The following is a 136,413-nucleotide window of genomic DNA, read 5'->3' as shown; positions in this document are numbered from 1 at the left end:
TTCAAACAAGATTAATTTGGGTGTAATTATAGCCATTTAAATGGCCCCCATTAAGCTGATCAACCTCTTGACTCTAATTTAACGTGATTAGAGAGAAAACCTTTCTAATTCTTACATTTAATTTAGTGAAATGCTTAAGGATAGCCATGTGGCAGGGACTAATATCCATTGACAATGGACCCCACCCCTACACCATCTTGGGCTTGAGCTCAACCATTTCTCCTTTTTTTATTTCTTCAATTCGTATTGGGCTTCAATTTCTTGGGCCAATACGTTAGAGTCCTCTATATTGTATCCCACCTCCGTTTTTTATTATTCTTTTTCTTAGTGGGCCCAACAACTTTCTTAGTAGGCCCAACAGGTCCTTTCCATTCAATTTCATACTTGGCCTTACTAAATGCATTTCTTGGACTAACATCATTAGTAAGTCGAAATTTATACAACAACAACAATAAATACTGAAATATATATTAAATTAGTTAATAAATAGTGTAATATCAAATAATAGTTTAATCTCTAATAAATGTTAATCATTAAATTGTAAACAAATACATGATTACTAAAAATAAATTTATAACAAAAATACAACAAATTAAATTTCAAAAGTTAAATGATAGTTATTTGATATCCAATAATTATTGACAATTTTCTGTTAAATAACAAAAAATATATTTAGAAATAATTATTGAAAATATTTATAAAAATACAATAAATAATTACTAAAAGTACAATAAATATTAATTTTTGTGTATATAAATATATAATTAATATACATTATTATTGTAAAATCACTACTAATAAATATTAATTTTTTGAAAGTTATTTTATACAGTTATTAATTGATTTAAGTGAAATTACTTATTTACAAAATTATTTAGTTACTTAAATAATATTGTTATTTAATTTTTAATATACTTATTATTTATTGAATTTAATAATTCATAAAGTTATACTTAGCACTATTATTGCATAGTTTGTTACTAATTTTGTAAAATATTAAATTATTATCAATGTGAATATTATGAAATCTCTTATAATTGTTTTCTAATTTTAAGAAAATTTTAAATTTATTACATAATTTCATTATTTTAACTATTTAAAATTTAGTCATGTTAAATATTTTATTATTTAAATATTTAAATAATACATAAAATATAAAATTTTTCATTACTTGAATTTTATTTACTTTAAAGTTATTATGTAATATTAAATATTTTTTTATATAATTATTTAGTTATTTTTAATGTTTTGTTATTTAAGATATTTAGTTATTGGAATATTTAAATAATGATTTATTTTTTAATGTTAATTTTTATTATTTGAATAACATTTAAATTGAACAATTCTTAAAATTTTAATGCTATTTTTTTAATGTTTATTTTTAAAGTTAGTATATAATTTTGTTATAATATTTAAAAAATTCTGAATTTTTTAATTGAAACTTTCTTTAGATAGATGTAGATAAAAAGTGGGGAAGAGGATAAATAGGAATTAGAGATAGTTTAGGAGATAATCTTTCTACTAAATTAGAGATAATTTGTGAGATAAATAGGAATTAGAGACTTTAAGGGAAAGTAGTGCCACTGCCACTTGGTTAAACATTATAAAAGCAAATCCCTCTTTCTTTATGGTTGTTAGAAATAATTAAGGTTATGTTATTTCCTTATTGGTTTAATGTGTAATTATGTGGAATTAAAAAAATCAAAAAATAAAAAAAAGAAATTAAGAAGGGGGATACACATACACACACATATACTAGTGAGCATGCACGTGGCAATTCTAGATGATGATGATGATGATGACGATGGTGATAATAACAATATATCCAAAAATTTCTATAAATATGGATTTTTTTTTGTTTTTTATTATTAATCAGATGCAGATTGCAAAATCCAAATTTGATTATATAAACACCTCATTCATTGCAAATTAAATATGACTTTTTTGTGTATCTTTTTTTTTTTTTGTTGTTCATTTATCAAAGAAATGTAAGATTTAAATAGAGGAATTGAATGAGGTGAAAAGTAGTAATTCAATTTATAATTTAAACATCGCAATTAAATAGGGACTAAATACAAAATTGAGTATTTTAGTCAAAAGAAAGTTCAATAATCTCATTGATATTTTTAATAATTATGTAAATATAGACATTAAATTTTATTAATTTATTTATGACATTAAATGTTAACACATTTTGACCCAAAAGTTAAACTATTGATCTTTGCCAAATGGTAAAATAATTTCATTTTTGGTCAATTCTAAATTATGCATTTAATTTTCATTACCAATAAAAACAATTATTGTTTATTACACTTACATTTTTAATTTGATTAATAAAAATATCATAAATGTGTCTAATTTTTCTACAATTTTGTAACTTTCTATATTATTTCTATTTAAAAAATTTTATTACTTAAGTATGATTTCATAGGTTGGCCAATTTGATTTGGATGGTTGAATTGCTTAACCACCACTTTGATATATAATGGTTTTGTTTTCGTGTTAGTTTTAAAACATATGGGTTTATATTGTTAAAAATATTGACATATATCTAATTAGTAGCATTTGTTAGTGAAAAATAATTTAAATATAGGATTTAATAAGAGAAAATGGGAGTTAATTCCTTGAGTTATAAGACTTCAAGAGAGGAGATTAAATAAGGTGGAAAGTAATAATTAAAGTTACATTTTCAACCCTTACAATTAGACATGGGCAAAGCAAACGATGAAGGTTCTCTCTTGCCTCTGTACAAGGTTCCCCCATGTCTCCTCTTCCTTGAACTTAGAATCACTCTCTACTTTCATTTCTTTCGCTCCCATTTAACATAAGGGTGGAGTGTGATCATTCTCCTTAGGGTTGTTTATGAAACTGATTAAACTGACCAACCCAACCAATCCGATCCAACTCGACCCAAATTGGCTGGTTTTCAAATAGTGTTAGTCAGTTTCAGTTCCTCAATTATAACAACCCAAGAGGTCGGGTCAGTTTCAGTTTGATAGCGTATAAACCGATAAAAACCGAACCGACTTGACTATCATGTACAATTATAGTTGTTAGCCCTTCTTTCTTCTCCATGCTTTTCACATCTCCCATAAAAAGTGAAACATTAAAAAAGTAAAAAGTTGACAAAAGCTTACACCAACCTGTCATTCATTTATATCTTAATAAAATAAGTGAGGCTATAGGAATGAGGGCTGGCAATATATTTATTGACGATGCCAGAAATTATAAGATGTTAAACAATAATTTACAAGTAAAAAAAGCTGATAAAGGCAAACAATTGCAGAATTGCTACATGCGGAAACTGAAAAAAACTTTTTAACTTGGGTTTAAAAAGACGAGAATGATGGTTCGGTTTTGAACCGATTAAACCGACCTTAGGCACATTTAAATTTTACTCAGTTTTTTATTAACTTCGGTAAGTTCCGATTGGCTTATAAGTCAACCTAAGCTAGTTGGTTTGGTTGACAAAAACATGTAAAACCAAACCAACCCAACCCGTTAACAGCCCTAATTCTCCTCTTGCTTCTTCACAGCATAAGGGGTGGTGTGGTTGTCACTATGGAAGACGATGACATCCTTTGTGGTCTCTCAAGCCTATTGGTGTCTTCAAAAATGTTACCTATTCAGGCTTCAAGTGAAGACATTCTCCCAAAAGAGGAATGGAGTCGATCCTTGATAATAAAAGTTTGTTACTGATAAAGCTTTCAAAGTTGCATGTCTGAAAGAAATGTTGTGTAAATCATGGAAAATTGAAGATTTAACCATTATGGACTTCGGGTCATCATCCTTTATGGTCGGACTACCCACCTCATTTGGTCGTGATCAGATATGTGAGAAGGGCCCTTGGCTTTTTGATAATGACCTTATTGGTGGCCTCTCCCAATCGCTTCCTTATCCAAAGTAGACTTCTGGGTTCATCATAGGTTTGTTGGTGGCCTCTCCCAACCGCTTCCTCAACTAATTCCCTACAAATTATTGAATGGATAAACTATCCATGTGGCTATTCAATATGAATGACTACTACGGTTCTATTCTTTCTATGGGTTTATTGGCCACGAATCCAATGCTTGCAGGTCAAAACATAAACTTCTTTTGTCCCTTTCTCTAGCATTGGGCCCGACATTGATTCAACTTCTGTCTTAGTCTATTAGGGTCATTGGAAACAAGCCACAAAATTCGGGGACATAGCCACCATGTCAAGCATGTGCAACTCTCTACCTTCCTATCCTTTTATAAATTCACCAAATCATCATAATCTCATTAATCAACAGTCTTGGGAAGCTGGCCCTAATGAGACTCTTGAAAAGACTCAAGCATCTCCTCCAAGCGTCATCCTTGGCAACCCAATATCAGCCAGATGGCACCTCGATAATGGTATTGAATCCATCGAGCTTCACCACAAAAAAAAAAAAAGGTTTGTTCCACCATACAACTACTAGTTGCTCTTCTAACATCATCATTATTGAACCTAAATTGTCTACCTTCACTTCCTCGTGCGAGAATCATCAACCCGTGATGGTGGATTCCCCTTTGACCATTTGCCAAAGCAATTCTCTCAAGAGGAAGCTTGATGAAGATGAACAAGGCTTGGACTTTCAGAAGGACCATTCCATTGCAGCTAGTGCAAGGTGGTTTTGATTAAAAAAGCAGGCTTGAGTAGGATCCATGACAATCGCACACTCAATCAAAGGAAAGGTTGTGGAGGTAGGGCCTATACTGTCCCACCAATCACAATAAAGATCCTCTATTGGAACTGTCAAGGTAAAGGGGGTCGCCTAACAATTCCTTATCTTCGTAGGCTCTATTACAAACATAAACTAGATATATTTTTCATCTCAGAGATGAAGAATAATGTTAGTCACTCAAAGTATCTCCTCCAAAGAATCTCATGTTACAAAATCGAAATTATCCCCTTTGTAGGTTGTTCAGGTGGTTTTTGGTTTGGATGGACCAAAAGTTTCTCTCTTAACATTACCACAGATAATGCTATTCATTGTTCTATTCTAAATCATTCTCATTGCAATCATTGGGACCTCCTCTGCCACTATGTGCATCCTTCAGATCAAACGCACCATCACTTCATCAAAGGATTTTATCATATTGTCTTCTCTTGTCATGGAATGTGGCCTCATTGACTTGGGTTTCTTTGGGCCCCAATTCACCTGGTCCAACCACCACTACAAGGAAGATTCTACTAGCAAAAGGTTGGACCAATTTCTTGTATCCATAGAATGGGTAGATTTATTTCTGCCGACCAATGTCCAATACCTTGCCTCGATGGGTAGTGATCACCAGCCCATTATACTATTAATTGAAAGAATTCATTCTTTCAAGCCCAAAGTTATTAGATTTAAGGAATTCTGTGTTAAAGAGTCAAAATTTCAGGCTTTTTTTTCAAGAAAATTTGAATCGTCTTAATGGACCTGTGCACTCAAAATTTAAACCCATCTTGTCCATGCTTCGGAAGTGGTATTTATCCAACTTTGGGGGGGGGTGTTAAAAACATACCATTGAAATTGGAAACCAACTGTTATATGAGTGTGCAAACCCCTATCGAATTATGAGGATTCAAAATGATATTTTCTCTTGGCTTATGGGGAGGAAACTTATTGGAGACAAAAAACCTGCATAAACTAGAATGTTGAGGGAGATAGATGCACTAAATTCTTCCACATTTTAGCTTCTAACAGAAGAAGACAAAATGATATTCATTGTTTACAAAGATCTGATGGCTTCTACACTAATATTGTTGAGATCAAACTTCTAATGGTGGATTATTTTCATAACCTCTTCATCTTTGTGCATCCTGATCTCTTTGAGTTCGAAATCCCATATATTGCCTATGCAAATTCTGTTGAAGAAAGAAGGTCCTTGATATCTTCTTCGGACGAGGCTGAAATATCCCACAACTTATTTAGTGTGGGCCCATGGAAATCTCCTGGTCTTGATGGCTTTTCGGCTGGTGCTTTTCAACATTGTTAGAGTATTGTTCATAGTGATGTTATCTCATGGGCATAGAGAATTTTTTATAACACCTCTTCTTTACAAGAGGTAAATTCTACTTTTTATGCTTAATTCCCAAAATGAAGATTATTAAAAGTCTTAGAGAATTTAGGCCGATTGGTTTGTCTAATGTTCTCTACAAACTCATTGCTAAAATAATTGCAAATTGACTGATGCCTATCTTGCCAAAGCTGAAATCTCCTCTCCAGAGTGCCTTCACTCCTAGCAGAAACATAATAGACAACACAATTATCATTCAAGAGGTCCTTCACTCTATGAAGAGACAAAAGGGCAGATACAATTTCTTCATGCTTAAATTGGATCTATCCAAAGCCTACGACCGTATTGAATGGTTGTTTCTCTTGGAGTTCCTCCATAGCTTTGGTTTCCTAGAGAAATTTCACGAGCTCATTTTTAAATATATTTCTACTCCAAAGTCTTCCATTCTCATTAATGGTCATCCAAGAAAATCTTTCACTCCATCTTGTGGGCTTAGACAAGGCTGTTCACTCTCGCCTTATCTGTTCATTCTTTGCGTAGAGGTTCTATTTAGGATGCTAGAAGCAAAACTTAATCAGAATCTCATTCATAGATTTGAAGTGGGCAATTTAGGGGTCAAGTTAACCCATTTGTCGTTTGTGGATGACTTAGTTATCTTGAGCAAGTGTTGCAATTCTGATGTTTATCATATCATGGATGTGTTATCCTCCTTCTGCAAGTCGTCAGCTTAAGAGATCAACTTTCAAAATTCCTCCATCCATTTTAGTGTCAAAACTCATATAATAGTTAGATCTCATATTATGAGAAAATTTGGAGTCTCCATAATGTAGCCCAACGAGAGGTTTCTGTGGAACTACTTGGTCGAGAAAATGAAATCGAAGCACTTAGGTTAGAAGAAATGAACTTTGTCCCACATAGGAAGATTGGCTCTTATTAAATCAACTCTTCAAGTGGTGCCCCAATACATTATGCAAACCTACTTACTGCCTAAAAAAGATTTGTGCACCTCTCAACAATATTTGTAGGGACTTCTGGTGGTCTGATTATGGGAATTTTGGAGTGCATTTGCATAAATGGTCTACCCTCACTCAACCAAAGGAGCTTGATGGTCTTGGTTTATGAGGTTTGACCTTAAAAATCAAGCCCAAATCATTAAACTCGGATGGGGATTTCTTAAGAATTTATCATCCATTTGGGCTAAAGTCCTCCAGGCCAAATATGTTAATAATTCTAACTTTTGGAACATTAACCCAAAAGGGAGTGACTTTTACATTTGGCGTGGTATTCTAGCTTGTAGATCTCACTTGCACAAAGGTTGTAGATGGATTGTGGGGAATGGCTAGCAAATTAGTGCTCTCTTAGACCCATGGCTACCTAATAGAGCCCCACCTATTCTCCGAGACTATGCTCACAACTCTTAGCTGAATTGATCTATCTTTAATGCATGAAATGGGATCAGAACTTGATTGTTAGCAAGTTCATCCCTTCTTGTTCACATGCTATTCTATCATTGGATCTTCCACTGCAATATGATACGATGGAGGACATATTGGTTTGGACTTTCACCCCTATGGACAACTCACTTCGGCTTTCGCATACCGTCTATTGACTTCTAAACTCCCTAGCTACTCAAGTACTTGATCCTTGGTTGGGAATAGACTTGTTCATGGGCCGGGTAGCTCGATGGCTCGGCCTAGCCCGGCCCGCACCCCGATCGGGCTTGGTCATGTAATTAGGCCCACGAGCCTGACCTTGGACCTAACACAATAAGCCCGACTGTGTTACGGGCCGGGCTTGAAATTTGTCAAAAAAGCCTGGCCCGAGCCCGATCCGACCCGACTTAGCATTATATATTTTATAAAATACATAATATGTATTTTATATATTATATAATATATATAAATAATATAATATTTATTGAAATGTATATATATATATATATATATTTTTTTTTTCTTTATAATTTCTTTCTCACTCTCTCTCTCTCTCTCTCTTTATTCAGTCGCTTCAGCAGTAGTAACAACATGGGCTAAATTTCGGGCTTGGGCCCAAGTTGTAGGTCTGATGGTTGGGCTGGGCTTGGGCTCGTGCCTTAAAAAAATCTGTTAATACAGAGTGAAAGCCCGGCCCGACCCGACCCATGAACAGGTCTAGCTAGGAAATTTTCGTGGTATAGTTTTTGGAAATTGAAAGGCATTTGTCCCCAAATCTTGCTTTTTGTGTAGCGAGCCTTTAATGATGCACTTCCCACAAAGTGTAGACTCAAGAAAGTGAGAATGAATATTGAATTCGTATGCTCTCTCCGTGCTTGGATGATGAAGATCGATGGATCATCTTTTCCTCAAATGTCGGGTGGCCAAAATGGTATGGTTTGGCTCCAATCTGGGTATCTCATCAAACCTTATCCCTAAGAATTCTTTGCACGACTGGGTGTCTAATTGGATCTCTACTACGAATTCATCCTCGAGTTCTTGCCAACCGTATGTTCTAGCCTTTTCCATCCTCTGGCACCTTCGGTTAGTGCAGAATTTTGCCATCTTCCACAAGGAAATCTGTAGTCCAAATCTGATTCTTTTGAAAGCTCGATACTTTGCTACTCAATCAACCAAAGGCGCCCTTCCCAATTCGTCCAAAAGCATCCCTCCTATGGTTTCCATTTCTCCTACTAAATGGTGCAAGCCCCCGTCAGGACTTGTTAAAATCAACTTTGACGGTGCCACCTTCGCTTCGTGATCTGTGGCAGGCTTTATTATCATAGATCATAATGGTTCTTTGCTATTTGCTCGTGCGATTCCTTTTGAAGCGTGTTTAGCTCTTGAGTCGGAGGCTCGCTCTTTTATGGAAAGTCTTCAGTTTGCGGTTGAAAGAGGCATATCCATGGCCATTATTGAAAGTGATTATGATGTTCTTGTTAAGTTCTTGTTGGAGGAATCTATCCAACCTCTTTGGGGTGTTCTTACACTCTTTCGTAATTGCAAGGATATTCTTAACCACCTTCCGGGATTCTCAATTGTGTATTCTTATAGATAATGTGGCTGCCCACTCTCTTGCCAAGTATGGATTATCTTGTTCATCCACATGTACCTGTACCTGGTTGTCAACCCCCTCATTCTTAAAGTAAATAGTGCAAAATGATGTAACTGGGTCTATGGGTGAGTATAATTCGGTTAAAACTGAAAAACCAAACCAAAATTTCAGTTTCGGTTTAATCGGTTCGGTCTAATTGGTTTTTTGGTTGGGTTCGATTTTATTATTCAATTATTTTGTATTTCGGTTTTCGGTTTCAGTTATCATAATTAATAAATCAGTTGATCGAAAAAACTAATTTAATTTTACTCATTGATAAGATTATGGGGCATTTGCATCATTTGAATCTATCATTTACTCAAGGGATTCTAAGTTCCAAAAGCACTAACAATCTATCATGCAACTAACGCCATTCAGTAACCTCCTCGAGAAAGCTTCTCAAAACAAAACAAACCACCCATTTTGGGTCCCGCTTGGTCCTACACATCATGCCCCCTCCTCAATTAGTTCGTCACTTTGTCGTCTTCTCTTCTCTTTCTCCCTTCTCCCCTGCAAAAGATAGGAACCGATCGTCCATCTTGGAACCGCCTCGTGCCTCCTGATCCTTCCCTCCCGGAACCGATCTCCAGCATGTTGTAGTGTCAACCCCTTGAGGCTTCCCTATTTTGTTGAGTATCAACCGCCGAGTGCCACACTTGTTGACTGTCGCTGAGGGTGTCTTCTTCTTCTTCTCTGTTTTTATAGAACACATAAGGCTTAACTTAATTTCGATTTTAACCGAAATATCCAAAATAATCAAAAAAAAGTTTGGTTCGGTTTATTCGGTATCTATATATTTCGGTTTCGGTTCGGTTTGTCATCTTATTAAATCAGTTTTGAAATTTTTGGTTTTTTCTGTTCAAACCAAACCGAAAAAACCAAATACTCACCCCTAACTGAGTCTCCTATTGAATGATATTGCCCCTAGGCTTTCTCTCTCTCTCTCTCTCTCAAAGAAAAAGGGCATAGACTAAATAGATAAATATGAACATTTTAGTAGCCATAAAAATTGACATTAAAGTTACAATAAAATAACTTTTATACCCTCAAACAAAAAAAAATAAAGAATAATTTTAATAAAAAAAAACTTCTACTCTACATCCACACGCACTACTTTAGAAATTCATTTTATTGAAAATATTGCAACTTATTGAATTCAATCATTTTGAAGTTCATTTTTGTTTTTGCACTTTGGTTCAGTTGTCAACGAAGGAGATGCATTATTAGTGGCAAAAGCTCTGTTGGAGACTGATACGTCTCCTCCTTCGTGGCGTAACTTAACTAGAATCCCGTCGTGCTCTGTATAGTTTGTACCTAGGTCTGCTAACTCCGCACCCCATTGTTTCGCCAAGCATTGTTTATCTATCTCTCAAACTCAAACTTATAGGGATTATAGAACCACATTTGACATTTCCAAGGTCGAATCAAATATGAGGCAGAACCTTGATTTGACACTGGGCGTTGAAAAAACTCAAGTTAGATATGTTTGGTAAAAATTGATTGTCGGCTTGTCACCAACTCCATAACGCATTGATCCTGCCAATTCCTGTTTGAACAAGCTCTGCATTTAATGTATCAGATGATTCTTACTTCTTTTCTTACAGATAAAAGATCTGGGTAAGGTTATATCATTCTGCAGCAGAAGGGTCCTTTTCTGGCAGTAGTTTTCTGAATCAATTGGCTGTGCTCCAAGGTTTAAACCTTGAGTTAGATTGCTTCTGTTTATAAACCGGCTGTGCCAATCTTCTTAAAGGTCCATTACCTTTGAATGCTTTTGCTTAATCAATTCCAGTTTTGTCTACCAAAAAAGATAAAAAAAAAAAAAAAACAGAATGCAATGCTATTTTTGTTACCAAAGCCACCATGAACGAAAACCAGTTTGGCAAAAGAGCATTTCGGACTATCAGGGAGATTTTTTTTTCCACAAACAACAGACAACCACTAAATTTCATGCATTAAGCAATTAACAACAATACGTTGACATGATAACAATAATCCTCCTTAAACGATCTCGTCTTAGGATACGAGGATCATGAAATTAAAGATTTCAAATATCGTCAAATGGAAGAAATATAAAAAAGAAAAATGAAGAAGTTTCTCGACTCCATCGTTGTTCTTGATCGCCCCATTCTGGTGAGTTGGGAATTGAGGGATTAGATTGTGGAGTTTGGCCTCAGCTGATACGGCGGCAGAGGGTGATTCCGTCGCCCACGGGGAGTTGGCATATTTCGATCCTGGGATCCACGGCCAGAGCCTTGTTAAGCTCCAGAACGAAGTCCCTGTAGTACCTCACATACTTGCGGAGGGGCGCGTCTGGTGGAGCCACCACCGATCCGTTCCAAAGAGTATTGTCATACCCGATCAAACCACCAAGCTTCACCAGCTCTATCAGCCTCTTGTGATAGTTGAGATAATTGTCCTTGTCCGCGTCCACAAATATGAAATCGAATGACCCGTGATACTTCCCCTGTAATTCATTTACAGTCACTCAGTCAGATTCCCAGGTTTCGATTCGACAACCGAGCTCCTTTTTACGATTGAAAAGAAAAAAGATTTTATAGAAAGAATGATGAGTTGAGGAAAAAGATCTAAGAAAAAAAAGTGGAGGAGGGTTGCTATCTTACGTCTTCGATCATCTGGTCGAGGACAGGCAGAGCAGGGCCCTCACGGAAGTCTATCTTGTGCGCTACTCCAGCCTTTTGAATTACCGGGAGACCCAATTCATAATTCTCCCGGTTGATATCCATGGCCAGGATCTGAAATTAGAATCAAAGGCCCAACATGTCAATTCCCTTTATTATACTTTTTTTCTGTTGCTCTGTTTCGATTCGATGTTTCGTATTCTGTACCTTTCCGTCGTCGGGGAGAGCAAGGGCGGTGGCGAGAAGAGAGTATCCTGTATAAACGCCGATCTCCAAGGTGTTCTTGGCGTTGATGAGTTTGAGGAGCATGTTCAAGAACTGACCTTCATCGGCGGAAGTCGTCATGATATTCCTGTATTTTTTTTTTTTCATTTGAAAATTTAATCCCAGCCCTCAGCATTTAACACAAACCAAATTTATATTATCTAACTGGGCCGAAAGGAAGGACTTGGACTCACCATGGGTGTTTTGCTGTCAACTCTCGAAGCTCTTTCATGGCTTCTGGCTCTCTAGGGTACACGCTGGTTTCAAGTATGTACTGAGAAACAGAGAAACAGATTAGAAAAAATTAGTTATGAGAAAAAATAAAAAAAGATAGAGGCCAATGAAGGGTCTGAAAGAGAGAGGCATACTTGGTAGAGGGCATCGCTCTGTAGAAGACTCTTGTGGCCGACCTCTTGATGCCTTCCGGCCTGGTTGTTCTGTTGCTCTTCTTGCTTGGTCGCCATTACTGTTACTGCTATCTCCTTTCCTTTCCTCTCTCTCCCCCTGTTTTCAAGATAGCTTGGTCTTGGTTGCTGTCTTGGAGGTCTACCCTGAATCAGAAAGGGAGCAAAAGGGAGGTATTTATGGGAGTGACGACACTGTCAAAGCTGGTGGACTTCCAACCCAGGACGGGAATACGGGATGATGATTCCTCTTCTATAGTTCTACTGACCGACCGCCCGCCGGGCGGGAGTTGTTGAGATCCCTAAGATTGTGGGGCCCACTGACTTACGACGCCAATGTGGACCCCTACCATTTTAGACTTATTGCTGGTTGGTGACTTTGGTGTAGCCTCAGCCGTGTAGGTGAAGATGGTGGTTGGATTTTGGAGGGTGACGTCTCTTTTTCCTTTTATGACGTCATGGTATGCAATGCTCCAATCCCACGAAATCAGTTAAGCCCCCGGGTACAAAGGGAACCACGCTGGGGGGCCCGCTCACCAACCACCATGCCGTCTTTGGCAAGCGGAGTTGGTAAAGGGTTGGTAAGCGGACTTCAGTCAAGACTTAGCTCTTTAAAATTGGCAAAATGATAAAAAGAGGAGGGGACCGAGGGGTTGGTGGACACCCAGCCCCCGGGTACTGCTTCATTTTTTTTTATTCATGGAAATTAAGGGAGCTCGTCCTACCGCAGAGGAAGGGTATCAGTATTATGACAGCGTTTTCTATTTCTTTATTTTTTTTTTCTGGGTGAGATTTTCTGATTCGTTTTTAAGAATTCTTTCCTTGTTTAATTTCTTCTACTTTTCATACATATGTAATTGGATTCAGTGGATGCATTAACTAAAGTTGCAAGATGCATATATAAGTTGCTTGGTGAACACGAAACTCCCTCTAATAATAGATTCAACATCAGTCATTTATTCATTTTGTTAGATAAAATAAATGTAAATGAAGGAAAGTGGGAATGACAGGATTGGTCTAAATATAAAACGAGGTGGATGGAGAAGCAGTTGAGGCGAATCAATTCTTAGGTGGCGGACGGGGGATGAAAATTGTGTGAAACAATTCTTAGGCCAATAGAAATCTTCCCGTGCGCAGGGAAGCCTCATCATCCCAACCAAAAGATCAGTTTAGGTGAACAATCGGAATTGTTAGATGTCTAATTAGTTTGATAATAATACTTCTCAGTTTTCATGATCATCCAGCTGAACAAGAATTACTTATAACTGCACCACTTAGAATCATAGATTGTAGGGTTCCACTACGATATGGGAAATATATGATATCTGAATAACTTTTGATTAATCAATTAGAATCATAAACGCGGTAGTCAATTAGGTGTTATTTATTTAAATTCATGGATGGGTTTTGATCGGTCAAAATTTTTTTTTATATCATGTCTTTCCCGCATCATAGATTTTCCCTAGATTGTATCTACTTTTATGTTTTCATTAATATGTGTAATTTTGTTTTCCAACACAAAAATAATTGCCTTATCATGTGGAGCTAACCGTTTATACTGAAAAATCAGTTGCCTTTTATAAGTGGCAAGGTGTCATCTGGCTGGTGGGTAATTAAATTCTCCTGCTGGTTGTAGCAGAGACTTGGAATCAAATCCTATCTGCACCTGGATTGGCGGGTTATGGGTTTGGAAGATGAGCTACCCCTGATGTATCCCATGCAAAAAAAAAATAAATTTTTGAGTTTCAACTATTTATAACAAAGAGTCAATTTCCTATATGCACTATTCAAAGTTCTTCTTCTTCTTCTTCTTCTCTCATATTTAATTTATTTTCTTTTCTTTTTGGATCTGCACTCATAAGGGGATGGCAAAAGTTTTGGTGCCAGCTTACAATCCGACACATCCCTCCTTTATCCAGACTGATTTTCAAAAATGCAATACGAAAGAGAGCCCCTTGCTGTTATAGTAAAGGAAAGAATTTGTAAGCATTTTTCAATCATCAATCCAATTACTGGGTCCTATACATGATAGTAAGGCTTAGTTTGTTGGCAACGGGAATTTTGTTTACATAATTATAAATGAGTGGGAGTGCAAATAGGTTGAATGTAAATTCTGGTTTACCTGCGTTTCATATTAAACCCTGTCCTGTTTGTTTGTAAGATGTAGAATGAAGTAATCACATGAAAGAGAGCAGAGGTAAGGGGGTATTTATTTGGGAATAAGGAAGAAACAGGTATTAAAATATCAATATTGTATTCGTATTAATGTACTCAGATATAATTGCATACATCCATATAAGGTTTTTTAAGAACATTTTAAAACAATCCAAGGGTCAATCACAACCCTCTAATGATTATAAAATAAAAAAGTTAAAAATACTAAAGAATGAGTATTGATCATAGGGATACATTGGGTATTGTGCATACTGGTATTCTAATCCTTGGAAAGTAAGATGCTATGGTCCTTGTTTTATGAGCATAAAAGAATTGAAGTAGGAAAGAAGAAGGTAATGCAAGTTTTGCATCAGATTTTGGGATGCAGAATTTGGACTGCCGGTGTGCAAATAAGATGAAAAGAGATAGAGGCCGGTTAGGCACCAAAGCTCAAGAGACCAAGACAAATATGGTAACAAGTTTTATTAAAGTGTATTTTTACGTTCAGAAATGGATACATATGGCATTGCAGATTTAGATTTGGGTCTGTCCAAGATGCATGTTATATGGCTTATTACAAATTATTAAATTTATAGAGCCATTGATATATATATATATATATATATATATATATATATATATATTGCTATTTTATTTTAAATTATTAATTAATAAATATGGAAATACATGAGTAATTTTAAAATATTTTAGATCCATAAGAATGTAGAAGATTCATCTAAGTCACAAATCATATGTCACTATTATTATTCTAATTGCTAAATCAGTTATTTTATATTATATCATTTCTACTTTTTACTTTTTTTATATTACGAAAAAAGTCCATCTAATATTAAATTCTTAATATGTTAGCTAATGGCTACAAAATTTCTTAAAAACTAGTAATATAAATTTAGTAAGCTTTCTTTTTGATATTTCCATTACCTTAAATAATAAATATGTCCTTATCTATTGTAAATTAAATAATTAATTAGTAATTTATAGAAATTTATAAGTACCTATATCGTATACATTAGAATATTTAAGATACAAATCATATTATATTGCAATAAGTAAATTTTACTAAAATAGTTAGTCTATTTTTATTATTTTCTCATTTACATAAATTACCAAAAAAAAAATCATTCTTAAACATAAATTGTTGATGGACCAAGGGATTTGATAGATCATTCATATATAGATCCATTTTATAGTTCTTTCCATGCCATGAAAATTATATAAAATAAAATATTTTTATGAATTTTGGATTTCTCCATTTTTTGGGAAAAAAATATCCATTAACCTACTAATGCAAGTAAAGCCACCATAGGTCCAACAACAAATCAATGTATCTAGTATCCTTGCATCCAACACTGAAATATGCTGATCTCTATTACATTTTTTGGTTTTCCCCAAAAATTCATTCATTCATTTTCTTCTTCTTCCAATGAGTTTTTTTTTTTTTTTTTTTTTCCTTTGTAATGCAAGAACTAGAGCATTTTTGCAGATAAGAACTCTCTCACAAATGTTTAAGATGAAGATGGAAGAGAATATATGCTAAAAAGGCGAAATAAGCAAATTTAAATTCTTCCACCGACATGTCATCATCCATTTATGAATTCGGATTAGCTGAAAGCTTTGGCTGTTCAGCAAGTTGTATAACCAATGATGAGGTTTCATGCCAATAATAAATTCATAGGCCCCACTGTAAAAGGTGCGGGTCCATGTATTTTATTACTTGTGTGGAACCTGATCATTGGTTCTACATCCTGCTGAACAACAAAGCATTCAGCTAAACCTTGCTCTCCGTTTATACCCATAACTATAGCCACAAAAATGTATCTATTTCTCCAAATTTGAATTTGAATTTGACCCCATTATCCAAATTCAATCCATTTATAATTGGATTAAATATGGATCAACCCCTATTTGATTTGATAGAACCCTATTCGATTTAAATTAAATATATACTCATATATACTTAAAAAATATATTGCGTATATTAATAAAGTTGGTTTGATTGTCGTGTTTTTATTAGATTGCTATAGGATCGAATTTCTAAGTTAGTTTCAGTTAATTTTGTTCATGAATTACAATATTAAATTTATTTTCATTCATTTTATTAAGAATACGTATTATTTTGATCATTTTTAAATTAATTTATTAATACTTCTCAATTTCTAATTGAAATATAAATATTATTCTTATTAAAATATAAATAATCCATATTTGGATCTACCTAGATATCTCCACTTCAGTCTGCTCCTTATGCAGCCTACCCATATCAGCATTTATTGATCGATATAGCTTGGATAGGATGATACTAGCCAGCACATATGAAATAAATGGGCATCAATCCCTATATTGAGCATATGATATTTATACCTTAAACCCTGTCAATGTTTCAAAAAACTTTGATATACACAAACAAGAGTGACAACCAAAATGAGTTCACGAGTCAACTTTAGACAGATTTGAATTTAAATTGGTGAACATTTGAGCCCATGCTGGATAGTGCAAAATAGATTTCTTTGTTTTATCAATTTATAGGTAGGGGTGTAAATGGATTGGACCATCATTCGATTTGATTCGAGATCTAATCTTATTTGGTTGAATTTGTATTACTTTACCTCGGATCTAGATCACCTCCTATCCAATTCAGTATATATATATATATATATATATATATATATATATATATTATATATATATATATATATATATATATATGATATTTATTTATAGATATGTTGGGACAAATTTCTTAAACTATCTTTATTGTTTATCTAATTGACTAACTATATTCTCACTATTTAACTATTGTCTTGCACCACCCCTACTATTTCTGACAATTCACCAACTCTACCCCTGCAGTTAGCGTCTATTAATGTTGCGTTAAAATCCGTACACATATGATATCACATCACGTGATGCACAATTTTTTCAAAAACCTAATATTATCACTCATCCCTCTCCCTCCTCCTCTTCCTTCACCGTCTTCTTCCTTTCAGCATCAGCAAACTAAACTTTTCATAGAGGCGCATTGGATGAGACCACAGTGATGTTAGACCTTTCCAGCAGAGGCAATACTATAGACTGTAATATAACGAATGCATAACAATAAATGGACTCCAAACTGTCCACTACAATAGAGGAATTAAATAGCAATGGACCATCAAAGTTAATTCATTGAACTTGACTATTTCTGAGCCACCGAGGAGTCGATCATTCCATCCAACTCTTATTTGATGGGCTCACGATTTCAAAGAATCCAAAGCCTAAAACCAATGCGAGCAGAACACACAAACAAGATAAGTATATAACAAAGGCTTTTCCTCCATGACATTTGTCAGACGATAAATAGCTTTGGAACCCACTTGGGTTTGTCTCAAGTGGGTTCTCGGATGGGTAAAATTGTTTGTTGAAATATTAGCGTTGCGAGTACTATAAAAATGTGGCTATCTCTTCTTGTTCTTGATGTCACAGTCTTGTGCATGCATGAATACTTGTTAGGTGGTTTAAGGGAGGCCGATTGTCGTTGGTAGAAGCAATGGCCAAGTGGCTGATGATGAAGAGTGTTACTTGTAAATAAATGAGTAGTTGAGTATACTAATACGTATTTATTCAAATAGATGGTTTGCATTCCAGCACTAAGGGGAAGTGCTCATGGTAATATGACAAAGGCATGAAACACGTTGGTGATTGTCTCACACCGAATAGAAAGAAACCTATGAAAGGCGTAGATTTTTCCAAGGGAAGGACGCTATGACATCAAGGGGATACGGTGTCAAATTTTATGGAGCACCAAATCGGTGCTCCTCTAACAAGTGACGTTGGGCTCCCAATGGACGGTCCATTGAAGTTAGCTAGAACAATTCCGAAGTCCAACTATGGGACTCTCTAGCCAATAGACAGGTCAGTGTTTTTTTTGAAATTTTGGATTTCTTACCTGGGTGGATAGGTTTCCACAGCCGAAATATCTACAAGGTAGGCACCGATTTGGGTGGGTTTGGAACAACCATATTCTAACTAGGGAGGACATCATCAAGAGGTTTGTGGCCTGAAGTGATCAGCCTCTGGCAAGCAATTAGCGATGTTTTTTAAAATCGGCCCGGTGACCGAATGGGTCAGGGGTCCGATTACTGGGTCGAACGGTTTGATTATTTGAATCGAATGTTCGTCCTGTTTTGACAAGAAAATAAAAAAATTTTAAAAAATCAAAAAAATAAAAAACGGTCAAAACCGTTCGAACAGTTAACCGTCTGGTTCAGTGGTTCGTTACCAAAATCAACGATTTTGGGAGGAAATCCGGTTTTGGGGGAAAATAAAACTGGTCAACTGACCGGTTCCCAGTTTTTTTTGGTCCGGTCTGGTCCGGTCCAGTTTTGAAAACTAGGGGTGTCCATAAAAAACCAAAAAACCGAGCCGAACCGAGAAAACCAAACTGCAAAATGTGGTTAACCGAACCGATTGGTTCAGTTTTGGTTTGGGATTTTTCAAAAACCAAAGGACCGGTTCGGTTTTCGGTTAACCTACAAAAAACCGATGGTTAACCGAACCGACCGGTATATATATTTTTATGTATATTTTATATATATTTTTAACACATATCACATATTTTCTATATATTATATATAAATACACATTCATTATATATATAAATATATACTTATATTATATTTATAATGATCTATTTATAATTATTTTATATGTATTATATATCATTTATTATTTATTATATAATATTATACATATATTTGTATAATATATATTATAAATATAAAAAACCAAAAAAACAAAGAATTGAAAAATCAAAAAATCGAACCGGTCAAAAACCGAAACTAACGAATTGATTAACCGGTGGTACCGATTCGATTTCAGTTTGGAGAATTGGAAAAACCAATACCACCGGTTCAGTTTGGAAAAAAAGTGCCATAATTCGGTTAATCAAACCGTGGACACTCCTATGAAAATCATGCAATTAGCAAGTGGAGGATATGATAACCTTCTCTACATAACGTTCAATGGCCTCCTCCGCCCTACCATGTTTCATCGTCCACCAGTGGCAGTTGCACTGTTGGTACACATTCCTTCCTCTCCCAATCTGTACTCTCTCTCTCTCTCTCTTTTCCCTTTTTTCTCTGTTTGATTATGAAAAATTGAAGGAGAATAATAGGTAAAATAGTTTTTTTTGTTGTCTTTATATTAATCACCGTTAATGACAAAGAGGTTTTAAGTCAATTGTCAGATAACTTGGGGGTAATCCAAGACAATATGTAAATAATAAACTGTAAAACTAGATAGTCAATTAACTAGATCATAAGGGTAGTTTATTATATTATATTTTTGTAAATCTGTTATATTATTTATTTTTTTATTAAAACATGTATATATATATATATGATGATGATGAAAATAGTTAAAAACATACTTGTATTTTTTGTTTTTTTTATTTAAATTGGTATATTTTATTTTTTTGTTAATAATTTATTAATTTTTAAAGAAAACAAATCGAATCAGATCATATATGAATATCCAACTTCCTGATTGGATTCAAATTCAGATCCATGTCTATCAAATCCGATCAGATCTTTGGATCGGATTGGAACTACAATTAACAGTGTTGAATCGTATTCGAATATATCCTAATTCGAATCCGATCCGATCCGATCCATTTGCATCCCTTTTTATTGAGATAAGGTTGACTATGATATAATGTTCTAGAGTTTCAAAAACAAATTTTAAGGGAGTAAGGTCCGCTTGGTTCTCAGTTGGAACTGGAATCCAAATTCTTCGGAATCAGAATGGTCAATTCCCTTCACCTATTTGGTTCAGAATAGAATTGGAATTGGACTTAGAATGGACTAAAATGGATTCTCATTAGGGGGGGATATAGGGGCATGTCATTCCTCCAGGAATTAGATGGGATTCTGATTTTCTGATTCCAATTCTAGACCTTTATTCCTACAAACCAAATGGACCCTAAGTTTTTTTTTTTTTTTTTTTTAATTTCTAAACCAGGAGATACAAGCATCCGGTGCAAATAATGTAGTTTGAATTAGACATAATATTTGGATGGTTGAGAGGATCTATCCTTCAAGTCAAAAGGTGAGGCGGTGGCAAGGTGCCAAAAAGGTCTCCTGTTAGTCATAGCAGAGACTTGGGATCAAATCCCGCCTACACCTGGGTTGGGGAATAGGCTACCCCGTTGTGTATCACTTCAAAGGATATCCAAAAAAAAAAAAAAAAATGAGGCGGTGTTTGACAATGACTAAACAAAGGAATGAATGCTGGGAAAAAATGTCTAATTTGAAAGCTCTTGTAGTAATTGGCCTTCTCTTATTGCTAAATGCTGAAAATATTTCCCCTTTAATTTTTTGTGTACTAGTGTATGGTATATATATATATGAACTTATAACATGCATGTGTGGAAATAAACATAAAAGGGGAAAAGGGATAAAAAGACGTTTAGATTTTGATTTTTTTACTCTACTTTTTTTAAATGTCTTAATTCACTGATTAGTTTAAAGATTAAATATTTGGATAATTACCCCTATAAGCATTGACATTTTATGATACTATTAATATAATATGAAGCTATACAGTAACTAGTGGTAATGATATTATTTTCCATGTATATTTATGCTATTTTAAAAAGTAAGAATAGCCCCTAAAAGTTTCTTAAGTTTTAGTTGGACAAATTTTGCCCCTTTGTGTTAATGCTTTCAGATTTGAATTTGAAGACAAACTTGATATTTTGTTGATTGTTTTAAATGAGTTACTTAATTGAATTGTAACTGAAATTTCATTGAGTGTTTAGCTAGATGTAGTTCTCTCTTTTAATTAATATTGAACAAAATCATTGCTATTCGGTCATCTTTAAAAATAGGTTCAACTGTCACTATTTAATGATTTTAAAATGTGGATTTTGAGTGTGGTTCCACAATTTTGATTATGGTATTTGGGTCCCATCTGAAATATCCATTTGAAAAAGTCAATTTTTTTTTTTCTAAAAAATTTTTGCGAGATAGGGTTTAAAAATTGATTTCTAAGATTATGAGCATCCTAATATCAACAAACAAAGAAAAATACTTGGGTGTCCCAATTATTCAAGGCATAGCTGATAAGAAGGATTTGAATAACATCGCAACTAAAATTAAGAAGAAAATTTAGGGTTGAAATTGAAAACTCTTTTTAAAGATGAAAGAGTGATCCTTATCAAATAAGTTTTGAATGTGGTTCTTCTATTCACAAGGCGCCAACTGGCGAGTTGGTAAAGTCTCTTGGTGGTTGTAGCAAAGAGACTTAGAATCAAATCCCACCTACACCTAGGTTGGGGGCTATGGGTTTGGGGAATGGGCCACCCTCGTTGTGTAGCACTATGGAGCAAAAAATAAAAAGAAAAAAAGAAAATGCAATTTCTCTATTTCAAGTGATGTTCAAATGAACATACCCTCAAACATATTGATAAAATTCAAAGTCAATTCTTTTGTGGCCCAAGAGAAGGCAAATGAGCAATTGTAGGACAAGTTAGAATAGACTTTACAAATTAATGACTTTTATTTTTGAAAAAAGTCACTAAAAAGCTTTGGAGTTTATAGAAAATCTATAAGAAGTATTTTTCTCATTTGTATTAATGCTTTTGAATTTGAATTTGAGGGAAAATCAAGTATTATGTTGATTATTTAAAATGATATCAAAATAGGTCAAATTGAACCCTCTATTGTTAACTTCTTGCTAAATTGTATAAGGGGATAAAAATGAAATTCTTTTATGCTTCTTAAATAACTACACAATATGTTTGATTTTTTTTTGATAACTCACAACATGTCTAAATAAACATCTATAAATCACATAACTTTTGATGATTGTGATTGAAATTGCGTGGAGTATTTAGCTGGACAATTTTAATTACTCTAAACACTTGGAGCTACATGTTGATTTGTAGATGAATTACAAATTACTTGGAATCTATATGAGGTGGCAATAGATCTTTAAGGCTTTTGGACTTTTTGTTGACTTAAAATGCCCCTATCTTGAATTTGGTCTCTCTCTCTCTCTCTCTCTATCTATCTATCTATTATGAAGATATAAATTATAAATCAAATACTATTTTTCATTTCATTCTATTCTCTCTCATTAAGTCTCATATTTAAAGTTATCTTCCATTCTCTCTCATTGAATCATATGTTTTAACAATAACAATTTTGATAATATAAAAACTTATGTATTCAAAATCGACTTGGAAACAAAACCAATTTTTAGGTACGGCAAATAAGAAGAATTTTTATGAGTAATAGAAATGGAATACAAAATTTAAAATTTCCTTAGCAATGAAACCACTATCATGTTTGTTAAATGATGGAAATGGAATACAATCATTAAAAATGAAAATTAGTGTCTAATCTATCACCTTACTAAACAAATCAATGATTCACTGGTTTGATTAGTTAGGTGACCAAGTTGTTGAACAAGTTAATGATTTTTTTATAAATATAAATAAGGAATTTAATGGAAAATAAACCTAAAATCATAGTCAAATAAATAATCAATTAGTATGATCAGTCTCTAGCCAAGCAATGGTTCAATTAGCATAATAAATTGAAAATATTGATATAAACTATAGAGTAAGAAGATTTGATATAAGTCTTTAAGTTGAAAGGCAATAAATCACCAATATATATACAATTATTGTTATTGTTGCTATCATTTAAAATATCTACATGCAAAGCATGTACACATTTACTAGTAAATAAAAATTAAAGAGTAAAAAAATGAAAAGACATATGGACTTTGAAAAATATGTCATATTTATTTAAATATGTTGGATTTAAAAATTAAAATATTTAAACAACTAATGTTTGAAACTTGAAAGTACTGACATTATATGATGCATTCAAAATATTATGATTTTAACTTTTGTGGTATAGGGCAAGTATTGGTATAATAAAAAGGGAAAATTTCTGATTAATACCTTGTACTTTGGCTCGAGTGTCAATTTGCTCCCCAAACTTTAAAATGTGATAATCCAATATCCAAACTTTTGAAACACAACAATATAGTACTTGCCATTAACCAACCGTTAAGTGGGCACGTGAAAAGACACAAATGCCCTTCAAGTGCCATCTAATTTTCTTTATCAACTAACCACTAAATCAGAACCAACCGTCAAACTTTTCATCCTTGGGACAACACTTTTGTTTTTCTTCTCTTCTGAATATTTTGTCATCTTCAAACCAAAACCAAAGAAATTTCTAGGAGAAAAGTTTTCCTTTAACTACGGTAATTATCTTATCGAAAAAACGGAAAAAGAGAAAAGTCCCCAACCACCATTAATGATTAATGATCTATCTCTCTCAAGTATCAAGACAAAACTTTCAATTCTTCTCCTCTATTTTACTTGTAGGAATAAAATATTACTATGTAAAATTTTCTGTTCTTAGCAAAGATTTGCAATGACTTTGTGAGATGGGCAAGTGTTTGTGACAGAGAGCATGGGATCTATTACAAGGGTTTTAGTGTTTATGATAAAGAGCTTAGATTTAATTTCATCATCTTATTCAAGAAGAGGATGAATATTATGTTTTATTTTAAAAGATAATTTTGACATTTTTAAAAGTATTAAATAATATATGAGATCATATAACTGACGGCAGGTAATAACTGTTATCATTAACCCCTAGATGTCTTAAAAATTCAAATTCTGAATTGTTACATTCTTCGAGTACCAAATTATCACTCGACCCATCCTGTTTTCTGCATTATGTTGGATAACAGTTGAATTGTCCAAATGAATTATTTAATTAGGCTGTTATGGTAGTAGTATGTTATAAGGCACCCTGACCGTAAGGTACTTGTCAGTTATCGTTGGCCCCTAGATGTATCGCTGACCTGTTCCTAGTTTGAGTGCATGTGCGTTTGACTACCAAAAACACAAAACTATTATCATTGGCAGGATGGAAAACTCCAAGTTTCTAACACTAAATAAAAAATCATAAACCCTTTCTCTTTAATTTATTGAACCAACGTTGGTGAGAGGAAATGATGATGGCGCTCATTGGGCTTTGGTCAAAAGTCATAGGAACAACCAGGTCCACCGGTAAGTACTGACTACTGAGTACTAAACCACAACACGTCAGAGACTTGTCAGAGAGTGCAATTTTGGAGTGATTTTGTAGAGGAACGGTTGCCATTTTTGACTTAGTTACTTGTTTGTCATTAAAGGGGCGTTATGTTTTTTTAGATTTTGAGAGGAGAAAAGGTGATTGCTATTGATCAAAAATCACATTTTCATTTTTTAGATTAATGTTGAGATTAGGGAAAGTTTATTTTTCTAGGTACCAGGTGGAAAAATAACTTATCCAGGAAAGTGATATCTATCTCCCAGGTGGATAAATACTTTTTCACCTAGGAGGAAATTTGCTAACACTTGAATAGAACAAAAATACTCCTTTTAATAATGGTTTTTATGATTAAAATAATCATTATCTTATTTACCTAGAAATAAAAGAGCATGGGTAAATAAACTTACCCGAGTAAATGTTTCTCAGGAAAAACTTACCCAGGTAATTGCAATTACCCGATTGTCATTTTTGGGGTAAATTGCTGAAACCTTTTTTTAAAGTATGGTGATGGTAATCATTTCGCATGTAGTGTATGACACAACTACAAGTGAACCTACCCTTAAAATCCTCTAACAATAGTCATAAAATGTCTAAAATGCTTATGTAGTTACTATTGAGATCAAGTTTTTAAAACCAGGCTGAACACGGAACCATTCTAGGGACCGATTTCTAGGTTAAATGGTCCGGTCATCCAGTTTGAATGGATAGCCCGTTCTGTCTTAAAAAAATAAAAAATAAAAAACAGCCAAAAATTATTGCCTGATTCGACAATTCGACCACCTCAATCAACAGGTCGCTGACAAAATCAACAAAATTTGGCCAAAAAACAGTTTTAGGGTGAAGCATAACTGGTTACCTGACTGGTTCCTGGATTTTCTAGTCTGACAATCCGGTCCAGTCCAGTTTTGAAAACCATGATTGAGACTGACTTCTACCAAAAAACAATAGAACAAGAAAGAAATGGAATTTAAAGCTGTAACTTTACCTTTGAGCAATTGATGTAAAGAGCAAACTTGAAAAATAAATCAATTTTGGAAAAGAGATAGAAAGGGGTTGAGGCATAGTTTTTAAAACTGGACCGCACCAGAACTGATTTTTCCGTTTTCCCTAAAACGGTTTTCTTCCCCAAAACCGTTTCTGTTTTCCCCCAAAACCATTGATTTTGGTCAGCAAACCGCTGAACCGGCCAATTAACCGTTCGAACAGTTTTGACCATTTTTCTATTTTTTTTTAAATATTTTATTTTATTTTTGTTAGAATGGGCCAACCAAACAATCAGACCGTTTGAACCGATAACCAGACCCCTGACCAGTTTGGTTTTAAAAACCATGGGCTGAGGTAACGGTTGATATAAATAACAATTTGAAAAATAAATATTTTGGTAAAAAATAACTGAATGGGTATTTGGAACATTTTGATGCCTCTTATTAGAAGATTATAAAATTACAGGAGAGGTAATTGCCATTACCAAACTGCAAGAAAAGTTTCAGCAATGGTCAACAACTTCAGAGAAGGTTTCAGCAATTTACCCTTCTGTGGATATGGTCATGATAAGTATTTCATTATTCAGTTGAACAGTGAAGCTTCCTCTACAATTTCATATGAGAGTATAAATTCTGATATACTTTTATTTCAGACACATAATGGTAAATTTATTGAAAATACAACAGTGAAGCTAATAGTGTCACCTTATGCAATAATTTTTGTTCAAATTCTTCCTCTCGTCGTCTTGAAAACTCAGACAGGAACTGCCTTTTTTTTATTTTGATTTTCAAGCCGATGAATGATAGAACAGTAAGGTGCTTAGTTCTTACTTCTTATATACTCAATCAGGCTGTTCCCTCGTCATCATTCTATCATGTTTTTTGTCATATTTGGGGAACTGAAGTGAGCTACCCTTTAAGGGTCCTTTCCGCCAATACATTTAATTGATCTTTCAAGTTTCTTCAGGGGATGATGGCATGATGCACGTATATAGTTACTCTACAAAAATTCGGTCCCATCAAAGAGAAAAGCCATTAGTATACCCGTCATCCTCTGCTGTATTCTTTGTTTTTTTATTTTATCTTCTCTCTCACTAGTTACGAACACCGAAAACAATAATTGCATACCCGAAAAAGGTTTCTGCATTTACTCCTGAAGGAGGTTCCCAGAGGAGCAATGGAAAACCATTAATATCACCTCTTAATAAACTTACGAGGGAGAAGGAAGGGAAAGGTAGAGAATCCTTTGTATAGATTTCCCTACCTTTCCCTAACTTTTCCTTCAAACCAAACACAGATTCTTATACTCCTAACCTTTTATTTTTTTGGTAACCATACTCCTAGACCATTCGTGCCATCATGTAATGGAGATGAGAATCTTAAACCATGATATAAAGCTTCACTGTCACATAATTCCTCACCGAAAAAAAAAAGACAAATCTTATCTTGTGAAAAGATGTTTTCTTACTAGGAAGCTCAAAGGGGACTGAAAATCCCAAATCCACTGCAAGGACACTTAGTGGGAAGATGAGTAGCCTATTCAAGGAAACCATGGTTTCTTATTTCATTTTGATAAATCAAGGGAATTAAACCAATCAGCAAAGACAGCGAAAACACATATACAAGCATACGCATCATATAAACATTCAAAGAAAAAAAAAACAAAATATTAACAAGCAACCATAAAGGACAAGCAAATGAACCCAACCCATGCCTGGAGAAATTTGAATTCCAAACATTCAAGAGCATAAAGAGCATTGCCCTTGATAAATGACTCTACCTGCCAAAAGTGCTTATAATTATAAGATGCCACATTATATGTGAAAAAAGCTCACCATACTGGAACCGAGAGAAACAACAAAGTATACATTGCAAGTGATGAAAATGGAGTCAAAAGTAGCAAGTTACTGGTGAGTTGGGGTGTCAATTGGGCCGGATCGGGTCCAATCTGATCTGGTCCAATATGAGTCCATTACAAATGGACCAGGTCCAATCCGGTCTGATGAATACTTTGGACCAATCCAATTCAATGTCTGGACCATCCAATCTGTTCAAATTTGTTTTAATTTAGATTCATTAATCCAAACAAGGTCTAGTGATACCTGTATTCTTATCTTCTACCAATGGACCAGATATTGGTTCAATCTGACCCAATCCAATATAAATCCATTACCGATGGACCAGGTCCAATCCAATCCAATAAATACTTTGGACCATTAAGTCTAGACTGGTCCAATTCAATATCTTATTGGTCCACCCAATCTGTCCAAATTGATTTGATTTGGATGGGGTCCAACCCAAAACTGGTCCATTGACATTCTTGTGAGAAAATCTGGAGACTCAATATACGAAGAATTTTTGGAACGCTCTCTGTCTCTAGTCTCCCAAATGATCCATCACTGGAGGATATGAGGAGCCTTCCCATTAGAGATCTAAGGTAGCAGAATCCTTATTTGTCACAAGAAATTTCTTTATAAGCAGTAACCTAGTCATATCTTGCTCAGAAAAATCTAGCTAGAAGGAAGGCCTCAAGACAAATCTCCCAATTATTTCTATGTCCCATTTGAGTGGAAGGTATACATCATCCTTCTTCCTAGAATTAAAAATACTGACATTTTATAGAGATTAACTTCAAGTCCAGTTCTGCAGAAGACAGATTGCATTGGAAGCATTGCAATTTTTTTTTTTTCATTTGTTCCCACTTTTTAACATTAATTAAAAATTAAATTAATAAGAAAAATTTGGACCATTTCTCGATTTTTTATTGGAAGCATTTCAAGTAAGGACCACTTTTTTTTTTTCATTGGAAGCATTGCAATTTGACCTTTATCAATTTGTATTCCTTCCACAATTACACCTAGCATGAACATGAAGAGCTGCAACTTCAAACAATGTATATTTAACCATTTCTTTTTTTGGATAATCCTAAAACTAACACCTAAAAACTTCATGAATTACCATCTTATGCATTTATTTGCATGTAACTATATATACATGTAAACCTATCAATTTCCCCTCAAAAGGAAAACATTAACTGAATATCAACACTCCTTTAGAATTCTTAGCATCAATTTTAGGAGGGAAAGGAAAACAGAGACTGTAGCTAAAGAAAAGAGATTTACCATGTAGAGTTTATGAAGGACAGATCTTCATTATCACTTAAACAAGGAGAAAGCAAATAGAAATACTTGCATGGATACTAAAAAGGAATTTGAATAACAACATTGTCAATTAGAAAGAGTGTTTCTGGTTTCTAGGCTCTGATCATTGGCGCTTTCTTGTAATTTCAGGTGAGTAGGGGTGTGGTGCTTGTGTTTTTATTTGTGTGCAGTCTGTAGACCTGCTTTTCTAGTTTACTGGAGTAGTATTTATATCTATCTGGGCACCCTGTGTGACAAACAGAAGTTTATACTTTATAGTTTTTCACCTGGTGAAGTGATGCTAGATAAACATGCTATGTCAATATTTTCTGGTATCTAGAGAAGGGTACATTTTCTTATAATGGAATCCAAATGGTTCAAGCACTATATTATTTATTTTTGATGATTTCTACTGTCTCAATTTTTTTTACTAGTTTTCAATAAGAATTTTATGAAGCTCTGACCTTCTAGCTTGAATCTCTATTAGATCCTAATCCCACTGCTTACAAGTTTTCCGCCCCATTCAACAATTACAAGGCAAATCTCAACAGTAAATGGATTTTGAAGAATTTCTTAATGAATTTGGTGTACTCAAAAGAACATGATATAAGCCAAAAGAAGTGAGCGGTTTTTTTTTTTCTTTTCTTTTTTAAATTAAAGAAGTGAGAACAGATTGTAAATTATACTTACATTTTTAAACATAATGATGTCTATGATGAGACATCTGTTGCTTCTCATAGTTCAGTTTTCCTTTCCTTTTATTTTTCTCTATACTGTTTTTCTCCTCTTCCCTTCCAATATGCAGACACAGTTTAAATGGCTCATGCAATTTGTTTGGCATGCTTGGTAAAGAATGCAGGTTTTTTGCTTCTTGGAACTCAAAGGTAAAGCTATAGCTTATGAAGACAAAGTTGTCAGGACCAATGAAGGCTAGCTCCTAGGAAGAATTTTTATGTGTATTGTCCGCCTGACATTCATATGGAGCTAAAGGTTGCCGCTAAAATTTTGGTTACTTTGCAGGGCATAGTGAAATTAATCAAATTTAGCTGATTTGTACACTACTTAAAGGTATTAATGGTTCTTCAGTTTATTAATATCAGGAATATATTGTAAAAATATTTCTCAGAAACAAATTGTGAATTTTAGTCAGTTCACTCTCTGGCTAATAGCCAAAAGTTCTGGTTGGTTAGCACATGGAGGGTGACAAGTCTGAGATCTACCAATAGAGAATAGGCAATCTAGAATAGAACTTTTCCAATTTCCAGTTAGTCAAGTCCTCTTTATTAACAATCCCTTGTAATTGACCTCAAGATCTCCACTTCAAAAATTTTCAGCATTCCTGCAATCCCTCTTAGATATGTTAATATTACATTTGCAGTTGACACAAACATAAATACAGTTCAACACTAGAGTATAATAATCCAATTTTTGCTCCATGCTGAGCATTACTTCCCCTCCCCCCCGCCCTCAATTTCACTGTGAAATCATTTGTTAAATGTAATACTCTGTACTATGGGAAATGCTCACCATTAGCATATATATTTCCAAGAAAGCCAAACTTAAACCATTCTAGCACAGGCTAGGAAACATATGGGCAATGTTTGATACATGCCAAATGTTGGTTTGGAGAAGATAAAGAAAGAAAGATAGGCATACGAAGCAAAAAGTGATTGCAATTCATCAATGAGTCTAGTAAGGTAAATAAACATTGCAAAAGTTTAATGGTGCATGAGTATATACTGCTGTTGAACTGATCTTGCTAGAAAATTGTTGATGAATATAAGCAGTTTTAAGATTGAAGACAAACTACTATGTCTAGTATCATGAACGTGCCTTAACTTTTTCAATATTTAATGTGATATTCCAAATAAATTTGGACAAATTTGCAAAAGACATCCAGTATTTAAACCAATCTCTAGCAGTCCTCTTACAGAATAAAGTAATTATAGTGGAGGTTAAACTCAAAAGAAGGTCCACTAGGCCCTTTTAGGGCATCATTTAACCAAAAGGATGTTAAGACTTGAAAGATGTCCAAATGAAGCTAACCACATTCAATAGCATAGCTATAAAACTTTCAGCAACATAGACCAATCCATTAAACTACACACATCATACGGTATGTGTATGCTGTAAAAAATTTGACAACAGTGCCCATGTTGAGCATGGTTAAATTTTCTGGCATTTTACAGTATCCATGATTTGCATTCTTGAAAATCATAGTATATTTTAAGTCATTGGAAAGAAAAACTGTTACATTCAGTCCAATGACAGCAAAACCATCAAAATACTCGGATTGTTTGGGAAGTATGCAAAATGGAAAACAGTACCCTTTTGTTCTTTTCAAAATTAAAATGCCTGTGTGAGTGCATCTATTTAAAAACAGTAAATAATTAAAAAAATTGTTTGGGAACAGAGCGACAAAAAAGAAAATCCTTAAAGTGGTATGACTGATAATCCTACCTTGCCAAAAAATCACGATGAATATTGTCAAACCCCAATGTTTGCCTTCCTATAATATCAAATTATGTAAAACAATTTCAATTTGGCTAAATTATTTGACAAATTTTGTACCGTAAGACATGTACAGAATGTATTCCAATTGCGCTGGAAGGCCATGCTTAATCAACATGCTGCCGCATTATATTCATGAACTTCTTTTGCTCTTGCAGCCAATCCAATTCGTATGACAGAAGCCCTCCTCTCAACCAAATTGTCTTCCAGACTAGCGTCCCCATAGTACTGAGAGCTGTGATCGTGCACAGAGTAATCCCCGTTCCTGTCAGAGAGGGCAGAATAATCCTCTCTTATAAGCAAAGCATTGTGAAGTATCGAGCAAGCGCCGATAAATGCAACTGCTGTTTTAAAATCATCTTCTATTGGGCGACCCAAGACACCCCAATTCTTCAAACTGTCAATGGTTCTGAGAGCCGGCAGGCGCATCAAGTGGTGCGCTGCATTAAAATGATCTTCCCGTGAGTCAGGTACGGGGTCAACAAAAGGAACCATCAACCATGGAAGTAGAGGATAACCTCCGTCCCCAATCAAGTATGGGGGAATAGCAACCCCATTCAGACAAATAGAAGGAAGGCTCAAAAGGTTTCCACCTTCAACATCCTTATACAGCGACGAGGACTTGAGAATCCTGGAATCCCCTTTGTCGCCACGATAACCGGCGATAACGCTCAAAATCCTCGACGAGGAATCAACCACAATCTGAGCAGCGACGCTCTCTTCCTGTGAATTATCACCATCCTTTCTGATGATCTTGAAACGAGTACAGTCAATGACGCCGTAACAATTGGGCAATCCAGCGATGGCTTCAAAGGCTGTGGACACGGGGTTGAGCTCAACTGGGGAAGGAAACGCAACCCAAAACCTAAAATTGGTACAAAGGACACGGCATAACTGCTTGGTGCAGAACTTGGACGTGAATTCGGAAACCCCGAATCTGCGAGCGGTATCGGCGTAGCTGGAGCCAGTGGCCAACCGAAAGAGACCGATGCCTAGGCGAATATCAGAGGAAAGGTTGAGGGGAGAATTGACCGGGTCACGACATTCTAAGAGAGGCTCAAGCAAGCCAGAGAGCCACTTGAAGGTATCGGATGTCATGCGGAAGTACAGTTTGAAGGAATCGGGATGGGGCAGTGGGGCCGGCTTCGACATCGAATGGTCGCGATCGGCGACGTTGACGTCGTCGTCGCTGCCGCCGTCGGCATGGTCGTGCTCTTCTAACTCTGACGACGACGATCCGCTCGGATGCTCTGGTCTTTTTCGTTTACGGGAGGAGGGAGGGAGGAGGGATATGGAAGTGAGGATATGGGAGGAGCTGAGGAGGTGGAGAATGAGAGAAAAGAGGGTAGCAGAGGAAGAAGCGGGAGAGGGTGAGTGGGAGAGCGAAAAAGCGTTGGTGGTGGTTGCAGAGGGGAAGAGGAGGATGGAAAGTAAGGCCTGAGAGATGACGGAGGACACAAAGCCTGCCAACGCCCTGGGATCCATCTTTTGATGGTTGCTCATTTCGTATCTGGGTCTGATTTGAACGACGCACTTTTATCTTCTTCTTCGTCGTCTTCTCGCTGCTTGTTGTCGGGAATCAGATTTCATTTGGCACCGACGATCAAGCACACGTGACTGATATAATTTCTCCTCATTTCTCACTTTTCTTCTTGGTCGAGAAGAATACATTGGATATTTTTTTTTTTTTTCAAGGCAGGAATACACTGGAGTGCCATCAATTTTCTTTTGACTAATGTAACTATAGATGCTTTGCACTACATCGTATCAGATCCTCGGGTCACCATTGAAGCTGCTGACCCATTGACCTGGAAGGAAAAACGGTTCAACCTTCGGATTTGGGTTTAAAACAGTGATGGAAGGTGTTTATACCTTACATACATCATTTAAAACTTTTTAGCATCACGGTTTTGGCCAATCAAAATCCACGCATGAATTTTGATAAATAACACCATTTTCACTGTCATGTTTATGATTTTGGTTTATTGTTCAGTTGTTTTTTTTATATCATTATCGTATATTTATATCTTTTCTATATTATAGTCGAATCCCCTAAATAGGAATTGTAAGATAGCATTTTTTAGACATCAAATCTAAAAACATTGCTTTTCAGATGTTACCTTTGTTTGGTATTGCATATGAAAAGTTTTTTATCTCAGGCCTGTCACTTAACGCACTCAGACATGTTTCAAATGTGACCTAAATTCAAAAATACCCCAATCCTATTTGACTCCTCTCTCTCGTCATCATACCATCACCGTTGCAACTCTTAACAGTAGCAATTCTCCCTCTCTCTCTCTCTCTGCCCTGTCTTTCCGCCACTACTGCTGTAACTTGCAGCGGCGGTTCGGTAAATAGTTGTAGTAGTAGTAGTAATAGTAGTAGTAGTAGTAGTAGTAGTAGTAGTAATAATAATAATTATTATTAATATCATTATTATTATTATTATCAATATTATTATTAATTATTTTAGTTTTTATTTGTGTAAATTATTAATTATTTTTTAAATTTTAATAATTTTATTTATTAATTAGTAATTTTTAATTTTTAATTTATTATTTTTATTTGTATTGTTTTAATATTATTTTGAGGTTGAAAATTATTTTTTATGAGGTAATGCAAATTGAACTCAACATTTCCAAATAGTATATTCTAGGGATAAAATAGTAAAATCAAAGAATTTTAGATGGTAAAGGGTTGATCCAACACAAACAAACTTATGAATTCAGAGACTCTAAAAAGTAGAAAGGCACCTATGCTTCTTTTCAGATTTCAGACAAAAAATATCTTTTTAACTTTTCAGATTTATCAAACATCACCCAAGTGTTTGGTTGGATTGAATCTGAATTTATTCTCATTCCAAGGGAATGATCGTTACCTCTCCCTCCCTTCGAAATGATAATCCATTTTAGTCAATTCTAATTTCAATTCCCATTCCAATCTGAACCAAACATGTGAGGGAATAAACTATTCCAATTCCCCTATCGTAAACCAAACGGACATTATATTTATATTGTAAATGATTGTACTTTTATAATTTTGAAAATATATTTTCTATTCAAATTTAATGCTTTATTAATGGGTGCATCTTGGCAATGTCACCCTTCGTAAATTTGTGATAAAAAATGTATGGTTATTAGGTAAATTCAAAACAATGGTAACTTAAACTATGATTATGGAGCCTGGAGGGAGATTTATATAATCTACCTGAATTTGGAATACACAAGAAGTTTATTTTCTTTTGCATGGTGGATGTAAGGGAATTTTTAAAGATGCATTATAATTGAACTAAATCATGATAGTTGTTTTATCAAATGAGTAGAGGTGTAAAATGGGTCGTGCCTAGGCCAAGGTTTATGGCTCATGGCCTATGAGGGCTAGTGCTAGTATAGTCCACAATTCAATGACCAACTGACCATTACAATGGTTATATAGCTGTTCTATTGCCGTTTTAAGGGAGTTTAATACCAAAAATACCCTCTAGCAACTATAATTAGAGGTATTTGTGAATTTTGTTAAAGGGTTGTACAAAATAATTAAAGTGTCCCCAAAAGTTGTACCTAGTTTAGGGGAGCATTCTAAGTAAAGTGATAAACAAACTTTATAAATGACCAAAATACTCTCCTGATGGCTATAAATAGATAGCTTAGGAGGCATTTTGGTTAGTCAAACTTTTTCTAACCCTTATCCATTTTCATCACAAAAACATTCAATCTTTCTCATATTCTTAGGAGGGCCATGGGGAAATTTACATATAAGACTGAATTGCAAGTGGGGATTTATGGACCATCTGGACCATAGGAGGGCCATGGCTCGCCTCGCTCTACGGTTGTTTAGGAGGCATAAAGGCTTGCATTCAAACACTAAACAAGCATATCGAAGGTGTGTGATTACCAAGCTAGTTGGATTTCTTTTATAAAAATTAGATTTTAATATTTATTAAAATGGTCAGTTTCTCTAACCCTTTCCATGTTGACTTTATTGGATTTGATGATTCTCAAACTTAATCGCATTACAATAGCATAGATGTTAGAATTGGTGCTAATGATATTGAACAAGATTAAGATGAGGCTAGTCTCAGTGATTTAGGACCTTCAGGCTCTAAAGCATAAAAAAACAGCAATTGTTGGAAATATTTTACACTTAAAAAACAATTAGGAAAGGGATTGAGAGCAATTTGCATTGAATGCAAAAGTATTTTAGTTATCAAAGTAGTAATGGCATTGATCATTTAAGAGTACACATGCTAAAACATATTCAACAAACTCAAAACGAATCAACCCAAACCCAAATTGGTTTTGGGTTTGGATCATTTTATAATTTTCACTATTCCCAGAAAATGAGACAAACATTATATATATATATGCTAAACAACCATTTATATTTGTTGGAGATACTATATTTGAAGCTTTTGTACAAACATCAATTAATATTAGATGAAGAAAAGTTTATAGGAATACAATTAGACTAAATGTTGCAAAATTTTTGAATATATAGATAAAATTTAAGTTCTACTTTGGAAAATCTTTTTTATAAAACTGCTCTTACTTGAAATGTTTGACATTCTAAGTATAATATTAGTTATATTTGTGTAATTGCTCATTTTATTAATGAAACATGGGTTTCACATAAAAAATAATTTCAAGTTTTACAGTGTTATACTGCTTCAACTTTTGTAGCTAGTATTTTAAATACTATACGTACTTATAGCATAGAAGATAATTTTTGGAAAATTTAGAGTTCAATCCACCTCATAAACTTTTATTAGGTTTTTGGGTTTTATTTGCCAACAACTCCACCAATGATTCACTACCCCCTTGAATTTTGATTCATTCCCCCACTTGTTACTGTTCTAATTGTAATAAAGTTTATAAGTGGACTGAACAATAAAATCCCCATATTTTTTTAATTACTTTTGATAATGATAGTATTTTAAAATCTCAAATAAAATATATTTTAAAGGAAAATTATTTCATATTAGACGTGCTTGCCATATTATAAATTTATGTGTATGGTATGGTTTATAAACTATTTCACAACACGTTAAAAAGCAGAAGTTGTATTTTATATATTAGATCTTCATGTGTAGGTAAATAAGATTTTAAAAAATTATGTTATCAATATGAAAATAGTTATACAAATTTCTGATAGATGTCCAACATAGATGGAATTCTATCTATGCTATGTTACAAAGTAGATATATCATATGAGCAAGTATTAACAGTTTTTTTATAATAAAAAATGGCAAATAATGTATAGTAACTGACTTTGATTGAGAAATGGGAATTTGCATAAAAGAATTTGTACAAATATTTAATGACTATACAAGCATTTTGTTTGTTTTATTATCCAACTTTCTCTAATTGAATTAATAACTTGTATTTAATTAATTATTGTTTTGCAAAACATAGAATTGAAGAATATTTTAAAAATATTATTGAAAAAATGAAAATGAAAATGAAAATATATATAGGAAACATATTTATTCTTTAGATTTCTTAAATGCAATATTTGATTTTAAGGTCATACTAGGAGGTATAGAAAAAATACTTAATTCATACAATGAAAATATGCAAACAAATATTAATGTAGGTAAACAAAAGAATAAACTAAAAAATATTACTTGATATGTATAATATACATGAATCTAAAATTAAAAAAAAAAACTTTTTCATTCCCACATGTTGAACGTAGTAGTAGTAATAGTAGTAGTAGTAGTAGTAGTAGTAGTAGTAGTAGATCAGGTTCAACTTATAATGAATTTAATTTTCATTTACAATGTAAAATTTTAAAAATTTCTTACATATGGGAAAATAGATAATTTTGATATTTTAGGCTAGTGGAAAGCACGTGAAAATAATTATCTTGTGCTTGTCACCATTGCACATGATCTACTGACTCTTTTAGTGTCCATGGTAGCAGTAGAATCTTATTTTAGTGCAAGAAACAGGTTGCTAAATGAGAGGAGAAGCTAGTAACAAATGAAATATGCTCATTTTTCTAAAATATTAGTTTGATGCAGAAGATAGCATGCAAGATACGGGAGGATATGACACATCATCGAATGTATCATTAGATGAAGAAGTAAGTGGAACTTGAAATTGAAGAAAAATTTAGAGATTATTGTAAAATTTGATATTTTTAATTTTGTTTGTAACATGTAAGTTATTTGTATTTTTTTAACTTCATTATATATATTTTTTAATTTTGTTATGGTATTTTCTCTGGTTTCATTATGTTTTTTCAAGTTCACTTGATTTTTTTTGTATGAATTGATTGTTCATTTGGAATAAAATTTTAAGATGCCTTTTTTTTTGTATTGTGAAGTTATAATGTGAACCAACAATAAGGTACTAATGAAGGGTGATTTGGCCCGACCTAGAGAAAGGGGGACACCTGGACACGAACTAGCTAAGAAATGACAGCTCAGCCTAGCATGCCTAGTTTGCAAAAATTGAGCTCGGGTATTCAATCACCTCGACACAGGGTCACATCGGCGTAGAATCACCTCAGCATTCAATCTAGTTCGAAACTAAAAGACCGAAGTATCAACTCGGGGCTACCAACCCAGACCGCCACATAACGATCCAGAAAGTCTCTCCAACAGACTTCAAACCTCATGGGATCACGTCGCGTAACGGCAGGCCTAATCCTCTCCCTGCCTGGATCGGGTGGAATTGATAATCTTTATTAGTTGATAACGTTACTCCCCAATTAAAGCAGAAATGGATCCCATCAGGACGAAGATCCCGAAACCGATCCGCAAAACCCACGAGGGCTCAACTATATAAAGGCATCAACCCCAATGACACAAGGTACACATGATTTTTCTACTCTCTAGATCTCTAGTTCTCAAAGCTTTTTAGCCTGCATCATAGTTTATTGACTTAAGCATCAAAGCGACCTCGCCGGGTTAGCCACCCCGGGTTCTCTGATCCGCTGTCTTTTAGATTCACCTAGCTCACTACCTGACTGGAAGCCAGATAATCCTCCAACAGGGAGTAATTAGATTGCGCTACATCAATTGGCGCCGTCTATGGGAAGTCGATCAAAAATCCTTCTTTACAGTTAACTTTCCTCTGAATCAATGGCATCTTCTAGTCACACCGGACAAAGTAGCGAGATGAACGTCTCCAGGGGACAACCCCAACTCCCTTCAGTGTGCATCGGCCAGTTCACCATCCCGCTTACTGTGGTTGAGGTTCTAACGTTGACCATGCCTCCAATCACCACACAGGTGAACGCCCCACTTCCCCCAGTGGTAGGCGTAACCTTTTCTTAGCCTTCTGTGGTTCACCCTGGAGTTGGACAGTCCCAGTTTGACAACTTGGTGCAGTGTGTGCAGGCCATCTAGGTCCAAATGCAGCAGGTTCAGCAATTTCAGCAGTACCTATTCTACCAGCAGTAGTTCCCCCCACTATCGCAGAGCCAGCAGCCGGTTCCACCTCGGCACCCAAGGGCCCAGTAGAATCAGAACCGATCTCACGTGAACCAGGACATCATTTGATCTCCCCACCGAGGCAAAGAGACTTCCCAAGTCCCAGTTCCTCCCAAGAGTCAGGTCTCACCCCGCGGGAGGAGAGATGGCCAGATCACTCCACCTACTTTGCAAGGGAACCTCGGAAACAGATATGGGGATACTCAGCCTAACAGGGCCAATCTTCCTCAGCATTCACAGCAGGACGGGTCACTTATAGGTAACTAGTTTGGGGTTTTGGGTGCAAACTCAAGGTAGGGCCACTCCGTCCTTGATAGCCAGTCTCAGAATCCCACGAGGAACCAAGAGCTACCTCGCGGAAGAATGGTACCAGAACATACCGAAATCAGCAGCACTAATGCCGAGCCAATAAAGAAGCAGCAACAGAGGCGTTGCAAGGCACGCCATACTTCAGCTTAGAACAGCCAACCAGCAAGACCGAACCAACTAGAAGGGTAGGCTAAAGGTAAGGAGGAGGCGAGCTCGATAGCTACAAAGATCGCTCCTTCCCTGCTTTCCGGGTCGTCTCCCATATCTCCCGAGCTCTTGGCGACCTCGATGCCCAAAGATTTCAAAATGCCTCCCCTAGACAAGTATGATAGGTCTTTTGATCCTAATGATCATGTGGACTCCTTCCAGTCTCAGATGCACCTGCCTGGGGCTGACGAGTCTTGCATGTGTGTGGCTTTCTCCACCACTTTTAAGGGGGTAGTTCGGACCTAGTACCGGAACCTCGCGCCGAGATCGATCAAGAGATGGGTGCAGTTCACAAAGTTGTTTACCTCACACTTCATCACCAACAAGAAGTGCCTAAGGTCGCAAGAGAGCCTCCTCACTGTGGCTCAGAGAAGAGAGTTTATTAGAAGCTACATCAAACACTTCAATGACACCTACCTGTAGATCCCCGACTTAGACCTGGCGGTAAGACTCACGAAAGCCAAGAAAGGAATAACTCACAGAGAATTCAAATGGCATGTGGTGGCCAATAAACCAAAAGACATCATAGAATTCCTCAAGCTAGCCAACCAGTTCATCGGAACCAAAGAGGAAATGAACCATAAGATTGACAACCCGACAGAAAAAAAGAAAAAGAGAGAGTGACAACACAGGTATTGACGGACACAAAAGAAGAAAGAGCAAGTCCTCGAGCAGGGGAGGAAACAAGTCTGGGAGCCAATCTCCTTCGCGATCTCACAAGTTAGGTCGGTGCTTCAGGACCCCTCCTGTCAAAAGGACAAACTACACACCTCTCAACGCTAAGCAAGGAGAAATCCTAATGGCCATCAAAGACTCCTCCTTTGTCAAGAGGCCTCCTAGGTTGAGGGGAGATCCTACAACAAGAAACTGGAACGTCTATTGTCACTTCCACAGAGGCCACGAGCACAGTATAGAGAATTGCAGAAACCTCCGCAATGAGATAGAGGAGCTCATCCGTCGCGGGTACTTGAAAAACTTTGTACAATGAGAAGAAAGAATCCAGTCAAATCAGAAAGCAGATCGGCAGGGGGACCAGAGAAGGAATGCCCCCAAGACCAGTAAGAGGCAGAACGAGCAGCCGCCACAACAGTTGCCCAAGGAGAGACAGATCCACAGGGTAATCAATATGATTACTGGCGGGTCCATCATCGCAGGGTGTACTTCGACAGGTGGACGAACCTCAGTCCGCGAACTAGAAAACGAAGAAGAGAACCCACCAAAACAACCTCGACTTGAAGAACCAATTTACTTCACAGAGGATGATGCGCATGGGATCCAGTATCCTCACAACAATGCTCTAGTGATGAAGCTGAGGCTCAACGACTTCGAAGTCAAGCGAATCCTAGTGGATTCAGGTAGCTCGACAGACATACTATTCAATGACACCTTCGACAAGCTACAGCTCTAGAAAAATAACCTAAACCGATTGACATTCCCCTGGTAGGCTTTAGTGGCGAGGAGGTCAAACCTCTCGGGCGAGTCTCAGTACCCGTAGAGGTCGGCACGTGGCTGAATATCGTGAGGTTTGAGCACACGTTTCTGGTGGTCGCAACTCCCTCTCCTTACAGTGCCATAGTAGGTCGACCCATTACCCATGCCTTACGTGCGATAGTATCCACCTACTATCTGGAAATGAAGTTCCCAACGGACTATGGAGTAGGAGTTGTGCGAGGTGAGCAGCTCAAATCTCGCAAGTGCTACGTAGTTGTCCTTAAGGGGAAAGCAAAGCTAGCGGTTAACATCGAGCTCGAGCGATCAATAGAGTATGCCGATGAGCGAGTTGCCCCAACAGAGGAGACGGTCCACATCCCGGTCTCAACCGATGACCCAACCAAGACTCTCCAGATCGGTGCTTCGATCAATGAGCCACTTCGCTTTCAACTAGTAAGCTTCTTACTACAAAATTTAGATATATTTGCTTGGTTCGCAGTAGAGATGCCCAGAATAGATTCCAAGATTCTAACTCATAAGTTAAATACCGATAGCTTAGTCAGGCCAGTTAGACAAGGTCGGGAAGCTCTTAGTGGCAGACTTCATCAAGGAAGTCCATTACCCGAGCTGGGTAACTAACCCAATTCTGGTAAAAGATGCCAATGGCAAGTGGCGCATGTGCGTCGATTACACCGACCTAAATAAAGTCTATCCGAAAGACTGCTTCCCGCTGCCCAAGATCGACCGCCTAGTGGAGGTGACCTCAGGGCATGAGTTGTTGAGCTTCCTAGACATCTATTCTGGTTACAACCAAATTAGGATGGACCCCACCACTGAAGAAAAGACTACCTTTATAACTGAGCTTGGGTTGTTTTGCTACAAGGCCATGGCCTTCGGGCTAAAAAATGTTGGGGCAAACTTTCAAAGACTTGTAAATAAAGTTTTTGAGCCGTTAATTGACAATAAAGTCGAATGTTATGTTGATGACATGGTCGTGAAGACCTAGTATTCAAATTTTTTGTTAGATGATTTGCAAAGTGTTTTCCAAATTTTACGAAAATATAATATGAAATTAATTCCCAACAAGTGTGTCTTCGGGGTCACCTAGGGTAAATTTTTGGCCTATATAGTCAACCGACATGGCATCGAAGCCAACCCGAAAAAAATAAAGGTCATCTTAGATATGAGACCACCTTACAAACTAAAAGATGTTGAAAGGCTAAATGGCAGGATAGCCACCCTAAGCCATTTTATGTCCAAGTCGGCAGATTGGTGCCTACCCTTTTTTAAAGCCATAAAAAAGAGTAAAGACTTCGAGTGAACTGCAGAGTGTCAGCTTGCCTTCGACGAGCTAAAATGATACTTAGCTAGCACCCCGGTTCTGACCCGACCCAAGGAAGGGGATGTATTAAAGTTGTACCTCTCCGTGAGTGACGAGGTGGTCAACAAAGTACTAATCAAAGAGGTAGATTGGATCTAACAACCCATCTACTATGTTAGCAAAGTTTTGTAGGATGTAAAAACCAGGTACCCGGAGATCGAGAAACTAGCGTACGTGCTAATCATAGCAGCTCGCAAGCTTCGTCCATACTTCCAATCCCACACCATCGTCGTCCTCACCAACAAGCCTCTGAGACAGATCTTGCTCAAGCTCGACTTGTCTGACAGATTGACCAAGTGGGCTATCAAACTAAGTGAATACAACATCCGGTATGAACCTCGGACGGCAATCAAAGCCCAAGCCTTGGCCAATTTTGTAGCAAAATGTACATTCAGTACTGTAACTCCCGAGTTGATCGAGCTCGAACAGACGATGGAAGCATCAACTAGTGCGGCACCGGTCCTGGTCAGAGCAGGTCCAACATGGGATGAGGAGCCCAGGATTCTCCACGTTGACGGCTCGTCCAACCAACAGGGAAGCGGTGCAAGAATAATTCTATACGGCTCAAGTGAGGTGAAGTTGGAATATGCACTCTGGTTTGGGTTCGCGGCATCGAACAATGAAGTAGAGTACGAAGCATTGGTCGCCGACTCACCCTAGCAAGGGAAATGAAGGAAAAACACCTCATCATATGCAGCGACTCTCAGTTCGTAGTCAACTAAGTTAGCGATAAGTATGAAGCCCGCGACCCCACCATGGCTGCTTACTTGGCCAAAGTTAGGAAGATCCTGCGTAGCTTCATTTCCTACTTCATCAAACGGATCCCAAGGTCCGAGAACGCTGAGGTCAACGTCTTATCCTGATTAGCCAGCGCAAGCAGCAACACCATGCGGACCGTGTATATAGAGGACTTACCTCAGCATAGCATTCTCAGGGGGGGGGCAAGAGAGGTCGCTCCTATAGCACAAGCCGAACCGAGCTGGATCGACCCACTCGTTAGTTACCTGCTTCACATGACCCTCTCTGTAGAATGCAATGCAGCCCAAAGGGTGGAGCGCTAGTAGGCTAAGTACGTCATTATAGACGGACAACTGTACAGAAGGTCCTTTACGCTCCCTTACCTGCGCCACTTACGACCCTCAGAGGCGGAGTACGTACTCCGTGACACCCATGAAGGCTTGTGCGGTGGACACATGGGGGGCAGGGTTCTCGCATAGAAGGCATTACGGCAAGGATACTATTGGCCCTCGATAAAGGCAGACGCACTCGAGCTCGTCAAGAAGTGCGATAAGTGTCAGAGGCATGCTAACATCCACCACCGACCTACTGTTGATTTGAAATACCTCACTAGCCCATGACCCTTCGCACAGTGGGGAATCGACATACTTGGCCCATTCTCACCAGCGACAGGACAGAAGTTTATGGTCGTAGCAGTAGACTATTTTACGAAGTGGGTGGAAGTTGAACCTCTATCAACAATCACATCACACAACATACAAAATTTCTTTTGGAAGAACATAGTATGTCGCTTCAGACTACTTGGGTACTCATCTCCGATAACAGGAAGCAATTCGAGGATATCAAGTTTCAGAATTGGTGTACATAAATGAGAATTTAGAAAAATTTCACATCGGTGGCACACCCCCAGGCGAACTAGCAAGCGGAAGTCACCAACAGAGCCATACTTCGTAGACTGAAAGCTCACTTAGCTCGAGCCAAAGGATTGTGGGTAGACGAACTGCCCAGTGTACTCTGGGCCTACCAGACTACCATCAAGATGGCCACAGGTGAGACTCCTTTTAACCTCACTTACGATACATAAGTAGTGATCCCAACAGAAATCGAGGTGCCTACACTATGCTTTGAGGTCTACGACGAAGAGACAAATGATGACGAGCCCCGTACCAATCTAGACCTGGTGGAAGAAGTACAAGACCTGACATACATCTGGATTGCAACTTACCAACAGAGAGTAACTCGGTACTATAATGCCCGGGTCCAAAAGTGACACTTCTACATCGGTGACTTGGTTCTTCGAAAGGTTATGGTACCTGATCCCAGTGTTGGTAAGGTTGGACCGAATTGGGAAGGTCCGTACTGAGTAAGATGGGTATTCGGGGAAGGTACGTATGAGCTCAAGACTCTGGAAGGGAAGCAAGTACCTCGAGCGTAGAACAACGACAACCTAAGAAGATATTACTTGTGATCACCAAACTGGAGAGAGGACTACGAGTCACTCCAAGAAGCTTAAGGGCCATGATGCCGAGCTGGCATAAGACCTCGACACTACAATAAGTCCCAGTCGCCTCTTTGGCATGGGCGTATAAGTCCCTGTCGCCTCTTCGGCATGGGCAGGCAAGTCCTAGTCGCCTCTTCGGCTTAGGCAGTCAAGTCTTAGTTGCCTCTTCGGCATAGGCAGACAAGTCCTAGTTGCCTCTTCGGCATAGGCAAACCAGTTCTCATGCCTGAGGCATGGAAGTTTGGGTACAAACCCTACTATGTCTAACCCACCTCAGCATATAACAACTGGTTGATCCTATTTGAAGTCAGGCCTGACGGCTCGACACTGAGGGATAACTGACACCTAAGCGAGTAGCCCGTGTGTAGACAGGTCGGGTATATACCCTACAGTGTCTGTCCACATCGGCATACAATGATGCGAGGTTACCCCTACTCGGAGTCCAGCTTGTTAGAAAAAAATCTACTATGGTTATCCCTACTCGTAGTCTAGCTCGTTAGCTTGACAGTTCGGGGTAACTAACACCTAGAAAAAAAAATCTACTCCGGTTATCCCTACTCGTAGTCTAGCTCGTTAGCTCGACAATTCGGGGTAACCAACACATTTTTACTCCTATTTGGTTTAGTTCGCCAGTTCGGGGTAACCGACACATTTTTACTCCTATTTGGTTTAGTTTGCCAGTTCGGGAGTAATTTACACTTAGAACATTTTCGCACAGAGAGCCAAAATATTCGTATTTCATTGATGTAAAGTTTTGAGTACAAAAAAAAGAGAAACTTTCACTATGAACCAAACTCGGAGGCTTGGGGTATACATCATAAAGGATCAAAAAGAGGCTTCTAGTTATTTTGGGGCTCCTCGTCCTTGGTAGAGGCTTCGCCAGCACTGGTCTCCTCATCATCATTGAATAGGTTGCCATCGCTTTTTTCTTCAGAGTTCGGATCTTGGGCAGCTTCGACGACCATCTCCTCTGTGACCCACGAAGTAGTTATGACATTGAGGTCGAGCTTGGGGAACTCACATCGGATCAACCACCTGCTAAGTTTAAAACCTATGCGGTAGCTCATCGTCCCCACCTCAACCATCTCCCTCCGGTACTCCGCTGAAGTCTTGTACTCCTCGACGGCCTTAACCTTGGCCTCCTCCATAGCTTGAAGGAGTATCTCAGTCCACTCCTTCACGTGAGCCTCGAACTTCTCAACCTCCCTCTTCAGTGCTACCTCCCACTCCGCAAGCTTCTTCTCAAGGCCACCTCACGCTCTTCGAGCTCCTTCTTCTAGGACATTAGCAACGTGATCAGTTCTTTCTTAGCCCACGCGTCCTTCTTCAGTTGGTTATTTTCGTTGCGGGCTAAGTTCAGCTCGGTGTGGGCCTTGCGGAAGGCTCCTCGGCTACGAGGGCCCGCTTCAAGTTCACCTTGGACTGATAAGCCAAGGCGTGGATGGCGGAATTCATTTTCCAAGGGAAGAAAACAAGCGCCAGCATATAAAAAGCCAAGTACAAGACAGATCAAAGAAGACAAGTCCGGAAACTTACCACCATGCAATGAGTAGCCGCTCGGGCTCCAAGCTGAGCAACCGGAAGTTCGATCCAGCTAGTAACCTCCTCGACATACACTGCGCCTTTGCCGAGAATGCTCTGAGATGCATCGTTGTTACCTGAAGAAGTGGCAGTTGCTGAGGCGGGCTCCGAAGACGTAGCCTCCTCAGGCGCACGGGGCGGGGAGAGCTTGCTCGATTCCTCCTCGACCAAATCTATCACAGGAGGTTGCTCGGCGGTTGATTGCTGCTCGGGCTCTGGAATGGCAGCCGGCGAGAACTCAACACGAGCTCTTTTTGAAGCTCACTTCTTTTTCCCCTTCTTCATACTCCTTAAGAGTTCGTTTGTGGGGATGTCCATGATAGCTGCAACAAAAACAAACTGTCAGAAACAATACCGAAATAAAGCCGAGCTCCACCCAAGATCAGAGCGCTTGCCTTGTCTTGAAGTCCAACCTGACACCGGGGTCCTGGATGGCTGGCCTCCAATGGATCGGGAAAGGCCACTCCTTAGTGTCACAGACCACAAAGTATCGCCTCTTCCAGGCCGGGAGCTTGTTCGGGAGCTCGTGCAAGAGTTTGAAGCCAGGACGAGGTGACAGGTAATAAGTTCTCTTGTGCTCGGGCAGAACACAGAACGAGTTCTTTTTTATGGAAAGAATGGAGGAAAAGATGTCGAGGTCGAGAGAAAGGTTGTAGTCGTGGAAAAGGGAAATGGTTCCTACTACGTTACGGATGGAGTTTGGGTGCAATTGGTCTATGGTGATGTTGAACAACTTTATGACTTCAACTATCAAAGGGTGAAGTGGAAGATGAAGACTAGCTACGAGCTCTTCCTTGAAGATCACGATCTCATCGTGACCATGCTCCTAAGGGAAATTACCTAAGGGGATATTGTACACGAGGTCATTGGGAATTCTAGCTACTAAGAATAGGAGTTTGTTCGCCGTCATTGTCGACGGGCCAAAGTTATCTGGAAGCTGACCTCGATGCGAGGTGGAAGCCAGGTCACCAGAGGCCTCTCACTCCCCTCGGGGTGAGTCCACCTCGGGAGGACCGTGGACCGCATCCTGACCTGAAGTAACCTCGTCGATAGGATGAAGATCTACGGCCTAAGCTGAGGTACCCACCTCGGCTCCAGCGGATTCACCGCTCCCGTCTAAAAGGCTATCGAAACTAAAGGTAGACATAATGGAAAGACGCGGAATCGAAAAAGAGAGCTAGGGAAGACTCACCAAAAGAAAGACCGGAGAAAGGAAGATGACATCGGAAAGACACCAAACTGAAGGACTCGAGCGCGACCTCAGATTAAAGATTAGTAGACTTGTGGCAAAGAAAATGAGTCCCTTGCCCCCTATTTATAGCCGGTGTGTCTGGGGACCAACAGTCGAGATTGTCATGATCCAACGTCTCCTAGGAAAACCGATTGCACGACCCTCGAGGTTGAAATCGGTTTAGGGCGTGGTTTGACATTCGCGGAGTTTATAAAAGGCGTGATGTCCACACGTACATTAGATGCGACCTAGGTTATTCTTGGTTGAGTCGGGTGACCAAACTGGTCTGAGCAATGATTTTCCCGTCAAACCGCCCAAACCTCGTGCCAAATCCACCTAGACTCGTTATGAACTCCCTGCACCAGGTTGAGACCCTTGGCTCGGGGAGTGGGGGAAATTGATGAAGGGTGATTTGGCCCAACCTAGCGAAAAGGGGGCAGATGAACACGAACTGACTAAGAAATGACAGCTCATCCTGGTATGCCTAGTCCGCAACAATTGAGCTTGGGTATTCAATCACCTCGGCATAGGGTCACCTCGGCGCATAATTACCTCGACATTCAATCCAGTTTGGAACTAAAAGACCGAAGTATCAGCTCAGGGCTACCAACCCGGACCGCCACGTAACGATCCTGGAAGCCTCTCCAATAGACTCTGAACCTCACGGGATCACGTCGCGTAACGACAGGCCCCATCCTCTCCTCGCCCGGATCGGGCGGAATTGATCATCTTTATTAGTTGATAACGTTACTCCCCAATTAAAGCGGAAATAGATCCCATCAAGGCAAAGATCCTAGAACCGATCTGCAAAACCCGCGAGGGCTCAACTATATAAAGGCATCAACCCCAATGACACAAGGTATGCATGATTTTTCTACTCTCTAGCTCTCTAGCTCTCAAAGCTTTTCAACTCGCACCATAGTTTACTGACTTAAGCATCGGAGCGACCTCGCCGGGTTAGCCACCCCGGGTTCTCTGATCCGTTGTCTTACAGATTCACCTAGCTCGCTACCCGACTGGAAGCCAGATCATCCTCTAGCAAGGAGTAGTCAAATCGCGCTACATCAAGTACTATATCATAATTGACATTTTTAACGTTGTTGAAGTCTTTAATGATAAGTATATCTTGCAAAATGTAAACCACTAAAAAGTAAATAGACCATAGCAAAAAATAAATAGACCATATGGTATCTTTAATGTGATTGATTAAAATCAAAATTTAATGTGTCAAAAATATTCATTTATATTGTAGTCAAACTCTTCATTTATTCATTAATGTCAAATTCACTATCAAGGGCATCTCTAAAATAGATGATATATCAACAAACGAATGCTTTATTAAGTGAGAGGAGTTGGTGAGTGGTTTGAAAGAGCGGTTGGTGACTCTAATGACTCCACCTATGTTTGAGTGTGCTTAACAAGGTGAATGGTTGATTTCCATGGCCTGACCCACCCATGGTTGAATGATGATGACTTATTGTTGGCAATTGATAGTTGAGTGGTACAAGGGTGCAAATTGGGCTAGTTGGGTCAGGTTAAAGGTCAACCCAAGCCCAACCCTAAAGGTATAATCCTCGGGCTCGAGCTTGGCCCAACTCGAGGTTAAACCCAACCCCAACTTAACCCAACACAACTCGGGTTGGGATAGGACAAGTTAGTTGGGCTTGGGCGGTTTGGTCAAGTTTAAGAGTTTATGTATATATTTTTACATAGTTATATTTTTTGGGCTTTGTGGCCTAATTTAAGAGTATAATTGCTTAAATATACATACAAATTTCATTTACAAATGTACATAGGCATTCTTTATATACATGTGTAGACAATTAGAAAAAAATGATGTTTTTGTATAAATATAATATGCATATGTATGTATTTTTGGGGAAGGCTCTGGTTAGGTTGGGTCAGGCTCATTTCAGGCTTAGGCTATCTGAGGCCTTAACCTAATCCCAACCCTAGTTTAAGTCGGGCCTGAATTTTCAAGTCCAAGCCCAACTTGTACAAAAATTTTGGTTAGGTTTGGTGACTCGAGTTGGCCCTGCCTAAGTTGCATGCATCCCTAAGTGATGGCTCTCTATAATCGTAAGCAAAGGGCTTTGGGTGCGGTGCATTTCAAACCTGGTGATGTGATATTGGCTTCCATTTGGGTGCCATCTACATGTGAGTAGATGTTTCGTATATTGAAAAGGGATAAGAGAGACAACGGATATAAGGGTTGGTCTACCACTTGTTTAAAGGTGATGTCTAATTCTTGTGTGTAACTCATGCACACATATACAATCTTCATGTGTATAACTCATGCACGCATATATCTTCTTTTTCTTTTTTAAGAAAGAGGTAAGCTCCATTTACCCCCTCTCTGATAGGAAAAAAATGGCTCCTACCTGGTCATGTACTTTTCTTTTGTTTATAGTGAATAACAAAGTCACACCTCCTTGTTACAATTGAGCCAATATGGCTCTAAGTTATGCATCAAGAGGGTTTTTTTCTCTCCTACAATTATTGCAATTGAACTAAGGTGATTTCGAAATTCTCTTGCAGGACCAACATTTAATTAGAGATTAATGATCAATACTCTTTTTGGGCCAACAATACTCTTGTTGTTTTGTTGTTCTGATGCTTGTCGTGGGCAAGAAAGAACTAGTCCGACAAAAACGATACATCTTTAGGATCATTGGTGAGATATATCTACAGCTTAGTTTGGTGAAACATTTGCCACAATGTTTAGTGAGATATATTTTTAGAATCCCTGCACAAAACCCCCTTTTGATGTGATTATGTGATTAGATCAGATTCTTTGGTGAAAAAATCATTTTTTTGTTAAATCTCTAGTGAAAAGCCCATTTTCTTTATTATTTTTTTCTTAAATATTTGGTTCATGTTATTGATTTATTCCATAAAGTCGATGTGTTATGCGTCTCATTGTAAACAACTAAAAAGACATGCTTCTGATGTTTACACATATTCAACGCCCATTTACATCAATGACGATATAGAAGATGGATTGAAGTCTATTACTGCAACGACACCATCACTTGCTTTGCTGCCACTACTCAGTAATAACAATGCTAAATAAACTATTTTACCTTTAGTGACACTTGGTTGCTTCATTTGACTTTGTTCCAAGTTCCAGCTTTAACAACAACCTTCTCCTTTTGGACAAGTTTAGATTATGTTTGGTTTGAAGGAAAAGGTAAGAAAGGAAGGGAAAGACAGGGAAACCTATACAAGGTTTGTAAAAGTTTTCTTATCTTTTCCTTCAAACCAAACATAGCCTTAAAGTGTGATTTGATTGAATATGAACTTGAATTCATGAATCTCTATATCAGGCTATGAACTTGAATCCATGAATCTCCATATCAGGCTATTTGCCACACTTTCTTGGCTAAAAAGGGATGGTTAGAGAGAATAAGGTCATGATCTTATCAATGTTCCATGACTTCTCGAGTTATGGGTTAAGTCCTATACATTCTCAATTGTACACCCGGGGTCTTGTATATGCAACTCTACCATTTGGGTGATTGGCACCCACAGTCTTCCCAAATGCTTATGGGCACTCACACTAACTTCACAGACCTATCCTACCATGTTGTGAACATCTGCCTACGAATAACAGCACATCGAAAATGTGCTGTTAGGCGGTGTTGTGAAGAGTGCTTTGTGAGGTTGGTGTGAGGAGCAGATCTAGATACCTGATTTATGTATATGTGTTCATTAGTGGTCAGTTAGCTATATCCAAGATTCTAATGCTTGATACATCGATAGAGGCGTATTGGTATTGTTTTTTTTTTTTTACTTTTTTTTTTCAAATCTAGTTCAGGGGGAAATTTAAGGTTCCTCCACCCCCTGAACCGGTCAACACCCCGATATACCCTCTGTAGGGGCGTACCGGGGTGCTCCCGATACGATACACATCAGTCAATACATAATGATTTTTTGAACCTTGACTACATCATTATACACAGTAGTATTTGCATCTTATTGGGAAGTGACACTCCTTATAGAGCTCTTCCCACATGAATTAGGATGTCTTCACTCCTTACACCAAATTCACAGTCATATCCCACATGTATTGGAAACATCTCCCCATGAATAATAAATAGGGAAAATTCCCTATAGGTACCCTGTACTTTAGGCCGAGTGCCAATTTAGTACTCGAACTTTAAAACACAATAATCTAGTACCTGAACTTTCATTTTGTAACGATTCAGTACCTGGCGTTAACTCACAATTAAGTGTCATGGGAAAAGACACAAATGCCCTTTAAGTGACATCTAATTTTCTTTATCAACCATCTGTTAATAGGTGATCCCAGGAGTTGCTAAGCCTATTCCCTCAACCATGTCCACAGCCTATCCTTTCCAATATTGACAACCTTCCATTCAAGCCCTCGTTCTGGTTCCAAACGGCATGAAATGGAAATACCGACCTCTTACATCCACTGAATTCCACCCGTTCTTACCTGAAGGCATGAATATCCCTGACTCTAATCCATCAAGAAAATCGTCCAGGAGAAAAGCCAAGAGAAGAACCATGAGGTCCTCTTCCAAGCTTGTTACTTCCTCTGTTTCTGTCGGTTGCAGCGGTCACTGGTATATAAGCAATGTGGAGTGGATAGCTTGAGCATCTGAGATGAGGAAGTTCCAAATATCCTTGTATCTCTATGTACCCATCTCTGTTTTTTTTTTTTTTTTTTGGGAAACCCAAATTTTTACAGCTTCATCTCCACTCTCCAAGCAAGTGTTAGACAGTGTATGCCCTTAGCTCCAATTAGAATAATGTATATTATGACATTTAATGTAAATGAATAAAGTACATATTTGATTCATCTCCACTCTCCAAGCAAATGTTAGACGGTGTATACACTTAGTACATACTGCACTAAGTGTCGGATTGGACTGTCTTTGATATTCCAATCAGTGAGATCCTTAAATGGGGTCAAAACCTGGGTATGTTGGGACAGTTTGAGAATTCATTTGAGTGGGTGATCATAGTGACAGGATCAACCCCTTTGTCGGACAAAGTGAATGATCAGGAATGCACTCTCTCTGAGGGAAACCAAAGTTTGATCATTATGGGCAGTGTTTGATCATTATTGGCTGAGAAGTTAAGTGTAAGACCATTGAGGGTAATACCTGATGGGCTAATCTTGCATCTGCTCACAGTCCTTGGGTTATTAAAAGGTGGCTTGACCCAAGGACCATTTAGTGTAAATGTTGGGCCCATTAAGAGCCCATGGTGATGGGCTCAAGGGTTTAGTGTTTCCTATAGTGAATTCGGCAGGCCTTGTAATAGAGACTGGGCAGAACCCATGTGGCTGATGTGTAGATCAATGTTTGGGTCCCACGCCATACAAGGATATCCAACTGGGCAGCAGTTTTGAGGATAAATGAGCACACATAATTAATGGGCCTAAAGCCCAATTCGAACTAGCTTAATTAGATTAATTAAAGAGGGGTGGTTTTGGGATTTAGATCAACAAATAGGATAAGAGATTGCCCCTATCCACTCAAAGAGTCCAGATCCAAATAAAGATTTGGATCAGGAAACTCCTAATTAGATTAGGAGGGCTGATCTTTATCTGCAAATAAGATAAGGGATTATCCTTATCTCTTAAAGAGTGTCCAGATCCAAATACAAGATTTGGATTAGGAAACTCCTAATGGGATTAGGAGAATCTCTCTTTAAGGCTATAAATAGAGGAGGAGGGCAAAACCCAATTGATCCATCAGATTACTCATACAAGAGAGAAGACAACATACAGTTAGACTGACGCCATCTCCTACTCTTGCCTTCTCCTGCTATTGCCGCCATTACCAGTTCGATATCCACCTGTATGAGCGATCAAAAAGGGTTCTTGATATCACCTTTTTGGACAAAAGATGATCTGAAGTCGTGCTCGCTCGCCCTCCATTAGATTCTTGGTGAAGAATCAGGTTCTTGCTAAAGATCCATCCTGTTGATTCTGCTCCACCCTACATTGTGTCATTTTCAGTGGGAGCAGTCTTTGGTAATCTCCTTGTGCATGAATACCTTGGTTAGTAGTTATTGTTACTCCGTATCAGGTATATCCCTTTCCTACCTTTTGGTTTCAGATCTGGTCCGGTTTAGGTTCAAGATTGATTCTTGAGAATAAAGTTTTCTAAAATAGGGAATGTGATTCCCACATGGGAGAGAGAAATTTTTGAAATTTCGCCCAACCTACCTGCAGGGTTCGGCTATCCTTATGATGGATCTCTCATCCCTTTAGTGGTATCAGAGCCAGGTCCAAATCTTGAACCGAAATTGGCCAGATCTTAAACTGCGCAAATGGGTAGAAGGCATTCTACCCGATTTGCACAGATTATTGATTTTCTGGGAAATCGGTTCCCAAATTAAGGGCAATTGATCTAAAATTAACTCTTTTTAAATCTGATATATATTTAGAATTGTTCTTTATATTAATCTTGATTTATGGTTGTTCGTACGGTGGAGATCGTAATCTTGATTAGCACAAGAAATCTGTGTTTTGTAGTTCTTTTACATTCTTGTCCGTAATTAATTTTTTTTTTATTTTTAGACCAAATGTATAAGAATTTGATTTGATGTAATATTAATAGAAATTTGGGTTTTCTATTTTATTTCATTCAAATTTGAAGCAGATCTCACAAAAGGAAGGATTTTCGCTGATTAGGGTTCGACTATCTGCGATTTGCAGTTTGAGAAAATGCAAACTATGAACTAACCTCTATTTTGCAGGGTAGCAGATCTACGAAGAGCCCTTGTACTGATTCTTGAATGTCTTTTATTAGTTATTTAATTTCAGATCATAATCTTGAATTAAATCTTGAATTAAAGATCAAACCCTAGACCCATTCGAACCAGATTGGTCCAAACTGGTTGGACCGAATCTGTGGTTCGATGGGGCTGTTCTCAACCCTAATTTTTTCATTCTTGGGTCGAAGGGTTGATGGTTAATTACAAGATGTAATTCGGTACACACCTGTAAAACCCAGTTTTAATGTGTTAAAACTACTTTAGCCCATTAACTGCATAAAAGCTATATGGGCCAAACTGTTCTTTGCAATTCAGCCCATATACCTAGATAATATTAATCAGCAATATTATGGATTATTATGGGCTTTAATAATGAGTTTTACAGTTATTAATTGATTGGATCAATTTTGTTCCTACATGTGATGTATGTATACGATAGTGGCTCTTGCACACACCATGGCTAAATGCACATCATTGCCATGGTGTCCTTAAGATCCTTGGAAGATCTCCCTTCATGGTGGGCCCCACATCAGCTTCCTCCCCAAGAGGAACCGTGCAAAACCCTAGCCGTTTAGGGCCCATCGAAATTTGGCTTTATGAAAGTTAGTGAGAGCCACTTTGGTTTGACCTAAATTAAACTAGGTCATAATTTTTGTTCCCTCCGCTAAAATATGAATGCATATGATAGGAAGATTCATATGATGAACTCACTAAAGGCCTTCTATCATTAGCATGAAGATGGGTCTTTCAGTAATGAGGAAACACACCATAAAATTGGGCTATCCATTTGCTGTTAGATCTATTGGAATGTTTCATAAGATGATAGGGGTGTCATAGACCGATGTGGGAGGGGCCTATCCTAAAATGGAAGACTCTCTCACGGTACCTTGGCGTTCACGAATATGATGGGTAAGCACTCACTGAACAGAAAGGTTTAACCTAAAATGACAATGAACCTTGTTTGACAGAGGCCAAAGGAAAAGCTTATAAGATGAGTGGATATGATCCTTCATAGAAAGGTGGTGGGGTTATGCAGCTGAAATAGTTGCATCCATGCACCCTATGTGATTTTCCACATTTTCAGAGACATAATTCGTAGTCTCTATCACTGAGATAGGAGAGAAATCTTAGACATGAACAAATGGGAATGGAACATATATTAAAAGCCATATCTATGTAGATAGCATGAATCAAATAAGGTTGTTGACTAATATTTGCTTTTTATCATAAATGGCAAATGGACAATTCACAAAATTGTTGGATGACAACAAACTTAAGGGCTCAAACTACGCTGACTAGTACCGAAACCTTATGTTGATCCTGACATCAAAAAAAATTGACAAAATAGCTAAAAATCCTATTCCGAAATGTCTGGATGATAGGGCTTCTGAGGCCCGTAGGAGGGACTACCATGAATGGGAAGAGAAAAATTCCCTAGCCCACTACTACATCATAGCATCCTTAGACAATCCGATACAACGACAATTCGATCAGATCGAATTGTCCAAGGATATCTTGGACAGTTTAAGGACGATGTACGAAGAGCAAAATCGTTATACTCGAAAGAAGGTCTTGAAACAGTTCATGACCGCGCAGATGTCGAAGAACCAACAGCTTCATTACCATTGTCTTAAGATGATGGGATATATCAATGAACTTTAGGCTCTTGGATCCGGGATTGACCATGTCACGAAAGTGGACGCCATCCTAAATTCTTTGCCTCCTTCCTTCAATCAGTTCATCATGAACTATAGCATGAATAAACTAAATGTTAGCATCCAGGAACTCAACAATATGTTGCAGAGGGTCGAGGAACTGATTAAGAAGGATGAGCCCATTGCCATACTTGTTGAAGTCGACAAATCAGGAAAGAAGAAGATGAAGGCTAAGAAAAAGCCTCAGAAAAAAGCTACTAAGTCCAAGAGGCAGAGGAAAGACAAAACATCAAATGCTTGTCACTTCTGCAAGTAGGTTGGCCACTAGAAGAGGAACTGTCCTCAATACCTGGAATTCAAGAAACAAGGTAATTTCGAATCCTTTGTCATAGAAACCGATATGTTGGTAACTTCTGCTTCCTAGTGTATTGACTCTGGGGCTTCGACTCATGTGTGTAACTCACTACAGGGGTTAAGGAGAAGACCGAGTGACGGAGAAGTGACTCTTTACTTGGGGACTTCTGCAAGTGTTGCTGCTACAGCTATAGGAACTATAGAGTTAATTTTCAGAGAAGGAATTATTGTACTGAAATATTGTCTTTATGTATAGAATTTGAGAAGAAATATGATTTCTGTTTCAAAACTGTGTGGATGGATATTTTGTTCTCTTTAGTAATACGATTACTATCAAAAGAAATAACAAATTCCTCGCATACGAAGAACTTGAGAATGGTCTTTATGTTCTCCATCATTCTCTGGAAACTAACATAACCGAAACTACGTCGGATGATATCCCCAAAAAAAGAACCCGTGATACAGTTAATCCCACTTGTCTGTGGCATTACCGACTTGGCCATATTAACATAGATCATATCACAATGTTGGTAAAGGATGGTCCTTTGGATTTTCTAACTGTAGAAGATCTTCTAACCTGTGAACCTTGCCTTTAGGGTAAGATGACGAAATAGCCATTTAACAGTAAGCCTGAAAGATGTACAGGCACGCTTGACCTTATACATGTTGATGTATGTGGTCCCATGAATGTTAGGACACGTAATCAGTACGTTTATTTTATAACATTTACCGATGATTACTCACGCTATGGTTACGTGTACTTAATGAGACACAAGTCTGAATCCTTTGAAAAGTTCAAAGAGTTCAGACAAGAGGTTGAGAAACAGTTAGGGAGAGAAATTAAGAGCTTTCGATCGGATTGAGGTGGTGAGTATCTCTCTGACGAATTCAGGGACTACTTGAAGGTCAATGGGATAGTATCACAATTAGCTCCTCCTACTACACCACAACTAAACGGTGTGTCAGAGAGGAGGAACTGGACTTTATTGGATATGGTTCGATCACTTCTCGTACACTCAGAGTTACCCACATCCTTTTGGGGCTACGCATTGGAGACTACGATATACGTGCTGAACCGAGTTCCAACCAAATAAGTTCCAAAGACTCCCAATGAGCTTTGGACCGGTAAGAAACCAAGTGTAAGACACTTGAAGATTTGGGGTTGTCCAACACATGTTAAAAGAACAAGTCCAGACAAATTGGAATCCAAGACTAGTTGTTGCCTATTCGTTGGCTACCCCAAAGGCTCTATGGGTTACCTATTCTATGACATAGGAGAAGAGAAAGTGTTCTGTAGTCGAAATGCCCATTTCTTGGAGAATGATTACATCTTGAACAATCATCTTCAATAAGTTGTTCTTGATAAGGAGAGCTCAAGGGTAGTGGGAGATGTCCCACAAGCTCCAGGTAATGACCAACCTAGAAGATCTACTCGGGTTTTTAGGCCTCCAGTTCGTTTCGGCTATGACCAGGATAGTTACTTGGTGGAATCCATGACAAGTGAGGAGGATCCCGTGACTTATATTAAAACTATGTTGAACATAGATTCCTTAAAGTGGGTAGATGCCATGAGAGCTGAGATGGACTCAATGGAGACCAATGGAATCTGGACTCTGGTAGATCCACCCCTTGGGTTAAAACAATTGGTTGCAAATGGATTTACAAGAGGAAGAAGGGCCTCGATGGTAAGGTTGAGACCTACAAGGCTCATCTTGTGGCGAAAGGGTACACTTAGAAAGAGGGAATCGATTATGAGGAAACCTTTTCGCCGGTGGCCATGCTTAAATCCATTAGGATCCTGCTAGCTGTAGCAGCGTACCATGATTAAGAGATTTGGCAAATGGATGTCAAAACTGCATTCATGAGTGGAGATCTTAGTGAAGATATTTATATGCAACAACCGCAAGGTTTCATAGTTGTGGGTCAAGAACACATGGTATGTAAATTAAATCGATCCATATATGGACTTAAGCAAACTTCTAGAAGTTGGAACATCCAATTTGACTCTACCATAAAAAAGTTTGACTTTGAGCAAAATCCGGATAAGCCTTGTATTTACAGAAAATCCAATGGGGATAAGGTTACGTTCTTGGTTCTGTATGTAGATGACATTCTACTCTTTGGGAATGATGTAGGAATCTTGACTACGGTGAAAATATGGCTTTCACAACAATTCTCCATGAAAGATCTTGGAGAAGCCTCCTATATACTGGGTCTTTGGCTCTAGAGAGATAGATCAAAGAGAATAATAGGATTATCCCAATCTGCTTATATTGACAAGATAGTCAAGAGATACAAATGAAAAACTCCAAGAAAGGAAATGCTCCTTTCAGGCATGAAGTCACTCTCTCCAAGGGCATGTCTCCTAAGACTCCTAAGAAGATTGAGGGCATGAAGGACGTTCCCTATGCCTCAACCGTAGGGAGCATCATGTATGCCATGCTATGCACTCATCCTGACATCGCTCAGGCAGTGAGTGTAGTAAGCAAATTCCAGTCAAACCCAGGGCAGGAGCATTGGACTGCTGTGAAAAACATACTTAAGTACCTTTGAAGGACAAAAGAGTTTTGTCTAGTATTCGATTGTAGTTCACTATAGATCCAGGGGTATACTGATGCCGACTTCCAGTCAGATCCAAATGATAGAAAGTCAACATTTGAATACATTTTCACGATATGATCGTGTGTTATTTACTGAAAAAGCAGCAAACAAGGGTCCACGGCGGATTCCACAACCGAAGCCAAATACATTGCCGCAAGTGAAGCTGCCAAAGAAGCTGTTTGGATGAAGAAGTTCATTAACGAATTAAGAGTAATTCCATCCAGCACATCACCCATTCCATTGTTGTGTGACAACACTAGAGCTATCGCTCAGGCTAAGGAGCCACGAGCCCACTCGAAGTCGAAGCACATCGAGAGAAAGTACCATGTACTACGAGAGATAGTTGGAAGAGGGGACACCCTATTTCAAAAGGTAGCATCAGTGGAAAATGTAGTAGACCCATTGACTAAGCCACTAACATGGAAAATGTTTGAGAAACACGTGGAAAGTTTGGAACTCTAGCTTATACCAGATTGGACCTAAGTGCAAGTGGGAGTTGTTAGACAATGTATGCCTTAGTTCCAATCAAAATGATGTACATTATGACATTTAAGGTAAATGAATAAAGTACATATTTGATTCATGTTATCATGGTGTATTTCTGTGTAATACCCTTAAACTAGACACATATGAGACTCGTGTTAGTTTAGAATCTTCATAGTCATTGGATAGATCTGGGGAGATTTATTATGCCAAGGCTGACATTGATGTGCTGCCAAGTTGGTTGGGGTGGCTTGTCTCAGCTGCCAAGGTGAGACCTGAGGTACACACAATGTGGGTTTTCTTGAAACCTTGAACTGGGCCAGAGTTTTAGTATTGCCTTGGACCTTGGAGATAGATGGGCAAAATTGGAATATTACACCTGACCCCAAGACTCGATTATGATACTGCACTAAGTGTCGGATTGGGCTATCTTTGATATGCCAATCAGTGAGATCCTTAGAGGGGGTCAAAACCTGGGTATGTTGGAACATTCCGAGAATTCATCTGAGTAGGTGATCATAATGACAGGATCAACCCATTTGTCGGACAAAGTGAATGATCGGTGATGCACTATCTTTGATGGAAACCAAAACTGTCGGTAGTCGACTTTGCAAGATCCATGTGAGTAGAGAATGCAACACTGTACTTTGCAGTCGAGGGAGAGGTCCTCTCTTGTCGGGCAGTGTTTGATCATTATGGGCTGAGAGGTTAAGTGTAAGACCATTGAGGGTAATACCTGATGGGCTAATCTTGCATTTGCCCACAGTCTTTGGGTTTTTATAAGGTAGCTTGACCCAATGACCATTGAGTGTAAATGTTGGGCCCATTAACAACCCATGGTGATGGGATCAAGGGTTTAGTGTTTCCTATAGTGAATTTGGCCAGGCCTTGTAACAGAGACTGGGCTTAACCCATGTGGTTGATGTGTAGATCAATGTTTGGGCCCCATGCCGTGCACGGATATCCAACTGGGCAGTAGTTTGGAGGATCAGCGAGCACACAAATTTAATTAGATTAATTAAAGATGGGCAATTTTGGGATTTAGATCAACAGATATGATAAGGGATTGTCCCTATCCACTCAGAGAGTCCAGATCCAAATAAAGATTTGGATCAGGAAACTCTTAATTAGATTAGGAGGGCTGATCTTTATCTACAGATAAGATAAAGGATTATCCTTATCTCTTAAATAGAGTCCAAATCCAAATACAAGATTTGGATTAGGAAACTCCTAATGGGATTAGGAGAACCTAAGGCTATAAATAGAGGAGGAGGGCGAACCCCGATTGATCCATCATATTACTGATACAAGAGAGAAGACAACATACAATTAGACTGACGCCATCTCCTACTCTTGCTTTCTCCTGCTATTGCCGCTATTACCGGTTCGATCTCCACCTGTATGAGCGATCAAAAAGGGTTATTGATATCACCTTTTGGGATAAAAGGTGATCTGAAGTCGTGCTCACTCGCCCTCCATCAGATTCTTGGTGAAGAATCAGGTTCTTGCTGAAGAGCCATCCTGCTGATTCTGCTCCACCCTACACTGTGTCATTTTTAGTGGGAGCAGACTTTGGTAATCTCCTTGTGCGTGAACACCTTGGTTGGGAGTTACTGTTACTCCATATCAGGTATATCCCTTTCCTACCTTTTGGTTTTAGATCTGTTTCGGTTTAGGTTTAAGATTAATCATTGATTATGCAATTTTCTAAAATAGGGAATGTGATTCCCAAATGGGAGAGAGATAAATTTTTGAAATTTTGCCCAACCTACCTGCTGGGTTCGGCCATCCATGTGATGGATTGCTCATCCCTTCAACAAGGAATTTGGTTTGATTTGGAGATGGAAGAAAATGGGAGCAAATGAAATGGGATTACCCTTCTCCTACTGTATAAAAGAAATTTTGGGGATTTTGGGTCTTGTTTACTTTACATTGAAATGTGAATTGTTGTTTATTTAGATTGAAAATGGAAGGAAACTTAGAGTTAGCATTCAACAAAGAAACTCGATCTTTTACTCTTTCTGTCTTGATGCTTATTTTTTCCGGATCCACATTGATTCAAGAGTGCTTCTACATTCGGTGGAAAGAAAATGAATTTTGAAATGGGAAGAGAGAAAAATGAGGTCAATATAGCTCGGTAGGACAAGCTGCACGTTTAGGCCAGCGTGAGACAAGGGGAAGAAATGTCGTGGTGTAAGAAAACCCACTTAAGTTTGTTGTTGACGAACTTGCACTCTTGAGAGGCTTTCAAACAAAATTTTAATAATACTTTGAGAGCATACACTCAGACTCATAGTCATTCACACAAGCACATACACTATTTGTCTGGCAATGGTTTTTTCCTCTCTTCTTCCATTCTTTTCCTTTTCTATTCCTTATGAAGTCTTTCTTCTATAAACTAATCTATAGAGGTCGGCATGGCTTCTCTATTTGTGTGTGTGTGCCTTGGAATAATGGAATTTTCAAATTCTCATGCAATTTTTCTGAAATACCCTTGAGAGATTCTTGAGTGGGTAGTTGGTTTCAAGGTTGGGATGATTGGATTCTTTTGTCTAGTGGGGTTTGTAAAGCAATAATATGAAACAATACAGGGGTTGGACTGTTGGCGAATTGGAGGTGATTTGGATCTATCTAGGAAGTATGAATTTAACTTTTCGGATTAGTTGTTGATTATTGTTGATAGAAATTGTTTCAACTTTCAAGCAATTTGGCTCTCTCTCTCTCTCTCACACGCTTTTCAAATTGTTTGGACTTTGGATGATCGACAATGCATGGTCATAATCACTATAAAAGAATAATATTAGCCCTTTTTTCCCTCTCTTCCGTAGTTCTTGTTTTGCCTTTGTCGTAGTTCCTTTTCTCTCTCTTGATTAGGAGAGTCAAGTGTGGGCTATGGTTGCGGTTACGGGTGAACTAAGAACATCACCCCTCCTACTGGCCATGGTGGTGACTAGCGGTGAGCCCTTTATTTTGGGCTCTTGGGTTTTCGTCATGAAATGATGGTTTGAACTATTGAGAGCTTGGGTTTTGTTTCATTTTCTTGAGAAAGAATATAATGAATATTGTGTTTTATTTTCAAGGGTAATTTTGATATTTTCAAAAGTCTTAAATCACACATGAGGTCACGTGATATATATAACTGATGGTCCATTAACGATAGGTACTAAATTGTCGCAAAATGAAAGTTTGAATACTAGATTGTCGCATTTTAAAAATCGGGTACTAAATTGACAGTCAAATTAAAATAGAAGGTACATACCATGATACGTGTGAATTCAATGTGAAGAGGGATCTTTAAAGAGTATATCCAAACTTTACTTACATCCACCTCATATGTACATCCCACCCTTGGGAACATCTCGTAATAAATAACAAATAGAAGTATAAGAGATATTTCATATGTGTGGACGTACGGACGTACGGAAATGGACATTCCAACCTTTCCTTCCTATATTTTATTTGCCACTTTTCGTCCACGTGTTACCTACATCGGTTAATGGACGTACGGAAATGAGGTACAATGTCAACTGCCATTAAACAAGAAACTTGGCAAACAAGCTTCCAAAGTCCGAAGTCGAAGCATTTTCTGTGTCGTGGCGTGTCTTCCCACATTATGAGATTTGTAAATCTTCAGCGAGTTCACTGTCGCTCCGCTTCATGGGACATATTAGGAATCTTAAATCGATTCCTATCCCACATCCGCCTGGTTTCCGATTCCGTCCAACCGAAGAACAGCTCTTATGTTACTACCTTAGCAACAAGAACAACAGGGAGAGCCCAACGCACCATAACCTTTCAGTTACTGATGTTCCGCTCTTAGGCTCAGATGTGATTGAAGAGTTGGATCTGTACAACTATGACCCCTGTGACCTACCGGAGATCGCGTGTTTCCCATTTGGTGACGGCGGACGTAAGAAGCATTGGTATTGTTTTACTGCAAAGGCGACAAGTGACCGCGGGAAGCGGAAAACCAGAGGCGGCTTCTGGAAGAGCAGGGGACGGGCCCGGGATGTTATTGGAAAAGGAGTTTTATTGGGGAAGAGGAAGACTTTTGTGTTTTACAGAGGTAATTCGTTGAAAGCAGAGAAGTCTGGTTGGATGATGTATGAGTATGCCCTTGTTGATCATCTGAAGGTAAACAGGGTTCTCGGAATTCTTTTTGTGTCTGTCATTCTATTTTATTTAATTGGATTACTTGATTCTGGTTTGCAATTTGTGAAGAAGACCTCTGGAAGGTTATTTTTCTTTCTCCTTGTCTCCATGGCTGGTTGAATGTTTTATCAGAATGTGAGAAAATGTTTTATCCCTCAAATATTGTTTTGGAAACTACCTGGGTATTTGGTTGACTAGCTTATTACCATTGTCGGCTGCCTCTTCCTTAAAAAATTGTAAAATGCAATTGGACATCCTCGTGAAAAAAAAATGGAGCAATTTAGCAAGTTAAGCGGGCAAATTTCGTTCTTTTATTCTTGTTAGAATCGACAGTATAAGGGTAATTTGGTCATTTTCCTATTTAATTAAGGTTGAATTGTCTATTTTGTCTGTCCCATAACGAGGGACAGATTTGTCTTTTGTAGTCTAATACCAAGATTTATAAATATAAGGTGGGTCGGATTGACTTTTGCTCTTCTAGATTAAACCCTTTCTTCTTTCTTTATTGCTTAATTGTCTCAGACCTGGGACTGAACTAGTGTTAATCGAATTATTTACATGGTATAAGAGCACTAGAAAATCAGTTTTGAACTCACTTTTTTTTTCTTCTTTCCTTCCTCATTGGATTGCCATATCATAATTTCTTTCTAAAATGACTTCCAAACTAATTGGAGGATCGATAAGGGACCAAAAAGGAGTGGTCGATTTTCCTTCTTGGAGGTAAATATGCCTCCAGTTGCTGTGGTGGTTTGCTAGAAACCCTCTAATCGATGACTCGGAGAGGGCTAGTTGTGGACAGGTGTGAACAGAACTCTCTAGTCGGTTGATAGTGTAGTGTGTTCTCTCTCTTTTGGATTGGATTTCATCCATGTGGCAGTGTTGATTGATAGTGGTGTTGTAACAACAGTGTTTTATTGGGTGGTGTGTGGTGTAGTGCTGAATAGTGAATGATGACTTTTGTCTCTTATAGTTGAATCTTTTTTTGGTGTGTGGTGACTTTGCTATAATGGCTACAACTGGGGAGGGTAGTGATAATAAGATTGGGGTTATGATTTCCCCCGATTACCTGAATGTTCAAATGATCTCTATCAAGTTAAATGGTTAGAACTATGTGCCATGGGCTAAATCAGTGGAAGTGTTCTTAAGAGCCAAGAAGAAGGTGAAACATGTGAGTGCGGGGAAACTCTCTTCTGAATCTCCAGGGTTTAGTGAGTGGGAATAGGAGGACACACAAATTATGACTTGGTTGTGGAATAGTAATAGCCTAAAATTAGTGTGAACTTTATGTTCTAGGATACAACTAAGGAGATCTGGGACCATGCCAAGAAACTTGATTCTGGCCAAGATAACACTAGTAGAGTGTACCAACTTTATTAAGAGTACTTTAACCTAAGCAGGGAAATCAATGTCTAGAAGAGTACTATGCAAGCATGAGCAATCTCCGTAATGAGCTTAATGTATATCACCCTTTGACTTCGGATGTTAAAATTCAGCAACAACAACGAGAACAATTTGATGTGACAAGGTTTTTAGTGGGTTTAAAATTTGATTATGAACCTATTCGAGCACAAATATTAGGCGGATCTGCTCTCCCCTCTCTTAAGGAGGTGTTTGCCCGACTCTAGAGGATTTCTATTGAACCTATGGAGCATTTCGCGCTCTCAGACAGGGCTGGTTTTGTGGTGGCGAGAGGGGGAGGTCGTGGAAATAGAGGTGGTGGAGGTGGTCATGGATTTCTAGGGACCTGAGGTAGTCCTATGTTCAATCATACTGGTGGTTGCAGTGGAGGTCGAGATTCAAGGGGAGGTCGTGGTAGAGGACTAAGTACTGGTCCTAGGAGGTGCACATACTATGGATTGGAGGGGCATATTGTTAACTTTTGTTATAACTTACATGGTCCACCCAACACTTTGGCTAATCATGCTGTGACTAGTGGTGGTGGTATAGTTAGTGAGAACCAACAGGTTGATCAGACACCCTCCGCATCTATAGTTTGTGAGTCGTGTCAGCTTGGGAAACATTATAGTCTTAGAGTTGATAGTCGTTTGTGTTCTTTTTCTTTAGTTCATTCAGATGTTTAGGGTCCAAATAAAGTAGTGTCGTACAATGGCTACAAGTACTTTGTAATTTTCGTTGATGGTTATTCAAGGATGACATGACTTTATCTTATGAAAGACAGAAGTGAATTGTTCTTTATTTTCCAAAAGTTTCATGCTGAAATCCGTATCCAATTTAGTGTTCATATTAAAATTCTTCGCTTGGATAATGCAAAAGAATACACCTCAACACCATTTCAACAATACTTAGAGCATCATGGGGTAATTCACCAAACTTCTTGTTCTTATACCCCACTACAAAATGGCATGGCTGAATGAAAGAGCCGACACTTACTTGAAACTACTTGGTCTACTATGCTTGATATGAATGTTCCAAAGCGTTTTTGGAGTGATGCTGTCCTTACATCATGTTTTTTCATCAATTGGATGCCTATGTCTATCCTTGGAAGTCAGTCCCTTTTCTCAGTCTTGTTCCTTACTCTTTCTCAATTCCCTCTTACTCCCAAAGTCTTTGGTTGTGTTTGTTTGTTCAGAATTTAGGGCTTGGACCGGACAAGTTAGATGCAGGTGCTACAAAATGCATCTTTCTTGGCTACTCTAAAATCCAGAAAGGGTACAAGTGTTACAACCTTAGCTCTCGTTGATCTTTTGTGTGTTCTAATGTCACTTTCTTTGAGTTTGTTCCATTATTTTCTAGTTCTGATATTCCTCCTCTTGCTCTTGTGTTTTCTCTTCTAATTCCAGTTGAGGGACTCCCTTCCTACGGTTCCTGTTGTGTCTCAGTTGTTGTCTTCTCCAATGCAGGTTAATACTGAAAGGCCGCCAATTACACAAGTGTATAGTTGTATACTCACAGAAGAGCACCGACCCCTCCTCTAGTTCATCCCTCGTCGACAGATCTTGCAGTTGTACCTCCTCCTTCTGACCTTCATCTTTTTATTGCATTGTGGAAAGGTAAACGTAATTGTACATCTCATCCTATTTCCAATTATGTTTCTATTGCTCACCTTTCTGCTTTTCATTGACAATTTGTATCTTTGTTATCATCTGTTTCTATTCCTAAAAATGTCCAATAAGCCATTTCCTCTCCAGGGTGGCAGCAAGCAATGGAAGAGGAATTGTCTGCACTGGCATACAATCACACGTGAGAGCTTACCACTTTCCCTCTTGGTAAGCATGTTGTTGGATGTAAGTGGGTATACACAGTGAAATATCTTCCAGATGGCAGTGTGGAATGGTTGAAAGCCAGGTTTGTGGCCGAAGGCTATTATTAGTTGTCTAGTGTTGACTATACGGAGACATTCTCTCCTATGGTTAAGATTGGCTTAGTTCGGGTGTTGATTTCTTTAGCAGCCATGTATGATTGGCCCCTCTTTCAGCTTGACATAAAAAATGACTTCTTATATGGTGATCTTGTTGATGAAGTATATATGGAGCAACCACCAGGATTTGTTGCTTAGGGGGAGGATGGTAAAGTTTGCAGACTCAAGAAGTTGATTTATGGGCTTAAACAATCTCAACTTGCGTGGTTTGGCAAATCCAATGAAGTAGCGAGGGATTTTGGCATGAAACAATATTAGGTTGACCATTCTGTGTTCAGTTATGAATCAGAAGTTGGGAAAATTTTGTTAGTGGTGTATGTGGATGACATTGTCATAACTGGTAGTGATAGCAATGGGGTTGGTAGGTTGAAGAACTTTCTACATGATCACTTCTAAACAAAAGATTTGGGTAAATTGAGATAGTTTTTGGGAATAGAAGTTACAAGGTCAAGACATGGTATTAACTTGTGCCAAAGAAAGTATGTTCTTGATTTACTTGAAAAAACAAGGTTGTTAGGTGCCAAACTAGGTAAAACATCCATGAAACCAAATGTCAAATTGAGTATTGATGCAGGTGTAGAGTTTGATGATCCTGGAAGGTATAGGAGGTTGGTGGGTAAATTGAACTACTTGACTATTACTCGTCCATATATATATCATTTGTAGTAAGTATGGTGGGTCAGTTTATGCAACATCCTTGAGTTCCACATTGGGAGGCAACTCTAGGAATTGTTAGGTACTTGAAGGGCGCTCCAGGTCGTGGTTTGTTATACAAGAGTGGAGGAACTCTTGAGATAGAGGGGTACACAGATGCTAATTGGGTCGGATATGTGTCTAATAGGAGATCCACTACAGGGTATTGTACTTTTCTGCCTCTGGGTGGCAATCTAGTGACTTGGAAGAACAAGAAACAAATTGTGGTAGCAAGAAGCAATGTTGAAGCTGAATACAGGGCCATGGCTCATACTACATGTGAACTAGTGTGGATGAATTTTTTTTTCGTAGGAGATGGGGTTCTTAGTTGACAAACCCATGAGGTTGTATTGTGATAACCAACCTACAGTCCACATTTCTTCTAATCCAGTTTTTCACAAGAAAACAAAGCATATTGAAGTTGACTGCCAGTTTGTAAGAGAAAAGGTGATCAGTGGAGTGATAAGTACAACTCATGTGAGTTCAGGAAACCAATGGGCAGATTTGTTTACAAAGGAGTTGAGTCGAGGAAGAATGGATTATATATGTAACAAGTTGGGACTATATGATGTATACTCTCTAGCTTGAGGGGGAGTGTTACAAGGGTAGTTTGGTCATTTGTCTATTTAATTAAGGTTGAATTGTCTATTTTGTCTGAGTTTAAGTTGTTTGTCCCATACATAATGAGGGACAGATTTGTCATTTGTAGTCTAATACTAAGATTATAAATATAAGGTGGGTCAGCAGAGAGGGATTGGCTTTTCCTCTTCTCAGACTGAACCCTTTCTTCTTCTCCTATCCTCTTTTTCTTCTTCTTCTTCTTTTTTCTTTCTTACTTATCTCAGACCTAGGACTGAACTAGTGTTAATCGAATCATTCACAATTCTCACCTGCTGTTACATTTGAGAGCGGTCACTTTGTGAAAAAAAATGCCAAAGGTTAGGACCTTATCCAATCCACCCCACCCAAGACCCAAATAGCTGGGACCAACATTCTGTAATGGTTTTTTTTTTTTTTTTCTTTTTTCTTTTTAATTCTCACTGCTGTTCAAATGGTGAATTGGGAGTTACATCAACGGCATCGACAGTGGCCAAGGGACTGGCTGGATTAACCTGTTTCTGTGAACTTTACCTGGTTATACATGCCATCCACGTACAGAATGATATCAAACCTATGCAGCCACTATTTGGATAAATATTTAAAAGAATGACTTGAACATGCAATTTAAAATGGAGAAAATTGGGTTTGACTGAATTTATTCAACAAGAGTTATGGAATACCTCATATACTTGTTACATAGAGTATTTTGTTGTTACGTGCATAATACATGCAAGAAATTTATCCATGATTTAAGCTTGGGAGGTTTCATAAATACCTGTTTCATCTCATTTTCACAACTGAAAAGTAACATGCTAGCAGATCATATCCGATAGCCTTTTCATGCTCAAACTGAAAGGAAAAAAAACAATACCTTTGAAAAACTACATCCAAATATTGATAGGCAATGAAAACAGGTGGAACTAAATTAAGAATCCTTCATATTGTGAGATCTATCTAGACTTTAGATGTATAAGCAGCTTGACCAATGTTGTAGATTGTAAAGTTTGAACCTTAACAGCCACCTATCTTTCTGATCCTAACCCACAGGCTTGTGTAGAAATATATAATTTTAACTGATTCCATTCATTTGGAATTAAGGACTGAAAGTATTGTATGCAGTTTATCTTGGTGGATGAGAAATGATAGTAGAGTTATTCATTGAGGTGAAACAGTTAGGAGAATGGGTGCCTCTTCACATGAAAGGTGGGGGCCACAGGTAGTAAAGGCGCAACAGATTTAATACGGTTGAACGGGGAAGAGAGGTCCATGTGATTGTGAAACAGGTCATGTGGGTTGATGGACGATGTTGTTGGTCCAGCATCTTCCATGTTGATGCCTGTCCAGAAGATGAACTTAGAGAATGACGTAACTGGAGTTGTCCTAATTGATGTTCAGGAGGAGGAAGGAAGTGGCTGTAAGGAGAATGCAGCAAAGGAGGTGGATGGCGACCAGTCACCTGACATAGAAGCAAATGACAGGGAGGAAACAAATGAATTTGGAATGAGGAATCAAAGAATTACCAGAGAAAAAGAGACTACAAAACAAGACCTCTTGAGATAGATTGTGAAGAGGAAGTGGAAGGCGAGGAAGGTGAAATTCTGATGGACAAAACACGTGATATTGGAAAAAAAGCTGACTTGGAGACAGTTATCAACAAAGAGGTGGAGGTAAGTAAAATTTTGGGTCTATTTTTCATAGGTGGTGAGAATTTGCAATGAATGCCTTTAAGGAAGTGGATGAAGCAACGGATGGAGTTAAGAACCAAAATAATGGGGTTGCGGTTCTGAGACTTGCGGTTCTGCCTTTGAAGCTGGAAAGGATTAACAATAATGGGGAGGGGGTGGAGAGGAAGAATAATATGACTCTTCCTAATATAGTGAAAAGATTTAAGAACCAAAATAAAAACCGAAATGTGACAGTCTAAAAGATTTTTCCTAGACTAAGGGGGTGACTTTTTTGGAGTTGGTATAAATAAAAGGGCAAATAAGACAAGAAAATCTACAAAGAGGAGAAAAGAGGTTCTGATTCCTACTAATGAATTTCTTGAAGGAAGTGTGTGAGCACTGCTGATGGGAAGGGTTTTGGGTTGGGCCTCTGATCATTAGGTTTTTGGAAAGAGGGGAGATAAGTTATGGGTAGGGGTTCTGGCTTTGATTTGGGTCTATTTGTGGCAGGTTTTTGAGTTTAGTGTTTTTTGTTTTGTTAGAGGGATTGTTTAAAAGTTGGGGTTTGTTGGTTTATTTTGGGTTTTCCAAGTGATGCCTTGTCACCTGTTGTACTTTTTTCTGGTTTTTCTAATAAATTTTCTTCTTTTATCTTCAAAAAAAAGTTAAGAGAATGATGTGGGTAGGTTACCTACATTTGTCAACCTATGGTTGGTGGATGTAGGGACTTTGTTTTGTTTGGACCAAAACTGAATGTTCACACTAAGGAAATTGAATGTAGGGACTCTTTGTTATGCATAATTGAATGTTCAAGCTAAGGAAACTGCTATGGTCTAGGCATGGTTCACAATACCGACGATATTTGGCAAAATATCCCCGATATATCCCCATTTGCTAGGTGGCAATACGAAATCTTCCAGGAATCTTTTTTTCCTAAATATCTATGAGATTTGCCAATATGTTGGTGATATTTCAGATTTCATTGATATACTTATGTTTAAAGTTTAAAATTTTAGAATATTATTAAAATCTTTTCATTATTTCATTAACATCATCTTGATTTTTTTTAAACATTTTCCTAAAAGAAGCGACAGGGAATTGGTGATTGGATAATTGGCTTACAACTTTGATATTAGGGCAGCCCAGTGCATGAGGGTCCTACCAATATGGGGTCTGGGGAGGGACAAATGTACATTAATCTTTGCACATACAGAGATGTTGTTTCCAAGATTTGAGCCTTGGTCACCCAGGTTGCAATGGAGCAACCCAATTGTTGCAGCAAAGCCCACCCTCATAATATTCACTTACTAAGTCACTATAATTCAAAAGAAAAAGAAAAATGCATATATATATTTTTTTGATAAGTGAGTGGAATTTTATTAATGATCAAAGAAATAGAGAAGACAAAACATATATAACTAGTACAAGCTTCCCGAAGAGAAGCGTGAGGTGCAACCTCTCTCACTTAGTAAAGAACAAAAAACAAAAATAATTACAACTTCACCCAATACAATTGTGCCCTAGTAATCCCTTGCTTAGCTAGAGAATCAACACAAGAATTGGATGCCCTCCTCATCCACTGGATTCTCTATATCATGTTCTTTGTCAACCATATAAATTTCTTCATCTTCTTCTAGTTGCCCCAAATTACATCTTCTGGTTCCTGTAGCCACCCCACCACCACCTTAGAATCCCCTTCAATTACCAACTTCTCTAGATTTAGCTCATTTGCAATTTGTATACCCTATAGAACTGCCATCAACTTGGCTCTAATAGAGTCTCTCACCCCTATTGGGCATGAGAATAGGGCTATGGCATGTCCTTCCTTATTTCTTAAGATTCCCCCCACTCTGGAAGGGTCTGAATTGCCTTGACTACTTCCATCAAAATTCAGTTTGACAAAATCTTTTGGAGGGGTAACCACTTTGAGGATACTAGATCATTCCTCGGATAACACCTTTTCTCTACAAGCCAATTCCTTTATAGATCATCAAAAGAAAAATATGAAAAGTTGTCCAAAGTTTTCAACTAGAGAATGGATCGAGTCCAAACACACTCTTTCACCACCTTCTTACTTCTCTCCTTCTATAGAAAGATTCTTGCAAACCTCTCCTCCCAAATCATCCAAGTCAATGTTGCTTGAAGGCTTCTCCACATGGTCCTCTTCCTTTTGTGAGGAATATCAAAGAAAGAAGGATAAAAAAGACCCTTAACCTCCGCTAGCAAATTCACTTGCACCCGAATGAAGAAAACACCCATTCCCAGAAATCTGCAATAAAAGAGTAGGAAATAAACAAGTGGTAATAATTCTCATTGTTGGAATTGCAGAGAACACACCGATTAGGGGATGATAAACAAAGAGTTGGCCTTCTTTTCTGAAGATTATCCAAAGTGTTAATCTTCCCTAGACACACTTCCCAGCAAAAGGCGCCTACTTTTGGGGGAACTGGTTTACTCCAAACTTCAGTATAGTGAAAAACTTGGGGAGAGGGCAATGAGCACAAAGAATGGAAGAAATGCAAGTAAAAAACACCCTTGGGGTGAGGAATCCAAACTTGACCATCATTTTTATAAGGGTCTGTGGTGATTCGTGGGGATTGGGAGAGAGAGAGAGAGAGGTACGGTTGAGAGGAAAAAAGTAACTACTGGCTGCCGCAAGTTTTCTATTTATATTAACTTCATAAAAGAATCAGAAATTATAAGTATGCCCTTGGCGGCATATCCTAGAATCAGAATGATAAGAAAAAAGAAACAAGTAACTGTAACTGTCCAACAGCCTACTAACAACAGCTATAAAGTAACAATTAAGTAAGCCTTACAACACTCCCCCTCAAGTTAGGTTGAAGATGTCTATCATGCCCAGCTTGTCACATAACTCATTGTGCCGCGAGCAAGGAAGCCCATTTTTAAGGACATTAGCAAGTTGTTCCTTGGAGTTGACATAAGGGATGCAAATTTCCCTTTTTTTCCAGTTTCTTCCTTATGAAGTGTTTATCCACCTCAATATGCTTGGCCCTCTCATGTAGGACTGGGTTGCTGGCGATGTTTATTGCAGCCTTGTTGTCACAGTAAAGGGACATAGGACTATGAACAACAACTCCAAGCTCCCCTAGAAGGTTCTTTAGCCAAAGGACTTCAGCCACCCCATGTGCCATAGCTCTATATTCAGCTTCAACACTTGACTTTGCTAGCACGCTTTTCTCCTTGCTCTTCCAGGTCACCAGATTTCCTCCCACAAATGTGCAATACCCACTAGTAGACTTTCTATCATCCATAGCTCCTGCCCAATCAGCATCTGTAAAGACTTCCACCTTTAGGTGATTGTGTTTACTGAATAGTAGGCCGGTTTCTGGATATTTCTTCAAGTATCTAAGGACTCTCTCTACTGCCTCCATGTGTGGCTTCTTAGGAGAGTGCATAAACTGGCTTAGAACCTCAACGGAATAGGCAATGTCTGGATGGGTCATGGACAGATAAATCAGCTTTCCCACTAACTTTTGGAACTGCTTCACATCTTTCAGAGGTTCACCAGCATAGTCACCTAGCTTGTGGTCCACATCCATAGGAGTATCTGTTGGCCTTGCACCTAATTTACCTGTATCCCGTAATAGATCAAGGGTGTACTTCCTTTGAGAGACAAAGATACCCTTTTTTGAGCGGGCAACTTCAATCCCAAGGAAATACTTCAGGAGTCCTAGATCTTTCACTTCAAATTTAGATGCAAGGAATTGTTTCAAGTTCTGTATCTCTGAGCTCCAACTTCTTGTAATGATGATATCGTCTACATACACTATCAATACAGCAACCTGGTCCTGACATCTCTTCACAAAGAGTGTATGATCAGACCGACATTGTTTGAATCCCATCTCTTGAACTGCCATGTGAAACTTACTGAAACAGGCTCTGGGAGACTGTTTTAAGCCATAGAGAGACTTTCGTAGCTTGCACACCTTATTTTCATTCCCCTTGGCACAGAATCCAAGAGGTTGAACCATGTATACCTCTTCTTCTAAGTCACAATTCAGGAAAGCATTCTTTATGTCCAGTTGATGCAATTCCCAGTCAAGATTAGCAGCTAAGGACAGGAGAACCCTAATTGAGTTCATCTTAGCCACCAGGGGAAAAGTCTCATCATAGTCAACCCCATATACTTGTGTGTACCCTTTGGCCACTAGTCTTGTTTTGTACCTTTCAACTGTTCCATCTGCCTTGTGCTTAACTGTGAACACCCATTTGCACCCCATGGGGTCTTTCCCCTTTGGAGTATCCACAAATTCCCAAGTCTGATTTTGTGGAGGGCATTAATCTCCTCCTTTATGTCATCTACCCATTCAGGGCATTTTAAGGCTTCTGCAACATTTTTGGGAACAATGATGTAATCAACTACTGATAGGAAGGCTCGGTAAGAGGGGAAATGTGGTCATAGGAGACAAAGTGGGTAATGGGGTGTTTGGTAGTGCAGGGCCTGATTCCCTTTCGTTGGGCAATAGGAATGTCAAGGTTATCCACAGTAGGAGTAGGGTTAGGGGGTGGACTTACCTCCTAGGAGTCTAATGGTGTCAATTGCTCAGTGTTTGGCTGCTCCACATCTCTATCACACTGCTGATCTCTCCGACGTGTACGCTGGAAGACACCCAAGATACTCAAGTTGCCGGTAGTACCTGGGACCACCCTAATAAGTCTGACCCCAAGGAGGATATAATGAATTTCTTCAAAGAGCACCTGGAATCTTATGGTAGGGCCTTGCGGCAAATGGACAGCTCAGTCACTGGTACTCCCTCTACTTCAGGTAATATGTCTTCTGCATTCCATGTCACTCCCACAGATTCCCCTTGGACCATTCTTTTGTCAGGAAGGGATAGAGTGAGACTTGCAGATGGCTCTTTTTCTTCCATTACAGGCCAAGGATCAATATCCCTTCCCCATGGCCTTAACCTGAATTGTGTATTGCATGTCCCTCAGCTTCCCAAAAACTTGCTTTCAATTAGTAGCATTACAAGCTCCTTGAATTGTAGTGTGACATTTTTTGCTGACTCATGTGTTTTTCAGGATCTAACTTTTGGGAGGATGATTGCTAGAGGAAGCCTAGTGGATGGTCTCTACATTCTCGACAACAAATCTGGTCTCTCGGTGTCATCCTCAGAGTCGCATAGTCAGCCAAATAAGAGTCAAATTTTCTTGTGGCATAGTTGTTTAGGTCATGTTTCTTTCGAAATAATAAAATCTTTGTTTCCAGTTTTATTTAAGTCATGTTCAGTATCAGAGTTCATGTGTCAAAGGTGTCAGTTGAGCAAACAATGTAGAACAACTTTTCACTCAAGTAATAAAAGATCAAATGCTCTTTTTCATGTTGTGTATTATGATGTATGGGTGCCTACCAATGTAATCTTTGAGGGCGGATATAAGTACTTTATTACATTGATCGATGATTACTCTTGCTATACATGGGTAATTACTATGCGTAGAAGAGACGAAGTTCCAAAGATAGTGAAAGACTTCCAGAGGATGGTGTTTACACAGTTCCATGTTGAAATATAGATTTTCCAATCTGATAATGCGAAGGAATACTTCCACGGGGAGCTCAATGAGTTCTTCGCCTCCTACGGATCTATTCATAGGAGCTCATGCGCCAGAACACCACAACAAAATCGTGTTGTAGAAGCCATATTACCTGAAGTAGATGCAAATGAAGTAGAGGGAGTACTAGTGACTGAGTTGTCCATTTGCCGCAAGGCCCTACCATAAGATTCCAGGTTCTCTCTGAAGGAATTCATTATATCCTCCTTGGGGTCAGACTTGTTAGGGTGGTCTCGGGTACTACCGGCAACTTGAGTATCTTGGGTTGCCACATGTGTTGCGCTCATTTTCTTCAAATGACCTTTACCTTGTTCTTGATTCTTTGCTGCCCACTAAAGTTTCCCGTAGATGTCCCAACAAGTGTCACGTGTATGTCGTGAATGCCTACAGTGGGTACAGAACAACTTATCTTTATCATCCACTTTCTTAGGGTCACTTTTCTTTCCCGTGGAGTTATTGTTCATTGCAGCCAAGGCAACTTGTTGCTCCCCCTCAGCTGTAACCATCACATTCTACCTGCTTTCTTCAGATTGGACAAGGGAGTATACCTCATGAACCGTAGGCAACTCTTTGCTTCCTAGGATCTGCACCCTCAACGGTTCATATGCGGAGTTCAGTCCCAACAAGAAAGCAAACACCCGTTGCCGAGAGACCAGCTTCCTGTAGGCCTTAGCATCATCATCGTGCTTCCACTATGGCCTGATAATGGTCCAATTCCTTCCATATGGAGGTAAGGGCTGAATAGTAATGAAGACAAGCTACGGTTTGCCTGTTTACATGTTGAGGATTCAGATTGCAATTGGTAAACCTTGGCGTAATGCCTTTGCTCGGAATAGGTAGTTCTGGCATGTTCCCAGATCTCACTGGCAGTGTCTGCCCACATAAAATTCTTTTTCACATCAGGTTCCATGGCTGCGAGGAGCCAAGACATCACCATACTGCTTTCTTGGTCCCACCTATCATGTTCAGCCGTCTCACCCTTGGGTTCTTTCACCCTTCCATTGATGTAACCAGCTTTACCCCTTGCCGTTACATTGAGTTTTACACTCTTAGCCCACTCCAGGTAGTTCAGACCATTTAAAGGGGTAATTGGCATGGGAAAAACCATGTTTTCACCTTCCATACCCGCTGTGCTGCTGGTTGGTGTAGCCCCCGATGAAGCTAATTCATGACTTGCCATCGAATACTACTGAAAACCAGTCCAAATACCACCCAACAACACAGCCGCCACAATCAGAATGTGAGCAACTCAGGGTTTACTCCTAGAATGTGAGCAAAAGAACATTAAATACTACTGAGAACAAAGGGAATACTGCTGAGAACAAGGGGTTCAGTCAACACAACGTCCAAACAGAACAATAAACCAGTCCGATAATCGGTTCAGCACCACCACTACATACATTACAATCAGTTTGACTATGGTTCACACACTCTAACCATCCAACGTCCAAACAAATAACTATATAATCAAGGCATGAGCCCTCCGCACCATCAACCAAAGAAGGCTGAGAAACTGAAACAAAAAAACACACCTATTCAGCACTTGTACGAAGGTGCTAATCTGAATTTGACTTCGCAGCATCGAACAGAGGAGTCTGCACCAGCATCACCCTTCTCCGACTAGGGTTTTCTTGCTATTATGGCAAAGAAAAAGAAATCACAAAAGTTGCCGCCAGAAAATGCTAGGGTTTCTCCAGAAACAACCACCAAAAACTTGCTAGGGTTTCTGCAGAAACAGTCACGTCCAAACACTTTAAGAATAGGGCATGAGGGATCGTAGGTCTTTTCCAACCTAGAAAACTTTCTCTGATACCATGTGGTGATTCGTGGGGATTGGGAGAGAGAGAGAGAGAGGTACGGTTGAGAGGAAAAAAGTAACTACTGGCTGCCGCCAGTTTTCTATTTATATTAACTTCATAAAAGAATCAGAAATTACAAGTATGCCCCTGACGGCATATCCTAGAATCAGAATAATAAGAAAAAAGAAAGAAGAACAAAGAAACAAGTAATTGTAACTGTCCAACAGCCTACTAACAACAACTATAAAGTAACAATTAAGTAAGCCTTACAACAGGGTCCAAATTAAGACTCAAGGGAAATGAAAGGGAGAGGGGGGGAATAAATTAGCCATTGGAGTCTTTTTAAGCAACAAGATAGCAAACAAAGAAGGAAAGAGGTATTTGAGAGAACTGTTACCAAGCCAAATATCTTCCCAAAACCAAACAGAATCCCTAGAACACACATCATACCTTACAAAGTTGTGGAAAAGAAGAAGAATACCATGGATTGCCTTCCAAGGTGACGCCAATGTAGGAGATACACTTGCGTCCAAGCCATTTTCCAATGTAGCATGAATGCTAGCAATCACCTCGTGCCATAGCTTCTCCCACTCTAATTGCCATCTCCATAACCACTTTCCTAGAATTGCCAAGTTCTTCTTAACAACATTCCCTATAGCTAATCCCCCCCCCCTCTTTCTTACTTTTGCATAGTCTCCCAATTGACCGAATGATCTTTTTTCCCTTCCCCTGGTTTCCATAGGAAATCCCTCATAATTTTCTCTAACATTCTAGCCTCCCTTTGTGGAATTCTGAAGATTGAGAGATAGTAGAGAGGTAAGTTTGTTAGAGTTGATTTTATTAAAGTGATTTTACCCCCAACAAAAATGTAATTTCTCTTCCATTTGGCTAATTTCCTTGCATAGCTTTCTATCATCGGGCACCAAAAACCAAGGTTTAAAATGTCAATACAATACGCCCGATATGGCGTGTATCATATCGCATCTTTGAAAAATAGATACGGGATACGCATGGAAAATGGATGTTTCATCTTTTTTCATGCGTAATGGACCCGTATCGGGGCATATCGATAAAAAAGATACGGCCAAAAACAAAAAATAAAAATAAAAGGGGGGAAAGAAAGCTTCTTTTCCTAAAAATATGCCTTCCTTCACACCTAAATGACTCTAAAACTCCAAACTTCATTTCTAGAGTGCTATATTTGCAGAACTTTGCAAGAAAAAAAGTGTAAATCGTTATTTTTTTTAAAGGTTTTTCAAATTTTGAAAAAATATGACAAAAATAGGTAAATTTTTAATAATATCTTGTGATTTTTTTCTTGAATGTTTAAATTTATGTTGATTTACATTTCTTACATTCAAAATCACAATTTTTTTTTTGTGTTATCAGTAGATTTATGAAAATTTCATGAAGATATTTGCGAAAAATATAAGTTAACAAAAAATTTGAAAATGTAATTTTTTCTCTGCCTATAAGGACTAAATATGTTTTAGATATATGGATTTATCTATCATATCCATAGAGCAATTGAAATTTCTTCTTTAATATTTTGTTTGATTTTTTATATTTTTAGAATTAAAAAATAAATAGTAATTGATTATATTTTATCATTTGATCACAACAATTGAATATATTATAATTCTATGGATGATCTATTATATCCACAAACCTATTGAAATTTCTTCTTTAATAATTATTTTTTTTTATTTTATATTTTTAGAATTAAAAAATAAATAATTAATTAATTATATTTTATCATCTGATCACAATGACTGAATATATTATAATTCTGTGGATGATCTATCATATCCACAAAGCAATTGAAATTTCTTCTTTAATAACTATTTTTTTGAATATATCATATAATATTTATTTATTTATTTAACTTTTGGAAATAAATAATAAATAATTAGTATTTAAATACTAAGTAAAAATTAATTATATTTTCACATAGAAGTTGTGCCAATGCATGTTTTATGGTTGGATAGGAGAGTTGGGTTTTTCCCATCCCATAAAACATTAAAACTTAAAAATTATAATTTATAAATTATAGTTAAGTATAGGATTTTTAATGAAATTTTAATTAACTACAATATATTTCTTCATAAAACCATTAAAATATATTAATTTAATGTATATAAACCTCATTAAGGTCTTATTAGTGTTCTTGATGTATTTTTATGATTTATTAAAGTATTTATTGTGTTTCCAAGCATATTTATGCGTATCTTAGTTTTTCTCCGATACACATATGTATCCAAGGCGTATCCCGATACGTCTCTTAAAATTGCCTTTCTGGTACACTTGGTGTTTCCGATACTTTGAACTTTGCCAAAAACTACTTCCTTTGGGATTTGAACCTAAGGGGAGACCTAAGTAAGTTATAAGCCAACTAGTGGTAGAACACTCAAAAAAAGCTGCTATTGAAGGCACTTCTCCTTCCTCCAAATTAATTCTTGCAATGCAACTCTTCTCCATATTGGTTTTTAAATTTGAAACCCTTTCAAATGTTTTGACGAGACCTTTCAAGTTACCCACCTTTCTCAAATCACTTTGCAAAAAATAATTATGTCATCTGCAAAGTATTTTCAATCTAATTGCAGAACATATAATTACAAGAGAGTATTCCCAATCTAATCAAAACATATAGTCACAATAAAGACAAGTGTTAAAATGGCAAGCAACTGAAATATATAAAGAAGAGAAGATGCCTAAAGACTAAAAGGGGATTGAAAGAGAAACATATCTATTACAATTGCTTAATTTTTTCCTATTTGATTTATATAGTTCTTTGTTATGGTTGTTTGAGCCTTAAATGTGCAATTATATTTCTTTTAAGTTTTAATGATCTCTTGAATGTTTATTAACTAATTTAATGTTTCTAGAAAACTTTCATGATTTTTAAGACTTTCAAAATATCTTAGTGAAATTAGCGAAATATCTCCAAAATTTCTCCAACATGGCAAAATGTTCATCGATATCGATATCATGAACAATGGGTCTAGGTTTTGCCACTTAATACTTACTGCCCTTTCATGATGGCTCAGCCTTGAGTAGAAAAAGAGCAAAATACTTGTATTAGTTAGAGCTTAATTGCTTACAATTTCTGACATGTTCCAAGAATGAGTAGCACTCCTTGTATAGGCAAGGATTGGTGCAATTGATTGTCTGGATGAAATAGCGTCTCATGTGGTTAGGGTGTTTCAAGATCTCCTCATTTTTCTTTTCTTTTATTTTTCCCTTTTTTTCTTGTTTCTTAACTTCTCTTGTAAGTTGTAACTCATCCTAGAGTTTCCTTTTCAAGAAACCTCTAGAAGCATTGAGATGCCTAGGCACTATGCACCATAAGAGACTACTACTACTATGGTTTCATCTGGTGCAAATGTGAAAAGTTTCCATGTCCATTCACTTCCAGAATATTGAGGAATTACTCATATCGGTTATATGCAGTATTTTTCTTTTTTATTTTTTTTTTGGTGAACAATATTGGTTATGTGCAGTAATGACAATCATATATACAAGAGGGAAGAGTTGGATAGTTTTGTATGCAAGTGATTTTATTATCAAGCCTACCTATGCATTGAGATGTCTAGTCTAAGGAACATCCCAATCTCATTTAAGCAGCCTTAATCTTGCAAAATATGATGGGCTTACTGATTGTAAGGAGGCTGCAACTAGACATGTATGGCTTGGTTCAAGGCTTAATACATTGGTGTTGGTTGAAATGTTGGTCATTCAAATATGGCGAACATGTAAGAAATGTCATATTGAAATACTATAGAAATTATGGACAGTGGAAAATTTTGAAATGTGAGGAAATAAATAATGACATTTTCTGAAATGATAAAAGAAGCATATATGCACCCTTTTAATTATTATCTTGTTCTAAAGTCTAAGCCATCAAGCAAAACCAAGAAACTAAGGTTAATGGACAAAATAATATATTGTGAAGTTGTCTTGTAGAATTTAAGAGTTGAAGCTACACTATAGAGTAAGCTCAAGACTTCAAGTGAAATTTAACTCATAGAACATGCAAATAGTTCTAATAGGTTAACCAAATAATCTATTCCACGAACAAAAACTAGGAGTTTAGGCTGTATTTGGGTCTTGTATAGGTTTCCTTACCTTTCCCTACCTCTTCTTTCAAACCAAACACAACTTTAATATCACATCCAAAAGAATTTTGAGCTCGCTCAAAGTGGTCATCATCTCCATTAGGTGGGTGATAATATTGCTATTCCACATATCTACAATATAGTTGCCCACTCATCATGTTATAATACCATCTTGGTGTACTTCACATAGAGCCAATATTTTTCACTAGGGACTATGTTGATTCTATTGATGCTTTATATTGGGACTAGAGGTGATTGTGGGCCAGGCCAAGCCAGTTTGGGCTTTGGGCCTATGACTTAAATACAATATATTTAATTTTTTTGATAATACAATAAATGTATATATAATGTTTATATTACATGACATATAATATGTGCATAAAAAATATGCTATAATTATATAAATATAATATACTGTTGAAATAGCTTGTTTATTCTGGTTATTTTATTCAGTTTATTTTCTCCTGTTATGTTTTAGAATAACTTAGTTTTTTATTCTGTTTATGTACTGTAAGTGCTGCAGGGGCATAAGAGTCCTTTCCCCATCTTTTAAGTGTCGCCCTATATAATATAATATATTCTGGTGCCACCAGAACTGATTTGACTCCTGTTGGTATGTTTTTCTTTATATTTATGATTGTATTCTGCTTAGTTAGGGCCTGTTTGCTCTGTTTAAAATAGCCTTTTTTCCTTTGTTTATGTACTTTGACTACAGCAAGGGCATAAGGGTCTTTTCTCTTTTATTTATGGTCGACCTATATATAATAACATAAGCTGGTGCTGCCAGACAGATTAGAACTCTCCAAACCTTTCTTCTCTTCTCTTCTTCCTTATTTCTTCTCTTTTCTTCTGCTAATATTGGTATCAGAGCAGTTCTACTGGGTCAGAGAGCAGATCGAACTAGTTCTTTCTTCTTTACCTTGCTGTCTTCTTCAACTGAGATCAGAGAAGTTGACCTATGACTAGTACAAGTTTGCTTTACCTTTTTTTTTTTCCTTTTCTCTTGGTCGCGTACCAAGAAAAAACCCTATCAAACAAGACTGCTGAATGCAGTTAGAGGAATTGTGAGGTTCAGACCTCTTTTCTGTGGATCATGTGATCCTGTACCTGAGAATGGGTTATGAATGGCCTGTTTTTACTAAGTTTTGGTGTGACTTCACTGCTTTGTGATATCTCCTAGTAGTTGGTGCGTTTAGGTGATTTGGAAAATTGGTGGATTGGGACTGTTAAACTTGTGCAGTGCTGAAATCAACCTGAAAATTTTTAAAGAGAATTAGAGCTGGTCTGTGTTCAGATTGTATCCAGACCAGAGTGTGTGCATGTGGACTGCATCTCTAGTGTGTTTTTTGGACCTTTTTGGGTATTAGGGGAGATCTTAAGGTGTGTATTGAAACTGAAAAGTGTTCTTGAATCATGTCCTCTGAGAATTCTGCAACTTCTGGGGTTTCAGGAGGTCAAAACGGAATGAGGGGGGGATGGATATGAGTTTCCCCATGGCAGTAATTCCATTCGATGGACTAAACTACCTTGAATAGTTTAGGGGAATTAAACTTTACATTACTGCTAGGGGAAAAACAGGGTACATCAATGGTAAAGTGAAGGAACCAAAGTCTGGAAGTGCTGAACATGACAGGTGGGACCAAGAAAATAGTATAGTGATGTCATGGTTCTTGGTTTCCATGGTGCCACAAGTAAGGAAGACATTTATGTGGGCTGAAACAGCTTGTGAAATATGGGAACAAAAGAATCTACCTATTCAGAGCAGAGGCACTATGTAAAGATATATCAATTACAAGCCGAATCCTCCACCTGCAAGCAGGGGGATCAATTAGCCAAACAAGGAGTCAATAGAGGGAACTGATTTTGGGCTCAATTGTAACTATAAGAAAATGTTTTTGTTGTTGATTTAAGTTCTACTGGGGTAGTCAAGGCTACTCAAGAGTTGTAAATTTTACTTCTTTTTAATAAAATTTATGTTTTCCATAGCTGATCCAAAAAAAATCATATTTATTCCATTCTTCCATCTTAGCATGCTTATCTACACATGCTGTTTCTTGATCAGCAACACTCTATTAGAAACTGCATATATGGTCATAATGTAACAACTTGTAAAATTTCCCCCATCATTTTGGTCAGTATTTCTCATGGTTGTTCCTGTTTCATTCAAATCATATGTCATCTATTCTAGGAATTTGTTTTGCATCCCTTTATGTTGTTAAACCTTTCAACATGTCACTTTTGTGAGAAGTTGCTCTACTCTATTCCCAACCATACTTTCTAACTATGTTGGTATGACAATTGGGAGGGTTGTGGAAACAGATGTTTTTTCTTCCTGGATATCTCCAATATGTTAATTTGTTTTAATGATTAGGACATCATCATCATCTAAGCCTTGTCCTAACTATATGGAGTCGGCTACATGAATCCTGTAACACCATTCTGTTCTATTCAGTGCCAAATCCATCATTATTTAACTTTTAGGACATAAATATAGTATTTACATGAAGGAAGGTTCTAATCATTATCAAGTATGAAATGTTTTCCTCCATTAACATTTAGAGCATAAATATGTCATTTATGGTGGTTGTTATTCATTGTACTGGTTACTGAAACTCTGCAATTTTTTTTTTATAATTTTTATATCAGTAAATGCCTTTAACAAGAATTTCGTCTCTTTCTAAGTTTCTATTGTCTGCTTCTTAATTGTTTCATAATATTGCTCTTAACAAAATTGAAGGATATTATTGGGGCAGATATGAAAATATTATTATTTATCTTCTTTCCTGATGAGTTCCAATAATTGAAATTGACTCCTGGGATGGACATTACAGTTGTTATTCAACCTACAATTTCTAATATGCAGGACTCCTTTGTTTTGTGCCGAATGTTTTTAAGATCTTGTAATGGAAATAAAATATCCAAGCATGTCCAAACTTGTTATGCTGAAGAAAACATTGCTGCAACGCATGATACGGGAACCAGTGTTACTTTCAAACAACATGATACAGCCTCAACATCTGACATTTGTGAATTTCCATTGCATGAGAAGACATCCATTGACATCAACAATGGAATCCATAGATGCCAGATGAAAGCAATCAGCAAACTAGATGACCTGGTTGTGGCCCAACAAATTTCTGATGGATTTCAGTTCCCTGTATTTGTTCCACAGTGTGATGAGCGTGAGCAGGTAAAATCTCTTGAACAATTTCTTGTCACTTTAGATCTTGATGTTGCTTTCTTAAATGCTTAGTTTTATGATTTCTTTTTCTTCAATCTCTATCTTTCTTTCCTCTCCCCTCTCCTGCCTTTCCTTTTTTGCTTGAATATATTTTTTATCAGCTTTTTTCTTAAATATTATGACTAGAAGAGGGGGCCGTGCTGAGTACGGCAAGTAGGAAGGCAAAGGGAACCAGAAAAGAGGAATGATAAATAATGTGAAAACTTTATTCTTGTACTTTCATAACATATTGTTGAATTAGAAGTCGTAAAAAGTGTAGGTAAGTATCCAACTTCATATTTCTAGAAAAAAAAACTATACAAGACTTAAGGCTATGTTTGGTGATTGTGTGGTTGTTAAAATAATCACTTGTGCAACGAGTGCGTGCTTATTGTAAGTGCTTATTTTAAAAACCACTCAAGGCTGTTTGGTGACCCATTTGCCAAATCACTTATTGTGTTTTTTAAGCACTTATTGGGGTTGGTGAGCTACTTTCCCCACAAGTGTTTATGTTAGCATAAATGACAATTTTAGCCTCTCGTCTTCAATATGCTTACTCTACCTTCCCCTCTCTCATATATTTCATTTAGAAATGAAAGACAGGTAAATTACAGCTTCTCATGTCCTAAACATAGACAAGAGAGCTCCAGTTGAGTACTTATCTGTTTGGATTTTCTTTGTTGGCTTTCATGAAGCTGCAACGTCAGACAAGATGAGGTAGCACTCTCCTAAGAATCCTAAAGCAAGAAAAGTACTACCCTGTTCATATTGTCCCAAAAAAGATAATCTTTTCTGAATATGAACACGAACTGTCGAACTGAACTACTGAAGCTGCAAAAAGATGATTCTGGGTTAAGTTTGAACCCCAAAAGTGATTTTGGTTTGAAGGTCCAAAACCACTCTTCACTGTGGTGTTGATCGCTTTGGTTCTTCATGGAGTTACAGAAAGCAAGGACTGTGTTCTCACCTCTTAGTGACCCCAAAACCTCTTACCACAGAAGGATGATTTTGATTCTCTGAGGCAGGCAGGTGGAGAATTTTGTATTGGTATTCTCTTCTATATTTTCTATCATTTCAGCCCTAGCCACAGATGTGTTTTGGTTTTTTCAGTTCTGTTCTGGTTTTTACACTTTTCTTTAGGCCTTTAGTTTCCCAACAACCCAAAACAGATGAGTTCTTTGTCTCTGATTTCTTTGAGAAAATGGGTCTAAACTCTTCATCCATTTTCGACTTATCTGCTCCAATTTGTTCATGGGAAGGGGTCTTATGTGACAATCAGGAAGAGAATGTTATTGGTTTAGTGGCTTCTGGTTTAGGCCAGAGATCATCCCTGATTCTACCATTGGAAAACTTGGCAAGCTTCAAACATTGGATCTGAGCAATAACAATATCACTGGTTTGTCATCAGATTTGTGGGGTTTGGGGAGTAATCTCAAGACCCTCAACCTCTCCCATAACCATTTTTCTGGGTTTCTTCCAAGTAACATTGGCAACTTTGGTGTACTGGAAACTCTCGACCTTTCCAACAACAACTTCTCTGGAGACATTCCTGCATCAATCAGCTCCCTTTCGAACTTGCAAATTCTCAAAATAGACCGAAATGAGTTCTCAGGGAGCATTCCTCCAGGGATCCTTAATTGTAAATCTCTGGTCTCAATCGACCTTTCATACAATCAGCTCAATGGAATTGTTCCAGATGGTTTTCGTGTTGCATTTCCTAAGCTCAGAACTTCGAATGCTCCTTGAGAACGGTGGAAAAAGTCAACAAAACTAGTTCAAATCAAAATAAAATGCATAAAACTGTGGAAAATAGCAAAACGACCTGATTGCAGGCCGTTTTCCTTGCACAGTTGGTCGTTGCCAGTCGTCAAGGTGTTTGGTGCGCTGCCCTTGCATCCGTTGTGTTCGAATGGAAGGAAGAGGGAAGAAAACTCTTGTGGGGTATAAAAAATTCTAGGGACTGAATTGTCCCATATTATTCGAATAAGCACTTCTCCAAGAAGTGAAAAAAAAAAGCAACTCCCAGGTCACTTTTTGTTGAAGTGCTTCTTTTTTAAAAAAGTACTTCTTGTTGACTTTTTTACCAAACATGCACAAGCACTTAATTACCACTTAATGTGTGGTCCCAACACTTAAAAAGAAGTACTTGTTAAAACAAGTGCTTATTCTAAGTGAAATCAAACAAGGGCCTAAATTGCAATTATAGATGTTACTGTTTTTTATATATCATCGATGAAGAGTGATTTAATGGTCAAGGCTCTATTTGTTAAATTGCCCAACATGCAAAGATGGATCAGTCTTGGATGCTTCATTTTCTTGAGTGCATTTGGTCATCGAATCAATTGTGAGTGGTAAACCTCCCCATGTATATGACCTTATAAAAAGCTCTCTCTCCCCATAGGATGAAATGCTTTGCTTGGAAAGTTAGACACTTGAATATGATTTGTAAAGTTACATTACTGTTATTGTTTAATAGTAAATTTCTAATCAATCTCCACCTATCCATGTAAACACCCTCATATAGTTTCAATAAATGATCAACCACCAAGAAAAGGCCTACTTTTCATAATAATAAGAACCACGGCTGTCAATACAATTAATAAACTCCAATAATAATAATAAAATACTAATACTAATAATAATAATAATAATAATAATAATAATAATAATAAATAATAATAATAATAATAGTAATAAACTCCAATAATAATAATAATAAAACACTAAATGTAGGGAAAGTATTTATAGGGAGTAAACTCCAATTAGAACCACGGCTGTCAATACAGCACCCATGCCACTTATTCTTGTGAAAACCCACTGGAAAAACAGAAACGTTAAGGAAGCAGGTTGAAGAGCCCTTGGCCTCTCTTTGATTCTAAACAAACACAGGCACCAATAGACCCATTACAATATTTGCTTTCCCTCCCATGTCTTCTGTCCTATTCATATCTTCCTGGACATTGCAGAATCTGTTCATTCAAACTCATTGTTAGTTCTGTTTCCCAAGTTTGAAAACTCAACTGAGTTTGTCCTTTGAATTCACCTTTTATAGGTATAAAATCTGATATCCTTCAATGAATGCAATACAAATTAGAAGCAGGCAAGCAGCACAGTATGCATCTTTCAATTGTAGGGAGAGACTTAGTTAGAGATGGAAGCCCTGAAAGATGGATAATCTACTTGGGTTTCTGTTAGTGGGATGGGAGGCAAAGAGCTCTATACCAAATTACCAATGCAAGGTGTGACAAACATGGATTACAAAACATAATAATACTTTTACTTATCAAAAAAAAAAAAAAAAAAACATGAGAAAACTTTTCATGAAAGTGTTAGAACAATGAGCGTAATAAAACAATGAGCATAATAGAACAATCATATATCTAAAGGTAGCAGCAAACCATGCTCCTTGACATGCTGAATATTTTCCAAGTTTGTTGACAAACCAATTATAATTCCTTTTCATCATTTTTGCAAACTCAAGAAGACTCAGCTTTCAAGTTCAACCTGGTAACCATCCTTAGATGCACTCATGCACACAAGTCTTTGTAAAGGCTTAGAATTAAATATTCAAATTATGTATAACATTATGTTATCTCAGTGGCTTCAGCAGTTCGGACCAGAGGAAGAAGAAGAAGAAAAGGAACAGTCGAATCTGATAGCTTAAACCCTATCAGTTGACCCTAATATGAATTAGTCTCTAATTAGTTGTACAAAGACTAAACTCCCCCCCCCCCAACTTAATTATGGGACAGGAAGTCTCTATTAAAACTGCCACATAAGCACATAACTTAACAAAAATAAAATGATTAATCTACCCTTATTCGGCTAGCTCTAACACTCCCCCTCAAGTTGGAGAATATATGTCATATAATCCCAGCTTGTTACAAATATGGTTCACTCTCCCTGAGCTTAAGCTTTTTGTAAACAAATCTGCCCATTAATCACTTGAGCCCACATATTTTGTGCTTATTTCTTCAATAAGGACTTTCTCCCTCACAAAGTGGCAATCAATCTCTATGTGCTTTGTTCTAGTAGAAAGCCTTATGTGCTGATTTCGGCCAAGCTTCTTGTGAAAGGAAGAGTAGAAAGTTGGGGATTTCAGCAAGAGACAGAGGAAAGGGAAGAAAAGAGAAGAAGGTCGACTAGGATAGATTGACATAACCCTACAACCAACCCCTCATTCTATTTATAATTAACTTAAGTATGAGATATTACAAAGATGCCCTTAGTAGGGCGGCAACTCAAACTAAGTAATTACATCTTAATTTAAAAGAGAATAAACTAAACACAAGTCGGCCCACTCAACACTCCCCCTCAAGTTGGGAGTAGATGTCATACATCCCCAACTTGCGTAAATCATGCTCCAGCTTATTCTTTGCAATGCCTTTTGTGAGGACATCAGCAAGCTGCAAATCAGAAGAAATGTATGGAAGACAAACTTCTCCATTAGTTATCCTTTCTCTGATAAAATGTCTATCTACTTCAATGTGCTTAGTTCGGTCATGCTGGACTGGATTATGAGCAATATTGATTGCTGCCTGGTTATCGCAGAATAGCATCATAGGTTCTTCTGCCTGAATACCAATTTCTTCCAACAGAGAACGGATCCAGAGAAGTTCTGAAACTCCATGTGCCATGGGCCTATATTCGGCTTCTGCACTTGATCTTGCCACAACTGTTTGTTTTTTACTCTTCCATGAGACTAGGTCACCCCCAACTAGGGTGCACACTTTTGAAGTTGATCTTCTGTCATCGAGGCATCCTGCCCAGTGCACATCTGTATAGGTCTCTAGCTTGAGCTATCCATGATCAGTAAACAATATGCCTCTGCCTGGATGTCCCTTCAGATAAGCAAGGATCCTGTCAACTGCCTTCCAGTGCTGGTCTCGTGGAGCATGCATGTATTGGCTCACTACACTTACTGCATAGGAGATGTCCGGTCTTGTCATGCACAAGTATAGTAGCCGACCCACAAGTCTTTGGTACCTCCCAAGGTCCTTTACCGGTTCACCTTCTGATGCACTGATTCTATGGTTTTGATCAATAGGGGTGCTAGCTGCCTTTGTTCCAAGTTTCCCTGTTTCTTGGAGAAGGTCCAAGACATACTTCCTTTGAGAGATAAAAATTCCATGTTTTGATCTTGCAACTTCAATGCCTAAGAAGTATCTCAGTTCTCCAAGGTCCTTAATCTCAAATTCCTTATGCAGGTTCCTCTTCAGATTATCAATCTCACTCGGATCATTCCCATTGACAACAATATCATCCACATAAGCAATTAGGATTGACACCAAGGATCCCCTGCGCTTCATAAACAAGGTGTGATTAGATTGAGTTTGAGTGTAGCAAAAAACAATTAGGGCTTTTCTAATCTGTCGAACCATGCTCTAGGGGATTGTTTCAAGCCATATAGTGACTTCTTCAGCTTGCATACCTTTCCCACTTTAGCATTATCATAAAAACCAGCTGGAAGATCCATATACTCCTCTTCTTGCATATCCCCATTTAGGAAAGCATTATTCACATCCAGTTGAAACAAGGGCCAAGAGTATGAGGCAGCAAGAGAAAGGAGTATCCGAACCGAGGTCATCTTTGCAACTGGTGCAAAAGTCTCCAGATAATCAATGCCATAGGTCTGTGTGTATCCTTTTGCAACAAGTCTTGCCTTGTACCTCTCTATGCTTCCATCTGCCTTATACTTTACTGTGTAAACCCATCTGCATCCAACTGTCTCATTGCCTTCTGGTAGGTCCACAATCTCCCATGTCTGATTCTTAATCAAAGCCTCTATCTCTTCTTGCATAGTTGCCTTCCACTTAGGTTCGGAGAGAGCCTCACTAACACACTTGGGTATAGACACGGAATCAAGACAAGAGAGAAAAGCACGGTAGGAAGGAGAAAGTCCACTGTAGGATAAATATTGTGATATGCAATGAGCAGTGCACTTCCTCTTCCCTTTTTTAAGAGCAATAGGGAGATCAAGGTTATCTGTAACAGTGTTAATGGGACCAATGGGAACTGAAATAGTAGAGGGATCAAGAGGAATACCTGGATCTATATCAGCCGAATCTGGAGTCTCCAAGGGATCGACAGGAAGTGGTGTGAGTTTTGCTGTAGTGGAATCAACCTCCTTATGAAGTTTCTGCCGTGAGTAATACTGTGAGACGGAACGCAAAGGGGGTGGCAAGGTAGGTGACATCGGATGGTTGTCAAGCACAGTAGTAGACACAGGAACTGGAACTGGGAGAGGGATGGACTGCTGACTTACTTCCCCAAAACACTCCCCCTGAGAAGGATTCCTTGAGAAGAAGTATGTAGATTCGAAAAAGGTGATGTCCATAGTAACAAACCGGTTCCCAGAGACTGGATCATAGCAGCGGTACCCTTTCTGATTCTCTGCATATCCAAGGAAGATACATTTCTTTGCCTTGGGATCAAGCTTCGAATGGTAAGGACCAAGAATATGCACAAAGCAGATACACCCAAACACCCTTAGAGGAATATGAAACATCTCCCCCTGAAGAAAAAGAAGGCTGAATGGAGTGCTGAATCCAAGTATACGAGAAGGCATCTTGTTGATCAGATATATTGCCGTGAGAACAACATCACCCCAAAAACGAACCGGAACTGTCGCTGTGATCATCATGCTTCTTGCCGTCTCAACAATGTGTTTGTTCTTTCTCTCTGCAACACCATTCTGTTGTGGACTATAGGAGCAACTATTCTGATGGACAACACCATACTCCAACGGATATGAGGCAAGATGTCTCTCAAAATATTACCTAGCATTGTCAGATCTGAACATCTTGATTCTAGTTCCAAACTGTGTTAATACCATCTGATGGAATTGCCTCACCAAGGATGGTACCTCATCACGTGATTTCATCAAGTAAATCCACGAATGTCGAGAGAAATCATCCACAAACAGGAGAAAATAGCGATAGCCGCCCATAGAGGGAACATGATAAGGGCCCCACACATCCGAATGAATAACATCAAAAGGAGAAGAACGTCTTTTTTTACTCGGTTTAAAAGAGTGTCTACAATGCTTTCCAAGTTCACAACCTTCACACTTCAACCTTGACAGGCTCACAGACTCAAACAGTTTTGGAAACAAAGAACTTAAAGAAGAAAAAGACAAATGACCCAGATGGTTATGCCAAAGTATAAACTGATCCATAAGTTTTGACTCACTGTCCTTGCAAACATGATGACTTTGGTGAATTGGAAGAGTATCCAAGAGGTAGATTCCATTCACTTCACGACCACTCCCAATCGTCCTCTTTGAATCCAGATCCTACAAAATACAATGTCCAGGAGAAAAAATTACTGAGCAGTTCAGATTCTTAGTTAAATTACTAACAGATAACAAGTTGGTGCTCAATCTAGGAACATGGAGGACATAGGGTAAACAAATGGAATCATTAATCCTGACAGATCCCTTCCCAGCAATAGGAACATGGGATCCATCAGCTGTGGACACCCTATCTCTGCCAGAACTGAGCTGGTAAGAGGAGAAAATGGTGGAGCAATGGGTCATGCGCTTTGAGGCTCCAGAGTCTATAATCCAAGGAGATTTCTCCTTACCTGAAGCAGAAACATAGTTTTGCAGTGACATGTGGACTACCTGTGTGGTCAAGGGAGGTAGAGTGAGTTCCACCTGTGCTACCTGTACCTTGTTGTCCGGTTGCGGCTGAATTGGAACTAGCTGTATCCCTCTGATTCATAAGTAACCCAAACCTCTCAAGCTCGGCCCTTACTGCAGTAGTTGCAACAGACTCCAAGGCAGCTGTAGTAGGGGGGGCCGGAGTGTCACCAGTAACTGCCATATGTGCATTTCCTTTATTATTTTTCAATCTGGTCGGCACAAGATGTGGGTGAAGCTTCCAGCAAGTATCTCTTGTATGCTTTGGTTTCTTACAGTAGTCACAGAATAAGTCTCTTTTGTCTTCCTTCTTGTTCTCATTGCCATTCTATTTAGGTTTCACAGCACTTACCATAGCAGACTGATCAGACATGAGATTCTTCATCATTACATCCCTCCTGCAGTCCTCTCCTGACACGAATGCATATGCTTGGGAGAGAGTGACACTGTCCCTGGAAAGAAGATGCTGTCGTGCAATGTCATACTCAGGGTTAAGGCCAGCAAGGAATTCAAACACCCTATACTTCTCTAAATGTCTTTGATAGGTAGCTGCATCCTTGGTGGTTTCCCAAGCAAAGGTCTCTAGATGGTCGATCTCCTGCCACAGGGTCTTAAGGACTGAAAAATAAGCTACAACAGATCTATCTCCCTGCCTAGTAGCAATAATTTGATTTCTCAGTTGATAAGCCCTAGCAACATTCTCCTTCTATGAATAGGTCTCTGCAATCCCATCCCATATCTCCTTAGCAGTGTTTGCCCATAAAAAGTTTTTACTTTTATGTGGCAACATAGAATTACACAACCATGTCATTACCATATAATTTTCTTGCACCCACCGGGAGTTGCCAGTTTCGGGTTTTACCTCTTCACCAGTAATATACCCAATTTTCCACGAGCCCCAATGGCCATCTTTGCAGATTAGGACCATTCCAAGTAATTTGTACCATCCAACCTAACTGTAGTAATGGTTCCGGCTCCGAAGGGGTTTCCAACACCTCCTCCCACTGGTCTCATTTCATTCCTGGGCTTATATTCAACTCTATGTCCCTCTATGTGTCCCAAAGAGGTACAAAAAACAACTAAAAAATGCAACAAGAATAAACAAAATACCTTTTGGAACCAATGACACTCCTTTGGTGTCTTAGACTTTCTTCCCACGAAAGATTCTTTTTCGATGGGATGGGGAGAAGAGAGAGAAGAAGCAACCGCCCTCTCTAGAGGCCTCAAAACCACATGGAACTTGAATCGCCCCTTACAAAAAACCCAGAGGAACCCTAAAAAAAACAGGGCGCCACTACCTAGGTCAAAAAATTGAAGAGTCCAACAAAATCAGGACTTTTCCCCTTTCTCCAGTTTTTCCTGATTCTAATGAGAAACCCTAGACCAGTTATAGAGCATACAAGTCCATCAAGAAAATCCAAAAACTGGGCTTACCTGAAAGCTTCGATCAACCTCTTAAATCTCCATGCAGTCGGTCGATCTAGGGCTGTAGGAACGAATCTCTTCAAAAACCTTCAACCTGTTCTGATACCAAGTAGAAAGCCTTATGTGCTGATTTCGGCCAAGCTTCTTGTGAAAAGAGAAGAAGGTGGACTAGGATAGATTGACATAACCCTAGCCGCCAGCCCCTCATTCTAATTAACTTAAGAATGAGATATTACAAAGATGCCCTTAGTAGGGCGGCAACTCAAACTAAGTAATTATAGCTCTTTAAAAAATAAACACTAATGGGCCCAAGGCCCAACAACATCTTAATTAAAAAAAAAAAAACTAAACACAAGTCGGCCCACTCAACAGTTCTCATGAAAAATAGGGTTAGATGAGATGTGGAGTGCAGCTTGATTGTCACAGTACAATTTCATAGGTCTATCCTTGGAGAACCCGATTTCTTGTAGGAGATTCGTCAGCCATGCTAATTCACATGTAGTGTGTGCCATGGCTCTGTATTCGGCTTCAACACTGCTCCTTGCCACAACCGTCTGCTTCTTACTCTTCCATGTCACAAGATTTCCTCCAAGAAATGTGCATTAACCTGTAGTAGATCTTCTATCAGACACAGAGCCTGCCCAATCTGCATCTGTATACCCAATTACCTCAAGTCTTCCTCCTGGTTTGTACAATAACCCACGGCCTGGATCTCCCTTCAGGTACCTTACAATTCTAAGAACTGCATCCCAGTGAAGTATCTGAGGGTTCTGCATAAATTGGCTCACCACACTAATTGCAAAGGAGATGTTTAGTCTCGTGATAGTCAAATAGTTCAGCTTCCCCACTAACCGTCTATACCTTATAGGATCATCAAATATTTCCCTTGTATCACTGCTCAACTTAGCATTTGGCTCTATGGGAGTTTTAGCCGGTTTTGCACCTAACAGTCCTGTTTCATCTAGCAGATCAAGAACATATTTTCTTTGGCACAGGTTTGCACCTTGTTTTGATCTAGCAACTTCTATACTCAAGAAATACTTCAATGTCTCAAGGTCTTTTGTTTGAAAATGGTTTTGCAGAAATACCTTTAGTTTATCGATCCCCAATTTGTCACTACCAGTTATGACAATATCATCCACATAGACCACTAATAAAATATTTCCAGCTTCTGAATCATAGCTGAACATCGAGTGGTCAACCTGACATTGTTTCATTCCAAAATTCTTTACCACTTCACTAAACTTCCCAAACCAAGCATAAGGTGATTGTTTTAACCCATAAATTGCCTTTTTCAATCTACACGCCTTACCATCCTCCCCCTGAGCAATAAACCCAGGTGGTTGCTCCATATATACCTCCTCCATAAGGTCACAATGAAGGAAGGCATTTTTAATGTCAAGTTGAAAAAAGGGCCAATCATACATAACTGTCAGGGAAATTAAGACACGGACAGAGCCAATCTTAGCCACTAGAGAGGTCTCTAGACGCTCTACACTACCATCTGGCAAGTATTTAACAGTATACACCCATTTACAACCCACAACATGCTTACCGGGAGGAAGAGTAGAGAGCTCCCACGTTTGAGTATGCTGAAGGGCAGAGAGTTCCTCCTCCATTGCCTGCCGCCACCTAGGTGAGCTAATAGCCTCTTGGACATTCTTAGGTATAGAAATAGATGACAACAGTGAAACAAATTGGCGATGTGAAGCGAAAAGGCGAGAGATTGAAACAAAATTGGAAATGGGATGGAGGGTACAACTACGTTTACCTTTCTGTAAAGCAATGGGAAGATCAAGTCTTGAAGGTTTTGGGATAGGAGCAACAACAGGATCTGCAGACAAGGTAGAAGCTGGAGGAGGAGCCGGTGTCTGTCGATGAGTATACACATGCCGAATCGGTGGTCGTTTAGTCTGCACTGGGGGAGGTGAAGGGTCAACCCCAACTGGAACAACCAGAACGGGATCATAGACTGGAAGAGGAAGAGGAAGCAAAGGTGGAGACATTGATGCTTCAGGTCCCGAGAAGAAGGGGACAAACTCAAAAAAGGTGACATCAAGACAGACATAGCACTTCCAAGTAATGGGATTGTAACACTTATGCCCTTTTTGAATCCGGGAGTGGCCAAGAAAGACACTTAATAGAGCGTGCATCCGACTTGTCTATCCCAAGACTCGGATTGTAAACAAAGCACACACAGCCAAAGATGCGGGGTGTTAATGGAAAGGGAGACAAGGTGGGGACAAAATAGAAAAGCGAGACCGACCATGAAGAATGAAGGAGGGCACCCGATTAATAAGGAAACACGTAGTAAGTATAACATCACTCCAAAATCGTTTAGGAACACTCATATGATGAAGAATAGACCGAGCAGTTTCAAGGAGATGACGGTTCTTTCATTCAGCCACCCCATTTTGTTGAGGAGTAGATGCACATGAAGTTTGATGAATGATGCCATGCTGTTCTAAATATTGTTGAAAGGAAGTATGAAAGTATTCATGACCGTTATCTGAACAAAGAACTTTGATTGATACACCAAATTGTGTACGTATTTCAGCATGTAATTTTTGAAAAATGGAAAATAATTCACTCATTTCTTTCATTAAATAAATCCATGTCATCCTTGAACAATCATCAATAAAAGTGACAAAATACTTGTAACCATTATAAGACTATTTTAATCGGACCCCAAACATCTGAATGAACCAAAGCAAAAGGAGTGAGTGAGTGAACCCGACGATGTTTCCCATACTGACATGACTCACAATGTAAAGACAACAAATGACTCAAAGACGGAACCAGTATCTTGAGCGCCTTGAGAGATTGATGTCCCAGTCGACAATGCCACTATAGAGGAGTGAGTGAAGTCTGAAGTGCAACTGACAATCTACCACCGTCAAGGTAATACAATCCACCAGCCTCATGCCCCCCACCAATCTTCTTCCCCGTCTTGAGATCCTAAAAAACACAAAAGGGAAAAATGTAATAGAGCAATTAAGAGTCTTGGTTAATTTACTGGCAGACATAAGATTGAATGGAAACTTAGGGACATATAGAACAGATGATAAAGAAGAGAAGTCGTGTCAACATTACCAACACCACAGATGGGAGAAGAGGAACAGTTGGCAAGGGTAACAGCTTGAGATGTGGAAGTTTCAGAGAGGGAAGAAAACACACCTGGAGTCCCGATCATGTGATCAGAGGCTCCAGAGTCAATAATCCAGGGAGAGGGTTTGGATGCCAGACAAGCTATACCTAAGTGGGCAAGGGTGGTTGTAGTATGCTGTGAAGTAGCTTAGAGGAACCTCTCATACTCGTCGCGCGGTACACTCACCATCTCCTTCCCGAAAATAGATGTAGATGTGGAAGGTGTTAGATATGCCTATTGGTTATCACTGACATCAACCCCACCAGCTACTGCATGATTAGCCCATGTAGAAAGAGGGCCATGGAGATCATAACAAAAATTCACCGATGTCTGTCCCTGCCACAATGGGTACATTTCCTTGTAGAGTTACTTTTTCCTTTACCACAACCTCCCCCTGAGTCACGACCACCACTACGGCCAAATACGGAACTACCACGACCTCCTCGGGAGGCATGTCCTCCCCCTCTAGTACCATGTCCACCTCCTCTGGCTATCACAAATGCTGATATGTCAGACTATGTGGGATTCTTTATAAATCCCAAAGAAATCCTACGAAGTTGTGCAAAAACTTCCTCAAGTATAAGAAGAGTAGAGCCTCCCAATATTTGGGCCCTAATTGGTTCATATTCTGATTTCAACCCCATTAAGAGCCTAGTGACATCTAGTTGTTCCCTCTATTGTTGTTGAACCTTAACATCTGGAGTGAGGGGATGATAGACATTGAGTTCATTTCTGAGGTTCTTCATACTGGAATAGTACTCTTCTAGAGTTCTATTCCCTTGCTGCAGATCGAAATACTCCTGATAGAGCTGATATACCCTTGTAGTATTATCCTGCCCAGAATAAAGCTTCTTAGCATGTTCCCATATATCCTTAGTTGTATCTAAAAACATAAAGTTGGCACTTATTTTGGGTTCCATACTATTCCATAACCATGTCATGATTTGGGCATCTTCCTTTCCCAGTCATCAAACCCTGGAGAATCAGTTGATGGTTTATCTTCCTTCACGTGTTTCACTTTCCTCCTTGCCTTGAGGAAAACTTCCACTGACATGGTCCATGGCACATAATTCTCACCATTAAGTTTAATGGAGGTCATCTGCACACCCAAATAATCGGAGGGGATCATCACACTTGGTTTCTGATCACTAGAACCACCTACCGTTGCTGCCATTATGTCTCCCCCATTGCTATCTCTAATGCTGAACTCTCAGTCACCAACCAAATACTACAACAGTCAAGGCAACACTACAACAGTCTCTAAACTCAGGTGATAGGTACACAACAAGTCACCACTGTGCACAAACTACCATTCAGATTAAGAACAAAAGGTAAACCAACATTCAGACAACACCAACAAGGCAGAAAATTGATGTAGGCAATTCGGCCATTCCTTCCAGCTCAAAAAAAAAACAACTTTTGTTCTTGCTCACACCACTACTGATTACACAGAGCCATAAATCACCACTGCAGTAATTCAGCAATTTACTAACCACATACAAGCCCTCTTGAGGCTGCTCAATAAAGGGTGAGCATCAAAAACATCACCACACAACCATCTCTGTCCCACATGGTACAGGTCTGTCTTACCCCTTTTTTTTTAAAGGTCACTACCAGTCCAAAGACATCAACTACAACCACTATAGTAACCCTTACACCATTCGGTCACTGTAAACATAGCCTGTTCTTGGGCCTTTTGTCAAGAACCAAGGCTACAAATAGCCTAGTTCTTTAAGTTCTGAAAAGTCCGAGCAGATTTTTGAGGGTTTTCCAATCCAAAAACACCAACACAAAAAAAGGATAACCAACCTTGATGGAGAGCTTCAATCGACCATCCACTTATTTCTGGAGTTATTCTCTTGAAAGGCAATCAAGTTCTGAGCATAGAAAGAAAGGCCGAAGTGTTCTCAGACCTAGGTCGAGTCTGTGTTCTCCATTTGCAATCCAGAGAGAAGAAAAAGAAGTCACGAACAGAAAGGAGCAGCAGTCACAAGTAGAGACTAAACTGCTCTCCCACTTAAACCCTGTCAGTCGACCCTAATATGAATTAGCCTCTAATTAGTTGTACAAAGACTAAACTGCTCCCCCACTTAAGTATGGGACAGGAAGTCTCTATTAAAACTGCCACATAAGCACATAACTTAACAGAAATAAAATGACTAATCTACCCTTGTTCGGCTAGCTCTAAAACATTAAAATATATATTATATCTAATTAAACATGCAAATATATAACACAATCTAACTTGCAAGGGCACATGCTTACCCCAAAAAAATAAAACATGAAAAAGTAGAAAATGCCATCTAATGTCATTTAACTGACCTAATCAACTATGAACCAGTTGTGTATACTTTTTGTACTATTTCCATTCTCTTCATATGTTTATATATAATGATGGTGTAGGAGAGACTGAGCCAAATGGTCCCTAGTCCTTTAGTGTCATTCTTATTAGTTCCTCCTTGTTATGTTTTCTTATTGGGCCTTTAGGTTCTGTTCTGTTTTTTAAGTGTATTGCTGATGTGGACGCCTACTTAAGAGCCTCCTTGTAAATTATGTAACTTAAGTAAGTTTAATAAAAAGATTAGAGTAGGGGAAAGAGGAGATTATTGAACTCCTCCTTTCTTTCTCATTCTCCATTTTTCCTCTTTCTTGTTGTCTTCCTCTTCTTCCTTCCTTCTTTCTGCTCTAATCTAAATATTTCTGCTAATTTTATTGGTCTGAATCACATCTTGGTATCAGAGCAGGTCCTCCTTCGCTTTCTCCTTTTTTTTCCATACACTTTTTTTTCTAATCGAAAGGTGTATGGAGAGATAAATTGTTGATCAATCAGAGATCTTGTTTGCCTAGTTGGTAGAGGGTTTGGAGAGTCAGAAGCTGGCCAAAGATTACCAAGAAAGTGAGACTGCAGATTTTTTTTCCCAAAACCCTAGCCGACTAGAGAGTTTATGGTTATGGGTTGAAGAGGTTGTTTGGGTGTGGCACTCAAGGCTTGGGGGCTTCCTTTTTATCTCCAAAAGTGAGCGGTTGCAGTTGGAAGTGGTTTGGATTGCTCTGGTTTGAGCGGCTACCTCTTCTCTCTTTCTCCTCAGAGGCCTAGTATGGTGAAACCCTAGTTTTGGGACTTTTGAGTGTTTGACAGACCTTAGTTAGGTCTATAAAGGTTGAAAACACTGTTTTTTTATTTTTCGTTTAATTGATGGAGCAATCTGGAAATGAGATGAAGCAGATCCCAGTGTCGGGGGTTGGTCCCGTAGATTCCATTTTGTCAGGAGTGACTACAATTAAACTTGACAGAACAAATTACCTTGCTTGGGCACAATCTATTAAGATCCATGTCTTTAGTAGAGGTAAACTAGGGTTTCTCATGGGTAGTAAGGTGATGCCGAAAGAGACTGATCCTATATATAAGAAATGGATGCAAGATAATTACATAGTTATTGGGTGGTTGGTAAATTCTGTGCAGCCCCACATAAGTCAACACTATCTGTGGATGACTTCAGCCAAGGAGATTTGGGATAGTGTTACAAAAACGTACTCTCAGAAATTAAATGTTGCAAGGGCCTATAAACTGAAGATTGATGTGAAAATTTTAAAACAGGGGGAGAAGAGTGTGGCTATCTACTATTTGATGTTGAAGTCACTATGGCAGGAGATAGATGTTATGGAAGCATTCATATGGGAAAGCACCAAAGATGCAGAAAATTTCAAAAAATTTGTGGAAAGAAACAGTGTTTAAATTCCTTACAGGACTCGATCCTAAATTTGATATTAAGGCAAAATATTTTGGTTAAGGATGAAGTGTTACTTGCTCAGGCATACTTTATGGTGAGCAATGGAGAGAGTAGGAGATAGGTACAGTTACAGACCCCACCTCCCCTAGAACATTTTGCACATGCTGGATTAAAACCAAAGGGGGTAAATGAAAAAAAAGGAGGTGATATGTGAATATTGCAAGAAGTCGAAACATACGAAGGATTCTTGTTGGAAATTTCATCAAGATCTTCTTCCAGAAAGGTTTTGGAACAACAACAATTTTAATAAGGGTGGTCAGTTTGGAATTCCCAAGAATGAAAATGTTGCTACAGTATCAGAAAGTGAAGAAAAATCTATTGTGGAAGAGCTGGTGACAGTGAAGGTAGAATTTGAGAGATATGGGAAGTTGATACATTACTTGGACTTTGCTATTGCATCTTCCTCCTCAAGCACCCCCTCTACATCCGCCTTTGCCCATTCAGGTATTCGTGCTTTTACAAATCATGCTATAGCCTCATGTAATTGTAGAATTCATTGGATTATAGATTCTGGTGCATCAGACCATATGACAAGCTTACCCAACCTTTTTTATTCATACCAGCTCCTCTCGGGTAGAGAGAAGATTTCTCTTTCCAATGGGTTTCTTGCTCCCATCTTTGGCAAGGGGGATATTAGAATCTTTGACTCACTTGTATTATTCTCTGTCCTTCGTGTTCCCAAACTCAGCACTAACCTATTATCTGTTAGTCGTTTAACAAAATAAATGAATTGCAGCATAACCTTCTTTTTTACTTATTGTGTTTTTCAGGACCTGAAGCCTCAACGAACAATTGGGAGTGGCCATGAGGCGAATGGGATATACTTGCTGGACGTCTCTAATCAAAGTTCTGGATTACCTAGTGCAGTAGCTTTGGAGTCTGTTTTATCAGAGTCAGTTGATAGAATCATGATATGTCATATCAGATTTGGTCATTTGTCTTTTTCTGCTTTGAGCCATTTGTTTCTAGAAATGTTTAAGGGAATATCCCTATCGAGTCTTCATTATGAGTCATGTGAACTTGCAAAACATTGTAGACAATCTTTTTTAGTGAGTAATAAAAGATTTGTTTCTCATTTCCATATTGTGCACTCTGATGTGTGGGGGCCATATCATTTACCTGTTATGGGGGGTTACAAATATTTCATTCTTTTCATTGATGATTTCTTTTGTTACACTTGGATTTACCTCATGAAATCCTGGGATGAAGTACCAAATATTATACAAAAATTTCATGAACTTATACTTGCCCAGTTTAACACTTGGATCCAAATATTTCGATTTGATAATGCAAAGGAATATTTTGAGAATAGTCTTTCCTCCTACTTTGATACCTTTGGAGTTATTCATTAGAGTTCTTGTCCTACACTCCTCAACAAAATGGAGTGGTGGAAAGGAAGAACAGACATGTGGTTGAGATTGCAAGGAGCCTCCTTTTTGCTTTTCATGTCCCTGTTAAGTTTTGGGGGGATGTTGTCCTTACAACTACATACTTGATAAACCGAATGCCTTCCTGGGTTCTGGGGTTTAAAACTCACTTTAGCTTGCTTTTTCCAAATGAAGATCTCTTCTCTCTTCTTCTCGGAGTGTTTGGGTGCACTTGCTATGTTCATGTTCATAATCATCAAAGACATAAGTTTGAGCCTAAATTACACAAGTGTGTCTTTTTGGGATGTGCCTCCACACAGAAGGGATACTGTTGTTTTGATCCAGTTCATGGCACCTGCTTTGTTTTCAGAGATGTCACATTTACAGAGTTTGTTCCTTTCTTTGGTACTCCTGAGGAGGTGCATCCAGAGGAGTTGTTTGCATTGTCACCATCTATTCCTCTTCCAATTCCCATTGAATCTTTTATGGAATCTCCTCCAATCGAGTCCTTTATTGACTCTTCTTCACATGTTCTTGCTCCCCCTCCTACTCATCCTCCCCCATTTCCTTCCCATCCTATTATCCAAAGGTGGTACTAGAAACAAAGACTTAGAGACATGCAAGTTGTTTCCACACCTTTAGATGTCCCTCTTGCTCCTCCCATCACTACTGAGGTAACAGGTAAGCCCTCTTCTACCACTTCGGATAACTGCCCTGACCTTGATCTCCCTATTGCCCTTCGCAAAGGGAAACGGAAATGTACAACTCATTGCATTTCCAAACACCTGTCCTGTAGCCTTCTTTCCCCTTCCTACTATTCCTTCCTTGCCTCTATTTCCACATATGTGACTCCCAAATTTGTCCTAGAAGCTTTGTCCAAACCAGAATGGAGGGATGCTATGATGACTGAACTAGATGCTTTGCATAAGAACAATACCTGGGAAATTGTGGATTTGCCTGAGGGAAAGGAACCAGTTGGCTGTAAGTGGGTGTTCACTATTAAGTATCATTCTGATGGTACTGTTGAGAGATATAAGGCCCGTTTGATTGCTAAAGGGTGTACTCAGATGTATGGTATTGACTACTTGGAAACTTTTTCCCCAGTAGCCAAGATGACTTCGGTTCGAGTTTTGCTCTCTTTAGCTATTGCTTTTAATTGGCCTCTTCATCAATTTGATGTAAAGAATGCTTTTTTGAACGGGGACTTATATGAAGAGGTCTATATGTCTTTACCTCTAGGGGTGTATGGGAAGGAGATGCAAGGAAAGGTTTATAAACTGAAGAAGTCCCTTTATGGCCTTAAGCAATCTCCTCCAGCCTGGTTTGACAGATTTTGGGCTGCTCTTGTTGCTTTTGGGTACACACAAGCTCAGTCAGATCATACATTGTTTGTTAAGAGGAGAGACTCCTTACTGACCCTTCTGATTGTCTATGTTGATGATATTGTGATTACTAGCAATGACACCCAGGAAGTTGTTCATCTCAAAAGTTTTCTTAACACTGAGTTTGAAATTAAAGACTTGAGGGAACTCAGATATTTCTTGGGATTAGAAGTTGCCAACTCTAAGGGTGGTCTCTTCATTTATCAACGGAAGTATGTTCTTGATCTTCTTGTAGATACTGGTAAACTAGGTGTCCAACCTGCTTCTACTCCTATAGACCTAAATCATAAGCTGTCAACTACTGGTGAACTGTTGTCTGATAAGGGAGTGTTCCAAAGATTGGTTGGGAAGTTATTATACCTTTGTATGACTCAGCTAGATATTTCCCATGCAGTTAGTGTAATTAGCCAGTTTATGCATTCTCCCATAGATACACATTTAGTAGCTGCTGAGAGGGTTCTGTGCTACCTAAAAGGGACTCCAGGGAAAGGTATCTTGTTTGCTAAGCATGGACACATGAAGCTGGAAGCATACACTATTGCTAACTGGGTCGGATGTATTGATGATAGGAGGTCCACTTCAGGCTATTGTGCTATGGTAGCAGGGAACATTGTACCATGGAGGAGTAAGAAGTAGTCTATAGTGGCAAGATCCTCAGCTGAACAGAGTACAGGGCAATGGCACATGGAGTTTCTAAACTTTTGTGGTTGAGATCACTTTTAGAAGAACTGGGTATAGACTGTGAGAAGCCAATGATGTTATATTGTGACAATCAGGTTGCTATCAACATTGCACATAATCCTATTCAACATGACAGAACTAAGCACATTGAAGTTGACAAGCATTTTATACAAGAGAGAGTTGCCTTGGGAGAAGTCTACCTACCATTTATTGCTTCTGAAAAACAGTTGGCTGATGTTTTGACAAAAGGTGTTCCTAAAGGAAAGCCGGTTCACTATATAAGCAAGCCGGGCATGATTGATATCTATGCTCAGCTTGAGGGGGAGTGTAGAGAGACCGGGATGAATGGGCCCTAGTCCTTTAGTGTCATTCTTATTAGTTACTTCTTGTTATGTTTTCTTATTGGGCCTTCTTTCTTTATGGGCCTTTAGCTTCTATTTTGTTTTTTTAAGTGTATTGCTGATGTGGACGCCTACTTAAGGGCCTCCTTTTAAATTATGTAAGTTAAGTAAATTTAATAAAAATATTAGAGTAGAGGAAAGAGGAAATTATTGAACTCCTTTCTTCTCCATTTTTCCTTCTTGCTGTCTTCCTCTTCTTCCTTCTTTCTGCTCTAATCTAAATATTTCTGCTAATTTTATTGGTCTGAATCACATCTGATGGTAATTTAGCAGAAAGGGTCTTTGATTTTGGATTCTGTGGACCAATGAAATGGTGAATAGCAGTGAGATAGAGTAAAGGCTCAAGAAAGAGAGAGGGGAGGGAACGGTGCTTCCTCTGTTTCATTCTTCTGTGGTAAAAGGTGGAAGAACCAATTGATGGTGTTGGTAGGATCTTTGGCTTGTTGCAGCAGAGACCTGGGATCAAATCCTGCTGCTACCAGGGTTGGGGGGGTTTTAGGGGATGGGTGATGGGCTATCCTCCATCATGTAGCCCCATGAAGAAGAAAGTAAAGAAAGGAGAGGACAAGCACCGGAAGAACAGAGCAAGCACATTAAAACAATAACATGCCACGTGTTGGTTGCTCACCCAATGACTGTACACCAATCAAATGCTTTAAGCATGTAGTTATAGATATGACCACATTTTGGTCCCAAAAACAAACAAACAAGAAAAGGGATAACATTGTGTATCTGCTTTTCAAATGATTTCCCCCAGATCTATTTTGAGGCCTCTCATACATAGAGGTGCTGGGTAAGAGCATCCAATAGTATAGTTGAAGTCCTATCGGATTTGATTTGTTTTATTGATGCATGCATCAGTGGGGTGGAGAGAGATTATTGTCATTCAATTTTCATTAAATAGTGGTATTGATTTGATGTTTCCTGCCTTTAGATGCATGTTATTAGCAATTGAACAAACTATTATCAAAATAATGCAGGCATGTTTCAGTTCTTCTCTAGCTCGGGAAGCATCCTAATTAGGCTCGATTTGGCATTCCTTATTTTAAGGACTTCTCCTTTTTGTGGTTAAAATGCCCCTATGAATACTGAATTTTCAACAGCAAAAAGGAGATAAGTCCTTAAAATAAGTAATGCCAAATGCAGCATTAGTCCTATACCTTCTTGAATATGTACCATCTGCTCTTTCAGTTTGCTAAGATGCTTCTGATCCTATACCTTCTCTTGATGGATGATGCGCAGGTCAGATCCTACAATGCCACCATTGCTGGTAGTACTAGAGTTGGTGGTACCATTGCAGATGAGTTAATAACCAATTCTGTGATTTTAGATGGGGATTTCATAGAGTTAAATGATCTCGTCTGTCCTCTTTCAGACATTGATTCCCTGGGTTAACTAAAAGGAACTATTTTCCAAGAGATTTATGGTGATTGAATTGTGACACTAGTAAAATTATTGCCCAATGTCCCTATTTGTAGAGGGGAAGAGAAGAAAGCAAAATCATTTAAAAAACAAGAAAATGTACAGAAGAAAGAAGGGGGAAAATGAGCATGCTGCCAGTTTTGCTGTGGACAAGTGTTTCTGGCAGAACGAGCCCACTTGTGAAGGTATTTTGGTAGTCCTATTTTTGCTATTTTCCATGCCTGTGGCTGTGAATACATGCCTGATTCATATATTTTTTTTCCTTGTTTCTTGTTACTAATACATGCCTGATGCATATATTTTCATTCCTTGTTTCTTATTACTGTTTGGGTCTGAGCATGCGTGCCAACATGTTTGTGCAATTCTAGGTACCTCATTCTGGTGGATAAGAGCAAGATCCCCCTGCGGTTCATATTGGGAAATCTTGAACGAAAAGCATTGATATTATCAAACCAAAACTTCCAAAACTTCTATCAGCCGAATGAGTTTCAGTTATTCCCTTAACGATGGAGGTTTACCTGGTCACTTTTATATAGTTTTATTGGAAATCCCGATATATCTCCACCAATACTCTTTTATTACTTTTCTATTTCTCAGCCATATCTCAACCCTTTGATTGCTATATTTATAGTTTGTGAAACTTGCTAGTTATTGCTTTTGTTAGATGACTCGGTATTTATGCTTTTTTACTGTTCATTGTTGAGGACTTAATATATACCAGAAACGATGCTGGTGTGGATCATGGATTGGCACATTACCATAATAAGTTGATTCGCCTGCTGTGTTTGACGATGTTGCTGTATAACATGGTTTTAAAAACTGACCCAAAAACAAAAGTGCTTTGGCCACCGGTTCCTGGATCAAATGGTTCAATCATATGGTCCAAAGCCTGGTCTGATGGTTTTGGGATTCAAAACTGGACCTGGAACCATGGTCGTTCCTGGGTCAACTGGTCCGACCATCTGGTCTGGTTCGGTTTTTTAAACCATGCTATGTAGCACATTCTAACTCTACACCAATGCATACCCATTTCCATTTGGGGAGTGAGTGTGCTAACGCCGGTTCTGTCTACAATTCCCAGAGATAAAAAAATCTCCTTTGCTTGAGACATTGAATTGGCTAGGGGAATTTTCTAGTTTTATATATGGTAATTGGAAAAGGTTTTCTAATTGGGTCAAGTGTAAGCCTACTCTCAATTATATATAAAAAGAAAGTATAAGCCTACTCTATTTTGGCCATGTAGAGGAATCTTTTGACAATTTCAGGCCTTTCATCGAATGGTGGACCTTCTGGATTGGCCGTATGTTGAGTCCTGTAGTCCGTTTCCGCCCTATTGCTATTTCAGACCAGAGCTTAAGTGCTTTGTCTAGAGCACATGGCAAGATTGTTTAGGGCTGATTTGGAGGAGCAGAATCCGACAACTTCCTTTGAGCTCCAAACTAACTTGCCAGTTTCCACATTGAACAAAGAACAATCCAGGAATCTTCCCACACAGTCTGGACTTTGGAGCTCAAAAGAGTCCCTATATTCCTTACCCCACCACCCCTTCTTGCTCTTGGAAAACATTTTGGTTCTGAGACCTCGTCACGAGATTAAAATAGACCGACCCCTTCTCTAAAAAAGCATTATCCAATGCTGGTCCCAGCTACCTGGGCTCACGTGATTAAACTTGACACTTACATAAATGGAGCTCTCCCTTTTTATATTTTTATTACCATAACAGTCTCTAAGCAGTAAGCAATGACCTCCCTTTCAAGACACCGTGGACGGCTATTGTCAATTTTAACAGTGGTCCATCCAGTGGGTCCCCTGTATGATGGGTGGTCTGGATTCTGAATTGCTCACATGGTCCCCGTATTGTTATTTGTTAGACGTAGTTAGGGTCAGGGAGCTTCCCTAGAGTCCATATCAATCCTGTACTCAAATCAGTCTTGCATTGCAGTTTTAGCAAATGGGTTGAATTGTAGCAGCCGTGCCTGTGTTAAATTTCAACGTGTCTTAAATTTCTTGTATAAATGATAAAGATGGGGTACACTCCTTTAGTCCTTTTGAGCTTCCAACTCAGGTGCTATACTTGCATGTGTTGGTGCCATGGTAAGGATACGGAGGTTGGTTAAGTCTCCGAACGTTCAAAGAAGGCAATGAGAAAGAGAGAGGATGTGGGGAAAAGAGAATAGGAGAGTAGAGAAGGGAGAGTCCCTTTCTGATAAATCCTAGGTCAAGATTATCTAATGTATTTTTGTCTCTCCTTTAGGGAAGGGTTGTTCTTCCTTTTTATAGAGAGAAACACAAAGCTATAAGGAGAAGGATATAAAGGGAACTTTTCCTATTAGAAAATGAGATCTTTATCTTTATACTGGCTATTAAGAAAGCATCATTGGAGTTTTGCCACGTGTCCAACGAGATCTTTCGAAGATAATGTTTTTTTTTTCTTAAGAATTCTTATAATCCATATATACTACTTTCTTTCACGAACATTTTAAATTGACGTGGCGCGGGTGATGTCATTATTTGCATTGCTTGCCTTTACTAGGCCCATGGGGTGTCCCGTCATGTGTGTAATTTAAAGACGCACGTGTATCTAATACTTATTCCCGATTGTACGGTAATTCCACGTTTGTCATGGGCCTACGATGGTTTCAAACTCATCGCAGGTTCATGCGCATCCAAAACTCATCGCGGGTCCATGCATGTCTGAGACTTATCGCAAGTCTACGTGTGTCTAAAACTCATTGCAAATTTACCGGGCCAAAGTTCATCACAACTCATTTCAGGCACAAGTTTGTCACAATCATGTGATGAGTTCAGAACTCATCGCAGATGTCCGATGAATTGTGAATTCATCGCAAGCATCCATGTAGTATTAATTCGACATCTTCTATGCTTTGATGGTCTGAGCGGCCACTATGTACCTACATTAGCCCCTTGTTTATTGGTAAGTGAGAACTTACTGATAAGCATTTTTGTCATCGTGCTTACCTTGGGGTTTTGTAATGGGCGAAGAGGAACAGAATTGTAGATGTTGTGGCATCATGGTCTTTTAGTATTAGGTTTGGTGATTGTTCTTGTTCTTGATGAGATGCTTTACGAACTTTGTGTACAGAAAAATTCATTGGGGTATGTTGATAGCCCCCTTGCTTATTGACAAGTGTGAGCTTTGTTAATAAGCATTCTGGCATTCAACTTAATAATGTCCTTGGATGGGAATAAAGAGTTTTCATTCTATGATTCAACCCCCTTGTCTTTTTGATAGGGTGTCGTGTTGACTCGTACTTGTTTTCTAGGTCGTTTTAGTCATGTAGGAAGTTTTTGAAGATATAAGTGATGGTAAATCATAGAAGCATTTTGTAAGGTATAGTTCAATACTTCATGTACTTTAGCCCCCCTATTTCTTGATAGAAGTCATTGTATCAAGAAACAAGTGAAATGAATAGTTGGCTAGCTTCTTAGGTTTGGCAGCTTTCTTCTAGGGTTTCTTTGCCTTCCTCTTTTTCTTGCCCGAATTGCTAGTTTCAACAAGCATAGCCACAGGCTTATCCTTTTTGATCAAATCCTCGGCCCTCTGCAATATATTGCTAAGTTTCTGGACGCTGACATTCAGCTTGTTCATATTGTAGCTCATTATGAATGGATTAAAGGAAGGAGGTAGAGAATTAATGATGGCATTCACTTGCGTAGCAAGATCTATCCCGGATCCAAGAGCCTTGAGTTCATTAATGTAGCCCATCATCTGAAGACAATGGTCATGAATTTTCTACCCCTTGGACATCTGTGTGGTCATGAACAACTTCAAGACCTTTTGCCGAGTAGAATAATTCTGCTCTTCGTACATCGTCTTTAAAATATCCAATATGTCCTTGACTAGTTCGATCTGATCGAACTGCCTCTGTATTGGATTGTCTAGGGAGGCAATGACATAGCAGCGGGCTAGGGAGCTTTTATCCTCCCAATCTTGGAATTCCCTCCTTTGGGCCTATGAATCTCTGTCACCCAAACGCTCCGGGGCAGGATTTTTAACTACCTTATCCAATTTCTCGGAAGTTAAGACCAACATAAGTTTCTGTACCAGTCAGCATAGTTTGGGCCCTTAAGCTTGTTATTGTCGAGCAACCTAGCAAATTGTCCGTTTGCAATTTTCTGATAAAACAGCAAAACATTAGTCCACAACCTTAGTTTGATTCATGTTACCTACATAGATATGGCTTTTAATCTATGTTCCATTTCCATTTGTTCATCTATGAGATTTCCCTCCTATCTCAGTGACGGAGATGGCGAACATGTCTCTAGAAATGTGGAAAACCACATAGGGTGCATGGAGCTAACTGTTTCAACTGCATAACCCCACTACCTTTCTGTGATGGATCATATCCACTAATCGTATGAATTTCCCTTTGGCCTTTGTCAGACAAGGTTTAGAGCCATTTTCAGGTAAACCTTTTATGTCTAGTGAGTGCTCATCCATCATATTCAGGTTACGCCAATGTACCGTGAGAGAGTTCCCATTTTCTGGTGAAGCCCCTCCCACATCGGTCTATGACGCCCCTATCATCTTATGAAACACTTTAACATACCCAACAGCAAAGGGATAGCCCAATTTTATGGTGTGTTTCCTCATTACTGAAGGACCCATCATCGTGCTAATGGCGGAAGGCCTTTAGAGAGTTCATCACATGAATCTACCTATCACACGCACCCATATTTGCTAGAGGGAACAAAATTTTATGCCCTAGTTAATTTAGGTCAAACCAAAGTGGCTCCCACTGACTTTCATAAAGTCATATTTATGGTGGCTTAATTCGGCTAGGGTTTCCACACGTGTCCCTTTTCAGGGTTGTGGGGGCCACCATGAAAGGAAGGGGTCATCCAATGACCGTATGGGATGGCAATGATGTGCATTCAGCCATGATATGCGCAAGAGCCACTAACGTATCATCACGGGCGAAGTGTTTATGGCCCATGGTCGCAGCACATCAAACATCCACACATCACATGAAATGGAAGAATTGATCAAATCAATTAACTACCGTAAAGCCCATTAATTAGCCCGTTTAAAGTCCATAATATTAACCATTAATATCATCTATGTATATGGGCTGAATCACAGTTAGTAGTTCGGCCCATATAGCTTTTATGTAAAACTGGGCTTTTGCAGTTTTAACCCCTTAAAACTGGGCTTTACAGGTTGGGCCGAATTGGTTCTTTCAATTAAAAATTGATTTCAGACTTGAGAGTGGGAAATAACAGGACTGAATAGAGCCCCTTTTGAACCCTAGATTTGGTCCAAACAGTTTTGGTCCAATCTGGTCCAAAACGGTCCAAAAACAATTTTATAATTCAAGAAACAATTCAATGAAAGATTTGAAATTAAAATTCCAAATTGTTGACAATCAAAAACAGATATGGGCTGTTCATACAACCTGCAAAACAGAGGTTAGTAATTAGGGTTGTAGTTTCCCAAACTGCAAAAACGCAGATAGCGAACTCTTCATCTGCAAATCTCCAGCGTCGCCACCTTCTCAATCAAGAAAAAAAATAAAAGAAAAATACAAAATTCCTATTTCTATTAATTAATTACATTCTTGATTGAATCCTATACATTCAGTCTAGAAAAATAAATAAATAAATAAATATATATATATTTTTTTTACAAATTAGAATGAATAGAAACTGCAAATAACAGGTGCGTAGACATTTTGTGCCAAATATGATCTTTGAACTCCATGTATGAACAGTCCATTAAATCATAAATAAAATAAGAATAGTTCTAAATTAAATTTCAGATTTAACGAAAATTAATTTTAGATCAATCACCCATACAAGAAACAATTTCTTGAAATAAAACTACAATCTATGCAATACCCGGATAGAATAGCTTCTACCGAATTGTGTAGGTTCAGATCTGATTTCTTGGTTCAAGATTCGAAACTATGGTTCTGATACCACCGAAAGGAGGAAGAAATCCATCATATGGATGCCAAGAAAACAGCGGAATAGGTGGGCGAATTTCAAAAATTTTTCTCCCTTCAATCAATTGAGAATCGTATTCTCTTATTTTAGAATCAATTATTCAAGGACCTACTCGAACCAAACCAAACCATATTTGAACCAAAGATCAAGGGAAGGGTTATACTTGATACGGAGAATCAAGATCTCCCAACATCGGTGTTCACACCCAAAGAGAGGTCTAAGATCCGCTCCCGCTGAAGATGACACAGCAACGGTGGAGCAGAACCAACAGTGTGCATCCTATGCACCGAACTCTTTGCAAGAATCCGATGGAAGCTTAGAGCACCGAACCAAATCAGTCTTTCAGCAATGATTGATGTCAAGAACTAGCTTCTTGATCGTCCCTTCAGAGGAGTTCGAACCAAGTAGTAATGAGGTGGCGGCTGGAGAAGTTCCTATAGCTGAAAGTGGTGTCGATGCAGATTTCAACTGAGGAAGATGAGATCCTATCTCAAACTTGCAGGGTAAGTCACTACAAACCCTAGGTCGAATTCTTGTAATTCAAGATTAGGCTTTCCTCCTCTTTTAGTGATTAAGAAACCTCATAATCCTATTAGGAGTTATCCCAATCCAAATCAGTAGTTGGATGGGGGATAAACTTAATCCTATCTGCAGATTAGGTCAGCCCACTCCTAATCTTATCAGGAGGTTACCAGATTCAAATCACATTTGAATTTGGTCTCCAAGAGTGGATAGGGTTAGAACCCTAATCCTTTAGCTAACCCCAATCCCAGATACACCCCCTTATGTGGGTGATCATATCAGGCCAGGTCGAAATGGGCTTTAGGCCCAATAAGTAATCAATGCTTAATAAGTTTCTAAACTGCTGCCTAGTTGGGCTTCTTTGTATGGCGTGGGACCCAAGCATTGATCTACACATCAGCCACATGGGTTCAGCCCAGCCTTTGTTACAAGGTCTAGCCGAATTCACTAGAAGGCCCAGTGAACCCCTTGAGCCCATCACATGGACTCTATGGGCCCAACTCTTACAGTAAGTGGTCCCTGGGCCAAGCCATCTTATAAAAACCCAGGGACTGTGGGCAAATGCAAGATTAGCCCATCAGGTATTACCCTCAATGGTCTTACACTTAACCTCTTAGCCATAATGATCAAACACTGCCCGACAAGAGAGGACCTCTCCCTCGGCTGTAAGGAACAGTGTTGCACTCTCTGCTCACATGGATCCCGGGAATTGAAACCATTTGCAAACATTTTGAAACCGTATATATCTGTATATCTTATATATAAATTTTGCAAAACAAAATTTCAACGATTGAAATCAATTGCCGACAGTTTGGTTTCCATCAGAGAGAGTGCATGCCCGACCATTACCTTTGTCCGACAAAGGGGTTGATCCTGTCACTATGATCACCCACTCAGATGAATTCTTAGACTGTCCCAACATACCCAGGTTTTGACCCCTGCTAAGGATCTCACTGATTGGCATATCAAAGATATCCCAATCTGACACCTAGTGCAGTATCATAATCGAGTCTAGGGGTCAGGTGTAACTTTCCAGTTTTTCCCATCAATCTCCAAGGTCCAAGGCAATACTGGAAATCTGGTCCGATTGAAGGATTTAAATAGTCCTACACTGCATGTGCCTTGGGTCTCACCCTGGCGGCTGGGACAAGCCACCCCAACACTTGGTAGCACCCCAGTGTTAGCCTTGACAGGATAAATCTCCCCAAACTTATCCAACAGCTGTGAATGTTCTAAACTAACATGAGTCTCATTAAGTGTCCGATTTAAGGGTCTTACACAAAAATATACCACACAACATGAATCAAACATGTACTTTATTTATTTACACTAAATGTCAAAAGTACATCAAAACTGATTGGAGCTAAGGGCATACAAAACTGTCTAACAGACAATATAGGGGAAAACTTTGTTTTGTTGTGGCCTGTGGATGGCAGTTCAAGTGCCGAAGAGATCCACAAATGGTGAAAATAATCACCGAAGATCCAATGAAAGGTTGCTTTGAGGGTCGTTGCTATGAAGAACTTCTCGCCATTCGATTGGATTCGCTTCCGCTACTACTGCTATTCGATGACCAAGGGAGGAAGATGATCTATAGTAAAAATCCCTTTCCCCTTTTTTTCAATTTGTTTCATGCCATTCCCTTCCGCAAGTGTCAACCAGAAGTATGGTCTTCTCATTTTCAATCAGTGCTTATTTATGTGTTGCAGGTGTTAGGTGGTCGCTGTTAAAAGTGTTGGTGATGGGCGAGGAAGTTTTGAATATCCCGACTATCAATCCCCCTTTGATTTCTCGACCCATTCTTTGTTACATGAACAACAAAAGTTGATTGTTGACGACTGGATATATCCCATTGTAGCAAGGGTTTTATGTAGTGTGAAGGTTTTCTTTTGAAATAGAAGTCCCAAAGTGAGGGCTTTCTTTTGAAACAGATTTATGCGGTGGTAACAAAGGAAAGCCCACAATAACGGAGAAAGATGAAGGGGTGATCCAAAATAGGGATGGGTAACAATCGATTGAATCAGAGAGGCAGATTAGTCAAATAACTCTAGAGCGAACGACGAATAGGCTGCTCCGTGGATTCCAACGACAAGCTTGTTGCTTGTGAAATTGCATTGCCCTAAAATCCCTTCGATGAAAAGATTTCTCTTTTTTTTGAAGTCTCGAATGATAAAATAATTGCCATCACTTTCTCCGAAGATCAGAAACGTAACCAAGGTTGTTCAAGTCTCCGTAGGTTGGGAGAAGAGTTGTTCTTCCTTTTTATAAAGAGAAACACATGGCTTTAAGGAGAATGATACAAAAGGAGATATTTCCTATTAGGAAATGGGATCTTTATCTTTATGTTGGCTATTAAGAGAACATCATTGGGGTTTTGCCATGTCCAGTGAGATCCTTTGAAGACAATGTTTCCTTTCTCTTAAGGATTCTTATAATCTACATATACTACTTCCTTTCGTGACCCTTTTAAATTGGCATGGTGCGGGTGACGTTATTATTTGCATTACTCGCCTTTACTAGACCCATGGGGCATCTCGTCACGCGCGTAATTTAAAGATGCACATATCTAATATTTATTCCCGGTTGTACGGTAATTCCACGTTTGTTATGGGCCTGCGATGACTTCGAGCTCATCATAGGTTCATGCGCATCCAAAACTCATCGCGGGTCCACGCATGTTTGAGACTTAACACAAGTATGTGCACGTTTGAAAGTCATCACAAATTTACTCGGGCCAAAGTTCATTGCAACTCATTTCGAGCAAGAGTTTGTCACAATCATGAAATGAGTTATGAACTCATCACAAACGTCTGATGAGTTGTGAACTCATCGCAAGCATCCGTGTGGTATTAATTCAACATTTTCTATGCTTTGATGGTCTGAACGACCACTGTGTACTTACATTAGCCCCCTTACTCATCGTAAATGGGAACTTATTGATAAGCATTTTTGTCATAGTACCTACTTTGGGGTTTCATGATGGGGTGATGAGGAATAAAATTGTAGGTGTTGTGACATCATAATCTTTTAGCATTAGGTATAGCGATTGTTTTTGTTCTTGATGAGATGGTCTACGAACTTTGTGTACATATATATTATAAAAATATATAATAAAATTTATAAAAAAAAAATATATATATATATATATATATATATATAATATAAAAATATATGTATATCAATTTATTTGATTAACTGTCGATTTTCTATATTACTTAATTGAAACCGGACCATACCTTCGATTTTTTTAAAATAGAGAACTGAAACCGAACTTACCAATTCGATTAACTGATTTTTGAGTTCAGTTTTTTGAATCGGTTCGGTTTTTCGATTATTTTTTTCACCCCTATGCTTTACTACGCCAAAGGAAAAATCTTTTTGCACAGGAAGTAGGAAACGGTGGATCAGAAGCCACGTCTCCCGTGTTTGAAAGAATCTAGTACCTCACATGATGACATGGGTTATGTGGCCTTCCTTGTATTCCACTGGGCCGATCCGTGAGGCAGTGAAAGCGAACTCCGACCAAAGACCAAAAGCCTTCTGCTTTCTAATCGTCCGTAGCTCAGTGATCTAACAATTTTATATTCCTTTAACGCAGACAAACCAAGCAAGGAACTCCGTTGGATCCAACGTTTTAGTGTTGATTTCAATTTTCGAACGTATGCAATGTGGATTGGACGTCCAATCAGAGACTGGAATCACAATAAATGCTTTTTATGATTCCCAACTTCCTATTAGGCATTGACCTGGCACACCGTGATGCATGTCTACTTGTCTGGTTTTTAGGGCCTGTTTGCCTGTATTATGAAAAGAAGTGTAAACAAATAAAAAAAGGAACGAGTCTGGCATTGGCAACAACCGATTCTCACTCCCCCACTTGCGGGGGGGACAAGGGTGGACGACGGCAGTTGGCTAGTTGGCTACTGAAAGGCTGAAAGCAATTATCTGTAGCCAGTAGCCCGTATGTCTGGCTTCTATTAGCACCGTTCATTTTTCTTCCTTGTGGGTCGTGGGTATATATGATATATCTTTAAGCACTTCAGAAAACCCACTGAAAAGAGACTAAGGTGCTGAGGTTAAGGTAGGATCCCAACTCCCCAATGAAATGGGGCACCCATTTTGGTTTTCTTATTACTTTCCCATCTTACTTATTATATAATAAATGAGAAAAGAAAGAGAAAGCGTGATTCAATGGGGGAATGAGTTACCCCCCTGCGCCTCATCAAATGGATTGTCTCCACGTGTCTAATCCCTAATTAGTTGCAAAGGGTCCTTCCCTGCTTTTTAATCTGACCATATATATACGTTAAGATACGCAAAGGGATTTATTCCGTCGCGATCCTTGTGTATGGACTAACTTTTGGGTTGCTGTACAACAAATGTCCCTCGGCCTCAAGATATTTACTCCTACAATAAATTTTGGTCGAACAACCCCAGCACAAGTATGTGGTTAGAGTAGGTGTTCTGTTTGTCAACCATTGCCCCCCCTACAAGTCAGTCATATGGCCTAGCCAATGGTTATTTATGAAGAAGCCATGACGAGAGAGGAGAGGACTGAGGAGGGAGAACCCAGTTTTTGTTTGTGGCTTGAAATGAAACAAACAAGATAAAATGGCCAAACCAATCTAAGCCAAGCCAAGTCAAGCCAAATCAAGCCTCTATCTAGTATCATCCCCCAACAAGTCCCAGGCCCACGAATGAGATGCATGAATGAAAAGCAGAGCAAAAGGCTAAAAAGCAAAGGAACTTGAGACTAATTTATCTATCACATTCAAATCCATGACTGGTTTATTTAGAAAGAGAGCTACAGAAATTTAGACCAAAGAGGGAAGAAAAAAACAAAGCTAGGGTCGGGCAGCAGAAAGGAGCTTGGCGTGTGCAAGGGTAGCGAGGGATTACGGCGCGCATCGGGAGACGGATCGCTTCTTTTTCTTTTTCTTTTTTGAATTTTTTCATTTAATTTTAGAGTGAAAAGAATGGAATGATGGATGGGGTGAAGGGGTGAGAAGAGAGAGATCGACTTCAGTCAGTGTAAATCCCGTTCGAACAACCTTTTCAGCTTTGCAAATGGGAAGAGAGACAGACGTGCTTTCTGTGTGTCTATATTAATAAGCCTGATTGGTCAGCGTCCCAACAAGACAAAGCTTGGGGTGGGTTCTCTTTCTTTTTTCCTTTCTTTTTATTCATGAATCATGATTTATTTATTTGTTTATTATTAAGGCAAAAGGCATTAAGCTATTGCTAAATGCTAAAGTTTCACATCTCTCAGCACTATCAGAGGGAAATTTGATTATATCGGGGAGTTCCCATTTCTTTGTTTATATTACAATTTATTAATTATTTACTCTCTCCTGTCCCTCTCACCTCACCTCACTTTTCCATCCTCTCTCTCTCTCTCTCTCTCTCTCCTCCTCTCCGATCTTCATCTCCTCTTCCTCTCTTTTGATAGTGTTCCTTTCATTTCATCACTGGGTTTTGTTTAGGTGCTTTTCTTCCCTTACACAGAGAACATAGAGATGTCTTCGTTTTTTTCAATGCTTCCTTTTTTATCTTAATTTAAATGACCGACCGACCAGCCTATTGACCGATCGGGTGATCGATCTTTTCTTTGGATCTTCCTTCGCTTCCGTTCCTCAGGTACGCTCGTTGATCCTTCATTGGTTGTTTGGTCGTTTTTTTTGCCAAACTAATGGATTATAATTCTGTGATAGTAGGAGTTTTGTGGAAAAAATTGTCTTTTTTGTTCCTTCTCTTTTTTTTTTTTTTTTTTTTTTTTTTTTTTCTTTGTTCTTGGAATTGGAAGAGGATAAGCATGGACCAACTCGACTCATCTAGGGTTTGCACCGAGGTCTTCCTTCTCCTATTCTTTCTTTCTCGGGGTTCTCAAATTTAGTTTTTTCTTTTAGTTTTTCTGGGTTTTGATCTCTTCGTTACTTGCTTTGCTTGATGATAATGTTACATCGTTCTGGATTTGTTTGTCATCGGTGCTAGTTGGTCCGGAATGAATGGGGCTTTTGGCTTCGCGGTATCAAGGGGCGGCTTTGGCGATTATAGAGATTACGTTTTTTCAATTATTGTCGTCTTCATCAGTTGGATTTGTGGATGTAACGATGTTTTCCAGTTTGGAAAGGCAAAAGATATAGATGTTACTCCTGCATGCACGCATGGATGGTTTCTTTGTCTACCGTTGATTGGTCGTCTGCTACTGTAGAATGTCTTGACCATAATCTGTTATTCTTGACCCTTTGTAGAGTCTGCGTTTTGGCAAGCAGGATGCATTCTTCCCCTGTCTAGGATTTAAGTTTGTGGTGATGCATTAATTTTCTTCATCTCGGATGACCGAGGCGTTACTAGAAAGGACCTTTTTTATTTGCATATTGGAAAAAAACTGAAAGTTAGAGGTTCTCAGAGACTGCATTCAGTTGGAATGCCAAAATGGAATGGAGACCGTGTCGAGTTAGAGAAAAAAAAAGAGGACTTGATCTTTTTATCTTCCGCGTCATACCACTAGAATCCATGAGGAACCATATTTTCACCCAGTTTACTGTTCTCCTATTCTCGAACTTTGTCTGTTCTTCTGATGAAAACTCTAAATTTATTTGCTTGCTTCCCTTGTAATCATTTCTTTCTTCTGGTTTGGATTAGGAGCCCCGAGACCCAAATTACTATGTACTGTTTTCTTGATTAAGGAGATTTCTGTCAAGCCTTGGCTAGAAGCGTTCTTTTCCATTGCTAGAATTGTCTGGCAGAGTGGGAAAATTATTTGTATTTCTGCAATTCATTGTGCTACGGTTTCTTGAATTAGGTTTTGTAGCTGGTCCATATGTAGGTTCTGTCATTTCGCAATAAAGGCCACTTGCAAGAAAGGTATAGTTCTGAAGGGGCATGCAATTATTAAGAGCTATATAAATGGGCAGTTCTAAAGAAGTTTACATGTTTAAAGAATTAGAGGGATGATAGTCAAGAAGCACGAACATAAGGAATTAAAGGAAAACCTATGTGTGATCTTTATGGTAATGTACCTCAAAACATAAAAGATATATAATTGTCAACTTTTATGACCCAAATAGACTTGTTTTTACTGATCTGTTTTACATTTTTTTTTGGTGCAATGGGTCAATGTATTGCTATTAACTCCAGCTCAATTGTCAAGTTGCTTACACAAGAATCCATGAGAAAGGTTTGTCAAACCAGGTCTGGAGATGGTTTATGGTGATGTAGAACAAAACAAACAAAAGCTGTTTATGGCATTTCTGGATTAATTGCACACATGTACAGCAAACTAGAAGTGAACACAAGATCTACAGTGCAAGAATATTTGTCCTACACAATCCATTCTACAATTGATAACTTCAAAAACAATATTTAAAGTCGTCTTTTGCGAGGAAACATAACTCTTGATAGAGCATGGAGGAAGGGTAGGTTTTATGTAGCAGGCCCCAAATAGTTGGGATTAAGGTTGAGTTTGGTTGACTTTAGTTGAATTGAGTTTTGGCTCTTTTAAGCTGTCAGAATACATTCTGTATGGATGAGTGGGGTAATGAAATGTATTGACTCTGGGTTATGCATGTACATACTTGTGCACATTTTGAGTTTTTCCTTGCTTTTGTTCAATTTGGTCTTCATGCATGTAGGCATGTGCCTTACATCAGATGATTGTATTTCTTAAAATGTTCTGACCTTAAAATGTTCTGACCATATTACAATTTATCAATGCAACATGACAAGCGATGAGATTTGAAGCTGCTAAATTCTCCAACTATTTGAGTCTTCCCTACGTGTATATTATATTATTACTTGGTTTTGAATTCCACATCTTTACTCTTTAACCCTCTCATTGTTTTAGAAGGCATGTCTCAGATGCACCTAGGTGCGTAGGTGAGGTGCATTTTCAAGGCATGCACTTTACCTGAACATAGGTGCAACCCCTTTAAAAAGTGTGCTTGGTGTACTTTGTGCCTTGGCCCAAGCATGTCCCTTTTTTGTTGTTTTTTTTTTTCTGTATGTTCTTATGTGGTTTACACCTCTATAATGGTTATCAACTTCTTAATTACCTTTTGTCTCCTATTTCTACACTAGTAATGGTGTATTTACTTTTAAGATAAACAAAAACAAAGACCTTTCAAATGCTTGAAGTGTTGGGGCCTGTTTGTTTCCTCTTAACTCTTATCTCATAAGAGGAATCTTTAACTTTAAGAGAAAAATGGTTGTTCGTTTCCTCTTATCTCTTATCTCTTGAAGTGCAATCATGCACATTTTTGTGGTTTATATGGTTTACACCTTTGTAATGGTTATCAACTTCTTAATTACCTTTTATCTCCTATTTCTACACTAGTAATGGTCTATTTACTTTTAAGATAAACAAAAACAAAGACCTTTCAAATGCTTGTGTTAGAGCCTGTTTGTTTCCTCTTTAACTCTTATCTCTTAAGAGGAATCTTTTAACTTTAAGAGAAAAATGGTTGTTCGTTTCCTCTTATCTCTTATTTCTTAAAGTGCAATCATACGACTTTTTGTTTTCCAATGATACCCCTAAAAAAGACAAACAAAAACTCTAATATATGGGGTCAAAATAGATATTTGATAATTTTCAGAATTCAGAATTCAGAGTTTAGAACAACATTCTTTGCATTCAGAGTTCAGAGGAAAGAAAAGTTCACCAATACCAATATACCTTTTTAATGTAATTATTGCACTTTCAGATGTCAGACTTTAGAGCAAACGAATAGGCCCTTAGTCCTTGCAAATAGGATCTCAAATAGCAAACTGCCCACTAAAGAAGCAACAACAATACAACTAAAGTGTGATCCTTAATCCTTTGTGTGACTGCATTGCCTGAGAGGCTGAGATCCCTCACAGGGACTTTGGACCTGCCTCAGGGGGCATCTATGGAGGTTGATGACCAATCTCCTAGTATTCAGAATGCAAGATGTTAACCAAGGCAAACGAATCTGGAAGCTCCATCCTGCCGGTCAGTTCACAACTAATTCCTTTTTCAGAGCCTTGGTGTTGGATGACACAAGCTCAGGGTTCTCTTGTAGAAGAGTATGGATAACTCACATCCTCCTCAGTCCTCCCTAGAGTTTCTTTATTTGTGTGGGAGGCTTGCCTGAAAAGAATAAACACCTGTGATTTATTACAGAAGAAGCAGAAAAGAAGGTTGGGCATCTCTCCCCATGTTTGCACACTATGCCTCAGTAATGGTGAATTGGCTGAACATCTTCTTTTACATTGTTCAGTAATAAGGAAGATCTGGCTTTATTTTATTAACCTAGTTGGTTACAGCTGGGTTTTCCCAGAAAATATTGAAGATTTCTTAAGAAAATGGCAAGGGAGAGGATTAAGTTGAAGGGGGAGAATTTATTAGCACACAGTGGCTCAAGCAGTACTTTGGGGTGTTTGGGAAAAACGAAATGACCTGATTTCTCATATAACTTGTGCAATCTGTGGGTGCTGAATTCAGAGAGTTTCAAAGGAATTACTTTGAATAGCTTCAGCAAAATGTGGTGGAATTGTTATTTTCCTCACCCAGTCCTTCAAGAGTGAAAAGCCTCTCCCAATCAGGAGAGGAGAAAGATGTGACTCTGTACTTTGATGGAAGTGCAATCTGAAACCCGGGGGCAGCAGGAATTGGTAGTGTGTTTAGGAGGGGGGATGGATGCCCTATGTGGGCTTTTATTGGACCAATTGGGACTGCAGTCTCCACAATGGCTGGAATTTTAGCTGCTTTAATGGGACTCTGTGTTACAAGAATCTAGGCTTGACTGAGTTAGTTATCAAAGGAGACTCACGATAAAATGGCTTGGGGAGAAGGAAGGAGAACCATGGAGATTGGCTCACTATATGGATGAGGCTAGAGATATGTTGAAATCATTATCTGCAAATATTTGCTAGATTCCTAGGGAATTAAACTCTGTAGCAGCTAGTTTAGCAAAATCGGATCTATACATGGATAACTTGTACAGTGATAGAGCTATGCCTTTGTAACCTGTGTGTAGTCTGCTTTGTCCATCATCTCATCCACATTTGTTTGCTTTTACCAACACAGTTTCACTTTAGATATGTTTTATGTGTTAACTCTTATGTATTTTAATTTGAGTCGATAGGTTTTTTAAAACATGTAAAAGGGCAGCCCTGTGCATGAGGCTCCTGCCAATGTGGGATTGTGGGGTCTGGGGAGGGACAGATGTATGGAGCCTTACCCCTGCACATACAGAGGTTATTTCCAAGATTTGAACCCTGGTCACCCAGGTCGCAATGGAGTGACCCAACAGTTGTGCCAAGGCCCACCCTCAGGCTTTTTAAGACATTTAATTACATTTTTTTTTGCATTTTTTATATTACTGTTTCAATAGTTTTTCAAAAGTTTGTGCATTGCTTCAAAAAAGTGCATGCGTTGCCTTATGTCTTGTACCTTGTGCCTCAGCCTTGTGTGCTAGAAGGCCCTTGTGCTTTTAAAAGGGTGAACAATAAGATAGACAAGATGCACTGTTCCTAGATTAGAAGACTCATTGGAGTTAAGAAGTGAGAAGTGCATTAATTGTAAAGTGCACCACCCAATGTAGAAAATCTTAAAGAACACTAAACAAAATATTAGTTTAGGCTGGTCTTGAGGACCATTGATTTCAATAACGCTCTAGGATCTTACTCAAACAATGTTCTTTGGGCTGCATTTGTTTGCAGTGCAAAAACTGGTTCCATAGATAAATGTACTCTGGTTTAGTTTTGCAAGCGTTTGGCGAGCATGCATTTGTATGTTGATAATGACAGCTATCACAACTTCCAAAACATGTTTGTACTCACAATTGATACAAAGTTTGTATCAAATTTTTTTGGATACAAACTTTGCATTCATAGTTGGTTAATGTAAAAAAGGTGGATTTTAATCTTGGAATCCATGTTTGGACTCATTTCAACCAAAAGCCGTTTGGTTGGAATACAAAATCTCAGTGCAGAATTAAACTGGTTTGTATTCATGAACTGGTCAGAGGGAATTTTTGAATGCTACATAGTTGTTTATGCACTGGAAGCAAACATAGCCTTGTGATTTGAGGTGTACAGGTTCGATCATATCTTGAGTACTTGTAAGCTCCTCCTTTATTGAGAATATCTATATTTTCCACCAAAAAAAAATTCCTTGTACTCTAAGAATATATGGAACCTCACCTATGTCTTGAAGAAAAGCAGAGGATGTCCCAGACATTGTGTTCTTGTATTGTCCTTCTCCAGTCAGAAGATTCATTTTTCTGGTCCTCCTTTGAAAACATGATTTAAGTAGTCCATTTATCCTGAAATATCCCTTTTACTCAAAGGTGCAGCAAACCTCAATCTGCACATTTGCTGAGGAATTATTGGTTTATGAGTTCTAGCTGAAGAAAGGTGTAAACTGTTAGTCCACTGTGACCATATTTTGTTATGGACGCATTCCTCGGGAAGACGTACTGTCGCCACCGGCAGCAACAGGCACCTGACCCACCGCCAGCAGCAACAGTGATTCAATGATTCTCATCCTACCCAGTTCGGAAACAACAGCCTTATCTAGATTAGATTAGATCATCTTGCTTGTTCTTATCTTATTGTTCTTATCTTATTCTATTGCTTTCATCTTATCTTGTTAGTAGCTTATCAGATTAGGATTAGCTTATCTTATCCTTAGCAAGATAGAGCTGGAAGTCTCCCTATTCAGCAAGGAGATTCCCTTTGATTAGGACTCTCGTAATCTCCTATTTAAGGAGACCCCATTATTGAACGAGGATATCAAATTTCCAGTCAAGAAAGAGAGTAAAAGGAGAGTTCGGTGGTCTCTTGGACAAATCACCCTCTAGGACGCCAAGATAGGTTCAGCTAGGAAGGGGAGGAACAAGGGAAAACAGGAGCTTTTCCCCGTGGACCGACCCGTGACACGATCCTGTTCCCGGGCCCATAACATATTTATTGTTAAATTATTTGCAATTTTAAATCATCTTTTGTGTGCATGAAGTTGTTTGTAAAGGCTTTGAGCTCTGTAGTTTCAAATACGATATTCACCCCTAATCAATATATTAAGAGCACATACTCTATAAACATGTTTTCCATCTTTCTGTTCTCTTTTCTGTGGGTCTTTCTATCAGATGGTTTTACTTGAAATTATGTTGCTTTGCTATACTTCTCCTTTTGTAATGGATTTGTAGTTGTAGGACTAACAATGCAATCTCTTTTTGATATTTAATGCAGATTTTATGATTCTAGGGCTTTGAAGGAAGCTCTGTACGTAATTATTGAAAGAAAAGGAAGTTTTGTACGTGATCAATTAATAATTTGGGAACTTTGTATAAAATTGGCTCTGATGCAAGGGCAGAGGAGTACTGTGGATTCCTTTCCTGAAGCCTTTGAGTTTGACCATGGGTCTAGTTCCAGTAACAGCAACATTGACCAGCAGCGGTTTTGGAATAATATGTTAGTGGAAAACCGGTTGCCAGATTATATATTATCTCCCAGCGAAACCAATATTGCATATGGGAATGGTGTTAGTCATGATGGGCAGAGCTTGAGTGGCTGGAGTCTCGGTGAATCTAGCTCAAGTGGGAACACTCGGAATCTATGTGATGAAACTAAGATGGAACATGGTTGGTCATCTTCCTTTAGTTCCCGTGCTGGAGCTGGACCCAGGCTGGAAGAAAGGCGATATGAGACAACTGGTATTCTTTCTCTTGGTAATGTTGATATAAACCTCAATAGTAATCAGGCTACAAATGAGTCTATGTTTTTGCAGAGTTCCAGTTCTGAAGATATCCATCAGAATCTAAACTTGAATGCAGGATTTGTAGGAAGCAGTAGCATTGGTGGTCAAGTTATGGAAGGTGGTGTATGTTCACACGTGTTTAAGTCTTCTGGACTTGAAAATGAGCCAATCCCATCTGCTAGTGGTCCTGCTGATCCCTTTGGAAGTACGTCTGCAAGTTCTGGGTATTTGGCAGAAGAGAATGATGAGAGACCAGGTTGTTCATTAGATGGTCGGCGTTTGTCTTGTAAAAGAAAGGCCCTTGAGGGAGCTTCTGGTCCATCTTCCTTAAGTGGAAACCCAAGCTGCTTTCAGCGAACTGAAAACAGTGCATGGCATGCTGTTCCTGCTCGTAATAATGCTAGTGGCAGCTTGAGTATATCTACGCCTGGGGAGAGCCCTCCTGGTGTTAATCCAGCAGAACGGTTAAACCCAGAAATTGGTATTGGTATGAGAGTAGCATCTGAAAACCATCCTGTTTTAAGTGCAGCTGTAAATGCAGAAAGTTCTCATAGAAATTTCCGTTTGAGAACAAATCCAGCACACCAACATGATTCTATACTGCCTAATCTATTGTCAGCAGGGAGTAACATAAGGCGCTCTCAGGTTTGGTCACCTCACCAATCATCTAGACTTATCCCGTTTAGTCATTCTTTGGAGTCAAGGCATACAGCTACTTCAGCCAATGCAACTGGACAGGGCCAGTCACATGTAATGCATAATCTTGGGTTGCCGCGAAACATGCACCCCCTCCCATGGAATGGAGCTTCCAATTTAAGGGTTGGAAATTCTTCTGCCATTCATGGAGAGAGAGGTAGTGCATTACGAGAAGAAGCAAACTCAAGAAGCATTGCCAGGAATATTTCAGAACACCCTGTGTTTGTACCTGTAACTGAGATGAGAAATTTGGTTCAAGATCCAACAACTTGGAGTCTATCCAATGGAAGCACAAGCCTTCCTGGGAATGTTGCCTCTACTTCTCGAATTGGATCAAGTTCAAATGCTCATCCATCTCCTCCTAGCTGGGTCCATCACAATTTCCCCACTCAGTATCCGCAAAGGTTATCTGAATTTGTCCGCCGATCCTTGTTTCCTTCTGCTGGTTCTGAGTCAGGGAGCCAGAGCAGCAATTTCCCACCACTGCGTTCAGGGCCTGGTGCATCTTCACAAGAGTTGGTGCCTTTATCTGGATCCACTCACCAGGGACATCATCAGCCACATCCAAGGTCAGCATTCTGGATAGATAGACAAGGTGATGGTGTTGTTGGGGTTCCGTTTTCATTGCGAACTTTGGCTGCAGCCAGTGAAGGGAGAAGTAGGCTAGTATCTGAGGTTTGTTCAAAAACCTTTGGTGTTTTGCCACATTTGTGCCAATTTCTCTGCTTGCCTGGTTTATTATATTTTCTGACATTGGAATCGAAATTTCATCGTATAAAAATTCCTTTTAAAGTATCAACAGGTGTTTTCAAGTTTCAAAATCCAGTATCATTCTTATTGACTACCATAGCAGTAGTTTTATGCATCAGAAAAGGTTATTTCATACCATGATTTTCTGTATTCAAACATCACCAAATTTTCTTCTGAAATTGAGTCTAATTAGCTATCTTATTGTTACTGGCATGACGCATCAAATGAGGAAAGAGGCTGCTGATAAAAAATACTTCAGGGACAGTTCATCTATTTCTCTTGATAAATGACTGGACTCACTTCCAATCAGTCAAAAAGAGAAAAATCATAGGATTGCTTTGTTTTATAAGTTTTTTTTTTTATTGAATTGTCCTGTTTGATAATCTCTACTTGATTCTTGTTCCATTACAATTAATGCATACACTTTGATCTTATTCTTGGTCCCCCAAAAGGATCTTGTTCTATTGCATCCACAATGTGAGATAATTTCTAGCAAACAGGTTCTCAAGTTGTAGAAAACAAATGTTCAAATTTTTGTTTTTATGTAAACTCTGCATTCCATTAGGTGGTTATTGATGATAATAGATGCTTACCAAAAAATGTAAACTGATTAAGACAGATTAAAATAATTTAAACTAATGAAAACTTAGAAAGATAGAAACATTATCAAATGTTTGTTACCTTGGGTAAAGAGTGCAAACATCGATTTCCCCTCTGGTGTGAACTCCATCAAATTAAACTTTGATTGATGTTTACTGGGTGTCCCAGGCCCATTTGTTGTTGAAGACGCATTTAGAGACAGCTCCAGTGATGTGATTCTTGCATAGTGAGAACCAGCGAGGTTTTCCTTGTGGAAAAGGTAACTTTGACTGTATTCTGGACCATCTAGTTAAGATGGCACTTTAAGTGCATAGCTTCTAACTTTGATATTGGGGCTTGGACTTGTGATCTTTATTGATCTTTACTTGTTAGAGAATATGTACTGAAGGGGATTATTAATTCAGGAAGACAAGGTACTGGATTCCAGAATGAGCACCTCAATTTATTGTGTTTCTATATAATGAAGTACCTGTCGCAAACAGCCTTGCAAGGGTAGTACTTGATCCAAGTGCGGGCTTTGTCAGTAGTATATTTTGTATAGGAGATCCGATTTAGGGTGTTGAGTAACCCCAAAGTCATTTTCTCTGTGCCGAGTGCCTGTTTTTTTGCATTACTTCATACTTGTACATTTGGTGTAACATATATGTGCATGATGGTGGAATCTACTGCCCATTGTATGGTAAACTTGCTTCAGTACAATAGCATTACTACAATTATTTTTGATAATTAATAGTACTACTGCAACTTAACCACCAATTCTGTTTCTTGCAATTGAAGACACCCATATTACTGTGTTTTTATTTTTCTACAACTTTTGTACTGTTGCAACATGCAAGTTTGATTTTGTCCTGAAATGTTTGTCATGGTGGATATGAGCCCATATGCATGTATGCATATACTATTTTTTTGATCAGTGTATGCATATAGTTTTCTCTTTTTTTAGTGGGGAAATAAATAAATAAATCCTGTATTGTGAAGAAATTAAATAAAGTTATATGGATGTATGTAGATGTTGGTTTTTTTTTTCTAATTTATTATCACTTTTTGTTATTTTCTATAATTTTTATTGTAATTTAATATAAAGTAAAAGTAATTATTAACTGATATCAGATATATTCATTTAAACGCTGGCAGTCTGGCACCCATTAGATGGGGGGCCTCTAGATTGGTTTTGCATTTGGTTCCCTTGTACATGCCTGACCTCTTTGGTGAAATTTATCAGAGCTTTTGTTGAAGAGATATTAAAGTTATAAAACTTCCGCGTTTTTTCATTAAAAAATGGGTTTTTTGGACATATCTCGAGCTTGTGGGCTGAAACTTGTGCATGGATAGAGGGTGACAAGGGGAACATGTTGGGGCATTTTCAGCTCCCATTGAAGTGGCTGCTTTTGAAGATTGCTGATTCTTTTGAACTTCTCTAGCACAATCGATGTTATGAATGTTAAGGCAGAAAATTATTTGCATAAAATTTATACACAAAAGTGAAGCTAATGAAGTTACAATAGTAGCAAGGTTGTTGACTATAAATATAGTAACAAGAATTGGCACTGTGGTTGGAATCTACATTGCCCAGATAATGCAAGGACATGGCTGCAGGTATGGTAGCAGATACCATAGTTGTCAAGGTGACGCCTAGGCAACAAGGCGCCCTTTGGGGCTTGCCTTGCCTAATCGCCAAGCAATTTTGTACTATGTATTGTAAAATAGTTTTTTATTCTTTATTTTTTGACATTATAATTATAAAATAGGTACTATTAAACTAAAATATTTATTTTGTGTGTTTATATACTAATTTCTTTTTATTATTTTCTTATTTGTTAGGGTTTAGTCAATGCAAACATTGCTAAATGCTGTATTAAACCCTCAAAGACTTTAAAACCTGAACCAATAAGGAAGAACTTAAAATTTTGTCTAATCAACACATTTTCTACTACTACTTTTTCTTTTCTTCTTTTCCTATAACAAAAATAAGGGCTCAGCCCCTATATTTTTTGAATTTTCTTTTCCTTATTTTTCTTCTTATGAATATGTTGATTTTCTATGCTTTAACATGATCTCTATACTTTTCTTGTGAAAATTATGAATAATTATTAAGGAAATACGACTATGGTACCTAGGGAACTACCCTAGGATCTGTCTTCTACATAAAAAAAATCCATCGCCTAGGCGACAAGGCGCCCCCGTCTCCTAGCCTCGCCTTGGCTCCTTGAAAACTATGGCAGATACACAATTTACACTAAAAATAAAAGTATCCTATACAACATGACACCCTTGTACAGGTATTTGGGGTCATAGCATGAAATTGAATTTCACTGACTTGAGCACAGCACACAAGTATGGTTTTTTTTACTTGCAAATATCAGCATGGGTGCATTATTACTAATTATACTGTACTACCAGAAATGAAGGAAATGTCTGAATGAATCATCACCCGATGTTGCTAACTTGCTGCTTTTTAATTGATTTGAAGGTTAGGTAAATTGCTTGTTAATTGGCCTGAGGAACTGATTGGCTGACTAGGATGCTTAGGTGTTTGGGTTGTTTAGTGAAAAAAGAAACGATTCCTGGTTTCAACCACATTTAGGATATCTTGTTCAACTGCAAAAAAAAGAAAAGAAAAGAAAAGAGATTAAGAGTTTTACATGCTTGAATACATTTTACATGTTATGATTTTCATTTTAAATATGGTTTACATGATTTTAATCCGAGATAATAGGTTTTTTAAACATTTATTATATTTTTATTTGTTTTTGAACTTTTTTTTTTTGAATTTATGGCATTTTTATTTTATTTTTTGCATTTTTTAAAATTTTTTAGCTTTTCTTTTTTGTAGTTTTATGCTTTGCTTTGAAAATGTGTGCACCTTGCCTTGTGCCTCGCACCTCAGGCACAAAATGTCCCTTGCGCTTTTAAAATACTGGTTTGGAGAGGTAGTGGGGTTGATGATAGCCAAGCAAGGATTCTGATCATACAGCAAAGTTTTTGCCTGTTTACCCAATGCCAGAAACTGTTTATATTTTCATGGGCATAAGAAGGGGGGCCACAGTCTCTATAATAACTTTTATGTTGAGAGGTATGGTTGGGCACAGTTTGGTCCATCATCATTGTTTTCTAATTAAGTCTTTGCTGCCAAATATGAAGATAGGAGGAGCTATATTGAGGCTTAAATCTTTTCTCTGAAGGGCATCAGAAAAGGAGAATTGATCGGTTGTGTGGAGCAATTAATCACTGGGACCAAATGTGTTATATCAACTTGAAAATTCAATATGTCCTGGTGACTTGGTAGCACTGTTTGCTTAAATTTCAAGTTCTTTGATATATTTTGTAGAAGCTGTCAATACTTTTGTTTTGTTTTGGCTTAGGTAGGTTAGAGCCATCTTACTGAAGGAACCAAGGCAACGAGTCTAGAGGGGATTCTTCTGAATTCTACTAATCTTAAGATCCTTTTATTTGTGATTGTGTTTTGAATGCTTGTAAGCATCCAAAGAATTTTGCCATGCTGCACAGGATTTGGTGGGATTAAGTCTGACTGGAAATGATCTACATTTAGGAGATGCTTGTTGGATTTGTTTTTTTTTTGGTAATAAAAGCATTGAATTGGAACTGACGTTTCCTTCATTTTCTGCAGCAGTTACGCAGTGTCTTGGACCTTGTTCGTAGGGGTGAGGGCTTAAGATTTGAGGTTAGATTGAACTCTTATGGTGTGCTTATGATTCTTCAATGCTTGAATGCTGAATGCTTGTTGGCTTTCTGCATCTCAGATTGTTGGCTTATGATTCTTCAATGCATCTCAGAATGGTGTGCTTATGATTCTTCAATGCTTGAATGCTTGTTGGCTTTCTGCATCTCAGATTGGCCCAAGTAACATTTTACACTGCTTTGGGCTTCAGCGGTTCAGGCTGGCCCGATTTAAAATTTGACAACCCTACCCAAGCCTGCCTAAGTTGCAGTTGGACCCCTTATAAAACCGTTTTGAGTAATACATCCAATAAACTGGTCAAACTATATTTCGTCATTTCAATTGTGAAATGAATACTAGCCCTTGTTTCTTTTCATCTATCACTGTCTAGTGTCTACTCCTTTCTAGGTGCTAAAAAATATTTGTCTTTCTATTTCACTAAGACATGCTTTTACGATGTTCCAGGATGTTTTGATCCTTGACCAGTCGGTATTTTATGGAGTGGCTGATTTGCATGATAGGCACAGAGATATGCGGCTTGATGTTGATAACATGTCTTATGAGGTATATGGAAACAATAGGAATAAATATTAAAAAGATTCTTGAGCTACTATTTAGCTGTTATTCATAAATGGAGGTTTCTTAACTCAAGAAGTGGAATCTCAGGAATTATTGGCATTGGAAGAGCGTATTGGCAATGTGAGCACAGGGTTAAGTGAAGAAACGATTTTGAAGTGTCTGAAGCAGCGAAAGTATTTATCTATGACAATTGTAACTCCTTCAGAGGTTGAGCCATGCTGTATCTGTCAGGTGAGGGTTGATTTAAGTGTTTATTTGTGTTCTCTCTATTTGGTTTATTTAGCTGATGTTAAGCCTGACCGTTGTTATTTCAGGAAGAATATGTCGGCGGTGAAGATTTAGGGACACTGGATTGCGGACACGACTTTCACACAGCTTGCATTAAGCAATGGCTAATGCACAAGAATTTATGCCCTATATGTAAAACAACGGCTCTGGGTACATGAGGACCATTAATTTTTAGGTCTCACTGTCACAGATTAGATAAAAAGAGGGTGAGTCATGAAAATATCCATGGTTTATTGAATTCAATGAATCCAACACCTTGGATAATATCTTGTTTTTTCTTTCTCCAAATGTTCGGTGAGTGTGAGTTGTCAATGGCTGGCAACATGGCAAGAATCATTTAGGCGGAGTAACATGAAATGAGGAGAGCACTTTATCCGGTTAGAGCCCACTTAGAAATCGTTAGCGGTGGTTAGTAGGGAGGTTGGGGCGGGTACGAGGAGATGAGATAGGAGGAAGCCTTTGGGCATAACCGCATAAGATGTTGATGGTCTTTTTAAGCTTTGCTCCCTTGAAACTAGTGCAATCCTAATAAGCGTTTAGGACGTTTAACTTTTCTTCCAAACAATGGAGAACTTCATTGGCGGTATTGTTTAATTTTTGACGCATTTTGTTGCCTTCTCTCAGTGCTGGTCCAATTGTGATACACATACACCATCTTAGATTAGCACAATAGAGGGTTGGGGTTGGGGGTGCTATTATTTCAGTACCAAGGAAGAAAGTCAAGGCGGTTAGAACTTGGATGGTAACCTATGACCTTGAATGGTTTTTCCCCACATTAAACCAATCCAATTAATAAATTGATAACTACTATCACTTCTCTCTTTGAATCGTTGAGATAAAAAGAAACCTGAGATAATCTTTTTATTTTTTTTTTGCTCTAAATTCTAATCGATTAGATAAAATGGGGTTGAACTTTTATTTCCTAATTTTCTGTTGCACAATGGATGTTCCTGCATATTAGGAAATAGGAACATCTCTTGCTTCTTTATATCACCGATAATACCAACGTGTGACTAGGTGAGTGTGGCCAGCAATGTGTTGTGGTCAGCAGAAGACCCATTAGCTGAGATGGGGCACTTTGTACCCCCTCCAATTAGGAGGTGTGGGGCCAAAACTTATGAATTGAAATCTCTGTGATATAATGACCAGTAGATAATTAATGTTCTTAGATCACACCATAATATTAACTAATACTAGAAGCAGCTTTGAAGACACTGGTGGCGCCATATTTTAAGTTAGCAGTGTCAAACACCAACTCGGGCCAAACAAATTGATGAGAGAGAGAGAGAGAGGTGAATCCCTTTGGTGGAAGGAAGATGGTATGAGAATTATCCTAAATTGAATAATCATTGGATCAAGACAGCGGGCTCAGGCACAGCCAGACAAACCCAATCCTTTGCAAATTGTTCCAAGTTCCCAACTTACAAATTAAAAAAAAAAAACAGAATATTCCGGAATCAATCCTTGTGAGTTCTCATGAAGCTAAGGCCAAAGGGGTGTCGTGTTGGGGTTACGTCCTTGCAATTGGTAAAAGGTGGGTGGGTGGGTGACGGCTGACAGAGAAGGAACATTGCACGCACGTTACTGCAACTCAACCACCATATCCAGCTCCAGGACTGGGCCATGGGCCCTTGCCCTACTTGGTCCACATTTATGAATTGTTTGCTGGTTGGGGCTCGTTTGACCGTCCAATCGCCTTCGTGAAACATTTATTGGATTCTCTAATCTTGATACTTCACTCTGTTATCATCCATGAACCAACCTGGAATTACATCGACTTTTGCCGTTTCCTGTCACCTGTGTGTGTGTGAGAGAGAGAGAGAGATGGGGACGACGACGCGAACTCTTCGTCCTTCTCACCGTCTCTCTCTTTCTCTCACCTCCCTTTTTGGTCTTCAGTCTTCATGTCGGTGGCGCCATTGGACTAATTAACAGTCTAACACCTGATCTTCCAAACCCAATGAAATTATGCCACGTATACGGTCAGAGGAGGAAAGGCTAGCATAGACTTTGCCAAACTAATAATCTTTGTGACATTATGCCGTGCCTCCCTTATTGATAAATTGTAGAGTTTGTTGCTAAAAATAGTTATTTCACGTTTTTTGCTTTGCATAGACTTTGCCAAACTAATAATCTTTGTGACATTATGCCGTGCCTCCCTTATTGATAAATTGTAGAGTTTGTTGCTAAAAATAGTTATTTCACGTTTTTTGCTTTGACCCAAATGGTCTTTTACTGAGAAAATTCGGATCAGCTGAATCAATGTTTTCAACCTGTCGAAGATCTGGACTGTCAAACGACTCAAACCTATAGGTCCGGTTTTCCTAAAATCCGCTTTAACTCATTTAATTCGAATGGTCAAACCGGTGACCGGTGATCTGAAGGCAAAAATACTAAAATAATTAAGCCTCCAACAAGGTCGGTTTTTAGTTTTTACCACGTTGAACCGAACACAATAGCTATGTAACTAGCTGCAGAACCAAAAACACGGCTCCAGCTGGCCATAAATACTAGGTGGTTGTGGGCCACATCCAAAGACCTCCACACAGGCATTGTCTCCTTCAATTTTGAACACAAACGTATTTGAATGTTCACCATTGATAGACATACAATCAGTATTATTATTATTATTACGAAAGCGGAAAGATATGAAACAAAACTCATGACAAATTAACTCTATCAATATAGAGTGGTAATCTATCGTGGTATTTATCAAAATTGATGCAGGGCTTGGTTGGTTTCAGGTATAATGTATCTTTCCGGCATCATAAATTCAACCCACCTACGAAATATGCTGTTATCAAGGTTTTAAAAACTGGACTGGTTTTCGGGTCAAACGGTCTGATCATCTAGTTTGAATGGATGGTCCATTTTGATTTAAATAAATAAAGAAAATAAAAAATGGTCAAAACCATTATCTGGATTAATGATTTGACTGTCTGAATCTACGGATGATTGACTAAATTAACGGTTTTTAGGTAAAAAACTGTTTTAGGGTGAAACGGAATCAATTACCTGACTGATTCTTGAATCAACTGGTATGACCATCTGGCTGGTCCGGTTTTCAAAACCATGGCTGCTATTGCTATTGTAGGTTTCGGTAATTGGGCTTGAAGTTTCAACTACGGCTTCACTATTAGGGCCTAATTTGTATCTGTTGCACGACGCACTTGATTCAGTTTCCGGTAAATACAATGTGATTTTAATGATATATGCATTCAGCGGGCTGTGAAACCAATAATAACATTCCACACCAGTCCAAAAATACATAAACCCTACAATCATTCAACCTATCAGATGATTGGCAAGAAATTTTGTACATTGGATTTGGATATATTTATAATATATTGAGAGGGATGGAGCCCATCACATGTTGTCTTGGGGTTGTTCCTGTTGAATCTTTAGCATAATTTTCCACTTTCCCCAAAACGAACAGTTTACTTAAGGACCAACAACAGAGCAAAGTTTAAAAAAGTAATTTGACCATTTTTTATGGGGACTGACTGACTGACGGGTGGACTGGGTTCTATTCTTGCACCAAACAAAATTGACATGATTTTCGAGGTGCAAACTTCTTGGACCGGTTCCCACCATTCAAAAATTAAAAATCACAAATCAAAAGCACTTGCCAGTTGCAGGAGGAAGCACAGCCATTTCAGTTGCAGAGCTACTCTTTCAAGAATGAAGGCAACGGACGGGTGATGAGTGATGGAGTGATGACTCGGATAACAACCTTTTTCCGCAAATTTGTGTGAAGGACGGCTCTTGTTTGTCGTTTATCTTTGTGAAGTCAAATAGTCCGAGACGGATCTAATATATATATCTATTAAAATAAAACAGTTAAGAAATTTTTTATTCCATATCATTTTTTTAAATAATCAATGAGATGCATTTTCCAAATAAGCTAAATAATCTCTTTCTTGAAATTTCTCCTAAACTACCTTCTCCACTTTCTCTAAAATTATTTCTAATTCCTATTTATCCTCTCCCCTACTTTTTATCTATATCTATCTAAAGAAAGTTTAGATTAAAAAAATTTAAGAATTATTTAAATATTGTGACAAAATTATATAATAACTTTAAAATATTTGTTAAAAACATAAAAAATAATTTTATTTTTTTACAAAATATATCATCAAATTATGTATTAATAATTTAAATTATGTTTTTCCGGATTATCAATTTAAATGCTTTTCAAATATTTAATAATATGTAAGAGATTTAAATAAATAAAAAAATTAAATATTTTATAGATTATTTAAATATTTATCATAACTATATTTTAAATAGTTAAAATAACGAAATTATATAATAAATTTTTAAAAAAATTCTTCAAAGTAGAAAAATAATTATAACATAATATTGAAATTAATAATAATTTAATATATTACAAAATTAATGAATAAATTATGTAATAATAGTATAATTATGATTTCATGGATAATTAAATTCAATAAATAATTAATACTTTAAACTTTAAATATATTGCATATTATTTAAGTATTTAAATAAATAAATATTTTAATAACAAAATATTTAACATAACTAGATTTTAAATACTTAAAATAAAGAAATTATGTAATAAATTTTAAATAAAATCCTGAAAATTAGAAAAATAATTATAATATAATATTGAAAATAATAATAATTTAATATTTTTATATAATATTGTAAATAACTAATTTCAATTATATCAAATAATAATTCGAGAAAATAACATTCAAAAAATAATATTTATTTATGATAATTTTAAACTCTTAATCTGTATTTATTATATAATTATATATTAAAATTAATTTTTATTGTATTTCAGTAATTATTTATTGTTTTTTGTGATAAATGTATTTTCAATGATTATGTATACATTTATTTTGTTTTGCTATTTAACGGAAAAATTTTAATAATATTATGTATACATTTAATAGGAATCTCCAGTTGGGGTTGGGGATGGGGATTGAGGTCCCCACACCGCCCCAACCCCGATTATATATATATATATATATTAAATATTATTTATATTAAATATAATATTATATTTTTATATTATATATATCAAAACATATTTAAAACATTATTTATAATTTAAAATATTTTTTTATTTTAAATAAATTTATTTAAAAAATACTATTATCTAAAAACATTTTGGGGATTCGGGTCCCCATGGGGAACCCATCCTTGTCGGGGATCGTTGATGGGGGT

At 38.2% G+C, this 136,413-nt stretch overlaps 3 protein-coding genes across 23 annotated transcripts; 2 read left to right on the top strand and 1 right to left on the bottom strand.

Annotated features, from left to right (window-relative positions):
• Window positions 1-10,915: 10,915 nt before the first annotated feature.
• LOC148877197 (caffeoyl-CoA O-methyltransferase) lies at window positions 10,916-12,647 on the bottom strand. The gene is made up of 5 exons (XM_088982753.1): window positions 12,347-12,647; window positions 12,173-12,252; window positions 11,922-12,066; window positions 11,697-11,828; window positions 10,916-11,539 (listed from the first exon to the last, which is right to left on the bottom strand). The coding sequence occupies exons 1-5, from the start codon at window positions 12,440-12,442 to the stop codon at window positions 11,246-11,248; spliced, it is 747 nt and encodes a 248-aa protein (XP_088838879.1). The 5' UTR covers window positions 12,443-12,647; the 3' UTR covers window positions 10,916-11,245.
• A 49,878-nt stretch (window positions 12,648-62,525) lies between these two features.
• LOC148877196 (NAC domain-containing protein 96-like) lies at window positions 62,526-106,063 on the top strand. 2 transcript variants are annotated; one of them, XM_088964966.1, is made up of 4 exons: window positions 62,526-63,088; window positions 83,797-84,123; window positions 105,233-105,597; window positions 105,781-106,063. In XM_088964966.1, exons 1-3 carry the CDS (start codon window positions 62,612-62,614, stop codon window positions 105,383-105,385), a joined length of 957 nt encoding a protein of 318 aa, XP_088821092.1. In that variant the 5' UTR covers window positions 62,526-62,611; the 3' UTR covers window positions 105,386-105,597; window positions 105,781-106,063. The 2 variants fall into 2 exon arrangements, with proteins under 2 accessions (XP_088821092.1, XP_088821093.1); XM_088964967.1 differs by lacking the exon at window positions 105,233-105,597 and having other exon boundaries at window positions 62,540-63,088.
• Window positions 106,064-116,347: 10,284 nt separating this feature from the next.
• On the top strand, window positions 116,348-131,478 carry LOC148877195 (putative E3 ubiquitin-protein ligase HIP1). 20 transcript variants are annotated; one of them, XR_016112410.1, is made up of 8 exons: window positions 116,608-117,538; window positions 124,115-124,578; window positions 124,699-125,993; window positions 126,837-126,927; window positions 130,297-130,350; window positions 130,813-130,911; window positions 131,014-131,157; window positions 131,241-131,478. XR_016112410.1 is itself a non-coding variant. In XM_088982614.1 (7 exons), exons 2-7 carry the CDS (start codon window positions 124,227-124,229, stop codon window positions 131,370-131,372), a joined length of 2,091 nt encoding a protein of 696 aa, XP_088838740.1. In that variant the 5' UTR covers window positions 116,437-117,538; window positions 124,115-124,226; the 3' UTR covers window positions 131,373-131,478. The 20 variants fall into 20 exon arrangements, 14 of the variants coding, with proteins under 14 accessions (XP_088838734.1, XP_088838740.1, XP_088838772.1 ...); XR_016112418.1 differs by having other exon boundaries at window positions 116,912-117,051; window positions 130,300-130,350; XR_016112412.1 differs by having other exon boundaries at window positions 117,060-117,538; window positions 130,300-130,350.
• Window positions 131,479-136,413: the final 4,935 nt, after the last annotated feature.

This window comes from Nelumbo lutea, chromosome 1 (assembly GCF_056320005.1).
Source record: "Nelumbo lutea isolate HS-2025 chromosome 1, American lotus-T2T, whole genome shotgun sequence".
Lineage (NCBI taxonomy): Eukaryota > Viridiplantae > Streptophyta > Magnoliopsida > Proteales > Nelumbonaceae > Nelumbo > Nelumbo lutea.
The sequence above is the reverse complement of the archived record's forward strand: the minus strand, read 5'-3'. Positions and strand labels throughout refer to the sequence as shown.

Coding starts and splice junctions, on each gene's coding strand:
- LOC148877195 (XM_088982598.1), top strand. CDS start 124,227: ATGCAAGGGCAGAGGAGTACTGTGGATTCCTTTCCTGAAGCCTTTGAG. Junction 125,994..130,296: donor GAAGTAGGCTAGTATCTGAG/GTTTGTTCAAAA, acceptor CATTTTCTGCAG/CAGTTACGCAGTGTCTTGGA. Junction 130,351..130,812: donor GTGAGGGCTTAAGATTTGAG/GTTAGATTGAAC, acceptor ACGATGTTCCAG/GATGTTTTGATCCTTGACCA.
- LOC148877197 (XM_088982753.1), bottom strand. CDS start 12,442: ATGGCGACCAAGCAAGAAGAGCAACAGAACAACCAGGCCGGAAGGCAT. Junction 11,829..11,921: donor CTCTCCCCGACGACGGAAAG/GTACAGAATACG, acceptor TTCTAATTTCAG/ATCCTGGCCATGGATATCAA. Junction 11,540..11,696: donor TCGACCAGATGATCGAAGAC/GTAAGATAGCAA, acceptor AATGAATTACAG/GGGAAGTATCACGGGTCATT.
- LOC148877196 (XM_088964966.1), top strand. CDS start 62,612: ATGGGACATATTAGGAATCTTAAATCGATTCCTATCCCACATCCGCCT. Junction 63,089..83,796: donor CCCTTGTTGATCATCTGAAG/GTAAACAGGGTT, acceptor TCTAATATGCAG/GACTCCTTTGTTTTGTGCCG. Junction 84,124..105,232: donor AGTGTGATGAGCGTGAGCAG/GTAAAATCTCTT, acceptor GATGATGCGCAG/GTCAGATCCTACAATGCCAC.